At 46.1% G+C, this 143,471-nt stretch overlaps 2 protein-coding genes and 2 long non-coding RNA genes across 8 annotated transcripts; 3 read left to right on the top strand and 1 right to left on the bottom strand.

The window, feature by feature from the left end:
• The first annotated feature begins 19,541 nt into the window (after positions 1-19,541).
• LOC134479028 (uncharacterized) lies at positions 19,542-34,667 on the top strand. Of its 2 annotated transcripts, XR_015621112.1 has the most exons (4): positions 19,542-19,844; positions 29,306-29,445; positions 31,123-33,660; positions 34,462-34,667. It is a non-coding gene; the product is annotated as an uncharacterized LOC134479028 (long non-coding RNA). The 2 variants fall into 2 exon arrangements; XR_015621113.1 differs by lacking the exon at positions 34,462-34,667 and having other exon boundaries at positions 19,563-19,844; positions 31,056-32,418.
• Positions 34,668-53,531: 18,864 nt separating this feature from the next.
• On the top strand, positions 53,532-60,749 carry Mycbp (Myc binding protein). Its single transcript, NM_001271324.2, is given in 5 exon segments — positions 53,532-53,617; positions 53,764-53,836; positions 58,072-58,120; positions 58,316-58,445; positions 59,540-60,749. Coding segments are annotated over 5 exon segments (312 nt in total). The 5' UTR covers positions 53,532-53,602; the 3' UTR covers positions 59,585-60,749.
• LOC148006036 (uncharacterized) lies at positions 56,113-58,135 on the bottom strand. The gene is made up of 2 exons (XR_015621114.1): positions 57,982-58,135; positions 56,113-57,630 (listed from the first exon to the last, which is right to left on the bottom strand). It is a non-coding gene; the product is annotated as an uncharacterized LOC148006036 (long non-coding RNA).
• A 5,117-nt stretch (positions 60,750-65,866) lies between the features above and the next one.
• Positions 65,867-85,383, top strand: Rragc (Ras-related GTP binding C). 4 transcript variants are annotated; one of them, XM_087548355.1, is made up of 7 exons: positions 65,867-66,513; positions 68,288-68,491; positions 69,410-69,609; positions 72,454-72,568; positions 73,223-73,365; positions 78,324-78,472; positions 83,946-85,383. In XM_087548355.1, the coding sequence occupies exons 1-7, from the start codon at positions 66,175-66,177 to the stop codon at positions 84,095-84,097; spliced, it is 1,302 nt and encodes a 433-aa protein (XP_087404481.1). In that variant the 5' UTR covers positions 65,867-66,174; the 3' UTR covers positions 84,098-85,383.
• The last annotated feature ends 58,088 nt before the right edge of the window (positions 85,384-143,471 follow it).

A 143,471-nucleotide genomic window follows, 5' to 3' on the forward strand; every position in this document is an offset into this window, starting at 1 on the left:
ATTAAAGGCGTCGGCTACCACAACTGGCAAGACTTACTTTACTTTTATGTGTATGAATGCTTTGCCTGTATGCATGTATGTGTACCATATGCATGTACTATGTCCGTGGAACTGGAGTTACACATGGCTGTGAGCCACAATATGGGTGTTCAGAATCAAATCTGGGTCCTCTTCAGTAGCAACGAGAACTTCAAACACTGAGCCATCTCTCCAGCCCCAAGCAAGACAGTTGTGTTTTTTATGTATGGTTGCTAGTTTTTTGCAACTCAGAAATGTATATGATATAGATACTATTCTGTATCTTAGGGATGAGGTTATGGGAATGCCCAAACCACCAAAATACAGTTGCATACTTGTGGGTTTACAGCTACATTATAGAGGTGTGTGTGTGTGTGTGTGTGTGTGTATGTGTGTGTATGTGTGTGTATGTGTGTGTATGTGTGTGTATGTGTGTGTATGTGTGTGTATGTGTGTGTATGTGTGTGTATGTGTGTGTGTGTATGTGTGTGTATGTGTGTGTGTATGTGTGTGTATGTGTGTGTATGTGTGTGTGTATGTGTGTGTGTATGTGTGTGTGTGTGTATGTGTGTATGTGTGTGTGTGTGTGTGTGTGTGTGTGTGCGTGCGTGCGTAGGCATGTGCACCATAGCACACAAGTAAAGTAAGTGGGGGTCAGAGGGCAGCCCTTAGAAGGGAGTCAGTTCTCTTCTTCTGAGAGGCCAAACCTACTCCATCTTGGGCCCAGCCTCCATCTTAAAGAAAAACAGCCTGAGAACCTGACCTGCAGCAGAACTTAAGCTGTATCTATCACCAAGAAGGACCTCACGGCTTGTCCTCGGCCAGAGTTACTCCCTAGCCACTTCCTAGCAACAGTTAGTCAAAGATTTCCAATGTACTTTCAGACCGTTTGCGATTATATATGGTTCTGCTTCAGAGGACCTGTCAGCCTATAGTCATCCTATTAGGCGCTTGCCAGACTGGACACCCCCTTACACTCCCTCACTTGCTCCCATTTTCCTATAAAACCTTGTCCTACCGAAGGCCGCTCCACCTTCCTGCCTTCCCTTCCTGTCCTGCGGTGTCAGGGTTGGGTTGGAGGAGAGCCCAAGCCCTAGCTTGTAATAAAGAGACCCTAATGCTATTACATCAAAGATGGCTCCTTCGTGGTCTTTTGAGGTTCACCAACACTTCCTGTCACACATCCACTGGAAGAGCAGTCGGTGCTCTAACCACTGAGCCGTCTCTCCAGCCCTGAGACATATTTGTTGACTCCCTTTCAGCTAGATCAGCTGGGCAGCCAGCGTCTAGGTTGTGAACTGCTCTGCCGTTCACTGGGTGCTCAGAATTCGAACCCAGATATATGTATGCAGGATCCTTTCTCCCAGCTCTTAGACTACGCATGTGTTGTACACACATTTTGAAACCCTAAAAGGTTGAATCGCATTCCTCTTAAAAGATTTCTAAAAATTATATGTAGCTGTGTGTACCAATGTGCACCTGAACGCAGGTGCCCTCAGAGGCCAAAGGCATCATAGTTTTTGGAGCTGGAGTTACAGCTTCAGACCACCTGACATAGGAGTTGCTAACTAGACCTAGGTCCTCTGGAAGAGAAGTGCTTTTAATCTGAGCCATCTCTCCAGCCTCAAGCCAATTTTATTTCGGTTTTGTGTAACCCTTGGAACTCCCTCTGGAGACCAGACTGGCCTCAAACTCACAAAGATCTGCCTGGCTCTATCTCCCGAGTGCTGAGTTTAAAGGCATGTGTCACCATCTTTACTTATGAGTGTTCTGCCTGCAGTTATGGACATACACTGTGCCCATACCGAGACCCCCTGGAGCTGGAGTTATGATTGTGAACCAACATATGGATGCTGGGAATTGTCCTCTGCAAGCGTAGCCAGTACTCTTAACTTCTGCACTCTCTCTAGCCCCTACATCCAATTTGAACCTATACATATGTTAAGGCTTTTACAAAGACTGAAAGGTTTAAACATGTATTGATTTATTTCAGGACAATAACCGGATGAAGGTTCTTGGCTGAGTAAGTCTTCATGTACTTGGCTTCACTCTTTATTTGTAATCTCCACCAACATCTGAAATCATCACACGGGGATGAAAACTCAAGATACCCACAGTGACCCTTTCAAACTGTCTAACGAGTCCAAAAGCGATTCAAAATGGGGTTTGTTGAGAAAGTCTTTGCTTCTCTTTTACCAAGATGTCTCATTCCTGAAGTTCTGCTCAGCAATTTTTAAAAAGACTTATGTGAGGACACTGACGCTGTCTTCAGACACACCAGAAGGGGGCATCAGATCCCCATTACAGATGGTTGTGAGCCACCATGTGGTTGCTGGGAATTGAACTCAGGACCTCTGGAAGAGCAGTCAGTGCTCTAACCACTGAGCCACCTCCCAGCCCCAAAGCATTTCTTGAAAACAGGCTGAGGTGAAAAGGTAAGAGGAGAGAGCAAGCTGCTTCCAGGTTGCTCCATTGTTCTCTGTAAGAGTTTCCATACAGCTCACCTAATGAACATTGTGACAAGAACACAGGAGGGAGAGGCCACAGCAACAGTATCAAACATACAAAATAGTCAGGCAGCCAGCAGTAAACAAATAAGACTCTCACTGAGTTACATGGATCATCAGTTGGAGAGCTATCACAGACATAACACTGTTTACCAGCTCAGATACTGAGCTATCAGTGACCTTACAGCTAGCATAGCTGTCTTGGTAAAAAAACCTAGCTCGAGCTATGGGCTAGTTGGTACTCTGGACATACCTATGGAATTGTTGGGTAGACAGAAGACAGGCATTAGCAGGCTTGGAGGCCACTGAGGATGGACCCTTCCCTCAGCATCAGCTTTGGATGCCATCTCCCGTTTCCTTGGTAACAAGCAAGGGAATCATCACCATTGTCCTTAAGATTCAAAATGCCCTATGAAATGGAGGGGGTTTGGGGAGGACCAGGGCCAGTTCCTACCGGTCAAAAAAACACAGAGCTCTACCTCTGGCTGTGGGTGGTGACGTGATGCCTGTCCCCAAAGTGAGAACGTTACATATTATTGTCCCCTCCCTCCTTCCAGGTCTCTCCCTGTTGTCACTTTTGTGATTTCTAATGGAAAAGCAATGTTGTGCCCTATACACGCCTTTCTATCTTTTCATCAGAAACGTAATGAAGTGGAAACACGTCCACCCTGATCATCAGGGTGGTCTGTGCTCAATGGAGACCACCACCTGTGCAGCCTTGTGCAGCCCTTCACCTTGAGCTTGCTCGCTCTTTTTGGACCCTGACTCTTCTGCATCTCCATCCTCCTGGCACTGGCAAGCTTCCAGCAAGCTTGCCCTGTTTTTCTTTCAAGACTGCAATACAATGGCCCTCAAGCTTCCTCCTGAATTCATTTGAACATTATTTTTTTATGAATGAAACCCATAAAGAACCAATAATACTTCTTTTCTGTTAACATATCCATATATTCAAATAACTAATTTCAAAACATTCTTTAAACAAAATGTAGGGTCATACATCGTAGTGCATGCCTTTAATCCCAGCACTCCAGAGGCAAGCAGATCTCGGAGGTTGAGGTCAGTGGATCTACACAGTGATTTTCCTGGCTAGTCAGGGCTGCATAGTGAGGCCTTGTCTCAATACGAAAATCGATGATGATGATGATGATGATGATGATGATGACGACGACGACGACGATAAAGGAATTATAAATTAAAATCTTCGGAATTTACATTTTAAGTTTGCCCAGCAAAAATCAGTTTGGAGATTTTCCAGTACTTAATAAAAGCACACTTCAGTTTAATTATCTTTTAGGCTATAAGTTTTCTCTCTTGTAAATCCTGTGGGGTTTTTTTGCTTTTGTTTTTGTTTTTTTGTTTTTTTGTTTTTTTTTTTCTCAGCCTCAGCACAGGTCATGCCTTACATCGGGAACACAGATGGCCACATTTCTGTCTTTCCCCAAGGACAGAATTTACTGAATGGCAACAAAGCCACACGGTTTAGCAGTTTCCTTTACATTTTTTTTTTCCATTTAAAAACTTAAAAAGTTGGACTGGAGAGATGGCTCAGGGGTTAAGAGCACTGACTGCTCTTCCAAAGGTGGGGGGTTCCCAGCAACCACATGGTGGCTCACAACCATCTGTAATGGGATCAGATGCCCTCTTCTGGTGTGCAAATCTATATGCAGACAGAGCGCTCATAAATAAAAAAAGTCTTTAAAAAAAAACCTTAAAACGTTATGTGTGTGTGTTTGTCTCTGTGGGGGTCTGTGAGCTGTGAACACAGGCGTTCGCAGAGGCCGGTGGTGTCAAACCTGCTGCCGGTGGAGTTCTGGGCAGTTGTAAGCCACTTATGTGGGAACTGAACCCAGCCCACTCCTTTTTTTTTTTTCGGAGCTGGGGACCGAACCCAGGGCCTTGCACTTGCTAGGCAAGCGCTCTACCACTGAGCTAAATCCCCAAGCCCACCCAGCCCACTCTTAGCCATCTCTCCAGTTCCAGTTCAGCGGTTTGTCATCTGTCTGCCTTGGGAGCCTGCTGGAGGTGAATGCACACTCTTTCATTCCAACCTTAATTACTAGCGTTAACTCTCATATCACACAGCAGATATATATATCTATATACGTTTATGTAGGTGACAGAACGAGCTGAGGTAGAGGTCAAGACGTTTCAGAAGTGGGAAAGAAGAAGAAGAAGAAGAGTCTGTATTGACGGAATAATGAGCCAGGCCAGTGCTGGGTCAGGGCTTTAGCTGGGGCTGCCGAGTCGGGTTCACAGAGCCACAGAGCACAGAGCAGCAAAAAGTTGAGCTGTGAGGTGAAAGCAGGAAACAGGTTAGGAGCTGGAAATGGTGGCTCAGGGACAGCTGGGTGAATGAACGCCAGGCTGTGTCCACAGCAGGGCACAGAGCCAAATCCAAACTCAAGGGATGGTGGGGAGTCAGTCCTTGAAGCATCCCAGGCATCAGATGACAGGTTGAGGTGGGATCACTCCATCTTGGTATTGAGAGGTCATCGGTTTATGGGGGTCCAGGTGGAGGAATTGCACCTTTTTCTTAGTTTGACGTACTTAGCTAATAAGCTCTTGGGTCTGGCTGTCCATGTGCTCCTACAGATTCAAATCTCCCTCGCAGACTCGGCATTGCTCTCTGGTCCCAGGGATAAGTCGTTTGTCAGTCTGTGCTGCCCGGGGTAGGCATGTCCACCCAGGGGGGTTGCTGTCACCCTTCTGCTCAAAATGTTTTGTAAAGGCATGCCAAGAAGTTAAAAAAAGGAACGCAAAAATGAAGTGGCTACACCGTGGCGTTTTCAGGAATGCCGGCCGGCCAGTGGCACAGTGGTTTGTTCCAGGTTGCGTTAGACAACACTATAGCCACCATAGGAAAGACGTCACGCAACATATGGTCATGTGACCTGCTGGACACCCCTGCCTCTCTAACTCAAAGGTTCTATGGAACGCAACTCAAGAAGCCTTCCCTGCCGTAGGCCAGGCGCTCGAATTGTTAAACCCACACAAATGGCATAATAGCTAAAAAAAAAAAAAATTCTATAAAACTGGAACACCTCAGAAGAACCGGGTAAGACAAAGCCAATTACCAAATAAAGTCACCAAAAATGGTTCCAAAGGAGCCCCAAACAAAATGGAAGGCAAAGTGTGAGGCACGGTGATCGGAAGATACAGCCAAACTTTCTATAGAGTTCCAAACAAATTCTACAACCACCTTTGTTTCACCAAAGAGGCAAAAACCAGAGGGTGCTGGCTGGAGTAGAGACAAGCAAACACAATCCTTGGAATAAAGTGGTTTTGGTGGCTGCTCTGACCAATCTTTCTGTGGGCATCATCTTGTTGTGAATGACTGCCACTCAAAATGTTCTGGCTGGGTGACCAAAACATTTACTGGTGTTATTAAGGACAAAAGCTACACCCTGACATCTCTAACTAGCCAGGTCTGATTATCCATTTCCAGTTTATTTCCCAGACAACTAACTCTGTCTCTTGTCTCTGGCTTCTGCCTGTCACACACCATTTCCCCTATCCATAGGATATTGGTGCCTTTCCATAGATAGGTGGCATTTGTGGACGCTGCTATTCCTAACATCAAGAGTCATGGAGACCAAAGACTGGTATGAGCTTCAGCCTAAATCACAGTCCTCTTCCCAGTCACAGCCACTGCATTACAGACAGGCAGGGTGGCTAAAGCTGGGGCTGTGCAGGGAGGTCATTAGCTCCCACACCAGGGAAATGGTGCAGTGTGGATGCCAGAGGTTGGGAAAACTTTGATAATGACTGGTGTGTTAGGAGCATAACAGCGTGTGTATGGGGAGAACTGCTGAGCTCCTGAGAACTTGGGAGAGCACAGGGGGAGCCTTGAGAGGGCAAAAACCCTGGTCCTCAGGAGAGCGAGTGGAGGAAATGAGTTTCCAAGCTCTAGACTCCCACACTCTAAAAACAGGAGGGCAAGTTTTATAGTGAGCCCCAAAGAATTTGGGAGCCACACCTTGGGCCTAAACTCTTGGATGTCAGACTTCTTAGGGTTGCCCCTGTCAACAGTAGGGTGAACTATGGGCTAGCTGGGCAGAATTGACTCACCTTTCCCAGCTACTGGGGAAACAGAACATAGTCTCCGGCTTGTAGGCTCTATAGGTGAGTGCCAGCGCCCTCATCCTGGTCACTTGCCTTTTTCAGACTGGCTCTGTCAGATGCCTGGAGTGAGGAGGGCAGGCTTGCAGTGTGGTAGACGCTCTCCTCGAAAGTCATGTTATGGTTTTCCCAAGAAAAAGCCTGAGGCAGTAACAACAATTGAAACCTATTTAAGAGTAGGGACCATGGCTTTGCTTGGCAAAACGAGAAAAAAAAAAAAGCCATTCAAGCCCGCGAGATACTAGGAAGTTTCAGGAACAGGGGGTACCCACAGAAGCCAAAACCAAGTATAGATTAAAGTTGGCTGGACTCTTTTCAGGAAAGAGACAGGAGATGGTAGTATGGAGTCATCAGAGGCTGCTGAGAGACACAACAAAGAAGAGTGCCACAGTAGCATCCAGATACACAAAACTCTCAGAAAGGCATAAAGACACCTCTCAGAGGGCATGAAGATCCAGCTGAAATCCAGTTGGTTGGGCAAGCAGCATGAGTCAAGTTTAGAGGGGAGGAGAGAGTGGGAACTACAGCCATTACGGAAAGGAAACAAACAGAAGCCAAGGTAGCTGATCCCTCCAACATAAGACCTTTTTTAAAAGAAGGAGGGATCGAGCCTGTCACCAAGGAAGAAACCAAACCAAGTTTGCTAAAGGGGAGGAAGGGCCCTGGGGCTTGGAGTTTTCAGCCAAAGAGCACCAGGAGTTAGGTCCTGGTATTGATAGGTGACTACCACCACTGGCTCAGGATTGTCACCAGAAGCCACAAGAAGACTGTTTAATGAAGGAGAGGTGGTAGCCACCCCACCCCCTCAATCTGAGGCAACCCAGTAATGCTGAAGAAAGTGCTTCCATGAGGCTCCACAGAGCCTCGCAGGGTAAAGCCCACAAGACACAGTTTAGTCAGAATCGGCACAAACTTCCGAAGTTCTGCACACTTAGAGCTTAGGGCTTAGGGCTTAGGGTTGGCGAGATGAGAATATGAGAAGCAGTGAATGTCACATTCGCTTAGGAGAAAGAGGTGAACTACACAACAAGGGAAGGAAACACCCACTGTCAGGTAGCTCTGAATCTCCATGTTTCAAGGGTCAGGCAGTCAGCGGTGGTAGGCACACTGCCTTGAAAGTAATCATTTCTTTCAAGGCCTCTGATGGTCAGTCTCTGGGAAAGAATGCTACCGACTTCATGTAATGAATTTTAGACCCCCCCTTTTTTTTTGGCAAGAACATTACAACAGTTGACACTAGAGAAGCAGAGATAATCTATCTTTCCTGTCCAGAGCACAGGGAAGCCTGGTCATCCTGTCAGAACTTCATTGGGGGGTGACCAGAGCACCTGGCACAAAAATCAGGGCCACCAAACGCGCCACTGCTTGTGGCATCCAAGTCTCTGAGCTTTTGCCGCCTTCCTTCGTTCCTCTAAACACAAGAAAATGGCATACATGCTTTCCCTTAATGAAAATGAGGACCAACCAGAGGACATCTATTTTCTACGTATGCTTCATCCACTCGTGACCGTTTTGAATGGGTGCTGGGAGGGTCCTTTGCTCTGCAGCTCAATGACTCCTGGAGCCCATATAAACCCGTTAAGTAGGCTCTGCTCTGCTTCTTAACTCAGGTTCCTCCATGGAGTCAATATGGCGTGGGCCTGGCGACACTTGAATGCTGGAGCTCAAGAGCTCTTTGCTCTGATGGCTGGACTCTCGAACTCTGGGTGTGTCCATGGCACCATGCAAAAGGATGAGGGATCCAGGTTCCTCTGGAACATTCTTTTTCTGTCTCAGGACTTGGAAGATTTTGAGGCTGTGCTTCTGACTAGGGCGACACTTCTGTGAAAAAGACCCCCTTTCTTTCTTTCTTTTTTTTTTCTTTTTTCTTTCTTTTTTTCCGGAGCTGAGGACTGAACCCAGGGCCTTGCGCTTTCTAGGCAAGCGCTCTACCACTGAGCTAAATCCCCAACCCCAAGACCTCCTTTCTTAAGGACAACTCCTGTAGAGCACCCTGGGACTTTATTTAGCTTTGGGGTCTTTTCTGGCCAGCCCCCCCCCAGAGACTGTGTTCATTTCATCCAGCTTCAACATCACACTGGCAAGTCTATGGATCATGACCCTCCAGGATACCCATTCCTGTGGTTCAAACAGCAGGTCTTTCAGAAAGTTCCCTCTTCCAGTCATTGGCAGATGCTCTGGTCCCTAACTGTTGGCCTCTATACCAGGAGATCCTGTAGATGGGAGGGAAATTTCAAAAGTTGCATCTTAAATGTCTTGAGAGTCATCCTAACGGGTCATATCTGGTTACTTCTAGCCACTGACGGAAGTCCCAGATCCTTTGCAAATGTCCCCGTCAAAGGAAGTCTTTGAAAAGGAGGTAATTTCAAAAGGTGCAACTTAACCTCTTTTGAGGATGAACTTCTGGCCTCTGCACCGGAAGATCCTTATGAGCAAGGGGAAGCCTTGCGCAAAAGCCATCTCTCCAGTGGTTTCTTATAACTGTTGGCACCCGTAGTCGGCCCACTGCAGATGCTCATATGTAGAAATCCGTTTTTTAAAAGGCTATCTCTTAAAATGTTGCAACCTCAAGTCGCTGAAGGATGAACTGTTGCCTTCGAGTTCCTTTTGAGGAGAGAGGTCTCTTAGAAGTTGCCTCTTGAGTCCCTTGCCAACAAATAGGACCCCCAATAGGAATTATGTCTGCGGAGGGATCCCCAGTGGGAACTGTGATCTTTGACCTTCCATTTCAAAAGGAAGGCTACTTCCGTCACTCCAGCTTGACCACTTTGGTTAATTCTAAAGAACTGGGATGAATTTGACCCTTAGACGGTGAATGTTGGGTTTCAGTCTTTTGGGTTCTTAATCAAGTCGGCACCCCTCCTTTGTACCCCTTCTTTTTTCTCCTTCCTTCTCTGGCTTTCCTCATTGTCCCCAGTTGGAGATGGCTTCCTCAAGCAACTGCCGTGCGCGAGCAAAGTGAGGCCTCAGCGGCTGCTGTTGCTAACGGTAGCTTAGAACTTCCCCGGTAGGCGTGGGCGGCCAGGTTGATGGAGATTCTGAGTCCTGTGCTCAGTTCACCAGCCGACTCGGTGCAGACCACGTAGTCAGATTTGCACAGCTACTTTGAGAACTGCTCCGAAGGGTGTTGCTGAGTCCCTAGACTCTGGTTTAGTGGTCACCTACCCACTCTACCAGGGGTGCCGTAGAGGGCGGATCCCCAGTGGAGGCCCATTTGACCCCAGAACCTCAGGGCTACAGGGTAGTGGTCCGTCCAACAACGGTGACTCGTGGTACCTTGCCTAGCCTTCCCCAAAATTTGCCCTTTGGGGTAATAGTCTTACCCTTGGAGGAATTCCCTATCTGATGATATTCTTAGCTTTGGGATGGTGAAAGATAGTGATGTCTTAAGGATACATTTGAATATTAAACAAAGTGTGGAGTTATAAAAAAGATTTACGTATTTATGTATATGAGTGGTCTATTTGCACGTATGCCTGCGTGACAGAAGAGGGCAGGGCATCAGATCCCATTGTAGATGGTTGGAAGCCACTCCGTGGTTGCCGGAAGAGGAGCCGGTACTCCTAACTGCTGAGCCATTGATCTCTCCAGCCAGAAACAAAACATTTTAAAGATTTATTGAAGTTGTGCATTAAGTTTTGCCGGCATGTATGTGTGTGCACCGTATTCACGACCGTTATCTTTGGAAGTCAGAAGAGGGCTTTGGATGCCCCGGAACTGAGAGTTATCAATGGTTGTGGGCTACCGTGTGGATGCTAGGAATCAAATCCTAGTCCTCTGCAAGAGCAGCCAGTGCTGGTGAACCATTTCTCTGGCAACCATGCTAGGTCAGACACAGAGGTGGGAAATGAATGACTTCCTAGGGAACTAAAAGCCCAAGATAATCTGACTCTGGTCTAAAACATTTTAATGCATCCATAATCTTGACGTTTTGTCATTTGGCCTTGTGGAATCTTCTAATAGAGGTGCAGCTCCCCCCCCCACTCCCTTTTTTCCTTTTCCATTCTTCTCCCCCCTTCTTTCTTCTGGGAACTGTAGTTCAGAAAAGTCGGGTACACGCTCACAGATGTTCTTACGTTCCCACCGGCATCCAATAGCCTTCAGTTATTAGGAGGTGCTGTTGGAGTGCACAGAGTTAGCAAGTGTGAATGTCATTTAACACAATTCGTAATCACAAACAGCAGGGCAGGATGGTGTACACCTTTAATCCCAGCAGCTCTCTGTGAACTGGAGTCCAGCCTGGTCTCCACAGTGAGTTCCAGGATAGCTGGAACTATATAAACAGTTCAGGTTCAGAGGACACCATCTCAACGGAGTATCTTAAGCTAGGCCTCTTAGTGAGAAGGCTAGGCTGATTCCATGACAGGCTTCAAATCAGCAGTTGGCAGTTAAGGAGACTAGGCCTAAACCTGTTTCCAAGAACTGGGCAATTGCAGAGGAGTCCAGGCCTCAGAACTGCCCCACCACTTGGCCTTAGGCAAGGACAATGGGTCAGCAGTCGTTTCCAGACTTCCTCAGTAGCAGTTTCCAGACCCCGCAGCAGGTCTCCAGCCCTCATGCCTGGTAATGGAAGGTCCCTAGAGATAGACCTGACAGATTAACAGAGGTCACCCACCCTGGAATTCCCTAATGTGCTTTAAATCAGGTCTTCAAGCTCACTTGGGTGTCTATCTTGGTAATGGGAGACCTCAGCATGCTTGGGGTCTACAGAATAAAACACTGTGTTTACATACCATTTCAGTCTGGGGTGCCATTCTGCAAATGATGGACACTTACATCAGAAGCATTGTAAAGCACAACGTTTAACATCTTTTCACCCAAGAGCTACGTAGCCAGTCTGCACACGTACTTAGCTTTTACCCTTAAAGCAAAATTTAGAAGCTCAGCTCACTAGGTGTGTGGGCTAGTTTTCCTGTCAACTTGACAAGCTAGGGAGGGAAGGAAGCCTCAAGTGAGAAAATGTTTCTAGATGATCTGGCTGTAGGCAAGCCTCTAAGGTAGTCTCCTAGTTAGTGATTGGTAGGGGAGGGCCGAGCTGGTTGTGGGTAGGAGGTCCCTGGTGCTATAAGAAAGGCCACCTTGTGAATTCCCGCCTTTGCTGTGCAAACCTTGCTCCTTAACGTAAAAACAGTTGAGGTTTTGTCTGTTGCTCTGTGTGTCAGGCTGAACACTGGCCCTGGCTGCCTCGGGGACCAGGAGACACTCACCCCAAGTGATGCTCGGTAGCTTGGCCTCCTAAGTTATCCCCGATTGGTGAATAAAGATGCCAATGGCCTATAGCTGGGCAGAGAAGAGAGATAGGCGGAGTTTTGGTTTCTGGACTTGGGGTCTGAGACTGGGCACCGCAGAGGGGAGAGAAGGTGGAGAGAAGAGGTGATTCAATGGGGTGAGCGAGTCTTGAAAACATGGCCCTGAGGGCTGGCCCCAGGTGGAACATAGCAAATCATAACTCTGGGTTATTGGTGGAGAAGCAGCCATAATAGCATAGAGCGTGGCTCTAGTGCTTCTAAGGCGTATTATAAATATGGTTTTGTGTCTTTTATGTAGGAACTGAATAATCAAGTGCAGGGTAGAAACCAGGCTGAGATTAAATAATACTAAAAACCTCTAACTAAGATATTAGTGCCAAGGTAGTGGGGGCATTGCTGTGACAGACCTGAACGTATATTTTGTGGGAGAATTGTGGAAGGACTTTGGCGATGTGGCTTTAAAAAGCCATCGAGCTTGGAAGATGGTGTTGAGAGAAACATAGAAGCTGGAGGCCTGGCTTGTGAAGTTTCAGAGGGAAGTTTAAAGACCCTATGGGACCATCTGCTATTTTAACTTAAGAGTCTGTCCTTCTGGTAAGCTGAGGCTGAAGGGTCAGTGGTGATTAACAAGGGACAATTGATGCTGGTCGGCTGGAGCTGAGAAATTAATTAGTGGTGATTAAGAAGAGACCAGCAAGGGCTGGAGAGATGGCTCAGCGGTTAAGAGCACCGACTGCTCTTCCTGAGGACCTGAGTTCAAATCCCAGCAACCACATGGTGGCTCACAACCATCTGTAATGAGATCTGATGCCCTCTTTTGGTGTGTCTGAAGACAGCTACAGTGTACTCACATACATGAAATAAAATCTTAAAAAAAAAAAAAAAGAGACCAGCATTATTGAGGTGAAATATTCTGGGAAGTGTTTCTTATAGTCAGCACACAGAATCTGTGTTCCAGAAGTGGCCAAGGTTGTACCTTGCCACTGGCAGCCAGACTTGATAGCGTAAGAGTCAGCAAGGTGCTGCTGAGTTTGAAGGCATGAAGGGGTCATGAGAGCAGCTGAGGCTTGGCACTGTGGCTGCGCTGGAGTCCCTGGAGAGAGCCCTGGAGAGGCTACTGGTGGAAGCACAGCCCGGTTGAAGGAAGAGACGACTGCATTTTGGAGATCCAGGACCACGGGAATGACCACCAAGGACAGCAGAAGCAGTGGAGTAGAGCCAGCTGGAGCCTAGAAGAGAAGCTGTGTGTGTTGCAGAGGACAGAGCTGGAGAAGAGACCTGTACCCTTTGAGGAACCCACAAGATGGTGAGCGAACCCCAGATGGTTGACCGTTGAGTTAACACACTGTTGAAGTTTTTGGGGGCTGGTTTGTTCGTTTTGCTTTGTTCAGATTGTGACTGTGCCCTGCTGCTTCCTCTTGAAGTAAGAAGGCGTTTGATTTACATTCGATTTAATAGGAACTCGCAGTTGAGAGACCGAATTCTAGAGCACTTTAGATTTTAAAAGAGACTGGCTATTTTAAAGAGACAGAGTTTTCAGGAATTCAAAAAATGTGGGATTTTTTACAATTTGGAATACTTCATATTGTGATGTTCCTATTAATGTGAGATCTCGGGGATAAGTAAGAAAGAGAAGGTTGTGGCTCGCTAGTGATGTGCTTGGGCTTCACACTGATAAGGGGTTAGGTGGGCTGGCTGGTTTTCTGTCAACTTGACACAAGCTAGAGTCACTGGAGAGAAGGGAGCCTCGATTGAGAAAATGCCATTTAGGGCTGGAAAGATGGCTCAGCTGTAAAGGCTAGACTTTTGCCCAAAAATACAAGAGAAAATTCCTCTATAAGAGGAGGGTATAGGCTAAATCCCTGTAGGGAATCGTCTTGATGGTTGATGAGGGAGGGCCCAGCCTGTTGCGGGTAGGGCCACCCTGGATAAGTGGTCCTGGATTCTGAGCTGAGAAAGCCCTGGGGAGCAAGCATCAACTCCTGCTTCCAGGTTCCTGCCCTGCGAGTTCCTGTTGTGCCTTCCTTTAATGATGAACATGAACCAAATAAACCCTTTCCTCTCCAATTTGCTTTTGGTCATGGGGCTTTATCACAGCAGTAGTAACCCTAAGTGGGACAAGTCTATTGCATTGATAAAAATTAAAATTTAAAGGACAGTGTGAGTTATCATAAAGGATCCCTTTATGATATATAACTGTATCTAATTTCTACAGTAATAAAACAATTACTGAGTCAGAGCAGTGGGATATACACCAGGACTTTCTTCTTTTTTAAAGATTTATTTATTGTGTATATAGTATTCTGCCTGCAGGCCAGAGGAGGGCACCAGATCTCATTACAGATGGTTGTGAGCCACCGTGTAACCGGTTGCTGGGAACTCAGGACCTCTGGAAGAGCAGACCTTGCTCTTAACCACTGAGCCATCTCTCCAGCCCACACCAGGACTTTCAATAGCGAGAGGGCCCAAATGGTAGTAGTTTTTTTCATCTGAATAATACAGAAAATAGCATCTACTGTCCCTTTGCATGGATTAAACTTACACATCTTTAACTGCAAACCCTTGTATTATATGTAAAACCCAAGCATGTAGTTCTACACATTTTTAGTCATAAGTACATAAGACATAGAGATGTACTAAAGTCATTTTAGGGCTGAAGAGATGACTCGGCAGTTAAGATCACTAGCTGCTTGTCAATAAAACCTGAGTTTGGTTCCCAGTCCCTGACTTGGGTAGTTCACAACCACCTGTAACTCCAGCAACAGAGGGTCCACTTCCCACTTATGGTATCTCTGGGTACCTGCACTACACACACACACACACACACACACACACACACACACACACACACACACACGGGACAAAATAAAAAGCAGAGTCCAATAACTTCATACATACAAACACATATATCCATGCATACATAATTCACACAGATATACATGCATATATGCATACATACATGCATACAGATCTATAGACAGACATATACACATTCACACACAGAAAAGCAAAGCTCGAATACATAGCCCCCCAGGAGCAACTTCAGGCCCAGGCCCAGAGGTAAGACCAACTCTTTTGCTCCAAGTAGCCTGCCTGGTGGACTCAGGACACACACAGAGGCAAAATTCCTCCGGGACTGGACACTTCCAGTTTTTAGCTGGAGCCCCAACCTCGATGGTCCCAGGCCACAGCTCCCTGCTCCCAAACCCTGTGGGAGAGGGAGCTCACCACCCAGACAGGTGGGCACTCCTGAGACTGCAGAGTGGGAGAGACCGCCAATACTGCTCACCCTTGCCCACATCCCTGGCCCAAGAGGAAACTGTGTAGGGCCTCTGGGAAAAGGAAGATAGGGGCACTCAAGCATCAGGTCCCCTGCGGTACAGACACTGCCCTGATCTGAAGGAACCCGATCAAAAGCTCCGTGCACCCAAATCCCGTGGGAGGGAGAGCTAAACCTTCAGAGGGGCAGACACGCCTGGGAAGCCAGAAGAGACTACATTCTGCCCACATTTCTGACTCCAGAGGAAAACACCTAGCGCCATCTGGACCCCCTGTGCACAGAGACCCGAAAAAAGACAGGGCAGGCCCTTCTGGTTGCTGCCCTCACAGAGAGCTGAAACGCAGGCCCCGAGGAATGACTTCAGGCCTGAGACCAGAGGTAAGACCAACTTTTCTGCTCCAAGTGACCTGCCTTGTGGACTCAGGACACAGGCCCACAGGAACAGCTGAAGACCAGTAGACAGGAAAGACTACACACCCGAAAGCAGAACACTCTGTTCCCATAACTGGCTGAAAGACAACAGGAAAACAGGTCTACAGCACTCCTGACACACAGGCCTATAGGACAGTCAAGCCACTGTCAGAAATAGCAGAACAAAGTAACACCAGAGACAACCTGATGGCGAAAGGCAAGCGCAGGAACCCAAGCAACAGAAACCAAGACTACATGGCATCATCAGAGCCCAATTCTCCCACCAAAGCAAACACTGAATATCCAAACACACCAGAAAAGCAAGATATAGATTTTAAATCACATTTGATCATGATGATGGAGGACTGCAAGAAAGACATAAAGAACTCTCTTAGAGAAATGCAGAATAACATAAATAAACGAGTAGAAGCCTATAGAAAGGAATCACAAAAATCCTTGAAAGAATTCCAGGAAAACACAATCAAACAGGTGAAGGAATTAAAAATGGAAATAGAAGCAATAAAGAAAGCACAAAGGGAGACAGCCCTGGATATAGAAAACCAAAGGAAGAGACAAGGAGCCGTAGATACAAGCATCACCAACAGAATACAAGAGATAGAAGAGAGAATCTCAGGAGCAGAAGACTCCATAGAAATCATCAACACAACTGTCGAAGATAATGTAAAACAGAAAAAGCTACTGGTCCAAAACATACAGGAAATCCAGGACTCAATGAGAAGATCAAATATAAGGATAATAGGTATAGAAGAGAGTGAAGACTCCCAGCTCAAAGGACCAGTAAATATCTTTAACAAAATCATAGAAGAAAACTTCCCTAACCTAAGGAAAGAGATGCCCATAAACATAAAAGAAGCCTACAGAACTCCAAATAGATTGGACCAGAAAAGAAACTCCTCCCTTCACATAATAGTCAAAACACCAAATGCACAAAACAAAGAAAGAATATTAAAAGCAGTAAGGGAAAACGGTCAAGTAACATATAAAGGCAGACCTATCAGAATTACACCAGACTTCTCACCAGAGACTATGAAAGCCAGAAGATGTCATACAGACCCTAAGAGAACACAAATGCCAGCCCAGGTTACTGTATCCAGCAAAACTCTCAATTAACATAGATGGAGAAACCAAGATATTCCATGACAAAACCAAATTTATACAATATCTTTCTACAAATCCAGCCCTACAAAGGATAATAAATGGTAAAGCCCAATATAAGGAGGCAAGCTACACCCTAGAAAAAGCAGGAAACTAATCGTCTTGGCAACAAAACAAAGAGAAGAAAAGCACACAAACATAATCTCACATCCAAATACGAATATAACAGGAAGCAACAATCACTATTCCTTAATATCTCTCAACATCAATGGACAAAGACACATGCTCCACTATCTTCATAGCAGCCTTATTTATAATAGCCAGAGGCTGGAAAGAACCCAGATGCCCTTCAACAGAGGAATGGATACAGAAAATGTGGTACATCTACACAATGGAATACTACTCTGCTATCAAATACAATGACTTTATGAAATTCATAGGCAAATGGATGGAACTGGAAAATATCATCCTGAGTGAGGTAACCCAATCACAGAAAAACACACATGGTATGCACTCATTGATAAGTGGATATTAGCCCAAATGCTCGAATTACCCTAGATGCATAGAACACGTGAAACTCAAGAAGGATGATCAAAATGTGAATGCTTCACTCCTTCTTTAAAAGGGGAACAAGAATACCCTTGGGAGGGAATAGGGAGACAAGGTTTAGAACAGAGGCTGAAGGAACACCCATTCAGAGCCTGCCCCACATGTGGCCCATACATATACAGCCATCAAACTAGATAAGATGGATAAGCAAAGAAGTGCAGGCTGACAGGAACCGGATGTAGATCTCTCATGAGAGACACAGCCAGAATACAGCAAATACATAGGCGAATGCCAGCAGCAAACCACTGAACTGAGAATGGCACACCCGTTGAAGGAATCAGAGAAAGGACTGAAAGAGCTTGAAGGGGCTTGAGACCCCATATGAACAACAATGCCAACCAACCAGAGCTTCCAGGGACTAAGCCACTACCCAAAGAGTAAACATGGACTGACCCTGGGCTCCAACTGCATAGGTAGCAATGAGTAGCCTAGTAGGGGCACCAGTGGAAGGGGAAGCCCTTGGTCCTGCTAAGACTGAACCCCCAGTGAACGTGATTGTTGGGGGGAGGGCCGTAATGGGGGGAGGATGGGGAGGGGAACACCCATATAGAAGGGGAGGGGGAGGGGTTAGGGGGATGTTTGCTTGGAGACTGGGAAAGGGAATAACAATTGAAATGTAAATAAGAAGTAACCAATAAAAAAAAGAGGAGGGGCTGGAGAGATGGTTCAGAGGTTAAGAGCACTGGCTGCTCTTCCAGAGGACCTGAGTTCAATTCCCAGCAACCACATGGTGGCTCACAACCATCTGTAATGTAATTCAGTGCCCTCTTCTGCACACTTCTTTTGTGTGTCTGAAGAGACCTACAGTGTACTCATATACATAAAATAAATATAAAAGGATAAAAAATAAAAGAAGAGGAAAAGCAAAGCTCCAGCAAGCAGGCTCCAAGCATTCCATACATACACACACATACATGCACACACGTGCATACACATATACACACAATTGGTGGATGGAGCAAGCTCCGACACATACCCAGACAGGCTTTACATACATACATACATACATACATACATACATACATACATACATACATACACATAGTTGATGGATGGAAGGAACCATGTCCTAGCCTTCCACACTTTATTTTTCTTCCATAGCTTCCATATCCCAGCAAAAATCATTAAAGCTTTATAAAATTACATTGTAATTACATTCTGGTTTTCTTCTAGTGAACGATTATGAAAACACAGTGTTTTCCCCAATACCTTTACAAGAAATAACATCACGTAGTACAGATAAAGAAAACAAATCGTTTCCAAAAACCCACACATATTTGTAAGTAAGCAGCTTGCTATAGACTAACAAAGTGTAAGCTGGCAAGGAAGGTAGTTTTCTCAGCCCATTTCTCTCTCTCGCTCTCTCTCTTTTTTTTTTTTTTTTCTTTTTTTCGGAGCTGGGGACCGAACCCAGGGCCTTGCGCTCGCTAGGCAAGCGCTCTTCCACTGAGCTAAATCCCCAACCCCCCCCTCTCTCTTTTTAAAAAGTATTTATTTAATATATATCAGTACAGTGTAGCTTGTCATCAGATATACCAGAAGAAGACATCAGATACCATTACAGATGGCTATGAGCCACCATGTGGTTGCTGGGAATTGAACTCAGGACCTCTGGAAGAGCAGTCAGTGCTCTTAACCACTGAGCCATCTCTCCAGCCCCCTGACTGTTTCATTTGATGGCAGATGTAACTGTACATACCTTACTCAGGGTGAACCGGATTAAATACCTTCTGCAGGAAGGGATGCCCAGGAAGGGAAGCTCAATGGCTAACCGCTCGGTGCCTATCTAGATACCTCATTATTGGAGAACTCCAGGTTTGTATGTTCTGTGACTGACTGTCAGGTCCTCTCAGTGCGGTGTCAAGGTTACGTGGTCCAGATCAGGTAGTTTGGTGGGGAGCTGGCTCCACGCCTGCCATTCTCAATTCTGAGATTCCCCAGGCTTTGGGTTTACTCAACCTTGCCAGTTCTTCTGTCTGGTGGCACCGTCCACTTTCCCTACACTTTCCTAGGGTGGTGCTTGAATCATTAATCTGTCCCAGCAGCAATGCTTGAAAGAGATCAAACATTGTTATTGCGAGTGCCAGGGACACCGCTCAGTGAGCGCCTGGAAGTCCACCCAAAGTTTTCAGAGCATGAAGTCCTCGGGACATGTGGTCCTCAGGGCCGGGCCACATCGAGGCTCACCTATGTGGCAGTGGCTGCATTCCATGAGTTCTAAATCCGTATGTCATTCCCCCTGCATGGGTCTTGGCAGTTATAGACAGTTGTGAGCCACCTGACACGGAGGCTGGGAACTGAACTCAGGTCCTCGGGAAGAGCGGCAAGTACTCTTAACTTCAGAGCCATCTCCAGCCCTCACGCTTTTAACAAAACATAGAGTCTTGCTTCTTAAGTCATTTAGAAAACATTACTGAAGTAGGATCGCATTCATCAGAGAGTTAACCTTGGTGTCTTTATATTAGAACTCGGTTTCTCCAACTCAGTGAATCTTAATTCCTTACTACCTAAACTACAGACTTTTTGTGTTTGGAGGTGAGAGTCTGGGAGTTAATCTTGGTCGTTAACTTGATTATATCTAATTAACTAAGAGGCCGTACCTTTGAGGGATTCTCTCTTTTTTTTTTTTTTTTTTTTTGGTTCTTTTTTTCGGAGCTGGGGACCAAACCCAGGGCCTTGCGCTTCCTAGGTAAGCGCTCTACCACTGAGCTAAATCCCCAGCCCCTGAGGGATTCTCTTGATCAGGTTAATGGATGTGTCCTAAACATGGCCAGTACTTCCCAGGGCTGCCAAGATATAAGGTGTGTAAAGTGAAAATCTACTTTCTGTCTTCATCCCCCGAGCTGGTGAATTTATCTAAGTGTTGCTCTTCTGGCCCTGTGGCTGCCATGGGAAGCCGGTCTTTTCTGTCTTCTGATGTGGACTAGAGTAAACTCTCCTTCAGCACCAGTTTGAGACTGATGAGGACTTTAGGGAAGGAGCAGCCAATGTATTCCTAGCCTCTCAAGTGGGAAGACAGCCACTTTTGGGCTGGTACAGTATGCCACCAGAATGAGTCTTTTCCCCTGGTGTATGTGAGAGAGTGTGGGAGAGAGAATGTGTGTGTGTGTTTTAGTGCATGTGTGAGAGTATGTATGCTGTGTGTGTGTTTGTCAGAAAGTGTGTGTGTGTGTGTGTGTGTGTGTGTGTGTGTGTGATATGTACCTGAGGATACTCACACATGGGTCACTAGCAACTTGTCACGTTGTCAGATGACAACGTTTTGGAGTCATTTTTTTCTCCTCCTGAGTTACAGGGATCCAACAGGGATCATTGAATTGTGTGGCAAGTGCCTTTATATTCTGAGCCACATCACTGGCTCTTAACCAAAGTTCTTAGACTCACAGCCTGTGTGCCAAGAGTACCAACTCCCTCCTGTGTGCCTAGCAATCAGCCTTCCACAGCCCACTTCCCACCTGTCCGATCAGCCTTCCATGGCCCACTTCCCACCTGTCCGATCAGCCTTCCACAGCCCACTTCCCACCTGTCCGATCAGCCTTCCATGGCCCACTTCCCACCTGTCCGATCAGCCTTCCACAGCCCACTTCCCACCTGCCCGGACAACACCTGTGTCGCCTCCATATGCTGATGTTTTCCCTAGAAGCTGACATCTTAACACCAACAGACACAAGGCCCAAGGCTTCCCTCTCTATGCAGGTCAGCCCAGGTCATGGCCATCTTTCCCTTAGCCCCGCCCACTACATCATAGACAGGCAGGGTAGCTAAGGGTACCAGAGAGTTCATTTTCTCCAAACCCAGGACAACAGTGGAGCATTGACAGCAGAGGCCAGTGAACTTCAAAGAGTATTTATCTTGTAGACAGATCATGCCAGAGAGAAGAAAACTAAATACTGAAGAGCTCTCCCCTCACGGTGTGGGATCAGTCAGGGAGGGACAAGGCCCTAGTCTCCAGGAGTATGAGAGTGAAAAATGAATGGGCAAGATTTTAGCTCACACAGAAGACTGTATGTTACTGTAAGCCTAGAGAGATTGGACAGTCAAGTCTCAAAGCAGGTCACTAGGGCTCATTTTGCTCCAAAATCTGTCAAACTCCTCAGGACTGTGCCAGACCATAATGGGATGTTGACCAGTGTGGGTTCTGGCCAGGCAGAGCTGACTGACATTTTACAGCAACTGGAAGAACCAGGACATCACCCTCTCCGTCGGGGCTTTTCTGGTGAGAGTTGGGCCTCTGACACTAAAGCCACTCCATCATTGATCACCCTAGAGATATTGCAGAACAACTGTGACAAACATCAGAAGTCTGGGATCCAAGGAAATTCCTTTATAAATACATCGAATAGCATATGGCCAAAGAAAAATCTTTGGCCCCCAATAGAGACCCATGGAAAAGAAAGGACAGTGAACTTCCCTTACAGGGTGAATATACCAGAAGAAAAATTTCAAAGCCTTCCACTACAGAGCCACGGAGACTTGTCGAAGGACACAACCATAGGAGACGGCAACATGTCACCAAGTAGGGGGCCAAAAGCTCCTCAAAACCCTGATTTTCTTCAAGAACATGTCCTGAAGGGAAGAAAGATCAAGCCCAAGAAAAAGAAGTTGCTGCAGGCGACTTTGCCAATTTATAGACTAGAGAGGAGACATGAAGAATCACAGACTTCAAAGCAGGAGAAGGTGAGGAACAAGAGAACCAGCTCGAGGGAGGCCTGGATCCAGTTCTTTCCTGAAAAGTCATTCTTGGAGCAAAATCCGAGGAACCTCAGTCCATTGTTTATGGAAGGAGCGAGTCTGCTGCAGAAGAAAAAGGCCCAGGTGTTGGGCCTGTCATCCAAAGACCATCATTCAAAGTCAGGCCCCAGGGCATGTAGACAGAATCTTCAACCACTGGCTCTGGATGACAGCAACAAGGAGACCACAGGAAAACTGTTGAAAATGGAGAGAAGAAAGCTGAGAATGGAGTGGTGGGATCCCACAGTCTGGGGTGACCCAGTCAAACTTGTTGAGCGTGAACACTCTCCTCGAAAGACCTGTTCTGAAGTCCACACTGACCAGAGGAAGCTGAGCTTTCCCATGGGCCGATCGACTTCTAAAGACACAATTCCCACAGGAACATCGAGTTATTAAAACCCTGTTTTTCTGCCTCAAGAACATTAAAGGTCTCCACTAAGGCCTCGAGGCTGTGGTTTCTGGCCAGGGCAATAGCCTCCTCAAATCCAAAGGCCTCCCAGACAACCCTGACAGGGCACCCTCCCTATATCTCTCTTCTTCTGGCTGGCCCTCCTGAGACTATGTCTATCATCCCTCTAGGGATTTCCTGGGACATCACACTTGTGAGTCTTCCCTGATCCTGGTCATTGTCTGTAGCCATTGGCCTCAGATGAGGTCCCTAGAGAGCACCTCATTCCTGAAGTTCCCCCAAAGGGAAAGTCTTCCTGAAAGTTTGCCCTCAAGTGTCTGCTGGGCACTCTTGCCTGTAACCATAGGTCCCAGGCTAGAACATCCTATTTAGGGTGGAGCTCTTTCATCAACGTTACCCTAGAAGATCCTTCTGAGCACGCAGGAGTATCCCTCAGCATCTGCCCTTGAGTCCTTATAGAGCAATATTAATCCAGCAACGTGGCTACTCTGGCCAGGATCATATCCAAAAACCTAGGTGTGTGTGATCCGGCTGGAATACAGACAGGCCTTTAATTACAAGCAATGACATGTAAGGGGTAGACAAAGTGTGGAACCAGAAAGATTTGACAGAATGAATTGGAGATAGAACAGTGCAGGAAGAGGAGGTGAGCTCACCTGACTTCAGTCAGGTTGAGTTTGGTTCAGTCCAGTTGAATGTAATTGAGTTTATCTCTGTTCAGTTTGTGGGGAGTTCACAGGCACTTTTTCCAAGCAGAACAATTCAGTGAGAAGAAGCCGAGAGACGCTTATTCGAATCAGTCAGCTTGGGGAGGAGTTTGAGGCAGAACATTTGGAACTGAACCAGCCAGTCAGTTCAGAAAGAGCAAAAGAGTCTAAGCCTCAGAGGCCGAAACATTTAGGCCTAGCTTAGCAACTGAGGCTGAAAGCTGAAGTCTTCAAGGTCTAGGCTTACAAAAGATTAGATTGGAGGGAGACTAGAAGCTCCAGGCCTAGGTCTAGGGAGAGTCAGATAGAAATGCTCTGGGCTCAGCACAGGCCATGTACTCATAAAGCTCGGAATGAATGAGACATTTACACGTCCCCTAACTGGTACCCACAGCCCAGTTCCCTATCCCTGGAAGCTGCCCCATCTCTGAGGCTTGTTTAGCAGACCTTTTCAAAAGCTGTAACCTCCAGAGTCTGGGGGAAAATCCTTTGAGGGAAAGAATGCCCACTCAGAAGTTGGGCCTTGAAACCTTTGCCAACATTTTAAGACCCTGTTCTGTGGAGGATGCCCTGTTAGGACTTAGTTTTTGACCCTCTGCCTTCACAAGACAGAAGCCCCTTGGATTCCATCAGAGTCATTGCTTTGATGTATTGTGAAGGACTGGGATGAGTTTGATTCTTAGGCCCTGATGAGAGCGACTGTTTTGTTTCAGGTCTTGGGCTCTCAATGTAGTTGACACTTGTTCTTGCTTTTCTTATCCCTTCCAGACCCTCTATCAGATTCCCACCATGGCCTGCAGTGGATTCTGCAGCAATGGCTGGCCCTGAGCTCTGAAGAGACTCAGAGCAGGCCCTGCTGATGAATCCCCAGGCTACCTTACTTAGCAGATTCAAGACTCAGAAAAGCTTGGCCACTCTGGTACTGGTGCGGTGACCGATGCCTGTGAGTCCCCGGACCAAGTGCACTGTCTGAGGTTTGGTGGTCTACTTTGCATAGAGAAGGCTTGCATGTGAGGTCCCATCTACACAAGCAGTGTGAGGCCACACGGGATTGCTGCCGAGGCTCGTGTCCCACACCAAGCTGAATTAGCTCCCAGTTGGGATATTTTTGGGGGAACCTGATTGAGAATTTCCAAGCTCAGAGCAGTGCAGAAGGCAGAGGTCACTGCCCACAGCAGTTGGGCCAGAGGCACATGGGACACGAGGGCCTGTAGTATCCACCCGGTGCCACAGTGTGGAGATTCCCTGGGCGGTGGTATGTTCTGGGGGCCACAGAGGCAGCACCACGATGGGAGTCTCAGAGTAGTGAAAAGGACTGAGTGGCTTCAGGCAGCTCCAGCCTCCTCGGGGCAGATAAACAGGGCAGGGCATTCACAATTGGTCTTGCATGGCCGAGGAATGCAGTAGACTACACAGCTTTAGGGAAAATTTAAACGCCTAAGAGTGGTGGTCCATGCAGTTCTTTTCAACAGCCCAAGTAGTTCAACTCCTAAGACTCTTTCCCTGCTAACCTTTGGTAGTCTCTCCCCAGCCAAGATAGGGTTTCTCTGTGCAGCCTTTGCTGTTCTGGAAGTCGCTCGGTAGGCTAGGCTGGCCTTGAACTCAGAGATCTGTCTCTGTCTCTGTCTCTGTCTCCCAAGTGCTGGGCATGGGCTATCACAGCCCTGTGGCAGTGAGTCTCAACAGACTGCTTACTCTGGAGCAGAGGCCGGATGGGGGCGGGTATGTGGAGTTGTCTCTTGTTTACTTGTCTCTTTCTGAAGGCATGGGCTTCACATGCACATTTTTGTACAGAGTCTTTGGTACACTTTATTTTTAACTATATTCTTGGATCATGGTCATTTTTATAGTAGCAAAATGTCTTATTTTGTCTTGTTTTTTGTTTTGTTTTGAGACATGGTTTCTATGTTGCCTTAGCTGTCCTGGAACTCACTCCAAACCAGGCTGGCCTCAAATTCAGAACTCAGAGATCTGCCTGCCTCGGTCTCCCGAGTGCTGGGACTAAAGGCATGTGCTACCACTGCCCAGCTTGTTTTGTGTCTTAAGGACAACAGAGTGGACTTCTGAGTCCATAGCAAAACCTGGATGTAGTGGAGTAGTAAATTTTGTTATAAGGACTCGTTACCAGGTTACCATAGTTTTGGTGAACCTGCTTGGTCCTGGTGCCTGAAACTAGGAGTGGTATTGTCCTAGTTTCGTTTCTGTTGTTGTGATAAAATACCTTCACCAAAAAGCAACTTAGAGGAGAGAGTTTATTTCAGCTTACAGACTCAGCCATCAGCCTGCGGTGGGAGAAAAGCCAAGGTGCAGGAATGTTAAACAGGTAGTTACAACATATCCACAGTCAAGACCAGCAAGAAGTAAATGCATGCATGCTTACCTGCTTGCTGGCTTGCTTGTGGTCAGCAGGCTTTCTCCATTCTTACACAAAGTTCAGAGTCCTCTGTTTAGGGAATTGTGCTGCCCACAGTGGGCTTGGTCTTACCACATCAATTAAGGCAAATTTCCCCAGGCAATTTACAGGCCAACCCAGTCTATATAATCCTTCACTGAGACTCTTCCCCAGTGATTCTAGATAGTATCAAGTTAGAATAAAGCTAATCATCACAGATAAATGCAAAAATCATGCTCCGAGTTTATTTATTTTGAGGCAGGTTCTCTTTATGTAGGTCAGACTGGCCTTGAACCCACAGAGATTCACTGCCTCTGCCTCTGGAGTGCTGGGATTAAGGGTATATTTTTTAATAAATCATTTTGTTTGATGGTATACATGGAATAATCTCCCCTAGTTGGCATTTCTTACCATTTCAAGGTATTTTAAAGAGTCTCTGTAAATCCCTGGCTGGCCTGGAATTTCCTATGAAGATTCAAACTCACAAGAGATCTACCTGCCTCTGTCTGTGACTAAGGTGCACACCATTGTGCCCAGTCTGTTGATTCTTTTGTTTTTGTCTGTCCTAGTCAGTGCTCTGTAGCTGCAGAGAGACAGCATGATTAAGGCAACTCTTATTTAAAAGGCATTTAGCTGGGGGCTGGGTTACAGTTTTAGACAGTTAGCGCATTGTCAGCAACGCCAGAAACACGGTGGCATGCCCTGGGAATGGTGCTGAGTTACATCCTGACCCAAAGGCAGTAGGGAGAGAGAAATAAATACTGGACCTGGTGCTTTTGAAACCTCTAAGCCCACCCCCCCCCCCCAGTGACGTACCTCCTCCAACAAGGCCACACCTCCTCTGAGATCACACATCCTAATCCTTTTTTTTTTTTTTTTTTGGTTCTTTTTTTCGGAGCTGGGGACCGAACCCAGGGCCTTGCGCTTCCTAGACAAGCGCTCTAACCACTGAGCTAAATCCCCAACCCCCTCCTAATCCTTTCTAACTGGGGACTAAGCATTCAAATATATGAGCCTGTAGGGGAAGGACATTTTCATTCCAAACACCACGTTTTTTATTCGTGTTAGTTTTAAAAACAGTATTTATATGCGTATCACAGTGTAAATATGTCTATGCTATGTACCATGTGTATGCAGTGCCCAGAAAGGCCAGAAGAAGGCACTGGAATCCTTGGGAATGGAGTTAGTTTGTGACTCATCTTACAGGTTGCAAATCACCACATGGTGCTGGTAATCCAACCCAGGTCCTCTGGGAGGACAGCAGTGCTCTTAACCTCCGAGCCACCTCTGTAGCCCTGTGTTAATTCTCAAGGGAAGAGAATAATATGTTCTATTTTATTCCTTGGAACACATTATGTCTCTACCTAGGGTCAGAAGTATTCTATGCTTTTGATCCAGAAGCCCATGAGGTGACAAAGCTGTGGTCACTATGCTGTTACCATCAAAACAAAAGATGACTTAATAATGTTTTCAGCAGACTCTGTGTAGAAAAGTGGGTGGGGCAATCCACGATCTGTTACATAAGTTTGATCTAATGAAGAGGTGGTTTTATTACAGAGAGAAAGGGTTCTCTGCTCTCTTGACTTTAGAGACGTTATCGTAGTAAGGAAAGATGATGTCACTTAAGTTGGTGATGAGATGCTTAAACAGGCCACAGGAGGTTAAGCCTCAGGAAGGAAGGTATCAATAATGTACATTGGTCGTATAAGCATTGATTGGATGGATGTTAGGGTTTGCCTTATTCCAGGAAGGCCCTAATTCTCCCAGTTCCATGGCACGGTTATCCTGTAAGCATTTTAGCCAAGAGAGTTTTAATGCCTTTTAGCTGTATCTACTAATCAATGGTAGACAGGAGTTTTGTTTGTTTGGGATAGGGTCTCTGTCTTACAGAATGTGCTACTGCTGTGAAGAGACACCAGGACCAGGGCAACCACTGGGCTCAGCTTGAGCTTTTGAAGCCTCAAAGCCCACCCCCAGTGAACACACTTCCTCAAGGCAACAAGGCCACACCTCCTCCAACAAGGCTATACCTAATCCATCTCAATTAGTGCTACTCCCTGATGACCAAGCATTCAAATATATAAGCATATGGGGGAGGGGGCTTCTTATTCAAACTACCACAGTCTCCCTGGCTGGCCTGGAACTCATTATGTAGAAACAGGACAGCCCTGAACTCACAGAGATCCGCCTGCTTCTGCCTCCTAAGTGCTGGGATTAAAGATGTGTGGGACCGCTTCTGGGAATTCTTTTTTTAATTTAAGAGAGGTTATTAAAATCCCACACGGCTTCATGGTTTTGTCCTCTCCAGAGGACCAGACAGTAGTATTAATATAAATTAATTAACAATATTAAAAGAAGGTAGGGATTGGGTTGATGGCTCAGTAGGTAAAGTGATGGCCCTGAGCTCATGGACCAGCACCAGTTGATTCTTGGAAGTTTTTCTCTGACCACACACATGCATAAGTATATGTAATAGGATATATATTTTAAAGGAAGGCAGGGATAATTTAGACTGTAGGCTGGGATGGGGCATCTGTTGCTTCCTGATCTTGTCTATGTCGTAGAAGCAGTTAGTGGACATAGTACAGCTGCAGCCCCCTGCTTTTCCCAAGGAGTTGATCCTGGCATCCTGACTGGTCTTTCCTGTGTAGCCTCTGCTACCACAAGGAGTCTGCAGCCTGAGAGCTCTCTAACCAATGGCTTAGCTGGATAGCTGTCAGCCATAGGCACCAGAATGAAAACTGATCAGAAAGTACTGAGGGGATTTTTTAGTAGTAAGAAAGATAGGGAAAATGTATTTTCTCACATGATAGTTTGTTTACCCACGCCCATTCCCCAGTGGCACCACTTGTCAAAGTCTAGGTTGGGTGGGTGGATCCCAGGTTCCCTGTCTTCTTCAGAGCATTGAAAGGAAGGAGCTCGTAAAGATTACAATGTAACAACAATACTTTATTCAGAGCAGAGTGATGGCACCGGTTAGAAAGGGCTGTCGGGAGAGCTGCAAAAGTGGCTCCGATCTAGAACCACTTGCTGTTCTTCCAGAGGACCAGAGTTTAGTTCCCAATACCCATCCATGTTTGGTGGCTTTCAATGCCTGTAACTGCAGCTCCGGGGGCTCCGATGCCCTCTTGTGGCCTCTTTGGGTACTTGCACATATGTGTATATGTACACACGCACATACACACACACTCATGTGTACACAAACACACACAGAGAGAGAGAGAGAGAGAGAGAGAGAGAGAGAGAGAGAGAGAGAGAGAGAGAGAGAGAGAGAGAGAGAGAGAAGATAATTTTTGGGGAAAAAAGATGTCCCAGGCTCCGTGAGTGGTGTGCTCAGAAAGACCCGGATGACTGTTGTGGTTTCTGTTGTTCATGAACTTCCTCTAGGGCTCCAGAGAAGTTCCGTTGTTAAAGGGGTCTTGGTGCAGCAGGTCCTGCTTTGATGGAGAGATCAAGTTGTATAACTTGCCATATGCATGAAAATTACACATGGGAAGAATTAGGATCATGGATAAGGGAATATCTGAAACCAGTCTCTCAGAGGACACAATTTGCCTTTCTGTGCATCTGCTTGAAACCGGTCTAAGCTGAATCAGCCCATTGCACACAGTTGCCAGTTATCTAGAAGATGCTAAAAGAAATCAGTTGCCTGGTCTAGAGAAGCTAGCACGGTTTGATACTGGTCAGTTCCTGGATTGCTGAGCTGTCACTAGGCTCTGATCCTTTTCTTCCTCCCTTCTTTTGTTTGAGAGAGAAGGATGAAGTCTATAGTCCTAGCCATTAAAGCCTCAAGCTGCTAGAAATAATCAAATACTCAAAGGGCCAGTAACGCAAAAACCTCAGGTGGGCTGAGAAACTCCAGACGAGAAAGCTGACTTGAGATGACCTCCTGGGCAGGTAAGATCAGGGAGCTCCTGATAGGAGATCAATCTACTGACCTTCTGTGTGATCAGGACTCTGAGACTTCTGGGATTAGATTTGCAGATGGGATCTTCCATCCCCAAAGTTCCCCCCTGCTTCCTATAAAACTCTCTAGTCACCTGCACCATGGGACATGGTGCCTACTCCCACGGAGAGACTGCTGTCCTTCACTGTTCTGATGAAGGGACCGATCTCCAGTCATTCCCACACCGCCATCATCAGTCCTGATGTGACAGTGCTGGCCTGCCTCATTGCCACACTGTCCTGGAATTGAGTTTGAAATTGACATTTTTGAACTATACAGGGTTTTTGAGAATTGGATCAAAGGATAGTATTAACACTTTCAACAGCAGGTTCTAGGTTTTCTCTCTTGGAAACTCAGCGAAGGGCTTGGTTTTGCCAGTGTCTGTTTCTTGAATTAACACTTGAATGTCAGATTCAGCTATTTCAGGAGGAAACCAGATTCAGGTTAACACTTCTGCTAGCTACCATTTCAGGGAGAGCATTTTAGCCACTGAGTCACTTCTCCAGCCCAAGCCTCCATCTTTTGATGGCTATGTCAATCACAGCAGAAATCTGCTTGGCATCCTTGCTCCTCTGTTTCTATTGCTTTAACCCTCATGAGTGAGCTGAGAGCCTGAGAACCCTTTCCTGTCACAGAATAGACACCTACATAGCTTTTAGCCCCCCCATTCGAATGGCCTGACAGCTCAAAAACAGCTCTGCAAACCAGAATGCCTCAGAGCATCCATCCTCAGAGACAAGGCTGGCCAACGGCCACCACCAAAACAGCTCCGAAGGAGCCTGGAAACCTTAGAGTAAATGAAGTGCCCCAGGTGCACCAGTCAGAGAGAAGTTTACTGTGGGGAAATGTTCTTGAGTCTAAAACAAGACTTCACATGCTTCACCAGAGTGGGGAAAGCAGATGGCCCTCACCCAAGCGGGAAGCTCTGAGAACATCTTGCCAAGGAATTAGTTCCAGTGGCTGCTGGGAGTTCTTCAAGCTTTTCCTGTCCCTTTGGGTTGGGACAGAAATGACTGACATCCAAAATGTGTCTTTTCCTCCAGGCCTCTTCCACACACTTGTCACTAGGGTTACGTAGTTTATCCATATTAATACCTCAGGGGAGAGTGAATATGAGAATGTCACAGCACACACAGAGTCAAAGGTAAATGTTCAAGTGTTGTTTTGGCCTCCCTGGGTTTCTGAGAACTGCGTCAGGTTATCAGGCTTGTCACTCAGGGTCATCTGATCTTCCTTATTAGACTCAAAGCCTGTGTGCTGAAAACCCCCAACAGGCCAGGCCAACCACTCTGTGACTCCCCATCAACTCCCTCCTGTGTGCCTAGCGATCAGCCTTCCACAGCTCACTTCCCACCTGTCCATACAATGCCTGTGCCCTCTCCATATGCTGATGTTTTCCCTAGAAGCTGACATCTTAACACCAACAGACACAGGGCCCAAGGCTTCCCTCTCTATGCAGGTCAGCCCAGGTCACGGCCATCTTTCCCTTAGCCCCGCCCACTACATCATAGACAGGCAGGGTAGCTAAGGGTACCAGAGAGTTCATTTTCTCCAAACCCAGGACAGCAGTGGAACATTGACAGCAGAGGCCAGTGAACTTCAAAGAGTATTTATCTTGATCATGCCAGAGAGAAGAAAACTAAATACTGAAGAGCTCCCCCATCACGGTGTGGGATCAGTCAGGGAGGGACAAGGCCCTAGTCTCCAGGAGCGTGAGAGGGAAAAATGAATTGGCAAGAGCTTGTCTCACACAGAAGATTGAATGCTACTGACAGCACCAGGAGACAGGGAAGCCATGCATTTTGGGAAACCACGAGGCCACATTTCAATACTCAGAAAGTCAAAACCAGCCAGACCTCCCGATCCACATGTAGAAGTTTGGGCACTCTGCGTGCAAGCCCGGCAGAGTCACTTCCCCTTCTCCAGAAACCAAAGGAAGGAGAGCATCACCTACTTCGGGCAGTCTCTGCTGGTGGCTGCAGGACCCCTGTCACTGAGGGCTTTTCTTCATTATCCCCCAGAGAGATATTACAAAGCGACCTTTCTAAATGTCTGGGGTTAGAGACCAGAAGAGGTTGCCTTACAAATCCAAAGGAGGCATGGACAGAGAAAACTCTTGAGGCAACAGCACCATTAGGGACCCAGGGAAAAGACAGAACAACAGCATTCCTTAATCAGGCAAATGATCAAGGGGACACACCTCAAAGTCCTCAAGTTCAGCTCCATAAGGACCTGTGGAAGGACGTGGTCATGAGATATAGCATTGCATCACCAAGGAAAGGCCTACACATGGTGTCACACTGCCCCAAACCTGAAGGCAGTCTTGAAGGGCATGTCCTGGAGGGAAGAAAGATCCACCTGAAATCAAGGCCACCAGTGCAGGAAACCCACATGTGTAGTTTGGAGGGAAGCCAGGAGGAAGAAACACAGACACCAAAGAAGGAGAAAGCCGAGAAGAGAGCTAAGTCCAAGGAAAGGGAGGCCCAGTCCCAGTTTTCAAAAGAAAAGTCACTCCTTCAGAAAAAACTGTGGGAGCTGAGCCCAGTCCCCGTGAGCAGAAAGAGTCTGCAGAACAAGAAAAGAACCCAGACCTTGGAGCTGTCGCCCCAAAACCATCATCATCATCCGAAGTCAGGCACCAGAGCACGCAGACAGAATCTACAGCAACTGGCTCAGGATGGCCACATCATAAAGCTCACAAAAGAACAGTCAAAAACGGAGAAAAGCAAGTCGAGAATGAAATGGTGGGATCCCACAGTCTGGGGTGCTCCAGTCACACTGGCCAAGCGTGAACAATTCCCTCGAAAGAATTCAAAATTCAACAGTGATCAGAGGAAGCTGAGCTTTCCCATGGGCAGATCGAGTTATACAGATCAAATTCCCACAGGCAGAGCAACTGATTAAAATCCTATTTATCTGCCAGATCAACTTATTAAGACCTTGTTTTTCTGCCTTGAGAACATTAAAGGTCTCCACTAAGGCCCCGGGGCTGTGGTTTCTGGCCAGGGCAATAGCCTGCTCAAATCCAAAGGCCTCCTAGACAACCCTGACAGGGCACCCTCCCTATAGCTCTCCTCTTCTGGCTGGCCCTCCTGAGACTATGTCTATCATCCCTCTAGGGATTTCCTGGGACATCACACTTGTGAGTCTTCCCTGATCCTGGCTTGTAACCATTGGCCTCAGGTGATTCCCTAGAGAACACCCCATTCCTGAAGTTCCCTCAAAAAAACTCTGAAAGTTTGTCAACTGCCTGCTGGGCACCCTTGTCTGTAACCATAGGTCCCAAGCTAGAACATCCTTTTTAGGGTGTATCTCTCTCCTCAAAGTTACTCCAGGAGGTTATTCTGTGTGTGTGTGGGGGGGGTATCCCTTAGCTGCTGCCCTTGAGTCCTGTTACTGGTACCAGCCCAGCTCTAGATCCCTTGACGTTGCCCCATTTCTGAGGCTTGCCTAGCAGACCCTTTTAGAAGTTGTAGCCTTCAGGTCTTGGGGAAATCCTTTGGTCCAGTGTAGAAATCCTTTGAGGGAAAGAATGCCCACTCAGAAGTTGGACCTTGAGACCTTTGCCAACATTTTAAGATCTCGTTCCTGTGGAGGATGCCCTTGTAGGAATCATGATCTTTGACCCTCCGTCTCTACAACACACTGGCCCCGTGGATCTTCCGGATGTACTGTGAAGGGCTGGGTTGAGTTTCATTCTTAGGCCCCGATGAGAGCGATTGTTTTGTTCCAGACCTTCGACTCTCAACAAAGCTGGCACCTGTTCTTGCTTTTCTCGTTCCTTCTGGACTCAGATTCCAGGTTGTGGACTGTGGTGAATCTGGCAGCAAAGGTTGCAGCACAGCCTGGGTAGAGCAGGGCGCCAAAGAGGGAAAATTCTCACTTGTTTTAAACTGTTCATGGAGTCTCCGTGAACAGACTAGAGCGTCAGGCCTGCGTGGCAATTCTGAGGCCTTAGGACTTTGGACAGACAGTGTGGTGCTGGTGAGATTCCACGCCAAGGGTTCTGGCTGCCGAGGCTCGTATTGGAGGAGGTCAGTGCCTTGGTGCCACCCAGGGGCATGAAGTGGATGGACACATGGAGCCACCGCAGTGGGCAGTGTCCTGAGTCACCCCAAGCTGATGAACTTCCTTGAAATGATGGAGCATTTATGAAACCCAGCCAGGTAAAAGGCCATAACCACCGTCCACATGCAGTTGGGCAAGAAGTGTGCCTTAGGCAGAGGTGGCTGTGGGTCAGTTCCATCCACCTATACCATTGGTCACTTGAAGCCAGGCCTCCAACAGCTGTGAAGGAGGAGGCAGCTCATGTGGTGGGAGGATGAGGAGCTGAGGCAGGAGCAGGACAGCCGCTCACAGTGGGGAGCATAGGGAGGACGGGGTGTGGACGGTACTTGTTCTAGAAGGAAATTTTAAATTACATGGCATGGCCATAGCGCGCTTCTTTTAAACAACAAGCAAGTCAACTCCTTCGTGTCTTGCACTGCCAGGCCATCCTCAATTTGCTCTATGGAATCTCTTAGGAGCTGCTTACCCTTGGGGTGGGACTGGGGTTGACCCTGCTTGGCTTATTGTCTGTGGCTTAGTTTGGTAGGTGGGTTGGACCCCACAAGCACAGTTCTGTGTGCAATCATTGATGGGCTATTTTAGTATTACGTGGATATAGGTCACATGTGCACACACACACACACACACACACACACACAACACAGAGGCATATACATGGTTTTGCCTATGTGTATTTTTGTACTATGTATATGATGCCTGGGGCCCAAGGGGGCTAGAAGAATTCTTTGGATTTCCTGCAACTGTAGTTAAACTACATGTAGTGTGTGCCCTGTGGGTGATGGGAATTCAATACAGGTCCCCTGGCAGGACAGCCAGTGCTTTTAGCCACTGAGAGTCTTTCTAGCCCCTCCCTACCAGTTACTTTTATGCTAACATAATTGTTTTGTTTTGTGTTTTAGGGGTAATAGATTGGACACACTGATTCCATAGCAAAACCCGGATGTGGTGGCTCAGTTTTCTGTATGGACCTAGTACTTGACTAGAGGACTTTTTATGAAATCTGCTTATATCCCAGTCCTGAAATTTGTAGTCAAAAATTTAAAATCAGATATATCAAAATAATTTTCAGAATTTTTAATAAATCATTTTGAGTGTTAGTATTTAACAGTTTTGTCCTAGTGTCAATTCCTTAGTGTTTAAAGGATAATTATTTTTCTGTTAATTCTTTTAAAAAATTTTTTTCTTTTGATTCTTCTGTTAATTCTTTTTCCATGATAAGGCTCTATGTAGCTTAGCCTGGCCTTGAACAGGTTGTGTGTCTATGTAGCTGTGGGTTATCCTGACCCCTGACCCTCCTGCCTCCACCTAGTAAGAGCTGAGACCCTGAGGTAAGCCACCTTGGCCACTTTCTCTGTGGTTCAGGGGATGGGACCCACGCACACCTATACCCCTCCCACCAAGCCGCAGGCCCAGCCTCTGGTTGGGTAATTCTTGGCTTTCTGCATTTTCACAGTCACTAGGGGAAGAGCCTAGTTCCTGGCTCCCTCGATCAGCCAGGAGACTGGGCTGACCGAGAACTCAGAGATCCTGCAGATCTGCCTCTGCCTCCCAAGTGCTGGGATTAGAGGTTTATGCCACCTTTGCTTGGCCTGAGGTTGGTCACTTTTGAGCACGTCCTGAAGATAGCCTATGTATGAAGATAGCTCCCTGGGTACAATCAAAGAGGTGACCATTAGGAATACATACACACACATACATACACACATATACACACATACATACATACACACATATACACACATACATACATACACACATACACATACACATACATACATACACATACACACATATACACACATACATACATACACACATACATACACACATACATACACACATACACATACATACATACATATATACACATACATACACACATATACACACATACATACATACACACATATACACACATACATACATACACACATACACATACACATACATACATATATACACACACATATACACACATACATACATACTTACACACATACATACACACATACATACATACTTACACACACATACATACACACATACATACACACATACATACATACACACATACATACACACATACATACACACATACACATACATACATACATATATACACATACACATACACACATACATACATACATACATACATACATACATACATACATACATGAAGGAAGGAAGAAAAAGAAAGGAAATGAATGAAAGGAAAGAATGGCCATACTCACAGTATGACAGGAGTCTTACTCCCTTTGTCTAGCTAACTCCTGTCTAACACTCCTCTCTCAAAAGAATTCCTACAGGATGGGGGTGATGCCCCATCCAACTGCTTCCTGCTGGTTGGGGATAGTGGAAAAGGCTGGCAGTTGAGAATACCCTCTGGAGCACTGACCTCGAGGCTCATGGCAGAAACTGGGAGGAATTTCTCTATCTGCCAAGCCTTCTGCAATAGACAATGGTAGCTGTCAGGCTGAGCACAAACCCATATTCACCAGCAGGTCTCAGAAGGACAGACCCAGCAGGTCTCAGAAGGACAGACCCAGCAGGTCTCAGAAGGACAGACCCAGTTAGTTTAGGGATCAGTTGAGCTATCCCCTTTTTCCTGGTTGAGAAGTCAACTATGAAGTTATTGCCCTGATTTTAAATAATTATGGAATAAGGGAGAAGTCTTATTAGAAGGAGCTGGGAGGTCATATCAGAGCAACTGTTCTAGAAAATCCACAAGATAAACCACAAGTAATATCTCCAGTGAAGACATCTCCTTAGTCCTGCTTGAGGTAGGTATCCACACTAAGGAGCTGGAGGAGCAAATGATCCCAGAAGAGGCAGGGTGAGACAATAAAGACTTGTCAATATACTTGGGGCTGGAGAGATGGCTCAGTGGTTAAGAGTATTTGTTCTTATAGACTTGGGGTTGATTCCGGGGACCTACATGGTAGCTCACAAGTGTTCATAGTTCCAGTTCCAGGGGATCTGACATCCTCATTGGAACCAGGCATGCACTTGGTGCACACACATACATGCAGACATAAAGGTCATTTCATGACGTTTCCTTCCTGTGGGGAACTAACTCATGTCTTCTTTGTGGTTCTGGTGGTGTTCAAATCCAGTTCTGGGAAACTTCCAGAGAAGAAAACATTGCACTCGTGGAGACCCTGACACACTTGATTTGTAAGGAAGCCTTTGCCTGTCTTATCATGCAAACTGCCATTTCTAGATTCCAGGATGCATTATTTAAAAAAAATTGTGGCAAAGGGAAGCAGGAACTGAAGTATGAATATTTTTTTTTCTTTTCTTTTTTTCGGAGCTGGGGACCGAACCCAGGGCCTTGCGCTTGCTAGGCAAGCGCTCTACCACTGAGCTAAATCCCCAACCCCTAGTATGAATATTTTTAATAAATCCTGGTGCGGGGTTACTTATCCACCTCAGTGGTCTATGTTTCCCGGTGAAAGACACACACACAGCCTTTATATTTAATATGCCTTAAAGAGCCCGGTAGCACCCTCCGTGCTGTTAGAATCCACTTTCTACCCTTAGCCATAACTGCTTACTGTGTCTGCGGTCCATCTTGGCTGCTCTTGACCCAGCTGAGCAGCCCTCTGGGTCAAGTTCTCTTGGTCCCTTTGCATGGTTCTCTCCCTCGTGCAGACGCTTCTTCCATGGCCACTCTTCTATGTCCACTCCTGCATGCTCTTTTCAGTCACGAAGGCTCTTCCCTTCCTGTCGTCCTCCTCAAGGTCCCAAGCCCAGGAAATCTAAAACCCTTCTCTCCCTTCTCCCCAGCCATTGGCTGCTGGCATCTTTATTTACCAATCAGAATTAACTAGGCGCAGGTTCCCAGAAGCTAAATGCAGACCCCTCTCGTGCAAACAGTTTTGGGGGACCCAAATCAGCATTAGAATATAAGCAGGTACAGGAGATCACAAGCTGTTTCTAGGTCTACTCACGACCTACTTTAAAAGGGACAAGGGAAAAAATTTTTTTGACTGGGTTTCTCTTTGTGGCCCTGGCTGTCCTGGAACTTGCTCTGTCGACCTGGCTGGCCTTAAACTTATAGAGATCCACCTGCCACGCCTCTCAAGTTCTGGGATTACAGGTGTGCATCACCACTTCCCAGCTAGAACAACTGAATTTAAATCAAGTCACAGATGTTAAATCAAAACAGAGGATGGAGGATAGAAAATGTGAACCTAGATTTTAGAAATACTTTTTGTCCTTTAAGAAATATTAGTATTCCCATGACAGGTGTGATGGTGCACACTTTAATCCCAGCATCTGGAGGCAGAAGGAGGCAGATGTCTGTGAGCTCAAGGGCAACTCTGGACTCCATTCTGAGACCCTGTCTCAACAAATGAAAATGGTATTTGCTTTTAGTACGGATTCCCATCTATTTTATATTAATGTTTAGGAATACTGAACCCCGAGAGGATATACACAGTTTCCTACATGGAAGACAGAATGGACTAGAGTCAAGGAATGAAAGCTTTAATAGCATGCCACATGTCAGTGTACATAGCATTTCATGACATCTGCCATAGGAACGTTTTCTGTTTATAAACATAAACTGTGAGTATAATGATCAAGGACCCTAAAGCTAACGCTGCTCTCCAGGTTTCGGCAGGTAACATTTACAACATATACACAATCATTATGACATATACCAAATTTTAGGCAGTTAGACCAGGAGACAGCCATTAGCAGATGTGGAGGCTACTGAGGACGGACCCTATCTCCAATTTGCTTGGCAGCAAACAGGGAAATGAATTGTGTGGTGGAGTATGCCCTTAATCTCAGCATGGGGAAGACAGAGGCAGGAGGATCGCTGTAAACTCAAGTCTGGTCTACAGAGCTCCAGGACAGAGAGAAAGACTGAAAATACCATGGTGAGTAGCTCAGCAATCTGGCCCCAAATGGGATGTCACATTCTAATTTGCCTTTAATTGGATAACATCACCTACTGTCTTCTCTGTTTATAGATCTTAGCAGTTTCCCCTTGCTACCCCCTCTCCTTTAAGTTGTGTATGGATGTGTGATGTATGTGAATGTTTGCATGTTTGTGTATCTCTGCACAATGTGCATACTTATTGCCCATAGAGACCAGTAGAGGGCATTGGATCCCCTGGAACTGGAACTGGAGTTATAACAGTTGTGGGCTGCCACATGGGTCCTGGGAATCAAAACTGGGTCCTCTACAACAGCCAGTGCTACACACACACACACACACACACCCTTTGGCCCTTTTGAGACAGAGTCTCTCTACATAGCTCCAGCTGTCCTGGAATTCACTGAACACAGAGCAGACTGGCTTTGAACTCAAGAGATCCACCTGTCTCTAAAAGTGTGTGCCACCTCACTGGGCCAGACAGTGTTCTTACTTGCCGAGTCATTTCTCCAGCCCTTTTCCTCTTCTCTGATAACTCAAAATGTCTAATGTTTGGTACCACACCCACTTGATCCCTTCTTTGGATAGCAGCCAAAATCCTAAACATGTCTGCTGACTCAGCATTCTTGCTCTCTGTGAAGGGTACCTCCCGCCCCATACGGAATCCCTATAGTTCCATCACTTCTCCTGACTCCATGACTAGAACCTGACTCAAAAGGCATGCCCTTTTCCTCTCCTTTCTGGCAGGTGCCAAGACTCCCAGCAGCTTGCCTACCACATCATTTTTCTCTCAAACTATAGCAAAATGGCCCTTAATTTTTTCTGAGTCCGTCTTATAATTCTTTTAACAAGGAGACTAGCAACCCAGAAACACCCAATTTTTGTTCTTTTCCTTTTTGAGACAGTTTCTCTGTGTAGGCCTGGCTGTCCTGGAACTTGCTGTATAAACCATGCTGACCTCAAACTCATAGAGGTCTCTCTGCCTCTCTCTCTGCCTCTCTGCCTCTCTCTCTGCCTCTCTGCCTCTCTCTCTGCCTCTCTGCCTCTCTCTGCCTCTCTCTCTGCCTCTCTGCCTCTCTCTCTGCCTCTCTGCCTCTGCCTCTCTGCCTCTCTGCCTCTCTCTCTGCCTCTCTGCCTCTCTCTCTGCCTCTCTGCCTCTCTCTGCCTCTGCCTCTGCCTCCTGAGTGTTGGAATTAAAGGCATGTGCTACCATTGCCACTGGCTGGTTACCCAAATATTTTATAGTTAATACAAATGACATTATTAGCAAGTATCTGAATAGGAACATTATCCCATTTCAACACTGACAAAATGTATGTTTATTTCATGTGGGCCAAAGTTGGGAAACCATGCAAAGGGATCCTTGCATAAAGGCCCCCCTACAGTTCAACTTGGAAATTTATATTTCAACTTCTCCTAGCTTAAGTAAGCTTAGGGAAAAAAGGTTGCTTTTTAGAGTTTCTGACTCTTTGCTAAATATCTTTAACAGTTTAAGTACTTTCATATTATAGGTGACCCTGTCAATCCCACAGGATTTGTGTTCTCAGCCTTAGTTTCTAGGATTAACACTTGACAGCACCAGAATCAGTCCACTCACAAGGGGACTGCTCAAAAACAATACTTGGGTTAGTTGACATTTTAGATAGGCATGCTTGAAGTAAAGTCCTATAAAACTGGTCTTCATTTTTATATCAGAGTCAAACACTCTAAAATCACCCATCTTAGCTTACCGCTTTTTCAGAGAGAAAAATACAGAGATGGCCGCTCCAGTTTGTTAACAGTTCAACAATGTCTCTCAAAGAGCTCCGTTTATGCGTACGCACACTTACACACATAGACCTTTTAAACAGGCACACCGAGAAGGAGAATTTTGGTGCACAGACCAAGAAAAATTCAAAAGTCAAGTGAGCTGGGTTCAGTAGTTATTTTAAGAACTTCAGGGAAGATTGTTTCTGCCTCATGTCGCTTTAGAAAGGATCATGAGGGGCTGGAGAGATGGCTCAGCGGTTAAGAGCACCGACTGCTCTTCCAGAGGTCCTGAGTTCAAATCCCAGCAACCACATGGTGGCTCACAACCATCTGTAAAAGAGATCCGATGTCCTCTTCTGGTGTGTCAGAAGACAGCTACAGTGTACTCATATACAAAATAAATAAATAAATCTTAAAAAAAAAAAAAAAGAAAGAAAGGATCATGAGTTAACCGAAGGCTGGTCAGCTAGAATTCTCCCTCGGGGGCACCAAGAGAATAAATAGTCTTAATATTTTTCATGATTACATAACTGCAACAGAATGCCCTTGCAACTCTTGTTTATCTGTTTCAAATGAGTTAAGGGGGGGCGGGGGTGCAATGGGTTGCTTTGGGAAAGGGGTGGCCACAAAATTACCTTTGAGGAATGAGCTTTATCAGGAGAAAGGGTCTCCATCACAAAGAAGCAGTATGGTATATCAGGTGGTCCTTAAAGGGAAGGGGAAGCTGCTGTTTAAAACTTGAGAGGAGCACTATTAAAAGATGGCTTAGAATCAGAGTTACCATGGACAGAATGATGGTGGGCTGCAGAGGAAAGCTCTCAAAAATCCCCCCGAACAAAGAGAATGGGTGCTGGTGAGTTCCACCCCGTGTGACTCAGTCTGGGTTAGCCTACCTGACTATTTAGTCTGGGATAGCTTCCTTTAGTACGGAAGAGACAGTACAAGGTAGGACCGTGACTTAGGGGCTCAGCACAGCATGGCTTCTTAACACGCAGTCCAGAGAGAGCTGAAGGGAACGTGGCCTGAGTTTTTTAAGTCTGTGGGGTTGGGCCACTTTGAGTGACTGGTGGCTTGCACAGGGGCCCATGATCCAACATAAAGACTTGGAGAACAATACTCTGAGCAGACCCACCAAAGCCTTCTCCGTCTGAGGCCCATTACACACCAGTCCAAACATAACTCCATAAAACAAATAGCTCAGGAGAACCAGGAAAGACAAAGCCAGTCACAAAAGTGGCTTTAAAAGAACCGAAGTGCTCAAAAGAGCCTGAACCTAAAGGAAAGCCAAACCTGACTGATGGTGCTTGGGGGAAGACATGGTAATGGTCAAGCTTTCTAAGAAAAATCCAAAATGAAGCCCAAGTGCTAGTTTTGTACCGCTTCACCTACTAGAGCAGATGGTGCCGGATAAAAAGCAGGGGGCTGCAAAAAGAAAAACCTCCCTGGAATAAAGCAATTCTAGAAGCTGTTTGGGACAGTTCAACCTTTTGTCCTTTAGGCAGAGTCAGCTTGCTGCCAATGACTGCCGCTCAAATTGTGTATTTTCTCCAGGGTCTTGACAACGGTTACTGGAGTTATTAGAGAAAGCTGCCTGGGTCCTGGCAGCTGTGTTCAGTCAGGCTCAGCCCATCCATCCTCCAGCTCCCCAGAAGACTCCATCTCCTATCTAGCCTCTACTTGCCACAGCTTCCTCTCATCTACCTTTGCCCGTGCCTTCCACATGCAGCTGTTGTTCATGGCTACTGCCATGCCTGTCAAGAGGCACACACAGGTGCCAAAGACCCAGTCACGGCCATCTTTCCTGTCACGGCCACCAAAGACCCAGTCATGGCCATCTTTCCTGTCACGGCCACTGCATTACAAACAGGCAGGGTGGTTAAAGCTGGGACTGTGCAGGGAGGTCATTAGTTCCCAGACCAGGGCAATGGTGCAGTGTGGATGCCAGAGGCTGGGGAAACTTTGATAATGACTGGTGTGTTAGGAGCATAACAGTGGGGAGGAGAACTGCTGAGCTCCTGAGAACTCAGGAGAGCACAGGAGAGCCCTTGAGAGGGGAAAGCCCTGGTCCTCAGGAGAGCAAGAGGAGGAAATAAGTTTTCAAGCACTGGGCTCCCACACCTGCCACGCAGAAGACGGGGATGGGGTGGGCAAGTCTCTGGGATAGCCACTGCAGGATCATTTGCTTCCCAACGGGGTCAACGGCTGCTCATGCTGCTCCAGCCAAGAGCAGGTGTCTGGGTGATCTATAGGTCAGCCAGGCAGGGCTCACTCACTAATCTTTATTAGCAGAAGTGGGGGAAAGCAGGACACGTTCCACACTTGCAGGCTCTGAGTGCCAGGTCCATGCCTGCTCCCATTTGTCACCAGAGGTTCTACAGAGTGGCTCCTCAAAGCCACCATGTATGGTCCCACACCCCTGCCACCCAACGAAAGACTGTGGTAGTGACGACAACTAAAACGACCTTAAATTTAAGGATCATGACCTTGCTTAGCAAAGCAAACAAGAAAAATAGAGAACCACCCAAATCCACAATACCACGTAAATACAGGAACAAGAGATAGTTGCAGAAGTCCCGACCACGTCCCTGCTACAAAACCCAGCCAAAAATAAAAACAAATGGGACTAAGGAAAGAGCCAGGAGGTGGTGTGGAGAGACAGCTCAGGGGACGTAGTGACATAGTACAACCTCGAGGGCCACAAGTAATATTTAGATCACCCAACTGTGGTGACCATAAAAGAAACACTGCAGAGCTTGTGGTAGGAAGTACTACGGCCGTCACACACAAGGTAGAAGTTTACCTATTAGCCCAGGAGGGGAGGTACAGCCCCAGTGGTTGAAAAAAAGGGTCGGGGAGCCCGGCCCAAGGCCATGGGAGAGAATAACCCAAGTCGGCTGAAGAGAAGTCCTGGGTTTTGGAGATCTTGGCTAAATAGCACCACAAAGAGCTATTTATTAGTTCATGGCTACCACAGGGAGAAAGTTGCAAGAAACGTGTTAGTAAAGGAGAAGTCTCTGGGGCAGCATGGGTGAGATCCCGGTCTGGGGCAGGCCCATAATGCTGACAGAGTGGGAGGGTACTGCTGGTCAGCAGGCTTGAACGAAAGAGTGCCCCACAGATGCCAAGTGAATGATTCCAGCAAGAAGACGAAATGAGAGTCGGCACGAACTTCCCAAGCTCTGTGCATGTGGTGAGGCTGGCTTGGGACCAGAGAGATGAGAATATGCCAAGTTCATGGAGGAGATGGTGAAGGTCGCACCAGCATCTGAGGAAGAGGTAGACTTACCCTGTAAGGCAAGGAATCATGAAACTTGTTCCCAGGTAGCTCTGAGCTGCTGCCTCATCCCCCAACCTCCCAATTCCCAACCCCCTGGAGACCAAGTGTCAGGTGGCCAAGGATGGACAGATATCCTTGCTTTAATGATACCTGTTTCTTTGAAAGCTGGTGCCATTCAATTTTATGAAAATAAGGGTGTGGGTTTCCCAGTGAAATTTGTTTTTGACAACGTTGAGAATCCATTTGGCCAATACTCTGATGTCAAAGTACTAGAGCAGTGGGTGTGGGAGAAGCAGTGTCCATCTGTCCTTCCTGAGCATGAGGAGAGCCATGCCATCCAGAGTCAGCACTTGGTCAGGGCTGTGAGTGCCTGGTAGAAAGATCACAACTGAAGCTACTTGCCTGTGGCATCCACACTTGGTCAGAAAAGAGAACAACATGCCTGCTTTGTATTAAAACTGGATCCTCGCCTAACATTTCCACAGTGTGTTGGAAGGCTTCTGGTTCCGCAGTTTGATGGGAACCCTGGAGTGCAAGACTTTTCCAAGTCCTGTGGTGCAGGCTTGGCCCCAGCGCTAGACTCCGCTTTCTCCTTAGAGCTATTGTATGTTGGCTCCTTCAGTGCTCAGGCCTCTGACTGTCAGTCCCACTGTTGCAGGATATCATTAAACAGGGTTTTGGAAGGCCCTGAAACAGTGGCTTCCATGCTTTGGCCGTTGGACATCCCACTCTGCAGGTCCTTTATTTTTAAGGCTGATCTTTTTGATGTTGTATCGTGGAGCTGTAGAGCCTACCCTTTCTCCTAACTGTTGGTCCCAGAACCAAAGATTCTTTGGATGGGAAAGATATTCTTTTCAAAACTGCATCTCAAGTTTCTTCCAGGAGCTCCCGGAGGTCCTTCCTTTTCAGGGGAGGAATGCCCGACTCAGAACCTGCCTCTGTAGCCCTTGGTGTCAGCACTGGGTCCCTCGGATGTTCCATCTGCCTTCGTCCTTTCCACGAGGTTATTTTGAAAGTTGCAGCCTCAGGGCTGGAGAGATGGCTCAGCAGTTAAGAGCCCTGACTGCTCTCCCAGAGGTCCTGCGTTCAATTCAATCACATGGTGGCTCACAACCATCTCTAATGGGATCTGATGCCCTCTTCTGGTGTGTCTGAAGACAGCGACAAGTGTACTCACATACACAAAATAAGCAAATAGAATCTTTTTTAAAAAAGTTGCAGCCTCAGGGTTCTGGAGGATGAACTGTTGTTTGCAGTCCCATAGGTACTATTGAGAGGAAACTCGCCCACTCTACCTTACAAGTTGCATTTGAGTCACTGGTGGACATTTTAGGAGCTGTTTCCTAGGAAAGAATCCCTCTCAACAAAGGCTCCTTCTGTCCCCTCAGATCCATCATTTTGATTTATTCTAAAGAATCGGTCACATTTAGTCCTTAGACACAAGGCTATTGATACGTTGTCGCCTTTTCTCTGGCTCACAATTTGGCAAGGTCTAGCTTTTCTCACTCCTTTCAGCCAGTCGCGGGCCCCTGTCTTCCGGCCCGGAAACTGAGGGAGCACCTCCAGTAACCGCCGCAGTAGCCAGGAAGGAGCTTAAGCGAGCCGAGCTCCAACGGTGAAAGGCTAGGTTGTGGGGTGGGGGATGGGGAGTGAGGGTGGGGCCTAGAAAGGATGGGGACAGGTGGGACACATGCAGGATTGGGCGGAGCAGATGGATAATTCCCAGTTGTGTAGTTTAGCCATCAAAGGTCTTAGGGTGCAGGCTAATGAATCTGGTCTGAGCAGCTTCTTCGAAGCCTTTAGGGCTCAGACTTTAGCGCTCTGGTGACTACTATGCGTGGAGGACGCCAACACCAGCCAAGCTGAGACGCTGCAGCCGGCTGTGTTCAGGGTTACCCAAGCGGAAGAAGATCCCGGTTGGGACTCTTAAGGATAAATTGGTAGAGTACTTTACAAACTCTGCTGGTACAAAATCCCGAGGATATCGCCCATAAGCACTTGGGTAGGAATGAGCGGCACTGCCAGAGGCAGCTCCATCTTCCTACAATGTGACAGGGCAGCTGCTCATAGAGGACCTCAGAGCTCATGGTCAAGGGGTGGATTGTTCCGGAAAGGACAATTTAAAATGCCAGGGAATAACCATTGGGAGAGATTTTTTTTCCCATTGTTATCTTTATGTGTATGGGTGCTTTGCTTATATGTATGTATATGTACCAAATGCCTGCAGTGTCTGTGGAAACCAGTTACAGATGGCTGAGAGTCACCACATGGGCTACAGGAATCAAACCTGTGTCCTCCAGAAGAGCAGCCAGGGTTCTTCATTGGCCACCTCTCCAACCCTCATCTGTTTATTCTTGATGTGCGTTTTATGTTTTGGGCTGTCAGGATAGTGCCTGGGCCCTAGCACTCTAACAAACTAGGCCTAGTAACAAATCTTCGAAGCAAATTAAAGACGGACTTTTTAGTGAAAACTAGAAAAAGATTTACTCAATATGGCTGTCTGTGTTGGGAAGTAGGACAAAGAGATGCAGTGACCTTCAGGTCCTGACTTGAGGTTTAGGTGCAAGTAACGGGCCAGAATCATGCATATCTGAGCAGTTCAGGGAGAGCAATGGGCTGATTCATCACTGACCCATCGCTGTCTTGGCTGCAGTCTCTTTGAAGGCAGTCAGACAAGAGGTCGGCATGGTGAGAAATCCCTTTCCCCAGGACAAGTCCCTCTTCTCGTTGGATCCAGGCTTCAACCTCTTGTGAGATTTCTGGGCAAAGTCCAATGCTTTGTAAACGTTTGATGGTTAAAAGGAGACTGCAAGTGTTTCTTCAGAGGTTGTACTCTGAGAGACATGCCCTGGAGAGATGGCTCAATGGGTAAGAGTGCTTGCTATCAAAGCATGAAGTCCTGTGTTTATTATAGGTGAGAGCTTAAGAGAAGGAAGCAGCAGGGTATGGGCTCTGACACCTTTAATCCTGGCACTTGGCAGGCAGAGGCAGGTGCATCTCGAGTTCAAGGCTGGCTTGGTCTCTATAGCAAGTTCCGGGCCAGCCAGGGCTACACATGGACAGTATGCCTGAAGATGTGCTGAGGAGATGGGGGGAATAACTTATTATTAAACATAATTAGTGCTGTAATGATATGCTCAGTCCTCCCAGGAGCCCCCACTGTTGTTCTAATACTGCGCTCAGTCCTCACCTTTATGAAGCTTTTGAAGTGGTGGGTGTGGCCGCTTACAAAGTTTCTGTGCATTCAGCTCTTTGCACCAGGCATTTGTCCATCTTGACATGGTTCATCACTTTTTTTTTTTTTTGGTTCTTTTTTTCGGAGCTGGGGACCGAACCCAGGGCCTTGGCGCTTCCTAGGTAAGCGCTCTACCACTGAGCTAAATCCCCAGCCTCGGATCAACTGTGTTTTACACCAAGACCTTTCTTCTTCTTTTTAAATGAGAAATTACCTCAACATTGTACTATGTAGTTCTAAAAGAAATAATGGGGAAGTAGAGTTTGTGTTGAACTGTTTATTCATTCATATGAACTGCGTAAGTTTTCCACATGACCTAGGATTTGCCTTCTGTTTGGTTTATCTGTAACGACTTGCTACAAATAAAGGTTGCATTTTACCTTTAACACTAACATGTTTTAAATATATATTTTTTTAATTTTTTGAGATTATAATTATCGATTTCCCTCCCATTAAATGCATTATATATATTCATGTGTCTTCCCCACCCCTAACCTAACCTACGAAGTGCCATCTTCTGGCAGAATGGCATTATTGCATAGGACAGTAGTTCTGGATTTGGCAGTTTTGTCACTGAAAATGCAAATGTGGAAGTAACATACATGTGTAAGCAGAACGAGCCCCACAGGGATGTAGCTGGCAGTCCTGTCTTCTTCCTGTAGGACATGTGCAGATAGAAGCCGCTATGCACGGCCTGGAAAGAGGCTCAGGCTGCTCTCAGGCAATGACCTTACAATGTACATTTTAGCTATACATAGTGTTTTAGATGCAAGTTATAAATCAAAATATCTGTGTGTTCTGCTTGGTTAGCATATTTGTACCTGTTCATTCAGGAAAATCCGAGGTCTTGTTTATTAAAAAAAAAATACTAACAGGAAAACTTTGTCTCCAGCATAGAAATACTGTGTAATACTTATGTGCTATGCTTTGATTGAGGATGCTCCCTAAAGCCTCAGGCATTTGAATACATAGTCCCGGCTGCAGTGCTGCTGGTGAGGGTTAGGTGGAATAGCTTGGGAGTAGAACTAGCACTGAGGTGGGCTTTGAAAGTAGGAAGCCTCGCTTACTTTCAGTTCACTCTCCGATTCATGCTTGTGGCCGAGGGCGTGAGTTCTCAGCTTCTTGCTGGTGCTTGGTACCATGCTTCTCCACCAGGATGGATTTTTATCCCTATAGAACTGTAAGCCCAAATACCCATCTCCCACAAATAAGTTGACTTGGTCATGGTATTTTATTACAGCAACAGAATAGTAACTAATACAGGAATCACAAATAGTTCAGTCCCCACACCCCCTGGAAAAGAAAAAAAACCTAAAGAAAAAATTCATGTTCTTTAAAATGTCAGGAAGTCTTCTCACCATATAGGTGAACCTTAGTCTGAGCTCTCTGATCACTGTTTAATGGACACTAACTAGCCTACCTTTTGGCCTTTGTCTGCAAAAGGAGCTGTAGGGTTGAGTGTCAGGAGCCTAGGATAGGCTAAGGCTAGCAGGTAGCCTTCCTGGAGGTGGCCTACTGCTTCTGCATGGTCTGTGATGGGTGGGCTCTATGAGGCAAGGTCCCAAAGAGACTTCACCTGCTGATGGCTTCTTGGAGCTGATATGCCTTTCCTGTCATTATTATATAATAATCTCTGGGCATTATCCCACCCTGTTGACCAGATTTTCTGCAGATCAACATAAAGATGAATCTTCATGAATTAATGCCGTTTGGATGAATGATTTTTATAGAATTCTTGATTTGATTAAAATAATTTTAGGAAGAAAATTTTTAGAGATGGTCTTAGTTCTTTGCTAGAAAGATGTAATAAAGTTAGAATCAAGAATAGAATGTGCCCACTCCTCATAATAGTAAGTAAAGTCTGCATAATAAGAAATACGAGCTTCCATAATTATACTAAAAAGAGGAATAGGCTTGCAACAAATTTGTGTTCAAGGCTAAAATATTTAGGTTCATGGATAAAGCCACAGGTATGCACTATGACTAGGCCAGGCCATGTAAAAACTGTTGCCTTAAATGTATGATAAGCATAGAGAATAAAACACTGCTTTGAACTGAAAGTAGACATCTTTCTGCAACTCCCATTTTATGTAACATGTCTGTGATATCGGTAATTTTCTAAGAGCTTTTTTCTAAGCAGGGATAAAAAGGCCAAAGAAGTAAGGTTGGTGGGTTGGTGGCTCTGCCCCATCCATGCATCCATGCATCCATGCATCCATGCATCCATCCATCTACCCATGCATCCATCCATCATGTATGCGCGTTTGTTATGTATGAAGGTATATGTGTAAGTATGTAAGCACACGTGAATATTTGTGGAGTTGATAAGACAGATGGCTGGGCCCAGCCAGAGTGGGTATGTATGAATATATGTTTAAAAAACATAAAAAGCTAAAAGCAATAAATAAAAAGTGATGTAGACATTTCCCACTTCACCAAGTGTATGTGTTTTCTGTGTGAGTGAATCCTTCTTTCTTTTCTGGTTTACAAAGAGTTAACCCACCAAGTTAGTCAGGAACTCCTAGCAACTAGAAATAAATCCTTTACCTAATCTCCCTACTGTTAGCAGCAAGTGTCAGTAGGTCCAGAGGCCTGCAGCGTCTGACTTCAGAGTAACTTAAAGTCAAGCTATGCGTATGTTATTATAGAAAACAACCCTAATATCTTGCAAGACCAAATCTTGTCCCTGCGGACACGCTTTCCCCCTCAGCTACCTTCAAGAGAGAACCAGAGCTCCGGAGCTGGCCTCTGGCAGTTGGGAAGATGACTAAGTGGGTAAAAGTACTTGCTTCACAAGCCTACTGCCCTGCAGAGTTTGATCTCTGCAACTCACTGAAACAGTCAGGTGTGGTAGCAAGCATGCATGGTCCCAGAACCCCTACAGCGAGATGGGAGGCACAGACAGGTGGGTTGGCAGCTAACTTGGTCGTGCCATCTTGTCTATGAGTCCAGCTGTCAGGCTATGCTTTGATGTGGTATTCTGTTATCCATGTATGCTCCTGTGTGCCACTTTTAGGTGTGATATGTTAGAGTTTAAAAAGCAGCCTATAAGTAAACAAATATAAATTCAGGTCAAATTCCTTCCAATTCCTAAGACCTAAGCAAATCTAAGTTTTTTTTTTTTTTTTAAGTTTATAAGTTAAAAAGAAAAACAAGTTGGATAGTGGTGGCACACACCTGTAATCTCAGCACTTTGGAGGCAGAGGTTGGCAGATCTCTGGGAGTTCGAGGCCAGCTTAGTCTACAGAGCACGTTCTAGGACAACCAGTGATATAAACCTGGGCTGTCTCAACCTCCCCTCCCACTCAAAAAAAAATATCCAGGACTGATAATACATTATCTTGTGCTACTATTAGATACTTAAATGTCAATGCCTTAATTTCAAAACTGCGTTTTGGGTTTTCATTACAATAATCTATGCAAAAGTCGGTAAGTGTAATAAAAGGCTGATAGAACTGGACAGACAGGGTTTTGGGTTGTCCTTGGTATGATGTCCAGATTATATCCCAGAGAGTTAAGCAAGAGATATTACTGGGTATCAGGATTCCCATTTGCAGGTTCTTTTTTTTTTTTTTTTTTTTTTTTTTTTTTGGTTCTTTTTTTCGGAGCTGGGGACCGAACCCAGGGCCTTGCACTTCCTAGGCAAGCGCTCTACCACTGAGCTAAATCCCCAACCCCCCATTTGCAGGTTCTTAGTCTTGTTGATAAAAGAATTTAAGATTTATAAGGAAGCTTGACCATTAGATTTTGAAAGAAAACCCATACGGCAGGCAAGCTACAATCTGTCAGCAAATGGAGAAGAAAAAAGGGAGAGCAAAGGAGATTTCCTCATCTCATGCGGGCTCAACTCAGGAACCAGAGGCTCACAGTCCCAGGAAGCACCCAGTGAGTCAATGGCTCTGAGTCCTTGTCTGCAAACTTGGCATTCATGGCTGATAAAGGGCGAAGGGTTTGTTCTGTTTGAGACAGAATCTCAGCATGTGACTCAGGCTGGCCTTTCACTCGCAGAGATCTGCCTGCCTCTGACTCCTGAATGCTAGATGCTAGGATTAAAGGCGCATGTTGCCATTCTTAGTAGTGAAGGTTTTCTAATCACTTTTATTTTAAAATATTTCTGTTACATTTATTGTGCACGTGTGTGTGTGTGTGTGTGTGTGTGTGTGTGTGTGCGAGAGAGAGAGAGAGAGAGAGAGAGAGAGAGAGAGAGAGTGCTGGGAGAACATGTGGAGGTCAGATGGTACTTTGCAGTACTTTGATCTCCTCTCTATGACAGTTCCAGGGATCAGGCTTTCAAGTCAAGTGCCCTTATCCACTGAGTCAGCTCATTGGTCTACCTAAGATGAGTTTTGTTTTTTTTTTAAGAGCTTATTAAAGAGTAAAAGTTTAAAAAAAGAAGGATTTTAGTTTACTAAAGAAAGCAGAGGTTGGGACAAGAGCCAGATCTCCAGAGAGGGCCCAAGAGAGGACTATGGAAAAGGTTAGATTGGCTCCACGATAGGAGGTCCTAAGAAAGGAGAAAAAAATCCAGGGCTACACTGTAGGGGCTTTTTCCAGGATGTAAGGCAGAATCTGGACAAACACCAAGGGAATTTTATTGAGAGTTAATTCTCTGAGCATCACCTTCAGTCAGGGGAGAGCTTACCTGCTCTATACATGTTTCTCTGTTCCCAACCAAGGAGGTGACCGACCATTCACATTCACTGACTCTTCATTTGTTGCTCACTCAGAGGGGATGGGGGAGGGTGAAGCTCTGTCTTCCCTTGTCAGCTGTTGACCTGGCTTGTCTACTGGCCAGGTCACTAGTTGTTGATTTTAAAGATGGCGGTGGTCTCAGGCTATGGTAGGGTCCGCTAGTCATTAATTCAACTCTATTTTTGTCCTCACCTTTATGTAGTAAGCATGAGGTTCTATCAAAGAATCACCACGTACTTAGAGGGAGCTAACTCTTGCTGCAGTTAATACGATGCGGTTGCAGCTTTTGTTGGTTACCTCATATCCAGCTCCTTATGTACAGGAGTGTGGAGTAGCCTCTCTCCAGGTCAAGGGGAGCCATGCTTTGCCATAATTAAGCCGGTTACAACTGGCAGTATTAGGAGGTAGCACTATGAAAAGGTAACAATGCCTTACTTAGTTTCCTGGGATTGAGTTAGGAGGTCACACATGGTGAGACCCTGCCTCAAAACAACCCCTCCCCCCCAGACAAACAAATGTAAAAATCCCAAAAAGCCCAACTAAGAAAACTGGATGAGTCTGCAATGCCTGAGACCAGCGACTGGACCAGGGAGGAAGGGCATTACTGACAAGATCAAAGGGAGGCAGGCAGCACCCATCGAGAGGAACTGTGCTTTGTACTTTCTCTTCAGTTGGTGGTTGAAGCTGGGTTCATGACTGGACAGTTTTTTTCCACATGAGTTTAAGTTCTGTGGCTTCTCATGACCGAATATGATTTTTTTCTTAAGACCAAGAGAAAAGACAGTATTTTCGTTATTTGTGCAATATAGAGCCATCGTTTCGCTTTTCTTAAACAGTCTAAAAACTATGCAGCTAGGGGCCAGTAAGATGGTAGGTAAAGGCACTTGTCGCCAAGCCTGACAATCGTAATTCAATTACTGAGTCAGAAGGAGAGCAAGTCCTGTGAGTCTTGGATCTCCAACCGCACCGAGGCATGAATACCCTGCCCCAAAAAGGTGAGGATAGGGCCTTACATTGAAACAAGAACACAATGAATTCTTTGTTTTGTTTTGGAGACAGGGTCTCTCTGTGTAGCCTTGGTCATCTTGGACCAGGCTGGCTTCGAACTCAAGAGATTCAGCCGCCTCTCCTTTCCTCGCACTGAGACTAAATTCGTAAGCCACCAGCGCTCGGTGAATAGAATGACTTCTATTCAAAGACATCAAAACAATATCTAGCCAAGTAGCAGGCACAACAACAAATTCACCAAAGGGCCCTCTTCTGCACCCAGAAATGTTCTCAGTAAACAAAACAAAACAAACAAACCCAGCAGCATAGCCACATTTTAAATTCATCTTCTGCATGTAGGGTGGCTTCTGGATGGGTAAAGTGGGATAAGCATTTTTGAACGAAGGAGGAACTAGAGAGACATACATACTTAGTACTACCTATAATTATTTTCAACATAAATACATGCATAATATATGGAAAAGAACTTAATGTTAACTACCAACGGGGTAAAAAAAAAAAAAAAAACAAAAAGAAAACTAATGACACAAAGGCAGGGAAAAGAATCACGACTTCAGAGGTCTTTCACCTAATCCAACATTACTGTAGAGATAAATTTTCTCCCAGCCAGCTGCTATCTGCAAACCGTACTGGGCTTACATGAGCACCCTGAACATGGAGTCCAAGAGAGATTCAAACTCTTTATATAGCTCAGGGTGACCTTGAACTTTTTCCTGTTTTGCTTTCACCTCTCCTGTGCTGGGTATTTTTCTGAGAGCCAAGAAACACTGAAACACCGGTTCCCCACCAAAGACCTAAAAGACAAGGAGTGCGCGACTACTACCACGTGGAGAGATGCTACGCTTAAAGCATCTAACTCCCGGACACACCCATACTGGGCCTCACAGGACGTTCGTTCGGCTTTACCGAAACCTCGCCTCTTGCTAGGCAACCGAATCTCCGCGGCGACCGGAACAGGAAGATGCGAGACTGCCCGGAACCGCGTAGGGCAGGCGCACGCAGTCTCTCTGGGCTCCGAGGAGACAAGGATACACAGCGTCCCGGTCGCCATGAAAACAGGCCACACCCCGGCGGTCCCGGCCCGTGCCTGCCCAGTGCGCAGACGCGCGCGCCGTTCCGCGCAGGAGCAGTGAGGCTTGGAGCCCGCCAGCCAGTGTCTCCGGCGCCAGCTACGCCGCTGTGGCTGTCACTATGGCCCATTACAAAGTGAGGGGGGCGCGGCGTGGCTCGGGGCGTGCGGGCGGCGCCGGGTGGGAGTTGGGGCGCGTGCAGGGCTTGGGGCCGGCGGCGGGGCGCGCCGTCTTCCTGCTCCGGCCCCGGGCTCCGGTCCCTGACCCGCCGTGTCTCCTCAGGCCGCCGACTCGAAGCGCGAGCAGTTCCGGAGGTACTTGGAGAAGTCGGGGGTGCTGGACACGCTGACGAAAGGTGAGCGGAGGCGGGCGGCTGCAGCCAAGGTCCGCGCGCTCTTGACCAGGTGGGGCCCGCCCGGGGACTAGCGAGGCCTTGGGGTCCCATGGGTTGAGCGCACACCGGCCGCGGGACTTTGCCTCACCCCCGTGGTCGCTCTCTGCCCGGGACTGAAACTCTTGCAGCTGTTGCAAAGTCTCTCCAACTTCCGTTGCTTTCCCTCGAGCAGTCGCAGTGGACACGTTAGCAAGAGACCTTGAGGTCCCAATTGCTCCCGCCGTATAGTGTGCGGGATTTTACAAATTTTTCCTTTGGACAAAGGCAACTAAGAAAATTACTGGATTTGAAAGTGGGTTATTAAGTGGCTCTAGTCCCCGAAGCTGGAGAGTATCACAGACAGTTTGGGCTGTGGCTTTTCAACTCTTTCAGCCTGTAGTAATTCCTACTTTGTGTAGATATCATAATTAAAGTGGAATTACAATTTGAAAAGTGCTTCAGAGCACATAAAAATGGCTATACTCTTTACTTTAAAACAATGGAAGATTACTTTTAAAGTGCATCCCTTCCTTTCTGGGAGTAAGGTTAGAGGGTATGGTGATTGAACCCAAGGATTCCCGGAAAGAGAATACAGCTAAACTGTCCTTAACAGTATATTGAATACCTGCTACATGTTGAGTAAGAACTCAACATTGCTTGGTGTTTCCAAGGGAATAGAATGGAATGGCTGGCAGGGATTGAACCCTTGGTCCTTTTGAGAATAGGAGGTGTCTGGGAAATAATTTTGTATCTGCTTTTTAGTGAAACAAAAGCTAGGGGAAAATTTGGAAGGACTTAGAAGAAAGCAGGGCTTTTAATTCTTTTACATGGATGAACTGACAAGTTAGAATTACTACTAATTTCCTTATGTAGTTTTGCAAGTCGATGTGAGCAACATATAAGGAACTGCTCTGTGAGACCACTGTACTTTGTGGCATCGGAAGTGTCACAGATGGCTTGGAATTCTGGTAAAAACCCCTCATGTTTCTTTGATGTGATGATTTTATTCCAGCCTGTGTTCTGGGTACCAAGGGCACAGCCACAGACATGTCCCTGCTTTTGGGAGCTTGTTAGGGACACACACTGTAACACAGTGCCAGCTAGTGGTTGACATATAATTTAAACCATAGCCAGGATAAAGGTGTGACATTTTACATGGAGTAGCAGAGGGCAGACCGTGAACAGAATTTAAAGTATAGATAAGTATAAAATTTGAAATCTGGATTGCTCCCAAATCTGTAACTTACTGAGCATTGATGTGGAAAATCCCATACTTGACTACATAAATTATGTCAGTCATAATTCAGGAGCCTAGGAGTATGTACTTGTTCAAGACCATGTTCATCTTATGTGGATGAGGTCCGAATGGAATGTAAGTGAAGTTCAAGTTTCCGCTTGGATCTCATCCCCAAAATGTCTCATTATTCATGAGTAGACATTTCAACCTCTGGAGATAAAGACTGATACACTTTTGATCCCAAATAATCTGTGTGGGGAGGGCAGGGGGAAAGAAATGGATGCGGTGAGTGGACAGGCGAGAGCAGTACAAGGCAGATGGACAGCAACTGGAGATAACTGAATGCAGGCTGTTTAAGAGAATGGAAACCAATTTTAAAGGGTCAAACATAGATGCTTTATACACGTTTACATCTTCCTATCAGCAACATTTCAGAGAGGATTTAAAGTTGTTTTTAACATCAAAACAATGTAAGAAGCCAGGCATGGTGACATGTTTTTAGTGCTCTAGTGAGGGAAGGCCGATCGGCATTCACTGCTTGCCTGGAGCGCATATCAAGACCTGTCTCTCTCTAAAACAGTAAACGAGAGCTAGGCTAGAGAGATGGCTTAGAGGTTAAGACTACCTGATATACAACTACAGGGACTAAAGTCGAGATACCGGCACTCATGTACTAAACCAGGCGGTCTGTGTGTGTGTGTGTTCCCAGCCTAGCCAAAAGGATGGAAGCTCCAGGCTGGGAGACCTTGTCTCAAAGGTTTGAGGCATATGCAGAAGACTGTCGACATCTTGTTTCATTTCTAATTGCACTTGACCAGTTGAAATAGGAGGACTGCTTGAGTCTGTGACCAGCCTTGGATAAAGAGTAAAACTACATCTTAAAAACAAAAAACCAAACTTAACCAACCAGCCAAAAAACAAACAAACAAGCAAAAACAACAACAACAAAAAACAAACAAACCCAAAACCAAAACCCAAATTGTATAACCTTCTAGACAAAAGCATCCAGGAAGAAGGTGAATGGATGGAATAGCATTTTAGTTATTCTGAGCAGGGTAGCAAACTTTAAAAGGCTCTAAGTACCTAGGCTGCTAAGGGCTAGCCAGAAGGCTCAGCAGGTGAAGGTGCTTGCTGCCAAGCCAAGTGGACCTGAGTTTGATTCGCAGAGGGTATAGGTCTCTGAACTGTGTCCTCTGATTTCTACCTCCTCCCCAATATTGTAATAACAGTAAATTTAGCTTCTAAAGCAAAAGCGAATATGATTTGGTTGAATTCTCTTCAGATAAAAAGCACAATTATTCCACAGAAAAGAACACAAAACTTAACACTTTGTGGCTCCAGCCATGCAGACACCAAGGCAGGAATTTGGGAGCTGGAGGGAAGTGAGGATGCAGTGACGGAAGGAAAAGGCAAGAGCACTAATAGTCACACCCTGTAGATCCTTGCCGGCCTAGTGGTGCAAGTGTTTAATCTCAGCACCTGGGAGGCAGCACTCAGAGAGGCAGGCAGTTTCTGTGAGCTCAAGGCCACCCTAGTTTACATAGTTTCAGGACAGCAAGGGCTGCACAGAGAGATGCCATCTTTAAAAGTAAGTAAATAATGACTAAGACTCCGTACAGATCAGTGGAAGTAAATGAAGAAACACTTTTAAATGTATTTTTTAAAGCAAAAAAGTAGTAGTAGGGATTTGAGATAATGTAACATACTAAGAGATGGTCAGATAGTTGCGATATAAATGTGGATTTCTCAAAAAACTGTGTATTTTGGTGTAAAAGTGCTTGCTCACTTGACATTTTTCATATTGTCTGTACTTTGTCATTAAAACTCGAAAACCCAGCACATGTACATTGGTTTACAACAGGATTTCTTAATTTGGACTCTCAAGTTATGCACATTGAAGTTGCATATTTTACTTTTGTCAGATTTTTATAACACTTGTACGGGGGGGGGGGTGCTGAGGCAGGAGGATTGCCATGAGTTTGAGGCTAGCTGGTAGTACAATAGTGAATTGTAGGTCAGCTTGGGTTACCTGTCTCAGCAACACACTGACTCAAGCATACACAGCCTTAGGAGAGTTTTTCAAATTGTCCTCAGCACAAGTGTGGAGACCTTGCCCCCTGCATACTGAATCCTTGTTCAGTAGGTGAGAGACAGTGTTGACAGGAAGTGCTAGCACATTGTTAATGCCAGTCTGAGCATGTTGACTGTGGTAACGTTTTTTTGGTTGGTGCCTAGCTTGTCATACATGAAACTTAATTCTTGAACGTTTCAAATGGAATGCTGTTAATTACCTAAAATGTCTTCAAGTACATTACATTAGATTTTTTGTTTTTGAGACAGGGCTCCTTGTAGTTCAGGTCTCCAGCTCATTGCTTTTCCAGGAATGATCTTGAACTCCTTAGTCCCCTGCTTCACCTCCTTAGTACTGAGAGTACAGGTATGGGTACCCGGCTTTCTTCTGGGCCATTTTCCATGTCCCACTTAAGTCAGGCTTGTATACAGCATTCAGGAGTGACCCTGCTACCTCCTTGCTTTCAAACTGTTGAAATAATGTTTGTAGTCCTTAGGATCAAAATTCAACTAAGCTTTTCTCAGTTGTCTCAGTCTGGCCCCAGACTATCTTTCCTTTTATTACCCACAACCCCACAACATACTTGACCTGTTGGTTCCCTTGTATATGCTTTGAGCTTTTCCATTTAATCTGAAATGCAGCTAGGTCTCAGATCTGCCTCTGATGCTGAGTATTCTAAAACTCACTAACCACTATTACAGCTGAGTATTCTCTTAGTTCCTTATCTTTTACGACAGATTGATGAGTTTGTTGCTAGCAAGGGTACTGTCTGACTTGTTCACCACTGTATGGACAGGACAGTCTTAGCAATCTGCTCACCGTACAGCAGGCAGACAGTGTTTACTGAGTTTCAGAATATTTCAGCCGTCTACACTGGAGACTTAATTGTTCTTTCTCTTTGATTTGCAGTGTTGGTAGCCTTATATGAAGAACCAGAGAAGCCCACCAGTGCTCTGGAGTATCCTTTTCATCTCTGAAGGGAAAAAGCCATATTTCTGACATTTTTATTTATTCACATATATAATGCGCTTTCAATACTTTGTTTGTTGAAAAGTTCTTTTGACTCTTCACCTGACCCTGGACAACCGCTGTGGTGTGGTGGTGACTGTCCTGGCCCACCCTGCTCTGAGTATGTTCTTAACACTGATGTCAGCTTTTTAAAGCATCACTTAGGAGCTGCCACCCCGGAGAACCCAGAAATAGAGCTGCTTCGCCTAGAATTGGCAGAAATGAAAGAGAAATATGAAGCTACTGTAGAAGAAAATAAAAAACTGAAAGCAAAGGTAAATTTAAAAACCAAATTCAAATTAAAAAGTAATCTTGCCTCTAATGATTATCTGACCAATCCTTACTGCAGGCCAGGGATATAGCTCAGTGGTCGAGCGTCTTTCTGGCATGAGTAGAAGGTCCTGGGTTCCATCTGTAGCATGATAAAACCACAGTAAACAACTAAACCCAAAACTCCACTAATGGGTAGCAGGGAGGGACAGTATCAGTTTCAGTCAGATCCATGGCAAACTTAAGCCTCATCTAGAAAAGTCCCAAGACCGATAAAAAGTTGGATAGGCAAGTATAGTCACGAAAAGGGAGTGAGAACCTACATCAATGAAAAGGTGGGGACATTGGCTGATACTGCTTAAAGTAAGTTCTTAAGCTGTTTAGGTCAGTCTAGGCCACTGCGTTGTTAAGACACAGTCTGCATTGTCTGAAGCATGCTAGCTCCAGGTTCTCAAAAGGACGGAAGAAAGCTGTACTCGACTTTATCTAGAGCTGAAATTTGCCTTTGCTCAAATTCCCATAAACATGAGCATCAATCAGAGTCTGAGGTTTATCACATTCCGAACCACACGATGTAATTCCCAGTCTGAACCTAATTGAAAGAGGTCAAGTCTTCTGAAGTCTAGTGTTCTTGTAAGCAGTCACAAATTTCTATAAAAGAAAAGGCAAGGTTTTAAATCACTAAGGATGCTGAGATCTGTAGTTGGTAGTTGCTCTGTAGACCAGGATAGCTTGAAACTCAGGGCAGACCTGCCTCTGCCTCCCTGTTGCTGATGTAAAACTTCCTGGCACTTTTAAAGTCAGACATCGGCTTCCCATCGGCTGACCATACTAACAGAACCATGCAGTGACTGAACAGTTCAGTCGTGAACTGAGGCGTGAGTTTAGTTCCCCAGCAATGCTAAAGATTTATACAAAAAAGGCTTTTGTTAGGTTTAATTGTACTCAACCTTAAGTAAGTGAATGGTTTAAGAAGGATAATACAGAAATTGATTACTGACTCAACTAAGTTGAATATATTATCTAATTTCATTGTATTACTAAGTTTTTTACCCAACTTAAATAAAATTCATCTAAATCCTCTGTCTTTGCCCCATAGCTTGTTCAGTATGAACCACCTCAGGAGGAGAAGCGTGCTGAATAGGATTCTTCTCAGTTGAAAAGACACTGAAAACTGGTTTTGTATCACTTGAATAGCTTGTATAGTATATGATCTTTCCTGAAAAGATGCTATAAACTTTTAATATGTTAAATTCACTCATCACACTTTAATGTTATAAACACATATACATAGAATCACCAATAAAAACTCAATATAACTTTCTTTGGGTCTTAAAGCAGGAGAATCCAAAGTAGATCGTGAAGAAAAGCTAAAGAGCCACCTAACTTTTCACCCTGACAGCATTTTATTTATTACTCAGTTAGGAATAATGGTACTGGTTGTATTTTAGCTAGAAGATTTAGCAGGGAGCTATTCCTTGGTCCAGGACTTGAGCATAGTAGGCACACTCATTCTTGACAGCGTATATTTCCTGGAGACAGCTGGACATATCTGTGATGTACAATGCTTTTGCATGGGTTCCCATGCACTTCTGCTCTTTTATAGAAATCGAGAACAAACAGCTCTTCTTTGCCACCACTTTGCCTTAGACAACTGTGCGTGCCAGTGTGAACGCTGACACCACGTTTTCCTTCTATGCAATCATGCCTATCTGATAATGCTGCCTTGCTGTGTGTGCTTTAGTGTGTTCTGGTTGCACATTAGTCTGGGTCATTTTCAGTTTGTGTAATGCTGCAGCTACCTTTGATTGTAATTTACATGCTTCCCACAGGACTACACTCTTACCCTGCCTTCCTTCCTTCCTTCCTTCCTTCCTTCCTTCCTTCCTTCCTTCCTTCCTTCCTTAGTTGAGCACAGAAGAGAGATAAAAGTCTGGGTTCATACACAAACTGGGATGGGAAAGGAGATGAACTGTCTATGTCACAGATAATTATAATAAGTAATTATATAGTGATTTCTTTCCCTTCAAACATTTTTTTGAGCCTTGAATTCACTTTATCTTTATTATCCCTGTGAAGTAGGTAGGGCAGGTAAAGGGAAGGTTGGGTGTTGAATTTTTAGGCCAAAGACTGACACACAGATTTGTTGCTAACTGTAGAAACCTGAGTAGGTCAGTTAATGGTTTGGAGACCCCCATCCTCATCTGTACCATGAAAACATTTGCTGCCTACCTCACAGGGTTGTTGTGAGGTCAAATGAGAGAATGTATATGAAAGATTTGTAAATGGTAAAGTACTTGTTTTGTTAATCCTTTTCTTTCTTTTTTGGTAGGGGACAGTCTCATGTACCAAGGGCTGGCCTTTAATTCCTGCCTCCAACTCACGAATGCTGGGGTTATAGGCACTCCCACTCCATCCGGCCCTTTCCCTTTTTCCTGGCAAGAATCACAGTCAGAGGTGTTGTCGATTACTTGCCTTCTTCCCTGACAGGCACATAAGCCCTTCTATACCACATCTTCTAGCCTTGTCTTTAAACTTTGATCATAGCACACATCCAGTCAAAGCTGGTTTAACCAGTCAAGGTACTGGCACCTGCTGGAAACTCTGACCAAGCCATTTACCAAGGCATTGCAATCAGTCACATTGGCAGGACTGTGGCAATGGCCTGCATTGTTTCTGGAAGGTGGCCAGATACTGAAAGAACATGTAGCTGGGCAGATTCTCTTTGTTTACCAATTTAGGTGCCTTCTGGAATGGATATCACTGGGCTAAGTGCTGGTGAGACACATGCAAACATCGACAAGGTGGTTAGGATGTGCAAAGAATTGTAGGCATAATGAAACAGGGCCTCATGAGAATTTGGTAGAGAGGGGACTTAGCTTCTTAGTGGTTTGTATGGCCATTATTTTGTTGATACTGATAACTACATTTTGTTTTCCGGCTACTAGTCTTCCCCACTCCTCTTGTAGTACTATTCACTCATTCATTCATTCATCTCACTGTAAATATTATGTAGCTGTGATTGGCCTGGAACTATGTAGCTGATGGTAGCCTCAAACTCAAGAGTCTCATTCCTCTGCTTCCCAAGTGCTGGGATTAAAGCTGTGTACTTCCCTGCCGGTTTAATGATATGTTTATGTCAGTAGGTCTGTGACTGTCTTGAACCATTCTGTTGCACATTAGTTGCAGTGTGTGGGCTAGATTACCACCTGTAGGTGGAACTGACTTGAGCCAGCCACTGATACTGAAGAATTCAAATTCTGGGCCTGGAGAGATGGCTCAGTGCTTAAGTGCACTGACTGCTCTTCCAGAGGTCCTGAGTTCAATTCCCAGCACCCACATGGTGGCCCACAACCGCCTATAGTGGTTATGCCCTCTTCTGACATGCAGATATACAGATAGAACACTCATACATTTAAAAAGTCAATCAATAAAGAATAAATACAACCAATATATCTTAGAAACAAAGATTTTGAGGTCACTGGGCATGGTTAGCCACCAAGTTCGGGTCCTCTCTAGGACCACTGAACCCCTCTTCCAACATTTCTTCCTGTCAAGGACTTGAATGAAGAGCGTGTACACGATGCTGAGTGGAACAGGAAATGTAAGCCATCAGTTCAGTTCCCGCTGCACTGAAGCTGCTTCATCTGTGAGACAGAAATTAGGGCTGTAGACATGGCTCATGGGATGGGGTTAGGTGAGGCCTGAAGAACTCAGTTCAATCCCTGAATCCCTGAATCATCTCCTGAGAGTTGTCCTTCTGCATGTGCACACCTGCATGCACACAATGCATATAAAATTAAAAGCTCTAACCAGACATGATGGTCCATGCCTATAATCCTAGCACTTGAAGGCAAGAGGGCTAGGGATTTTAGAATTACCTCTGACAGTAAGTCAGAGGCCAGCCTTGGCTATGTAAGACCATCTTGATAACCACCCCATAAAAGGTATGTGTGTATTTGTGTATGTATGTGTCTTCACATCTTGTCTACCTTACAAGGCTAATGTCAGGATCAGATTAAATACTTTGGATGCAAAAGTGCCTTGCAAACTGTAAAGGACCACCTGCAGGTCAGTCAGTAGTGCTGCCACATCTGTAAATACCACAGAGTTGAGAAGGTTGGGTATAGACTACTTTGGAACAGGTTTGAACATGAAAATCTGGAGTACCTATACTGCTGGGCACAAACAAGTATCAAATTCTATAGTGGTTAAAATAAATAGTTACACAAAGTGAACAGGAGTTTTGATAAAATACTAGTTCTGGTGATCTCTAATATGAGCCATTTATACTCCAAGGAAGCTTAAAAAATCCATTTTAGAGAACAGAAATATTGTCCAGGTGCTGCTAAGTACGTCTTTATTCTAAAAGTCCTATTGTTACTCTGTAGGTACCGGGCATCTGAGGGATGCTGACAAGCATGAATGTATTTTAAGGAAGAATGATCAATAGGGAGAAGGGATGTGAAAGCATGGCTGAGTTGTTCAGTGTGGTTGTCACCAGCTACAAAACTCAGTTCCTCAATCACACTACCAGCCCTTCTAGCATTCAGTGCACAAGTGGCAGCAGGTACTCTCCTGAACAGTTTAAACACGACCTCAAGTCCTGTAGAACAGTACTGTAGAAGCCATGATGGACGCAACTGAAGATAACAGGGAACAGAGAAGCCTTTCTGGGGCCTGGAGCTCACTGTTCTATCGGGTTGAGAAGACTTGGTGTGTAATAAAGACTGCATTTGAATAGTAGAAGGACTGTGGCAAAGAAGTGACTGCTATTTTGTTCCACTTTAGGCTTTGAGGAGTTTGACTGTTGGCTTGAAGCTTAATTTTGACTGATTTTGATATTATAGCAGGGAATAATCCTGAACTTCTGGTCTTGCTTTTGCTTCCTTGGTGCTGTGATAACAGGCAAGTGCTACCAGGCCTGGAGTTAGGTAGTGCTGCAGATGGAACCTAGGGTTTCCTGAAAACTAGGCAAGCATTCTTCCAACTGAGCTGTATCCCCAACCCCTTGAATAAGAAACTTTATAAAAATTATTTTTATTTTATGTGTATGAGTGTTTTGCCTGCATGTAATTTTGAGTACCACCTGTGTGTCTGGCATCCTCAGAGGCCAGAAGAGGGCACTGGATACCCTGACACTTTATAGTTGTGAGCCATTATATGGGTGCTGGGACTGAATGTGGGTCTCCTGCAAGAGCACCAAGTGCTTTTACCCACTGAGCCATCTCTGGAGCACAGAATAAAATTTATACAAAATAGAGCTTTGAAGATGGCTCAGTGGGCAAGCACTTGTCAAGTAAATGTGAGGTCTTGAGTTTGAACCCCCAAACTCACATAAAGTTGAGCATATTTATGTCAGTAATCCCAGGGCTCCCACTGTGAGCTGGGAGGTGGATAGGAGTCAGCCCAGAAATGTACAGGCTAGCTAGCTTTGCATATGCAATGTTAAACAAAAAGAAGAAACTCTGTTCCAAAAATCAAGGTTAAAGTTTAGGAAAAGATATCTGTTATCCCATTATCCTACACTATCCCATTATCATACATTCCGCCCACAAACTTAACATTTTTATCATATGTTGAATGTGATTTCCCTTGGCAGAGCAGTTGGTTCTCTGAATCCATAGATTAAACCAACTGGATTGGAAATATTTTCGGGGAACTGTACTGAGCACGTGTAGACTTTTTTACAATCTAGTCAACAACTGTTTAGACACATCCCAGTCTTTTAAAAAGGGGGTTTCTAGCTTAGGCTGTCAAGGATGTGTAGAGCAGGGTGACTTAGAACTTTTTGCGGGGGAGTCCTACATCTGCCTCTGAAGTACTGAGATTTACAGATGTGTGCCATTATGTCTGGCAAAGACACATTTAATTTTTTGTTGTACTTGTTTTTTTTTTTTTTTCTTTTTTCTTTTTTTCATAGCTGGGGACCGAACCCAGGGCCTTCCACTTGCTAGGCAAGCGCTCTACCACTGAGCTAAATCCCCAACCCCCCTGTTGTACTTGTTATAATTAATGCAGATGATATAAAGTACATGGAGTGTGCACAGGTTCACATGCAAATAGCCTATATTAGGAATTTGACCGTCTTCCAGTCAGTTAATGGGATTAAGGGTGTTCTGATATTGAGAGACATGTACATTTGAGTGCATTCTGCCTGTCTATTAGGTACTGTGGCGTTGATTTTTTTTTTTTTTTTTTTTTTTTAGGTGAGGTAGTGATGACCTTCGAGGATAATTCTGTCTTTAATGTTGAGGATCAGGTATAATCAAAATGCCAGATCTAGTAGAGCTTACTTTTCTCTCCACCAATCAGAGTAGGAGATGAGGCTATGTGGTAGAATTTGCCTGGCATGTCCCAAAGACCCCAAATTTCATCCTCAGCCCTGCAAACAACATTGTCACCTTGTAAAACCAGAACCCCTACTCCTTTTAAGTGTATAGGACTGTACTTTAAGGGTTGTCAGATTTCTACTTCTGGAGTCTGAGACATGAAAATTCTCTTACAGCTTTCTGAAGTATACAAATCCCTTCACTATTCCTAATTCCTCTAGTCTCCAATCACAAAAAGTCAAGTCCTCAGTTGCTGGGTGGGATACTGGAGGAGCACTCTGGCTAAGTGGGAGCGAAGAAGATGGAGTGCGTGGAATATAAGGACTGTATCCTATCAGCGATCTGCTTGCAGAATGATGTTTTTATCATGCTTGTATCTGTTTTCCTCATTGGGCTCCAGTTACCAGCATGGGCAAGTTATCAATGAGACTCATAAATGCCTCTCGAACATACTGAATCTATAGGTCTGGACCGGCTCTCACACGACCTCCTGTGGACTTCCTCACCCAATTCCAGAGCAATAATTCTGTCCTCATGGCCTTTCATATAAAATATGCACTAAGTCAACTTACACAGAGGTCCAATCTCTGTTAATCTTCAAGCAACTTGTGGGCAGGGAGGGTCAATTCAGTTTCAGTTTCCAGTGCCTTCCTGGTACCCAGGACCTGGCAAGCATATCTAAATACCCGCACGGCAGCTGCAAACGGGGGATGGGGGAGTACAATGAATTCTTACCCAGACGCCTAGAAGCATCTTCCCTGCGGTACACTCGGAGCCCGGAAGGAGGCGGGGAGCAGCCCAGCACGCGCAGGGAAGGCAGAGGTGCGTGCGGGCTGCCCCCAGGGCGAAAGCCCGGAGACCGACGAGAGGCGCGGCCCTGCCATCTCCTCGTGACTCCTCCCCCCCGCGCCGCCCCCACTTCAGCCGCTGCTAGTCAGGTGATTCCGGGCACGTGATAAGCACCACTTACCCTGCTGCCCTGGGAGTGGCAGCCTGCCCAGCCAATAAGAAGACGAAGTTTGGCGGTAGCCCAATTGGAGCTGGGTTTGGGGGCGGGCCTTACGGCGGCTGCTGCCGGGGGCGGCGGCAACAGCGGCGGCCTAGGGAGGCGGCGGCCTAACCTGGCCTGGCCTGTCAGGGCGCGGGCGGTGGTGGTCCAGCACCATGTCCCTGCAATACGGGGCGGAGGAGACGCCCCTGGCCGGCAGTTACGGCGCAGCCGACTCATTCCCCAAGGACTTCGGCTACGGCGTGGAGGAGGAGGAAGAAGAGGCAGCGGCGGGTGGCGGCGGAGGCGCGGGGGCCGGCGGCGGCTGCGGCCCGGGAGGCGGTGACAGCTCCAAGCCAAGGATCTTGCTTATGGGACTACGGCGCAGCGGCAAGTCCTCCATTCAGAAGGTGAATGCCCCGCACCCGGCCTCCGGTCCTTGGTCTTGCTGGGCCCACGGCGCTCAGGAGCAGCTACTCGGGCGGCCCGAGAGGGTGGCGGCCTGGTGCTGCGTTCCGGGGCACTGTCCACACCTGCGAGCGTGGAGCCTGGGCGCGGTTCGCCCAGGGTTCCCGACCTGGGCCTCCAGGTTCGACTTCCTCGGCCGACGGCCGAGCGGGGCGAGGAGGCGACGCTGGCTGGAGGGAGGAGGCAGGTGCGGGTCACCGCCCTAGAACTCCTCCCTTCTGGTCGCTGCCCTTGTGGCATTGGCGAAACCGACCCGCCGTCCCCGGTTCTCACGTGGAGAAGTTGGTGAGCGTGCTGTCCCGGTGCATCTCCTTTAGGTGACCTGGAGTTTTCAGGGAGCCCCTCCCAAGCTCCAGACCGTAGCGGCTCCTGAAAGTGTGGCAAAGACACTGGACACCTCAGTACCTTTTGTTGTCAGCCTGTTGGAGACTTTTGTAACTTTTATTTTGGGCGTCCTATCACTGCATCTACTTTATGTAGAATTTGTAGCCCTGTGGTTGCAGTTACAGGTGACAGTCCCGAGTAACTGGTCACAACGATCTTTGGAGACTGTTTTGCAGGCAGACAGACATCAGTTCATTTGTTTTCACTTGGGTCTGTCATGAACGAATAGAATGCCTAAGGCTTTTTATTTTTAGTGAATAGGGATTTAGAGGCAGGGCTGACTTCTTTCAATCGGCCGGCCATCCCCATTACAAACAGAGCGAACTTCTGGCAAAACTATGTCACAGACACCCAGGCTTTCCCATTTCCACTCTGACACAAAGGTCTATTTAAAAAATAAATCTCTGGTATTTTGTAGAGGTGGCCTTTTTACAAAGCAATACTGCCGCCCCCCACTCCCCTGCACTCGCGGGACTACTGTTTTATCTCCTCACGTCTGCGTCAGAGTTAGACTTTTGAGGGGAGTGCTCACGCTAGGTGAGCAAAGTACCACTTGAAACCCGTGAGGACTTTCTCTTCCAGGTTAGCACTGAGACACAAGTTTGCAGTGTGTTGGGGTTGTATCAGGCAAGCCTTAAAGCTACATCTCCAGCCCTGCAGTGGTTTTTGTTTTTGTTTGTTTTCTTCCTGTATCCCAGGCTGGCCTAAAACTGAATATACAGCCAAGGCTGACTTTGAACTTCTGACCCTGAGCCTACCTCCTCAACTGCCGAGATCTCAGGTGTGAGCTATGACGTTGGCTTTACGTGGTCCAGGTGCTGGAAGCCAGGGTGGGATGCATGATAGGCAGGCACTGTGACCACACTCATCTACATCTCTGTCCCTTCTGTAACGATTGGCAACTTACCGTCTTTACCATTTCTTGTCTCATGGAGCTGCCTCTTCTGTCTTCCCACAGGCCTCCCTATGTCTCACTCTGGACAGTTTAAATGTAGGCAGGATCCACTCTATTTTCTTTTCTTTATTGTTCCTAAGAGCCTGAGGTAGGCATTTGTGTTATTTTTGAATGAGCACAAAGTCTCAAACATTACCTAGAATAGTTTCATGGTCTTAAAACAGGTCTTGACAAGTTTAAATCTTCGATCAACAATTGTCATGTTGATGCCATGGGGTTTCTATATAACTTGTTTAATAGTTAAATAGTCTGAAATTGTCTCTGTTTCTCCTCACAACCCAATAGAACCTGACAAGGTGGCACTATAGATTTCAGTATTGGAGGAGGCAGAGGCAGGAAAACTGAATTTTTGAGGTTAGTCTTGGCTATACAGTTGAGGCTCTTCTCAAAACACACCCCCCCCCCAAAAAAAAATTAGAAACACTGAGACTAAAGAAGCAAACAGGTGGAAACAGCATGGGCCTGAGATGGTGGTGCTAGAAAGCCGTTAAAGTAGTAAAAAAGCAAAACAAAAACAAAACCCTCATCTTCACAGCGAGTGGAAGCTTGCTCGGTGCCTTTTGTCAGGAGTTGATTAACAGCAGCAGTGATCGACCGTCCAATTATTCCTTACTTATTCACTTTGCATCAAGGTCCCAGTGGGAATGTTGGTGCCATGGGATTTCTAATATAACCTGTGTAGTTAAATAGTCTCAAAATTGTCTCTGTTTCTCCTCACAGGTGGTGTTTCATAAGATGTCACCCAATGAGACTCTCTTTTTGGAAAGTACCAACAAGATTTATAAAGATGACATTTCCAACAGCTCCTTTGTCAACTTCCAGATTTGGGATTTTCCTGGGCAGATGGACTTCTTCGACCCAACCTTTGACTATGAAATGATCTTCAGGGGGACAGGAGCATTGATATATGTCATTGATGCACAGGTAGTTAGGCATGATGGTGTGTACTTCTCTCTGGTGGCAAAAGTCAGAGAAACAGGAAAGCTGTGTGTCTCCTTTGTTGTGTGCTTGAAGCTACTCTCTTCCCAGTAGCTCTCCTTATACTGTGTGCACCTGAGAGGTGTCTGTCATTGTGAGACTGCAGACTCTCAGGTGTTTAGGAGATGTCACTCACATGTCTTGATTCCCAGTTAATGGGCATTCACCATTGGCTTTCTGTCTGTCAGTCAGCAGTAGCCATTGCGTGCTTTATAACTAGTACAGGGTCACAAGGAAGTAGCCCATCGGCAGCCCCAGGACCACAGGATCAGAAAGAACAGGAGAGATTAGTCCATTATAACTCTCCTGATTTGTTTACGTTGATTTTAATCTAAGAAGATATGCTGAGGGCCCACGTGGAAGGTAGTCAGATGGCTGGGCTCTGTCCCTACCCTTTAGTTTACCTTTGTAAGCCGAAGCATTAGGAAAGCATTCTGAGTGGCGCCAACTTGGTAGTGAGTGCTTTCTCTTATGTGGTCTGATTTACTCTCCAGAGTATTGCGTGGGTAGTTATTCCCATTTACAGATACTTGACTCAAGACCAGGCTTTAAGCAACTTGCTTGGAGCCATACATCTGATAAATGGCAGAGCTGGGATTACTTAACAATTCTATTAGGAAGGAATATGCATTTTACCTTTCTTTTCCTATTAGTAACATTTAAAATTTAGTCACTGGCATTTGATTTTCTATGTTAAGAAACTAAAGAGCTGTTTACTAGTTATGTGTCAGTATATTTGAATATTTAGGAATAATTAAAATAACTTTTCTGTGGCTGAGGAAAGAGGTAGTTTGAGACTTTTCCTAACCTGTTACTTGGGTTTTATAAGATTTCTTGTTAAAAGCATCTTGTTCTGACTTTCAGGATGACTACATGGAGGCTTTAACTCGACTTCACATCACTGTATCTAAGGCCTACAAAGTGAACCCAGACATGAACTTTGAGGTTTTTATTCACAAAGTTGATGGTCTGTCTGATGATCACAAGATAGAAACACAGAGGGACATTCATCAAAGGGCCAATGATGACCTGGCAGATGCTGGGCTGGAAAAGCTCCATCTTAGGTAACAACATGGGTGTTTGATGTGAGAGCCCTAAATGTATTCCGTCTGTTGTCACACAGCCAGGTCTCTGACTGTGTGCTTTTCCCAATTCCGTAATAGTTTTGATCTCTTTTGTTGATTTCTAAGCTGTTTTGTAAGCCTTGTGCTACTGAGAAGTTACTTTTCCCCTTTTTTATTTTCCTGATGATTGAAGTCATGTGAAGTGTTTCCATTGACGTTCTTGCAAACTCTTCTCAAGGGACTGTTTCCTCATGGCATGAGTCTGCTTTCGGACTTCTCCTCTCTGGGTTTCTTCACTTTTTAACCCCCACTGGTTTTGTTTAAGAAATATGCCATATTTTTTGTGAAAGTTGATTTTGGGTCTTAAAGGTGTATGCTTTCAAGTTTGAGCTAATTTTAATGTGTCTTAGCTTTTAAAACAATTTAAACTTCTTAGAAACCCTGAAGTTAGGTAGATTGGCCTTTTGCATTTACATAGTGTTGCTGTTGGGTTTGAAGGACTGCTGGTTTACAGTTAAATATTAACTTACCTTAAAGAACACATACTAATTTGGATTGATAGTTATGTATTTTGTGTATTTGTATTCTAAAAGTATATGAGGGATGTGTTTGCATATCTTTTATAAGAAGAAATGAATATTTATAACTATTAAGAGGTTGTCCACTTGATCATAAAAGCAGCTCAAAGGGGAAGCCGAGAGGAGATGCGGGTGTAATTTCCTTACCCTTGGTTTGTTACAAAAACTTCCTTCTATACTTAAGTCAGTTGTCCTCTCCCTAAGGTTTCCTGGGCCTTAGGCTGTAGAATCTTTCAGGGAGTTTCTAGAAAACATTGTGTGAGATATCTCATTGACCCTCTTGTATTAAAATTTTAAAACATGAGTAATACATGTTTTAAAAAAAAAAAGTGAGAAAGTTAAGTCTTGTAAGAGTTGTACATGGTGTTGTACTTTAGTAATCCCAGCACTCAGAAGGCCGAGTCAGGAGGACAGTTGCAAATTTGAAGTCAGCTAACCACGGCTACTTAGTAAGATCCTGTCTTAAAAAGCAAAAGTAAATACATGTTTATAAGAGAAAGTAAAAGTACCATCCCATGAAATCCCTCAATCTTAAGGATCTGTTACTATTTTTTGCCACAATTTTTAACCGAGGAACTGTTAGGATTTTCTCTATTCCCTGTTTGTTGAGTGCTTCAAGACATTTCATGGTTTCCTTATCCTCAGAAGGGCTCTAAACTAAGCCTGTTACCCTTAGTAGAGTTTTGCATCGAGCTTTCACTACACTGGGGATTGCACCCAGGACCGCCTATAGTCTCTGCAAGCATTCGTTCTACCCTTGAGCTACCCCAGCACATCCCACACCTTTAGTACTAGCATGATGGGGTGCAGTTTGCTTTCCCACTTCTAGGAACCCAGCTTATGAACATGCTCTGATCCTTGCGGGTTCTATCTGTCCCCATTTATCTTCAATTTTGAGGACCCTAATCTTGTTAAAGGTTTTTCTTAGAGGAAACACTGAAATGTCCCTTCCCTGCTAGTGTCAGGAGTCATGTGGCCTTGCCTGCCATGGTGCCCTTGCCTCTAGAATAGCGCTCCTTCTTGGTTAGCTTCTTAATTCACTTCCTTGAAGTTTTCTTTAAATCACCTGTAAAGTATAAACACAGTCTCTATTTCTGATGTGGTAATTTGTACCTAAATATATCATGGATACAACTAAATGATGAAAAAAAAATGTCCTCAATGAAAAAAGCAGATAGAATAGTCCACAGTGTTTAAGGGGCCCCTCTCTAAAATTCATGTTTTGTTAAATCTACATTGATTTCGCTGTAATCCATTTAGAGTCCAACTCCTGCTCTTTATGGGTCTTTATCCTCAGGCTAATTGCCTAATGCTAGGCACCGGCATAGTCGTTTATTCAGAGGAGGTGGGTGTTGTGGCTGTGACTAAGCTTTTATGCAATAAACTCTCATGAACACATTTGAGGGCAGTGGGCTTGCAGCTGTGAGGGAGATGACAACGCTGCTGTCCTTCTGGAGCTTACGATCGAGAAGGGTACGGCTCATAAGAAGTGTGTGGTGGAGTTTGAAGTGCTTACCAATGCTGTAAAGAACAAATTTTGGCAAAAGGGTAGCAGGTGCATGTCTACTATTTACGTAGGCTGGTCAGGAAAGAATATTTTTGAGGTGGGAAATAACAGGGTCTCACTATATAGCCCTGGAGCTCTGCTGTGTAGACCAGGCTGACCCCAAACTCACAGGGTTCACCTGCCTCTTCTCAGGTGCTGAGACTATATGTGTACACCGCTGTGGCTGGCAGGAAAGAACTTTCTGTGGTGACATTTTATTAGAAGCGTGAATAATATTTAGTAAATACCTTACTCTACTGAATATGGTGACAAAGTCCTGTAATTCTAGCTTTACTCAGGGAAGTGGAAACTTTAGGATTAGAAATCCAGGGTCATCCTCCACTACATATAGTGAGTTTGAGGCCAGATTGGCCTCCATACTACTGTGCCTAAAAAGCCAAAATAAAGCTAATGGCCATGTCTCTACCTTGAATTTTGATCTTTTTCCCCCTCAGTTTTGGGCTTTGGAAGTAAGCTTTAAAGGGTGGTTTGCTTGTGTACCCTTTGTTTTCTCTCTTGAAGAGCCTTCCAGGGTGCTCCCTCAGTTGCTTTCTACGTAATGTAGCAAACACACAGCCAGACTGGGGAATGGTCTTCCTCTCAGAACTGTGGGTAGAACACAGGGTACATTTGAATGTTAAGAAACTTGAAATTTAAGAGAGGATGACAGTAGTTACTGGACTTCGTTTATAAATAACCATCCTGTGTGGTGTTTTTCAGCTTTTATTTGACTAGCATCTATGACCACTCAATATTTGAAGCTTTCAGTAAGGTGGTACAGAAACTCATCCCGCAACTGCCCACTTTGGAAAACCTATTAAATATCTTTATATCAGTAAGTAAATTATTTACTTTGATTTAATTTCCAATTCTGCTGTTGTTAAATATGTTTGTATTTAATTCTCCAAAAAAGATGTGAACTAAAGGTGAGTGGTTCAACACGGAAGCTGAAGAGCGTGAAGTCCAGTGTGAGTTGTTGCATTCTGATGGTGGGTGTGGTTCCAGGCAGCGTGCCCCACACTTCCTTAATTGTAACATCTTCACGACGGTTGGAGAGTGTATTGCTTAGCATAGGAAAGGCCTTAGGATCATTTTTTAGCACCACACACACATAAGTAATAATAAATCTTGCTGGGTGTGGTGATGCACACATGTAATCCATCATATAAGAGGAAGAGGCAGGAGGATTTCGAGTTTAGCTTATCCTAAGACTACCCAGTAAGGCCCTGCCTCAAGTCTCCCAGCCAACCGTTTTTTATTTTGGGGGGTCTAATTGTATACTTAGAAGTGATATAAAGATTTGGGGGTTAAGTTCAGTGAAAGAACATTTATTGGACCCTGCATTCAGTATACCAGAACCAGAAAAAAAAATAAAATTTGGAAAATTACTTTTAAAATTAAGATTGTTTTTTCAGTAATTTAAAGTCTTTGAAATATTGTAAATTGTGATTCTTAAAAGAAACACTTACCCAACTTTGTTTTTCCCAAGAATTCAGGTATTGAAAAAGCTTTTCTCTTTGATGTTGTCAGCAAAATCTACATTGCAACAGACAGCTCCCCTGTGGATATGCAGTCTTACGAGCTCTGCTGTGACATGATTGATGTTGTAATTGATGTGTCCTGTATATATGGGTAAGTCTTACACACTTGCTAGACAGGTGGAAAGCTTGCCTGAGTCTTACCTCTCCCTTACACTGAAAGAAACGAGAATCCTGTCTTAGTTTTGAAAGTACATTTGTGTACTTACTGTGTGTGTGAGCACAAGTGTGTGGGTGATCAGAGGACAGCTTTGTGGAGTCGATTCCTCCACTGTGTGGGTCTGGGCTATTACTCAGGTCAGGTTTGGTGACAAGCGCCGTTACCTACTGAGCCATGCTACCAGCCTGAAGTGGGATTGTTTAGAACATGCATATCACCTTAGAACACAATGTCTCTGTGAGCTCGACCTTCAGACAGGATAGCAACAAACACTCGGAAAGTCCCTTTTTTTGTACATGGGAGAGTTTGTATTATCTTCTGTCTCCTGGGACTTGGCAAGGTTTAAACAAAAGAACCTAACTAGATTAATTTAAAATGATCTGGGGAGGTGTGGAGGCAAAGGCAGACAGATCTTTTAAGTTTGAGGCCAGCCTAGTCTACATAGTGAGTTCCATGCTATCCAGGCCACAAACGAGACCATGTTTCAAACCATCTGCGAGATGGTCTCAGCAGCCAGGTGGGGTTGCTCATCTGTACAATCTCAGCAGGTAGGAGGCTCAGAAGTCATGCCCTGTCTAACCAAACAACGCACTAAAGTAAAGCACACTAAAAACATCTGAGTAATTCTCCTGTCTCACTGAAACTCAGGTTTCATGGAGTGAGGGACTTCTGTTTTTTTATTTATTTGGATTTTATTATGTAGCCTTGGCTGGCTCTCTATGAAAACCAGGCTGTCCTTGAACTAATAGAGTTCCTCCTACCTCCACCTTCTGAGTGCTGGTACTAAAGGTGTGTGTGTGCCCCACACCTGGGAGAATGAGGTTGTTGCTCTTTTAAAAATTGTAATGATTTATTTTTATTTTATGTTTTTTGGTATTTTCTCTGCATTAATGTTATATCCCTCGATCTGGAGTTTTTAGGCAGGTGTGAGCTACCGTGTGGAAGCTAAGAACTGAGCCCACCTCCTTTGGAAGAGAAGCCAGTGCTCTTAACCACTGAGCCATCTCTCCAGCCCAAGTGAAGGATTCTTAATTTTGTAGTGTATTTAAAATAAAAATCTGAATTTTTAATCGGGTCTGATGGATAATCTCAGTCTTTGGGAGGCAGAAGTAGTCAGTTCAGGATAGCCAGGGCTGTAGCATTAATGAGACCCTATCTCAAACAATCAGAATTTTAGTTATTGAAGGATTACACATAAAATATTTGACAAATACATCTGAGTGTCTGCAATAAGTCTCTCAAATACAGAATATTCTTAAACTTTGTAGAAATTTATAAAATACCAAAACCGAAAAGATTTTGTAGACTAGACCAGAGGAAGAATGAAAACTTTTTGGCCAGCAACATTTTCTGTAGCTTTTCTCCTAGCTCTCATTCTTCTGTGTATCAAAGCCAGAACACCCAGGGTGCTTTTAGCCTCTGTGCTTTCTAGTGCACCTCCCTCCTCTGTCCGTGTGCCTGCTTTGTCAATGCCCTCCTTCAGCTGCCCCGGAGCAGCGCACCTCACCTTACTTGGTCTTGTCTAGCTCCGTCTCCTGCCACGGATTCCATGCTGTTCTTCCTTGTACTACCTTCTGTAAGAAAATGAGATGATCTGCTCCTCAATAAACTTCTGTATTTTCTATTCTTAAAAGTAGATCAGGGCTGGGGATTTAGCTCAGTGGTAGAGCGCTTACCTAGGAAGCACAAGGCCCTGGGTTCGGTCCCCAGCTCCGAAAAAAAAAAAAAGAACCAAAAAAAAAAAAAAAAAAAAAAGTAGATCAATAAAACACATTGCTTTAAAAAAAGAAAAAGCTAATCAAAAGTTTATAAGCTAGTTTTACATTTTCATACTGTTGTTTATTCTGTGTGCTCACACTCCATGGTGCTCACTGAAGACCAGACAGCTGTCAGGAGTGGGTCTCACCTCCTGCCTTGCTGAGAGACTCACTTGTGTTTTGTGTGCTGTGCACTCCAGAGTTACTGGCCCTGCCATGCTGAGCCTCGTGTCCCTACCTCTGCACTCCCACTGTGCAGCTGGGATGTCAGGCTTTTGCAGTCAATGGTCTTATAAGCTGAGACCTTTCTCTGGCCTGTCACTTGGTTTTTGTACCTTAAAAAACAAACAAACAATAAAACTAATACCAGTTTGTTTGTTGTAGATCTTTCATTTGCAGGCTGTATCAGTGCAGATAAGTATGAGGGAAGATTTGAAGTTGCTGTGTTCCATGCATCCCACATCAGCATGAGAGTGGGACTGGACAAGTGACAAGTGTGCAGGACACTGGCGGTCACAGGAGTGGTGTATGTGGTTGATATTTGGCATGCCCTTTATTTGAGGATTTCTGCTACAAGCTTTTCATTGAGAATTTCAGCAGTAACCAGGTTCCCTTTGCTTTCACCTGAATCCCTTTAGGGTGTGTTTCTTTCTTTTTTTTTTTTTTTTTCTTTTCTTTTTTTCGGAGCTGGGGACCGAACCCAGGGCCTTGTGCTTGCTAGGCAATAGGGCGTGTTTCTTAATCTGTTTCCTCTTGGCTGTGACCTTCCTGCTTTTGCTTGGACATATTTTGACTAAAATTCAGATATATGGTACTGGGATATATGGCCAGTTACATCCCTAATTCAAGCACCTTAAAGTCTTGCATAGAGGGTTTTTACCCAAAACAAACAAAAATCCCGAGTCTACTTTTAAAAGTCACTACCATATCTTATTAACTTTATTAACCATCAAAATCTGTCTAATTTCCATGCATGAATAGCTATCTAGATTCTCTATTATTCTTTCTGTCCCTTGTAGTTTTGCATTTGCTAAAAGCAAGCAACCGCTTACAGAGCTGTGTCCCCAGCCAAGAATGTGCCTTTAACTTTTTTTAATGAAAAATGTGAGTGTGAGTGTGTGTGTGTGTGTGTGTGTGTGTGTGTGTGTGTGTACGTGCATGTGCATGCATGTGGTCCTGTGCACACACATGTGAACATATGAGAGTGGGAGAGTGCAGGGGCTTTGTGTACCATGGTAAGATATGGAGGTTAAAGGACAAGTTCTTTTCACTTCCTTGCTTTTATTTTTATGCAGGTTCTAGGGATTGAACTCGGGTCATCAAGCTTGCATGACATAATCTCATGTTAGTTTGTGACTCAAGATCATATAGCTCACCCCTAGAAACTGCAGCTGTTAACAACTGCTGGCTCTGGGTCCAGCCACAGATGTTCATGTCCGTCTGTGCTGCTTGTCAGCTGGTGCCCACTCTCACTTCCTGTGCAGCACAGAATGGGATCTCCTTGACCTCTGGCTGTCAGCTGACAGACAGCACAGAGCACTTGCATTTCCTCTTCTTCCATCAGCAGGAAGCTGTTTTCTTTTATACTCTTATAGCATGTGGTTCACTCTTCCCTACTTCTGTAATATTGGAAACTGCTTGGGATTGAATTAAAACCCTAAGTTTGAGTCCAGATCTTGCCAGACATTTTTTACTTTTTATAAATTAGAGTTTTATGACTTTCAAGTGCGCGCAATTGTCTATTGGTATAGATTACTGTGTTTTGCTCCCTTGCCTTTATGCCCCTCAAAGTTAAGTGGTTAAATAGTCAATAGTAACAATTCTCTATGTTGTTTGTGGGAATCAAATTAATATATGAAGAGGTAAGCTGTAAGATTTAGGGCAGTTTAAAAACTAAGCTCTCCATCATGAAAATAGTACATGAGATGGTAAAGACAAAACAGGAGGGAAACAGTGTTTTCCACTAGACCCCTGTTGTAGCATTTCCTTCTTGGTAGGCTTCATTTACTTTTTTCTTAAAAACCAGTTTTTTTGAAATACTTTTTCTCTGTCTTTGAAAGAGTCTTACTTTAGGCCAGGCTGTGCATTTTCATCCCTCAGACTCTTGAGTGCCTGTCCTGTGTCTTTCACCCTCATTTGAAAGACAAATACTTTTTTAAGATTTATTTTGTGTATTATGACTATGTGTATGTGCCTGCATGAGTTTATGTGCATTGTGTATATGTAAGCCCTTGGAGGCCAGAGCGCATCCTAGATTGCTGAAAGTGGAGATAGTTCTGTCCTGTCTTGATGTGTGTGCTGGGAACCAAGCATGGGTCCTCTAGAAGGAGCAGTAAGTGCTTTTTAACCAGTGGGCCATCATCTTCTCAGACCCCAAACACCTCTACTACAGAGGCAGTTTTGACAACTCTTTAATTCCTAGCAGGTGCAGGCGTATGCCTGCTATGGTACCACATGTGGAAGTTAGAGAACAACTTGTAGGAATCCTTTCTGTGTTTCCACTTGTGGATCAAACTCTAGTTGTCAGACTTGGCAGCAAAGTCCTTTACCCGACAAGCTACCTTTCCAGCACTCAAACCCTTTAAAAGTTGTTGATTTTTAGCATAATTCCTCTCTCTCTCTGGCTGGAATTGACCTTTGATAGACTTTTATGAATTTTCTTGATTTCATTCATTCATTCATTCATTGTAAGGAAACAATAAACGATGTTTGTGATTGGTTTGGCATGTAGAATATACCCTGTAGTAGCTGGCTGAAGCTGTGGCAGGTCCTAGGTGGTCATGTAGCTCGAGGGAAGTGGGGAGAGCAGGCCCTCAGAGCAAGGTTGGGGCAGGTGAGTGCCTGGCCAGCATGAGTTGGCAGTGTCCGTGGTTCAGAGCTACATGGTTGTTAACCATTGTCGCTCAGTGGTTGACCACCTTAGTGATGGAGAGAGGTGCAGAGCTTTGCTGTTAACAGAAGCTCTGGATTGTGTTCTTTGTGAATCCTAGCCCCTAAATGATGACTGTCCCAGTATATTTCAGGCAGTGTTATTCTTTCTCAAAAGACGTGTGGGTATCAGGGCGGAAAGGTTTGCTCCTGTACAGAATGCCTAGTTGGGGAACTTGTAATAAATGGTGCTTTCTTTTAAACTAGATTAAAGGAAGATGGAAGTGGAAGTGCTTATGACAAAGAATCGATGGCCATTATCAAGCTGAACAATACAACTGTCCTTTATTTAAAGGAAGTCACTAAATTTTTGGCACTGGTTTGCATTCTTAGGGAAGAGAGCTTTGAACGAAAAGGTAATGAAGTTTTTTTTAAAAAGCTGCTCATATTTATTATTGTTTCGATTTTATTCCTTTCTTATTTTGTATGTGTGTGTGTGTGTGTGTGTGTGTGTGTACACGCACGCGCGTGAATGCTCAGGTATGTGTGCACGTGTGCAACTGAGTATATATCTATGTACCACATGAATGCAGTGCCAGTGGAGGTTGTCTCCTGGAACTGGAGTTACCGGACATTGTGAGTCATCATTGAAAAGAAAAATAAAGCTAGGCAGTGGTGGCTCACACTTTCAATTCCAACATGTGGGAGACAGAGGCAGGTGGATCTCTGTAAGTTCAAGGCCAGCCTGCTCTGCAGAGGACAGCCAGGGCTACACAGAGAAACTCTGATTGGAAAACAAAAACAACAAAAAGGACTTATTTATTTATTTATTTATTTATTTATTTATTTATTTATTTATTTATTTATTTATTTTTGGTTCTTTTTTTCGGAGCTGGGGACCGAACCCAGGGCCTTGCGCTTCCTAGGTAAGCGCTCTACCACTGAGCTAAATCCCCAGCCCTGACTTATTTATTTTATGTGTGCGTACCTGAGTATATGTATACCGCATGGGTGCAGGAGCCTGAGAAGGTCAGAGGAGGGTGTTGGATCCATAGAATTCGAGAACTATGGGTGCTTGTGAGCCACCACTGGGTGCTGGGAACCAAACCTGGGTCCTCTGCAAGAGCCGCAAACATCCTTAATTGTTGAACCATTTCTCTAGCTTTCAAAGAGTTCGTTTATTCTTTTTCTTTCTAATTTTTATTATTTTATGTGTATGAGTTTTTGCTTGCAAGTATGTTCGTGTACTGTTTATATGTAGGTCCCATAGAAACAAGAAGAAAAGGTGTCAGACGCTCTGGAACTGGAGTTTTAGATGGTTGTGAGCCACCATGTTGGGGCTGGAAATCAAATCATGGTCCTCTGGAAGAGAAGCCAGAACTCTTGTCCATTGAGCCATCTCTTTAGCCTAAAGAGATATTCTGTTGTGGTGGTGGTTTGATATTGAGATTATATAACTCTGGCTGTTCTGGAACTTGCTATATAGATCAGACCAGCTTTGAACTCAGAGATCCATCTGCCTCTTGGATGCTGTGATTGAAGGTGTGGGCCACTATACCCAGCTAAAATGCTGTTCTTGTGTTACATTTCTGTTATGATTTTCAGATTATAGAAAACAGTCATGTAGTAATGGCTGTCTTACGAGTGAACTCATACATCTGTACCTTCTGTCTGTATGTAGCTTAGACATTCTCTTTCCTTTTAATCTCGTGCTGTAATTCAAGTTTTTTTTATCCCGTCCTCTCTTCCTGCATTACTTTTCTTGGCTCTTCTTTCGTGGAGTTTGTTCTCTATCTGCACCAGTCTGCAACTCTCCCCTCTGGTGTATTAGTTGCTGATCGTCTTCTGGAGCCTGCGACTGCCAGTCCTTCCTCAACCACAGCTTTCTTCTCTGGATCACCTTCAATATTTTTCTGTCTCCTATTTCCTTCTGGCTAGTTTTCTTTTTCCGAATCCCATGTTCTTTAGAGTCAAGTCTTTCTGCTTGCTTCTTACTTGTCATGTCTGCTCTTCTGTTTATGGCTTGGAAGTGTGTTCTCTTCTGCTGTGGGTTCTAGGGATTGACCTCAGGTTGTTAGGCTCATAGAAAGTGCTTTTGTTCGTTAAGCTGCCTTTCTCCAGTCCTGTGCATGGTTTGGGCTAATCAGTTTGTGACTGAAAGTTTAAACCTACAACTCTTTCTAGAACTGAGTTCTAGTACCACATTTGGAGGTATTAGTGAGACGTCCTTACTCCAGTATTGTTGCTGTTCTAGCCATCCTGGGCAAGTACTATTGATTGATGACTCCCACAATCCCCCCAAAAATCTTTCCACTCTGACTCTTGCCTACCTTGCATCTGTCACAAGTTACGCTGTTTTTCTCATGTTTAAACCTTTATGTCTTATAGTAATTAATGTTTTTAAGATGTCTTTGTATATTGGTGCATAGATGGAATTTCATTTTCTTCCCTTTTCATTCTTCTGTGTTGCTCACATTTAATTTTTTTTAAAGATTTATTTATTTTTATGTATATATCAGTGCACTGTAGCTGTCTTCAGACACACCAGAAAAGGACATCAGATCCCATTACAGATGGTTGTGAGCCACCATGTAGTTGCTAGGAATTGAACTCAGGACCTTTGGAAGAGCAGCCAGTGAGTGTTCTTAACTGCTGAGCCATCTCTCCAGCCCGTCACATTGAATTTTTACCAACTCTTATCATTTGTTCCCTGAAACTATTCCTTGTGGTTCCTTTCCGTTTCTGCCTTTAATGACTCTAGCAAAGTGCACATTCCTGCAGACTGTGGTACTGCGATCACCTGCAGCAGAGGACTAGGACTGATGCATAGATCTCTACTGCGTGCCATGTTCTAGCACACACAGCAGTCAGCTAGAGACCCTGTTTCAAGGTAGAAGTTGAGGCAGGAGAGAATACACACTCAAAGCTGTCCCTGGTCACATACGATGTGGCAAGTATATACCTGCACTCAGTGCACACATTCACATATGTGCACACATGTGCACAGATAAAAAGTCCCATTCTTCTGCCTGAGCTTCAAAAGAAATACTTAATATACATGTACTTTTTCATATTAAACAAAATATATGTATTTATTTTTTATCTTAAGAACCAGTGTGGAGTCTGGAGAGGTAGATCACTGGTTAAGATCACTTCCTGTTCTTCCATATGATTCAGCAGCCATGTGGGGTAGCTCACAACCCCTGTAATTGTCACTCCTGGATCTGACACCTGCTGGCCTCTGTAGGTACTACACTCAGGTACACTCATACACATGGGTAACAAAAGCGCTGGGATGACATACAACTGCAGACTTGTGTATATTTCTCTTGCTTTACATCCTTTTTTGGTGTTGTGTATTTTATTTTTCCTATGCATAGTTTACTCTTTTCTTGTATACCTACTCATACGTAATGTTTTGTAAGTGATACTGAATTGAAGTTAGTTTTTGTAACGTGTTTTCTCCTTGCTCGGGGTTATTTTTGAGATTTCCCACGGCTGTGTATGGGTTGTGTATTAAACCTTGTTCTTGTTGCTGGACAGTCAGATGCTTTTAAAGGTATAATTTTGGGCTGGAGAGATGGCTCAGCGGTTAAGAGCACCCGACTGCTCTTCCAGAGGTCCTGAGTTCAATTCCCAGCAACCACATGGTGGCTCACAACCACCTGTAAGGAGACCCGATGCCCTCTTCTGGTGTGTCTGAAGACAGCTACAGTGTACTTATATATAATAAATGAATAAATAAATCTTTTAAAGGTATAATTTTGTGACAAGTGTCCATAAATAAGCTATATATGAAGGCTCATGTCTTTAGTCCCTGCACTTGAAAGTCAGAGGCAGGATTGTTGTACGTTTGAGGCCATCTAGGTGTTTTAGGGTCTCTCTTGCTGTGACTAAACACCATGATTATGAACAACTTTGGGAGGAAAGAGTTTCAGCTTAAAGTTCCAATTATAGTCCCATCACTGAGGGCTGTCAGGAGAGGGACTCAAACAGGGCAGGATCCTGGAAGCAGGATGTGATGCAGAGGCCATAGAGAGTTGCTGTTTACTTGCTTGTTCTCCATGGCTTGTTCAGCCTGCTTTCTTATAGAACCCAGGACCATTTACTTGCCCAGGGTTGGTCCCACCCACAAAGGCTGGGCCCCTCCCCATGTCAATCATCAATGAAGGAAGTGCTATATACACTTGCCTACTGGCCAATCCTATGGCATTTTCTTGATAAGATTCCTTCTTTCCAGATAATAACCTACCTTGTATCAAGTGGACAGGAAACTAGCCAGCACACTAGGATTGCAAAACAAGATGTCATCTCAAAACAAGGCAAATGGGCTGGAGATGTGGCTCCATTGTTAGTGTCTGTGTAGTGTGCAGGAGGCTCTAGGTTCACAGTCCCCAGTGTCACACAAACTGGGTGTGACGTTACACACCTATGATGCCCAGCACTTGGGAGGCGGAGGCAGGACTAGGGATTAGTTTAAGGGTCATCCTTGGCTACCTAATGGGTTTGAGGCCACTCTGGGCTGCACGAGAGACTGCCTGAAAAATGAACAACAGTAACAGCAGCGAATCCCAAACCAGAGCCGTTGCCTGTGAACGTCTCATCTGTCTCTAGGGTGCGTGTGAGGATGGGTTGTATACGTGCATTAACACAGGACTCCAGGTGGCTCTACATTCGTCACCTCATAGCTCTGTGAGAGTGTTCTCATCATGTTATCTCCTTGAGAATGCTTGATACCGTTGGACTCATATTCTCAGTCTGTAGGTGTCAAATGGTGTCTAAGTTTTAAATATTTAATTGCTAATTAGGACAGATATTTTTATAGCAAAGCACTTATTCATGGGCATTCAGGTTTCTTTGGTAACTTGTTTGTTTGTGTAATCTCAGTACATTTACATTATTTGTGTGTATGTGTGCAAATGTACAAAAGCGCTAGGATTTATTGAAATCCAGGACACCTGACATTCAGCCTTAGCCCTGGCATTCCCATTGCCAGCTTTGCCCCGCCTGCATTTTGCTCTCCTCCTCTGTGGACTTCTTTTGCACTTGTAGTTACTTGGCAGATTATTTTGATCTGTTGCATTTTGGCTTTCTGCCCCAGCTAGCATATGCTTGAAAATGTGGACCTGATGTTGCCGCTTTTGACACATTGCATCCGTTCTCATGCTGTTAATAAGTGTTCAATGACTTATCTAGTCTGCTAGATGTTACTGAAAGGTCACACGATGATTAGGTAGGCCATATAGTGCTTTGGTGTTTGATGTGGACAAGTATGGATGGGGTGGTCTTGCTGTGCCAGTGAGTATAGGTGATGGTTCTTAGGACTGAAGAGCTCGCTATCTAGTTTGGGCGTTTCATAATTTTAAGCCAAGTGCCTGTATCCGGCTCAGGGGAGGCCAGGACCTGGAATCTTTAAAGCTCAGTGTCAGTTGACCGTTTGGAATTGGGGTTCCACATGCAAAGGTGAAGGAGGAAAGTGGCAACCCACCCTTTCTGTCATAAGAGAAATCTTTGTTCACCCCAAGTCTCAAGTGGATGTTTAGTCCCTGAAACAGATAGAGAGTAGCTGTCTCCTCTCAAAGTTGGGCGGACGTGGCTGGAGCCCTGCTGAGCTTGTACCAATGCTCCCGCCTGCTTCCTGCAGACTTACTAGCTGCGCTACAGGGCCATTGGTAGAAAGAATGCTACCCTGTCTTCAGAGTTTATTAACATAGTCATCTGCCCATTTGATTTGTTAGGTTACCGCCCTCCCTGTCCACTTCTGCCCTAGAGGTAACATGGTTAGTTGCTGCATTCTTGCTTTACTGTGATTGCAGTGGAGAGAATTTCAGAGAGTGGGGCGCTTCACAGTTGGCATTTAAATAGCCAGGCTCTTTTTCTCTCTTGCAGGTTTGATAGACTACAACTTCCACTGTTTCCGAAAAGCTATCCATGAGGTGTTTGAGGTGGGTGTGACTTCTCACAGAAGCTGTAGTCATCAGACCAGTGCTCCAAGCCTGAAAGCCTTGGCACACAATGGCACACCTCGGAATGCCATCTAGTCTGAATCTCAGCAGTGGAGGCTCAGTGCTGGCTTACTCCTCACTCCAGGGTCAGACGCCATGTGCTGCAGGACTCGAGAGCCGCTGCCCATGGGAGTTGGAGACGATGGTGGAGCTTCTCTCTTGATGAAGGCCCCTCAGCCAGCCATGTGCAACTGAAGCTACTCTCTAAATAACATCGCAAAAGAATGGCAGAGACCCCAGAACTCGGTGTGTCTTTTCTTCTCTTTCGAGTCCTACTTTAAATAGTTGGACTATTTTGGACCTGGACATGATACCAGTTATCCATCTTTACCGGTGAATGTCGCTGTCAGTTCCAGCCTGAAACAGTAGGAAACTGAGTTTTATATGCTTCCCTAGGCCTTCACTTGAGTAGTGTCTAAAGACTCGCTTTGCTTACGTTCTAACACTGCCTTTCAGAGCTCAGATCTCACTGTACCTCTAGGACCTCGGAAGTGCATTAGCTTGCTGACTCAGAAGACAAAGCAAAGGATGTTTCTATTTGTCCTGAAGAAAAGAGGAAGTTTCTGTGCGGCACTGGGGAGAGCCAGGCTCGGCAAGGGCTGCATCAGTTCCCTGGATGTGTTGAGGAAAAAACTTTGAAACAGAAGTGATTTTTCACACCTGGGGTTTGGGTAGCAGATGGATGTACTCTCCTCATTTGATCTTGATCATGCACAATGTAACAAAGGGAATTCGACAGAAGGGCTTTCCCCAGAGTCCCCACAGTGAGGGGGCAAACTCATTATGTCACTGAAGTACTTCGCTCACTTTTCTTTAGTCCTGGTGCCATGGCTGTCACTCTATGCTGTGTAGGCTCTTTAAGAATTGTTTTTGACCACAGATGACCCTGAGGCTCTGGCAGACTGTCTGTCCTCTGGGGGTTGGAGGAGGCCTGTGGTGGTACAGCGTGCTCTGCAGTCTTCTGACACCAAGTGTCAGCTGTGGTACTTTGCTTTGCTGAGGTATGAATTCATAGCTGTTCCTGTTGTTCATGGCTGATACCCTTTCCCCGTTGATTTAGGCTTTCACATTTTCTTTACTACACATGCCCAGTAGTCACATTCCAAAGCCACTGGGCCCCTTGAGTGCGTCAGTGCCGCTGGTGAGGGATGTACTCAGGTCTGTTACCCAGCAGTGAGACTTGGAGCACTTCCTGCAGATGACTGACTGTTGAGTATTTACTTGGACCACGGTGATAGCCAAAGGAAAAATGCTTTTATATTTATAGATTATTTCATTGAACTATATGTAAAATGGGTATCAATAAATGTATTTACTCCAAAGTCAGTTTTTGTGTGATGTATGAGTGCTTGTGGTTCTTCTCTCACTATTCACCTGCCCTTTGCTGCTGTGTACAGCCACCATTGTTTCTGTTTAGCATGTCTGCTTTTGTCCTGAGGTCACTTTCACGGCCCATTTCTGCAGTGGAGTGGGAGGTGTGGACTCAGGTGAGAACAGGTTTGGATTTGCGGTTTCCTGTTAACACACCTCACTGGTGGTGAGGAGCATCCAGAGCCTGGCAATGCTTGTACATTGCATCCGGGAAGAAGAGTAAGGAAGCTGAGGTGAGGTAGAACAGTAGACCATGGTGGGTTGGCTGGCTCAGTTGGTGAAAGTGCTTGTCACCAAGCCTGGTGACCTGAGTTCAAGCCCTAGGATCCACATGGTTGGAGGCAAGAGCAGACTCCTGAAAGTTGTCTTCTGACCTCCTCCACACATACACTGTAGTTCATGGTTGTCCCTACCCCTATCCTCTAAAAGAGCCCCAGAAACCATGGTACCAAGTTTCTCAGGTACTCACTATTAACCTTTGGATTTCAGTGTTTACATTAGGTTGAGCTAAACTGATGGAAGAACTATTCATTAACCAGAGGAGGCATTGTTTGAAGGATTGTTTCATTTCAGAATTGGACGACTTTAGAAGTGAAACTCCAAAACAAGCTGTTTGGAAAGGATCTATCAAATGTACCTAACCGTTCCCTCTAAGTCTTCACACAGTGAAACCAGGTGGGCTGGGGAGAGCCTTGTTGAGAGCTGCAGATAGGCTGGTGTGTGCCTTGAACTCTAAGCCAAGGGAGTTCTCAGGCTGAAGCAACAGCTGTAAAGCTGTGCCATGGGTAAACCGAGGTGGCCAAGCATCGGATGTGATTGGTGGCTGAGGAGGGCATGTATTCCAGTCTGACACCTGTACTCCTAACCTGCCTCCTGCCTCAGACCCAGGCTTGGGGATGCTGCTTCAAGATTTGCATGGCACAGCTGTTGTGACATGCGCTGGTGGCCGGTGGCCGTAACTACTCAGGGTCAGTGTAGAAGGGCCACTTAAGCCAGCGACTGTGAGATAGCTTTTAAAGAGAAATGCAACCAAAGCCAAAACCCAAGTATAATGCCAAGCTCCAGAGGCAGGAAATCAATTTGTTTGAAGCATAGTACATAGAACCAGCACACAGTCCTAGGTCAGCCTGAGTCACAGAGTGCAGACCCTATCTTACAAAAAGAACACATTTCTGGGGGTTGGGGATTTAGCTCAGTGGTAGAGCGCTTGCCTAGCAAGCGCAAGGCCCTGGGTTCGGTCCCCATCTCCGAAAAAAAAGAAAAGAAAAAAAAAAAAAAACACATTTCTGAGGAGTTCAGTGTGCGAAATCGTACCCTTACAAAATAAGTGCAGGGATTAGGAAAGGCAAAAAGCTGAGTGTGGTGGCACATGCCTTCAATCCTAGCAGATGGGGAGACAGAGGAGGGGGGTTGGGGGTGGGGTCTCAGAGTTCAAGGCTAGCCTGGTCTACAGAGTGAGTTCCAAGATGGCCAGGGCTACACAGAGAAATCCGATCTCGAGAAAACAAAACAAGTGGAAAGAGTGAAAAATAAGTGTGGAAAGGAAAATATTCAGGAAGGTTTACTCCGAATGTGTGTGCCTGGTGGGAGTTTATCCACAGTACCTCAGGGCTGGGAAGGTTGGCTAAGCCCCTCTGTAGTGAGGATGTTAGCTAGTTCTCAAAGCTTGTCTATGGCCCACATTCATAGGTGCCCACAGATATAAATGCATGGTCATACACAGACTATAAATAAACGTGTTATAGATGTATTTTGCATAAAGAGATACAGGTTATAAATGTATACAAGATATACGTGTGTTTTGCACACACACGTGTGCATATATATCAAGATCATTTGTGGCTTGATTTTACACTTGAGCTTTGTACTTGTACAGAGAAACATGATTTAAAAGATAGCATCATCGTTCTCAAACTGTATTGGGAAAAGCACTGTGATTCATAGACTTTGGCGAGGTTCTTTGTCCTTGTTTGGCTCAGACCAGCTTGTCTTGAATGCACAGAGATCTGCTTGCCTATGCCTCCCGAATGCTGGTGTATTTCTCTTAAGACAGCTTCCCTGAGCTGCCTCAAGACACCCGAGGACGTGAGGAACAACTAGTATCAACTGTCTTGGGTGGTTTACATTGCAGTCTTCAGAATGTGCTATAGCCACTCCATTTCTGTTGTGCAGATGGGGAAGCTGAAGCACAGAGAAGGTAAGTTGAAGTGGGGTTAGAATTGGAACTCTTGTTTGGAGTCTCAATCCTGGCACTAACTCTTGACCTTGCTGGGTTAGGAGGGAGGGTTTTTTCAAGGGCAGAAAATGATTCTACGATTAGAGCTGGAAGCACGCACCTCGTTATCACTTGTGGGAGATGGACTTTTTACAGTCAGACACCAAAGGATCTGAGGAAACCCATAAGCAACCTGCTTATCTTGGTGCATATTTCATGTCTATTTGACCTTTTAGGAGATAACCTATAAACCGGGGTGTGAACAGCGCACAAGGCCACAGTGAAACATTTCGGTGGGGTAGGAATTTGTCTTTTATTTTTAGTGCCAGGGTGAGGGTAACAGGCTCAGGAAGGCGAATGCTTGCTCTCTAACTTTGTATTACATTCCCGATCTGGAACAGATCTTTTAATACGATTTTCCAAGTATCTTGACCGAAGCAAGCTGGTTTCTTGGTTGGGTAGTTCGGTACCAATTCTTGTAGGTAATGATGGGATGGCCTTATTTGACTAGCCTTTTCTCAGCATGGCCATGTTGGAGAACAGCCTTTGCACGTGTGAACTGCCTCACACCCTGGCTTTGCTAGGGTGCTGGTTTGGGCGGTAAAATAGCTTGCCCAATTTTTTGTCATGTCCAGTGCCTCAGCATTTGACCTCTAGGTGGCGCTGTTGCACCATGGTAGTGCGTAGTTTCTCGGCTCTGCACATTAGCTCAGTTCTGAAACTTGTTATTGTCTGTACCATTCAAGGGTTCACCTAACTTACAGAACCACAGGTTTTCTAAAGTCGTCCCTCTGGGAAGATATTCAGGAATTATCTGAGATATTCTATTGGAAGTGGAACGGTTTGCAACTTTCTCTTTTTAACAAAGGGTTAGCTAGGATGAAGATCACAACAGACTGTGTGTTGAACTACAAAAGGTCCTTAAGATAGCTCTCTCTGCATTCCCATAGGGACCAGGACCTTCTGCCTCCTAAGCCATTTGTTGTAGATGTGTTCTGAGTGCCCTTAAAGACTCCCATGGGAGGAAATGCTACACATTTAATTTAAAATACCAGCTTTCATCATTTTCCTTTGCCTGATACGAGCTTTATTGAAAGGATTTCACACTTGAACTTGAGGATAGGAATTCTGTACAAGGAAAAGCCCAACATCACATGATCCCTTCAGCACCATCGCTGCTGTGGCTTCGGTTTCCAAAGACAAACTTGATACAAAAGGAAAGAGATACATCAGTGCACCTCCAGATCTGTTTAAATGCAACTGGCAATATTGCATAGACAATGTTAAATGCAAGGGGACAGACACAGACGTGGGTGAAGGTAGAAGGGGGCCTAGTTGGAAAAAGGAAGGGGTTCAGAGGGGATGTGAACAAAATAAACACACACACACACACACACATATATAAATTGCCAAAATATATTAATTTTAAATTACAAAGGACAGAAGGAGGAACTGAATGGTAGGAAACCCCCACCCACCACCCCTGACCACTTCAAAGTGTCTGCATCTACCAACCGCAGCTCTCATAAGTGTCACAACTTTCTCCGAAAGTTTCTTACACTTCAGAAAGCATCCGAGTTGTAATGAGCAAACGTCAGGGAGGCATCTGGGAGATAATTGATTTAGTTTCTTATAATGCAGCCTATAGAATGGACAGAAGCCTGGTCTATAAAGACAGAATATTAATATTCCTCAATGTCCCTTTTCTGTTTTATTTAAGATTATCAATTCACGTTGTGTATGTACCTGAGTGTGTGTATGTGCATGAGTCTGAGGAGGTCAGGAGAGGCATCAGATTCCCTGGGACTTGGTCCTCTGCAAGAGCAGTAAGTGCTCTTAACCACTGAGCCAGTTCCCCATCTCCTTGTGTTTCTTTCCAAACCAGGCTGGGGCACCTGCGGTTCGGATAAGTTGCACACATCCCTTTCAGCATCCTGTCTCCATCCAAGTTGGCATGCACACTTTGCATTCCAGGTAATGAGTCAGCTCAGAAGAGAATGTTAATTTATTTGAGCAGACGAGGCCTATATTATTCCAAAATTCAGTGCTGGAATGTTCTGACTAGTGACTTTTGTTCCCGAAAAGACCCTGGCCTCGAAGCTTTGGGAGATGGACAGAGAAACAGCCCAGAGCTCTATCAGCCCTTTCCCTAATAACCTGTCTTGAGTTTGAAGATGGAGGGGTTTGTAATTTCCATGCACGGGGGCTGTTTCTGTGTCCCACCGTTGCTCTTTCAGGGTTAATGTTTAAGATGGAGCTCTTGGGCTCTGTGTCCCTACTATGTGCCCCTCTGGTAGCCTTTTGGGAGAAATGGGATAACTGAAAAAGGCAGGCTGTTTGGAAAAAAGGAACTCAGGTGGGGCTTGGGGTAGGAATGTCCTTTGACAACTAGAGGGCTAGAGAGGGGGCTAGAATCAAGGGTGGGCTGTTGGACTGAGCAGGGGGCAGGGCGAGTGCAGGGTGGGCTTAAGGAGGACCGTGCTCACCTGGCTGAAGAAGTATAGCTAGCTGTTGGGTATTAGGGGACTCTTGGCAGATGGAGAGGGACGTCAGATGGCTGGGAAGCTCACCAGCAAGGTTCAGCATACAGACCTGGGGTGGGGGTAGGGCTGTGAGAACAAATAATAGCCCTTAATTTGCCTAGGGATACCAGTGACCTCAAAAGTTTTTCCACATGGTGACCTGGGCTGCTCTACACCTCCGGAGGCCTCTGACTCTTCTCTTCCAATGCAGCCTTAGAGCACAGGTTATTTATTTTTGACTTTTCTTCAGATCCAAGATAATAGTTGGGAAGATGCTTGTTAAATTAGTATCTTGCTCCTCCCACTCCAAGTCTAGCCCTAATGCTTCTTTCTTAGGTTACTTTTTAGATTGCTTTCTTTTATTAAAAATTACCGAGTTGGGCTGGAGAAATAGCCGAGTTGGTAGAGCACTGGCCTAGTGTGCTTGAGGTCCTGGATTCTGCCTGTTAGAATCCTATAAAACTGGGCATGGTGGTGCCCATCTGCAATCTCACCAGGAGGGAGACAGAGGCAGGTGGAACTCTGAGTTCCAGGCCAGCCTGGTCTACACAGTGAGTTCCAGGTCAGCCAGGGCTACACAGTAATATCCTGTCTCAAGGTGGGGGAAAAATCCCCATTAGGCTCTAATGACAGTCACATCTTAGAGCTCTTTGTGGGAGCTGCGTCACTCAGGGCCCAGTACCTGGTCGACAGACAAGCTCTCTCCTCATGGTCATCAAGGGTGTTCTCAACATCTCTTGTAATTAGGGGTTGTTGTGTAATTTCTAGCCACACAGTATGAAGCCACACCGATGGCTTCAAGGTTCAGCCCTGAGTCTTCCCATGGCTGATCTCTCTGCCCAGAGTATTACAGGTGAGCACAAAATGCCCAAACTCCAGTCTCCACACAGAAAGACTAGATATCAGGGTTTACTATGGAAGACTCATCCCAAACCCTCACCCTGGAGGCACATGTATGCGGGGCTGATTTCTCTGGTATGAGATTGAAGGCTTCGTTACAGCAGCTGGTCTTTTCCTGACAGATCCATCTGCACACTGTCCTCTGTGTGGGTCATGCTCCTTGGTTAGGGACTCAGGCAGGTAGTTGGAGGGAAAGAAAATAATCGTGGTCGGGAACTAGGCACAGTTGTGCCTGCCTATAATCTAGGTATTCAGGAAATGAAGGCAGGGGGATTATGAGTTCATGGACAACTTAGAGTATACAGACCCTGTCGCCTCAAGTTTTTTAGTATTATTATTATTATTATTGTTGTTGTTGTTGTTAAAAGAAATGAACTGGAAAGATCTAGTTTTTATGTCAAGTTAAAAAAAAAAAATCCAACAACGTAACTCCTTGGCTAGGACCAGTTTCTCAGATCACAGAATTTGAAGTCTAAGGTCAGGGTAATGCTTTTTGAGGTAAACTCCTACATGAGCATAGGAGTCAGGAGATGGGGCACAGGACTTCTGAAAGACCCTCAACTTGTGCACAGCATGCTCTGGATCAGCCTGCCTGCCCTCCCTCGCATCCTGAAGCATGAAGAGCTAATGGAGAGTTAGCCGTAAGCACAAACATAAGCCAGTTAGAAAGTGTCTTTGGACAGACCTGGCTGCACATCCAGAATTTTACCCACCCCACTTGAGGTTTCCAATTCTGCCGCCATCTACGTAAAATGTACAAAAGGAGAACTCCTCTTGAAGCGGAGACATTAGCACTTGGCACACATGCCATCAAGCAAGCACAAGAGTCTGGGTGAAGGAAGTCATGAATCTAAACCCAGCTGTCCCGTGGTCAAGTGGGGCATTAAGTCCTTGGAACCAGTGTGAGGCCCTGTAGTTGTTTATGACATGGCCGACAGCCTCCTCCTCTCTGGATGTTTGCACTCCTTTTGTCTGTTTGCTCGGCTGGGTTCCTACCCCAGTGAGCCTTTAGACCCTGCTTTTCCCTTCTTGATTTCTCAGTAAGTCTCCTACCTCCCCCTCCCCCACGGCCCCCCTTCCCCTCTCCCTCATTCTCCCACTCTGTGCTTGTGCAGGGCACATGTCACTCTCTTTCCCCTCACTGCTCCAGATGAACTCTCACTGAGTCCGGAGCCCACTGATTCAGCTCGACCAGTTTGTTCTCAACCATCCTTCCTACTGACGAGACCCTTTAATACACTTCCTCATGCTGCAGTGACCCCTGGCCATAACATTATCTTCATTGCTACTTCATAACCGTCATTTTGTTACTTTATGAATCGTAATGTAAATGCCTGTTTCCTGATAGTCTTGGGTGACCCTGTGAAAAGGTCTTTTGACCTCCAAAAGGTCATGACCGGCAGGTTGAGAGCCGCTGAGCTAGACTATCTGGCCAGCAGCCCTCGGCATCTGCCTGGCTCTACCTCTCTAGTTCTGAGATTGCAGGTGCACGCCACCGCATCTGGACTTTTAGATGAGTGTCGTGGAGCCATATCTAGATCCTCATGCTTGCAAAGCAAGCACTTTACCCACGGGGTCATTTCCCTAGGGTCTATAGGCAGCCCGTGTTCACTTGGACCTGCAGTCTTCCTGCCTCAGCCTCCCAGTGCTAGGATTACAGGTGTGCACTACCATGCCTGGCTCCACCTCTCTCTCTCTCTCTCTCTCTCTCTCTCTCTCTCTCTCTCTCTCTCTCTCTCTCTCCCTCCTTCCCTCCCTCCCCCCTCTCTTTAATTTACATTTTGAATGTTATCCCCTTTCCTGGTTCCCCCTCCAGAAACCCACTATCCCATTCCGCCTTTCCCCCTGCTTCTCTGAGGGAGCTCCCTCACTCGCCTACCCACTCACTCCCACCTCCCCACCCTGATGTTCCCCTACACTGGGGAATCCAGCCTTGACAGGACCAAGGGCCTCTCCTCCTATGGATGCCCAACAAGGCCATCCTCTGCTACATATGCAGCTAGAGCCATAGGTCTCTCCATGTGTGCTCTTGGGATGGTGGTTTAGTCCCTGGGAACTCTGCGGGGGGGGGGGGTCTGGTTGGTTGATATTGTTGTTCTTCTTATGGGGTTGCAAACCCTTTCGACTCCTCTTTCAATAGTGTTAATTAAAAAAAAACATTTTATTAGCCTATGTCAATTATACATAATAAGGGATTTCAGTACGTTTTCATACATATGTGTGATATATTTTGATCATATTCCACCATTTTCTCTCTTTCCATTCCACCGATACCCCTCCCCATTCCCAGCCAGACTCCTTTCTACTTTATGTTGCGCGCGCGAGTGTGTGTGTGTGTGTGTGTGTGTGTGTGTGTGTGTGTGAGAGAGAGAGAGAGAGAGAGAGAGAGAGAGAGAGAGAGAGAGAGAGAGAGAGAGAGAAAGGAGAGAGTCCATGAAGTTAATCAGGAGTCCTTACAGGGACGTGGCTAAGGAGCTGTAACAGGCGCATGGGTACCTTACCAGTGGCTACCTCACTGAAGAAAGTATCTTCGCCTCCTGTAGCAATTTTATAACTGCTTATAAGTCCTCAGGGAGGCAGGTCTTCATGAGCTCCCCCTTTTCCGTGACAGAGGTCGATGGACCCTGGTGCAGATGATGAGTTGTGGAGAGCTAAGCCACGCCCAGATGGCTACAACAAGCCTCTCTTTCCTCTGTCCCTTACATTCTCTTTGTCTCAGTCTCCCCAGAGTTTTGTGAGCCAGGGAGGAGGTGATCAGTGTCTCATTCAGTGGTCACTTCTGGTGCTCTGGGGCTGTGTGTTTAATGGAGTCCTAGAAGACATCGCTAGGCGGAAAGGCAGGGCGGGGCCACTGGCGCCCCTCTGTGCTGACCTCCAAGTCAGGCTCCCATTGTACATTCAAGGTAGGCTTCACTCCACTGAGCTTGGGACTGATGGGACCCTGTGAGCTGTATTGCCAGAGATGGCTCCAGGTTGGAAGACTGTTTAGGACCCGTGATTTCCGGGTTCTGCTGTGGCCTGGGGGTAAAGCCAGACACTCACACATTCACCATGTATTTATGGAGTGCCTATCGGTTGCAGGGCTCTGGAGATGTACCAGTGAGCAACATGTAGACATTACAGTGTGGATTGAATTTCATCTTGAGGAAAAGTTAGGACAGAGAGGGGAGAGGCAGGGACTCTGGGGAAGTGACGTGACTTGTCCTAAGTCATGCAGCTGGTGAGGGAGAGTGTGGATCTTCTGATTCTAAGTTGTGCAGGCTCGCCAACCTAACCAAGAGGGGTAGGGGAAGCAAGCTGGGAGAGGCGATGATAGAAGAACGGTGTTGATTGTGTGTTTGTGTTTATGTAAGAACGAAAGCTTCTTTCTGTCAGGATCTGCTATAAACAAAACAAGAGAAACTGGGGGGGGGGATGTTTGCTGCGCATAATAGACAAAGTTATTATTTTTATACACTTTCACAAATCAGTAAGAATTACACTCCAAAAATAAAACAGGGAAGGGTATTAGTATGTGATACGCATGGATAAAGCAGAAGAGGCCCAAAATAGGAAGAGCTATAGACTCACTAGAAGAGATACTAGTTGAAATAATGAACATTCCTGCCCCTTTACCACATGGGCACTGTTTCAAAGGACAAAGACTGCGGAGGAGAGTGCAGAACAGCGTTCTTTAGACGAGCCTCAGCCACCAATTTTAGGACATTCTTAAATAGATCGATTCTTCTACTTTTCTTAAAAATAACATAGATCTGAAAAGCTTTATAACTTTTGGGTTTTTTTTTTTAAAGACCATATTAACAGCATCTTCCAGTTTTTCTAGAGTAAATGAATATGTATCCCTTTTATAATTAACAATATACATATATTCATTTTGTAAAAGGACTATAAAAATAGAAGTGAAAGTGAAGAGATGTTTATTGCTTTTTCATGCATCAGACTAAGGCCCTCCGCTCAGTAGGGGGCGGGGCTTATCATCAAGTGTCACACTGCCCTGCCTTTGTGTGCCCTTGCACACCCTCTGTGCCGGTCACTCTACGGAACCAGGTCATCAATGCCTGGTGGCCTGGGCCTGGGCCATGAGGAGTTCATTTGGTCATTGTTCTGCTCTTCCCCAGTGACACCACCTTGACTTCCCCATCTCTTGAGGTGGCTAAGATACAGTGATCCAAAGTCCCCCCCGCCCCCCAGATGAGCAAAGCTGTTGTCATTTAGCATTGAGGACTTCTGACCTTGAAATCGGGTCATTTTTCTGTGCCGAGGCTCAGGCGTGGGACAGATTGTAGGCTTCTTGAAATAACTGGGTTTGACCTCCTAGCGCTTCAAACACAAAGAATCGATCTCTCTCTGTCTCTCTGTCTCTGTCTCTGTCTCTGTCTCTGTCTCTCTCTCTGTCTCTCTCTCTCTCTCTCTGTTGTCTGTGTGTGACCCCAAGTGCCAAGCAGATGCACGTGAATGTCGGCTGTGTATCTGTTTTCTTCTAAATTCCTGGGTTGTGACAGCTCAGAGTAGCAGGACTTAGTACTGGGGTTATTGTGAGAATTTCAAAGCAAGATGAATTTTGACTCACTTAATTGAACACTATATTGACAGAAACCATAATTACCCTACAAGGTGGTGAACCTCCCCGTGGCTGGGCCAGCGTAGGTACCCAACAAACATAGGCTGGATGAACACCTGAGAATCCCGAAGCCAGGGCAGGACAGCACCTCTCACTTCCTGCTTGTCCTCTATTAGACTCTCTGACCTCTCAGCTACTCCAATTCCTCTTGACACCATTCTGCTTCTACTTGAGACAGAGGTTGAATGTCACTGTTTAACGAGGATGTTGTACCCAAGCAACCGGCAAACACTAAATCATCTTGAAGGTAAACCAACTTGTGGACAATGTTCAAGGACTTCATTAAAGAACCTAGGTCTGAGGGTTGGGGATTTAGCTCAGTGGTAGAGCGCTTGCCTAGCAAGCACAAGGCCCTGGGTTCAGTCCCCAGCTCCGAAAAAAAAAAAAAAAGAACCTAGGTTCATATAGAAGGGCTGTCAGTATTATCTTTTCCGTGTGTGTGTGTGTGTGTGTGTGTATGTATGTGAGTGTGTGTATGTGTGAGTGTGAGTGTATGTATGTGTGTGTGAGTGTATGTATGTGTGTGTATGAATGTGTGTGTGAGTGTATGTATGTGTGTGTATGAGTGTGAGTGTGTGTATGTGAGTATGTGTGAGTCTGTGTGAGTGTACATATATATGTGTGTATGAGTGTCTGTATGTGAGTGTGAGTGTGTGTGAGTGTATGTATGTGTGTGAGTGTATGTATGTGTGTGTGAGTGTATGTATGTGTGTGTATGAGTGTGAGTGTGTGTGAGTGTATGTATGTGTGTGTGAGTGTATGTATGTGTGTGTATGAGTGTGAGTGTGTGTGAGTGTATGTATGTGTGTGTGAGTGTGAGTGTATGCATGTGTGTGTGAGTGTGTGTGAGTGTATGTATGTGTGTGTATGAGTGTGAGTGTGTGTATGAGTCTGAGTGTGTATTTGTGTGTGTATGTATATGTGTGTGAGTGTGTGTATGTGAGTGTGTGAGTGTATGTATGTGTGAGTGTGTGTATGTGAGTGTGTGTATGAGTCTGAGTGTGTATTTGTGTGTGTATGTATATGTGTGTGAGTGTGTATGTGAGTGTGTGAGTGTGTGTATGTGTGAGTGTGTGTGTGAGTGTGTATGTATGTGAGTGTGTGTATGTGAGTGTGTGTGTGTGAGTGTGTGTTGTTTGTGAGTTTTTAGGGGGCTGGGTCTCATGGATTCCAGGCCTCACACTCTGATGTAGCTGAGGATGACCTTGGCTTTTTAGTTCTTTTGCCTGGACATTGAAGTACTAGGGAGTGAAGACATGGGGCTTATAGAAGCCCCACCCAGTTCATGCAGTGCTGGTCACGCAACACTCGTATATTCCACGCACAGCCTATCACTGGAAGCACACCCGCAGCTTCTCTGGTGGCTTTAAGCTGTTTTTCTCTGCCACCTTTTACTTCCTCACAATACTCCCCCCACTCTTCCTTCTCTGACCAACGACCCGGAGACATACAGGTAGGAGCCTCCACACCTTTTCTGGTCCCATCTGTTCCTGTAGGCAGGCGTGGGAGTATGAAAGCAAATGTCACTGCTGCAGCCATAATTTAAGACGTCCTGTTAAAAAAAAATTCCAATCTCATCATTTCACAGAAGAATAGATCAATATTTCTACAGTTAAGAGTTTAGTTAAAAACCCTGCCGCGCAATGAAATAATGCATCTGCTATCGGCGTGGAGCGCCTGGGATGTTAATTCCTTGGTTTTGTGTCAGTTAAGGGCAAATTAGCCTTCCAGCACTAGTCATGACTCATTATGTCATTATGTAGAAGGCATTTACTGTACCTCCACTACTATGCAATTTAGATCCAATAAAAATTGTGACAGCGTTTTTATCCACTTCATTAAGCTACTAATTTCTTGTAAAAAAATGTACATTAATCTTTTTATAGCTTCATGCAGAGTGGCATATTTTTAGACTCTAACATTGATTAGGTCCTGGTTAAGAATAATTTTCACAGTACTTTTAAGAAATGTAAATAAAGTTACAATAATTTAATTTTTCAACATAGTTATGACAGTATTGATCTTCAAATGAACATGTTGGCTGAATTAAATGTGTAGCCCAAATGAAATACAGACTGAATACTTTAAGCTCGCAGCAAATTACAAGGCAGGGCTGAACAATGCCCCACAAACAGAACGAAAGGGGGTGGGGGAGCGCAAACCCCTGCAGAAAATATTAATTGCTCATATTTTAAGAGATGTAAATGGGAACTTTCTTCTTTGACATCTGACTTTTCTTACCCAAATGCTTAAAAAATACAGTGAAGAAAGTCCCCCCCCCCACTTTGAGTTTTCATTCCTTGTGAAGAATTAATGGAGCTCCTGTCTCACTGCATGAAGGAAAGTACACTGGCTTCAGAGGAAACACTGTCCAGGGTGTCCAGAGGGTACTGCAGCGGCTCAAGGGGTCAAGGTGTCAAGAGCAGAGCTGGGGACACGCGCAGTTGGTGTCAGCGCCGTTTCTCTATGCTCCAAGGACACGCCCTCCCCAGTCTGCACAGTGCTGACAGAGCCATGAGTCACTTCCTCACTGCCAGAAAGATGAGCTCGAGTGGGTGCTCACTGCATCCGATGAGCTCACTTCTCAGACGGATCTTGAACAGCCTCTCTCTACCTATAACCTCGCTCTTATGTGAGCTGAGCTCTGCCTTCCCAGGCAAGGGAAACTCAGTACTGACTTGTTCTAGCGGCACAAGTCCGATGTGGGGCTCCAAGGCCATGCTAGTTGCTACAGGGAATGAAGGCTGGTTAGACTTTACAGTGGGAGACACTGTATGAATATTATTGAATTCAAAGGCCCAGGGTGCTTGAGGGTAGAGCATCCTCTTCCTTATCCTGCTGCTGTCTTCTCTAGGGAAGACTTAGTGCTGGGCCATCACCAAGGGCCACTAGAATCTGCTTCTCGGCCCTAAGACCTGCTGTCTTTCTGGAGGGATGCCTCTCTGGGTGTCTCTTCCTCTAACACTGTAGAGCTCTCTCCTTTTAATCTTCGGAGCTCTATGTGCTTCTAGAGAGGGTTTAAGGTGAGGCTAAAAAGCTGTCCCTGATTCCTAGCATCTTTACTTCTGCTGATCCAGTGTAACTCTCCATAGTTCTCGATGTGCCAACCAGCTTCATCTCACTATGAAAGACACTGCAAGGGCCAGTGACAGTAACTGTGTCCTCTGTAGTCACGGTTCAGGTACCTGGTTCTAAAGCGTGGGTTTCTTTAGGGGGAGAAGCCTCTCCTCAGCACAGAGCCCAAGCATTTCTTTGGCCCCTGAGTAGTTTCTTGAGAGTCTCTGGGTCAATGGTCTGGAAATGGCTCCGCTTTGGGTCTTGCCTCTGAGCCTTGTTTACACAGAGCCTTGTTTCTGTCTCTGGCATTATCTAAAGCCACCTCTCTTGGCCAGCACCCCTCCTATCTCCCAGCCATTCACAACTGTGTCACGCCACTGTGTGTGAAGCCAGATACAACTGGTATTCTCATGTGTAAAGCTTGGCTTTTTAAAAGGCAGTCTCATGTAGCCCAGGCTGGCCTCAGATTTTCTATGTAGCTGAGGATGACCCTGAAGCTCAAGGTTCTGCCTCTATCCCAAGAGCTGGGATTAGGCACGAGCCACCACACATAGTTTATGCAGTGCTGGGGACTGAACCCAGGTTTCTGTGAATGCAAGTCGGGCTCCCTACCAACTGGGCCCTTGCCCCAGCTCTCATCTGTGCACGGATGTGCATGTCAGAAGGCATAGGCTGTCTCAGTCTTCGTTGCAGGGGAGCATCCTTACTGCTGAGAGGCAGAGATGACCCTATAGGCAAAACAACTAAAATATGCAGGTGAAAGGAACACAGTGGAGCCAGAAGCCAGGGTCCTGGGCTCAGGACCTCAGAGTTTACAAAATGCTGTTGAGCGGGACAGAGTATTGGCTTAGAGCTCAAACTTTGAGTTCAATAGGTAAAGACTCAAACCTCACATCTCCTCCTCCCATGTTACCTGATCTCTCCTTCATCTTTTATAGAATGGGAATAACTACCTTTCAATCCCCTTGTGATTATGAGGACCAAAATGTAAATTGGTCTTGCGTGTAGAGACAGGTAGTTGTGATCCCTCCTCCTCCTCCTCCTTCTTCTTTTTCTTCTTCTTCCTCCTCCCCCCTCCTCCTCCTCCTTTTCTTCTCCTCCTCCTCCTCCTTCTCCTTCTTTTTCTTCTTCTTCCTCCTCCCCCTCCTCCTCCTCCTTTTCTTCTTCTCCTCCTCCTCCTTCTCCTTCTTTTTCTTCTTCTTCCTCCTCCCCCCTCCTCCTCCTCCTTTTCTTCTTCTTCTTCCTCCTCTTCCTCCTTCTTTTCTCCTCCTCCTCCCCCTTCTTCTCCTCCTTCCTCCTCCTCTTCTTCTTCCTCCTCCTTTTCTCCTTCTCCTTCTCCTTCTTCTCCTTCTCCTTCTCCTTCTCCTCCTCTCCTTCTCCTCCTCCCTCCCTGCCTTCCTCCTCCTCCTCCTCCACCACCACTTATTTGTCAATGTCTTCCCATAGCCCCATGCTGCAGGTACCCATGTGATCCCTGATGATCACAACAGCTAACATTCACAGGAGACAAGATGAGGCTGGGCAATGTTTAGTGGGATCTCCTCCAGGCCTCCTCCCAAGTTGCTTCTTGCTTGTGCCCAGCTGCATTTTGCCAAGGTTTCAGCCTTCTTCCTTTCCAGCAGGAGCTCAGGCTGAGTCTCATGGCTGGGTGGCTGGTGTCCCTTTCTCAAAGGTAACCTGATGCGGTTGGCTGAGAAAGGCAGATCCAGTCTAGAAAGAGGACCCTAGTACTGCCCCAGGCACCTAAGCTCTCTCTCCAGGAAGACCTAGTGTTCTGGGGTCACAGAAGCACTCTCTATAGGGAGCTCTTTCGGCTTAAGTATAGGGGTTGGTAGGTGACTCTGTCTTCGAGACAGCCTGGGGACTGGCGGGAGGGTAGTTCCGTTTCTCTGAAAAAACAATGACGACTTCGAGGTTTCTAAAAATACTCCATCAGTTCCCTAGTGTGGCAACATGAAGGAGTGATTGGTTGCGTCTTCACAATTAAGAGTTGAGGAGAGGGGCTGGGGATTTAGCTCAGTGGTAGAGCGCTTACCTAGGAAGCGCAAGGCCCTGGGTTCGGTCCCCAGCTCCGAAAAAAAGAACCAAAAAAAAAAAAAAAAAAAAAAGAGTTGAGGAGAAGTCAATGGTGATGAAAAGCACAATTCTTGCCTTTCTCTCTGTCCTATGCCCTCCTTTCCCTTGCATCCGGTGTCTCCCAGGGCACAGTGGCTAGTCTGGCTCCAAGGTTCTCAGACAAGCCTGGATCCCTGTGGCCTGAGCGGGAGGAAGCTGTGGGCTGCCCCTCCCCTCTCAGCTGGGAAGTCCCAGAGAAGGAGAGGTTTCGGTGAGTGGGCTCCTCTGCCAGATGGTATTTGATACGAATATTGATGTTAATGGTGTTTAGATAACGACACTGTCTGTGGCAAGGGCTTTATTACCATTATGAACAGCACAGTCCTGGGGGGAGTCATTCCGTTTAGTTACCTGTGTGTGCGTGCATGTGCACGCGTGTGTGTGTGTGTGTGTGTGTGTGTGTGTGTGTGTGTGTGTGTGTGAAATGTTTAACCGACTATTACTGGGGGTCGGTTTTCTAGGAAACTTGGGTGATTCCTGTCTTCTCAGGCAGGTCCTGAAATCAGCCCCTACAGTGACGCTGGGGTGCCTTGGAGGGGCCTAATGGCAGAGGTTACCCACTTTCCTTTTGTGCACAGATGGGTCACCCAAGCTTTTCCCAGCATTCCCGCTCTTGGAGGGTGAACTGTTGCAACCTCTCTCCATAACCAGATACATCAAAACCCTACCTTTTCCACTTCCGGGGGTGGGGGGTTTCAGATTCTTCCTATTAAAAATGAATAATAAAATCCTCCGCTTTCATCGTAATGGGGTTAGTAGGAGGTGCCTAGCTTTTTATAGTTACCTAGCTGATCGAAAAAGGCAGACGAAGCCATCACAAAATTAAGGAAGAGGTCATCGTTAGAAGACCAGAGACTGGAGTCTTTTAAAAGCATTTCTGGTCTTAATTCAAAGCGCCTCTCTGGAGGGCTTTGGGAAGCGGGTCCATGGGTTTTCTTTGCTGAACCAAAGCTTTGGCAAGGTGGGCAACATGTAGCAGGCTCCTCTTGGAGTCCTGAGGAAGGATGGGTCCCTTCACAGCAGAGATGACAATTTCAAGACGGATTGTCTGGCCGATGGTTAGGCTGGTTTTCCTCTATCCTGCACAAGTCTGACCCCCTGTGAGAAATGAACGAACGCATGAACGGGACCTCAGGTGTTCTCAGAGCCTTGTCAAATGGCTTTGGAGATGGGGCTGGTGGTTGCTATGGACCAAATGCTCCTGGGATCTTAGCTATCCGGAGACGTGGGAAATCAGAAGGCTGGGCAGAACTTCTGGAAAAGGCTTTGAAAGAGATGTTGTGTGTGCTCTTGCTGCGGACGGCCTGGCCCTGAATCAGAATACAAAACAGAGAGACGCTCTTTTACTCCTCTCAGACTAATGATTTTGTCCTTTCTCTCTCTCCTCCCCACTTTATTTCTTCATCTATAACATTGCAAGAGGGCAGCCAGACTAATAAAACTGCACTAAGCTTGACTAATGCCAGCCATTGATCCGAGGGTGGGACCCGATTAATCAATGGGATTTTAGCGGTGTTTGCTTCTCCCAAGAGACATGAGGCCTAAAGACGGCTCTTGCCACTGCAGAGGGAGGATCTGCGAGTCTCCGTCTGTGAGTTCTGGGAGGAGGCAAGAGGTGAGTGCCTGCCCCCCAGGAGCAGTCTTTGTGACCTTTTCAGAGATGCTTCTAGGGTGTTGTTGTTTTGGGCTACTCACTCTGGGGACAGGTGTTTAGAACAGAAAAATAAAACTCTCTAGAGAGGTTTCCTTTCACATAGCTAAAGGCCTGGGATAGCATGTTCTCTACTTCCCTCGCAGTAGTATACTAGGGGAAACTGAGGCTGAGGGAAAGATCATGCAGTGAGTTGGTAAGGCTATTCAGAGTCACCTTTCTACTTACCCCGTATGTTTAAGGCAGAGCTAAATCAGAAGCTGCCACAGCCAACAAGAGGTGAACCCAAGTCATTTAGAGAATTTAGCAGAGTGTGGATATCCAGACTAAAGAGTTCGGTTAGAGAAAATTATAGTTTTTAAAAACTAGACTGGGCTGGGATGACTGACACCGTTAATTCCAGCACTTGAGAGGCAGAGGCAAGTAGATCCCTACTAATGAACTACACTTCCCATCCTCTTGACTGGGCTCGGCACTCAGCATCACATAAGCTGGGAGTGGTTCGTGCCTGCCGTCCTAGCACTCAGGAGGAACAGAAGTCCAAGGCAATCCTTGGCTGTCCATGGAGTTTGAGGCCAACTTACATGCCACCATGTCTCAAAACAACCCTAACATGGTGTACATGCATGCGTTCAAACACATACAAATGAATAAGTCTTCTTTTTTTTTTTTCCGGAGCTGGGGACCGAACTCAGGGCCTTGTGCTCGCTAGGCAAGCGCTCTACCACTGAGCTAAATCCCCGACCCCATAAGTCTTTTTTAATTGAGCATGATTTGGGACATGGTGGCCCATGCCTTTAATCCCTGCATTTCAGAGGCAGAGGTGCATCTCTGTGAGTTCGAGGCCAGCCTGGTCTACATAGTGATGTCTAGACAGCTAGAGCTACATAGTGAGTCTCCACATCTGGAGATGACCATTTTTTTCTCTTTCTTTTTCTTTTTTTTTTTTTAATTTTATAATGAAGACACTGTAGCTGTCTTCAGCCACACCAGAAGAGGGCATCAGATCCCATTACAGGTGGCTGTGAGCCACCGTGTGGTTGCTGAGATTTGAACTCAGGACCTCTGGAAGAGCAGCCAGAGCTCTTAACCGCTAAGCCATCTCTCTAGGCCGACCATTTCTTTACTTGTCTTCATAATTTTATAGCCAAATAGCTTGTTGTTTCCTGTGTTTAAACTTTATGTAAGTAGAACCACACTGTTGAATGTGTGCTTTTCTGTTTTGTTTCTGACTCAACAGTGCATAGGTTATCCGTGCTCCATAGTGAGTAGCTGCATTTGAATCATTTACCTTGCTATTATATTTTTTCTTTTCCTTTGCATAGTCTATTTTTTTCAATCGCGCACATGTGTGTTGTGTGTGTGTGTGTGTGTGTGTGTGTGTGTGTGTGTTTTCAGTGCATGCATGGCATAATGTATGTGGAAGTCAGAGTACAACCTTAGGTGTTGGTCCTCGCTGTCTACTTGTTCTGAGGAGATGTCTCCCATTATCTTGTTTGCACCAGGGTAGCTGGTACACAGGCTCCCTAAGAGTTTCCTATCTCCTCCTCCTATTTTTCAAGTGGAGCACTGGGGATACAGGTCCTTGGCTATGTTTGCCTTTGTGAGGATTCTGGGATATCAAATCAGAGGCTCACATTTGTGAGATGGGTGTTTTACCTGCTGATCCATGTTGCCAGCTCATAAAAAATATTATTTTTTAAAAAAATACAACTATTAGAATCCTGTCACAGGAACTGAAGTATGAATGTGCTGTCCTTGAGACAGCACAACTTACAGGGTGGGTGTCAGATGTCTCAAAGAGCTTTTTTAAAATAAACCTGTGGTCCTGACTTTTTGTTTTATTTTAAGCTTCAGAGACCCAATTCTTTCATGAAGTCCCTCAAAACACCCACCTATTTGAGGAATACATGACTGGCTAGGATCCACATCTCCATGACAGAAGACAAGAACAAGTAAGTGACAGGACTCTGTGATTTGCAAGGAGGCTTGACGTAGGCTGTGAGTCCCCTATGGACTGTAATCATTTCCTATCTGACGATATCCCCTGGGATCAGCATCTAGTCTGTATGCAGATCAATATGTGTTCCTATAAACAGAGGGGTAAAGCTTTCCGTATTGGCTTCTGTAGGATACACGCTTCCTCAGTAGCGTGATGTACAGGTCTACCCGTGACCATTAACTGTTTCCATGGTAATATGGAGGGTCACCACACGTGTCTGGTGGTGCATGCCCATGGAGATGCTTATAATCATGGCACTTCAAGACTTAGGGGGCTCATGAGTGGGTTCCAGGCCAGCCTGGACTGCATCTTCTTGATGGAGACAGGTGTCTTGACCACCCTTGACACTCGAATTTACATTCGAAAGCACGTTAGAAGTAAGGTCTGTGTTAACCAGAGATTTGTCATTTCTCCAGAAATCATGTAAAAGAAGTCTGAGGAAGAGAAGTTTGCTAACACAAGCAAAGCCACCTCTGTGTATGCCTCTGTGGAGCATGCCCTAACCTTTGGTCGAGGGTTTATAGCACCCACGCTTCTGCAGATGGCTCGAGCCTGGGGCTGCCTGCTTTTTGTACCTTTTGCTGAGTGGGAAGGGAGGGGGGGTAATAAAGCCATCTTTATTGTCCCTGTCAGTTGGGTTGGCCGGACTACAGTCTTCTGGGCTCACTCTTTACCCTGGCCCTCAGTTTATCTAGCACATCCAGGCACCCGGGCGGCCCAGTGGCAGCCGCGGATGCAAATTTGTGCACCCTGAATGGCTTTCAAATATTTATTTACTAAGTTAAAGCTCACCATTTAAAGACATTCCTTAGCATAGGTAGGGCAGTCAAGGCTTAACAGAGAGGTCGGTGAAGGTTCCCACAGCCCTCATGGAATCTATGCTAGAAGCAAAAGACCAAGCGGGGAAAGCCCTTGCAGAGCCTAAGGAGGCGCCGCGGGGAGGCCCGCCTTCCTGGAAAGCCAAGCTTGGAATTGTCTTCAAAAGCTGCGACGCAGCCCCCGGAGTCTAAGCAGGAATAAATCATTAGCATTTTATTTACAGTTCTGGGTTTACAATTCCTAGAAAATGATCCTGCTGTTCAGAGCGGATCTCTGCTTTGCGGGCTTCCACAGCTCCTCCTTTCATCTTCCTTCTTTTGGGGACCAGATTGGCTCTTCGCTTGGATAAGAGTGTGGGGCAGTGGTTTGAAGAAGGAGGGGGCAACGACCCTGAGTCCCTCATTTTCCGACGACTCGAATGAAGAAGTCGTATCTAGTTGGTTCACCAGGAAGTGAGGTTTGACCTAGAGAGGGTTGGGGGATGAGTTCACACAGCTCGAGCTGAAGTTTGAGCCCTGAGTCCTGGCTTCCAAACAAGCTAAGTAGGCGCAGACCCCGGAGCCTCTGACTTTGGGCAGGACTCGGATCCCCGACGGCACCCGCCGTGCCCGCTAGATGGCAGCCTCGGTCTCCGCCCGAGATTAGCCCGGGTGCGGCGACCACACTAGCCAGCCTAGCTGGAGGGTGGCTTAGACCCGGCTTGCAGGATGGCTAAGAAAAAGGAGGGGTTGGCAACTGCTGTTGCCTTGCAGCTGGGATAGATCGTCGTCTTGGAGAGCTGTAGTAGGTGACCAGCACCACCTTCCCTGCTTGAGGAGTGACAGCCATGAGACCAGGGCCAGAGGTGCCTTGGATCCAGCCTGACAGATAGAGAACTTTAACTTAAGCAGGGCTTCCCCACTGCAGTTCGATTTGGTCCCTGTCCATGGTTGACACTTCCCAGTCGTTCTCAACTGCTTTTAGACTTGAGTGTTTTGTACCTTCCTCAGAGCCAAAACGATGCCCCTCACACACTCAAGATCCACAATGCCCAATTCACAGCTACACCTTTGGATAGACAGAGATTGCGACATCTCGGAGGCCTGTGAGGCTTGGGGTCCTGGGTCCTGCTACAGAAACAGATTGTATGCAGAGAACTCCTTGTTGTAGGGAGAGAGTGGGGAAAGAGTGGGACCCGGGGAGTTGGAGTGCATGAATTCCTGAGTTCATTTTATTGATCTCATTCTTTAGGTTCAAAGTCTTACGGTCTCTGACTTCAAGGGCATAGTCCCCCTGGCTTTCTCTTCAGTCCAATTCTTTGGCAGGAGGTAACTTCTTTCCCCTCTAAGAGAAGGAGGGCTCAGCCTGCCCTGGCTTGACCTACCTGCTGTCTTAGATGGCAAAAACAGAATTGTGATTCAGGTTCTGGGCTTTGTCCTTGAACCTTGGAAGTGGGGATGTTCAGGCCTAGAGGGGAAAAGGCTTGCTTTTGCTACAATGGTTGGAATTTTTCCAGAACTCTTGCTACTTCAGAACAAGGACTTTTCCACTTTATTTCTTTTAATTAAAAAATCTGCATTATTATTTATTTTGTGTACGCAAGCTCTCGTGGACTCAGGTAATCTCTCCCACCCACTGGCTTCCCTACTTTAAATCCTAAAGTCCTTGGAGATTAATTTTGAGAATCACCCGAGGATTTGATCCCAGGGTGCATGGACCATTAGGTCTCAGGAGTGGAGTCGGGTGTCTGGGGACATGGGTCTCCTGGGGTAGGGGAGGGTCCCCGGGCCACACTTTTCCCTACAGGTCAAGAGCAGCTGGGAAATGGAACTAGGGACGCTCCCCAGTTTTCCCAGTCACCCCTAAGGAAAACTGTTTGGCCTGCTACCCAGCATGGGGAAGTTGGGGAACTGCTACCCAACACACAATTAACATCACAATTTCCACAACAGAGCTGCTCTCTAATGGAGCCTGTCAACTCAGCTTAGGCCTCAGTAGCTCAGAGCACACTGCCTGCAGCCCCAGGACGGGGGTTCCAAGGCATTAACCCTGCCCAGTGCACTGAGGATTCAGAGCCGGCAGAAGGTGTTTTCCAAGGGGACCCAGCACCTATCAGGCCTGGCTTCAAATTATGTGGTAATTACTCCACACTGCAGCCACCCAGCAGACCAGGTTGGGGTGGCATGGAAGAGAGTCATGGGGGGGCCCAGCACAGGTGTGCTAACCCCAGAGAGCTCTCTTTTCTCCCTTGCTCACCAGGAGGACCCTTTGACAACACTTAAGGGTCTAAAGCAGCCGTCCTTATTGTCAGCTTAAGGGGATGTTTAAGGAAATGAAGAAACGTGTGTCTTCGGTGTCAATCCTGAAAAGGGGGCTGGGTAGCCAAATGATTTGGAGCTGGAATTCTGTTTCTCTGCATCACTGCCTAGGCTTTTCCCAGCCTGCTGAGGAGAGAGGAAAGAAAGAGAGAGGGTGACAGAGTTCACATCCCTACCGCTGCTGCCTCTCCAGGTGATGGATGGCTGTCTGCTCAGGCAGGGGAGTGCCTGCCTACACAGCTCCCTCTGTGGGCTCTCAGCTTCCCACAGCCTGAGCTGGGGATTCTGCAAACAACATTGGCCCAAAGTGCCAGGGAGTGTGGCTCAGGACCAGTTAGGTTGGTCAGTCATTTGAGGTAATGAGACTGTCCCTCTGGCCTTTACCTGATTCTGTGCCAGTCTTTACCTCTGTCTATCTCTGCTATGGGTTCTTCTTGAGTATTTTTTGTTTGATATAGTTTCACTGTCTAGGCTGGCTTTGAACTCACGTTAATTCTGCCTCATCTCTCAAGTGATGGAATTACAGGGGTGCTCCCAGCTCTTCACTTCTTCACCTCAAAGCCAAGGAGTCTTTTGTTCCCTACTCCTTGAATTCAAGAGACACCAGAACTCACTTGGATTTTCCTAGGCTTAGTTGGGTTGGAGAACAAACAGGCCGCTCCTGGGAGGGAACAGTGATAAAGATTAGCATTGGGCCAGCTTTCCCCTTAAGAGGAGTACATTTTAAAATTCCATTAGTTGAGCGTTCTGGTTAATTAGTTAATTGAAGAATTGGAGTCTATTTTGTCTTTCTTCTCTCCCTAAAATATTCTTAGTGACTTTTAAAAAAAGATTATTTACTTAATGTACATGAGTACACTGTAGCTGTCTTCAGGCACGCTAGAAGAGGGCATCAGATCCCATTACAGATGGTTGTGAGCCACCATGTGGTTGCTGGGAATTGAACTCAGGACCTCTGGAAAAGCAGTCAGTGCTCTTAACTGCTGAGCCATCTCTCCAGCCCTTAGTGAAATTTTCATAGCTGGGAATTCTGAAGTTAAAGTCTAGGGGCATCGACTGAGGACCGAGGAAGTGGAGTTGGGGCAAGAAGTGCCTCCTTAGGGAAGGGAATTTTGTTTTCCAGTGTGGCTGCTGTCAAACTTGTCATGAAACAAGTCTCAGCTTGCAGGTCCAGGGGTCAGGCTTGTGGGGTCTACCAATCCCGAGAACCCAGCTGCCTAACTATGACCTCACCAACAATAACAACGATGGAGATAATAAACGCATGGCTGGAGAGATGGCTCAGGATGAAGAGCTCTTGTTCTAACAGAGGATCAGGGTTCAGTTCCCAGCACCCAGCCTTGTAGCTCACAATCATCCATAACCCCAGTTCCAGGGGACCCGATATGTACCTGGGGTACACATGCATACATGCATACAGCTGAAACATCCATACACACAAAGTGAAACGAATAAATAAATAATTAGAAGATAATAACAGTCTACTTGCATTTCTTGGGCACCTACTACATGCCAGAGACTGTATTTTATGGCCTCTCATTTGTCTTCAGAGGGCCCCTATAGCACAGGTGTCGCCGATGTTCCCATTTTACAGAGGTGGAAACTGAGGGCCAGGTTGGCTACTTAGCATTGGTAGGTAATACAGCTGGAAAGGCTCAGAGGCAGAAGTTAGCCCAAGTCTTCCGATTTCAAAGCCTTGGGTGTCAGCACTTGGCTCTGTTGCCAACAGAACCCACTGTCCTCTTGTGGCAAAAGCATGTGTCTGTGTTTGCAAGAGTTTCATAAATACTTGGTTTGCTTCCTCCTTTCTCCCACCAAATAGAGAAAAAATGAGGATGACAGTACAACAGTAGCATCAGCAACAACAACAACGACGCCGACAACGACGCAAACCTCCAACTCCCCCGTGGGCAGGCAGATCTGATGGGTTCCATCACTGGCTTCTGGAGGGAGCGATGGCCTCACCTTGGGAGGACTTATGCATACGCATCATCAATGCCTCAAGATTCCACACACTCACCACAAAGCCACCCAAGCATCTCCCATATGCCATCTTGACTATTCTTGGTGTGACCGGGAGCAGGGCAGGCTCCTCCTTCAGCGCCCTCGAATGCTTGCCTTTCATCTCTGTGAGGACAGAGAGACGGCACCTTGGTGACTGAGCCCTGTGCGGGCTGCTCAGCTGAACCAGCTGGGAGTTGGCCCAGAGCCATGGAGTGTAAGAAACTTTCAAATTTCAAAACCGCCCTGGGCCAATTTAATAAACTTCTGCCACCTCTATTCTCTCCACAATTTTGAATTCTCAAATATTCACACACACACACACACACACACACACACACACACACACACACACACACCCATCTAAGATGTGCACAGAGAATGGAAGAATTTTGGAATGTTAATAATGCAGAATTTTACAGCCTAGCAAGGTGAATTCTCAAGGGGTTAGGGTTAACATTTGCTTTCTCTTTTCCCAAGATAACAATGGAGGAACCAGTCCACACAGCAAGCAGGAGTGCAAGAGATGAGCCTCCCACCCCTCTGAAAGGGACTAAGTTGTCCCCAGACTCAGCACTGGGGACAACAACCATAACACTTGCATGTAGTAAGGTCTGCAGTACAGGGAAAGGGAGTGGGGCATAAGCCAAAGTCAGTTTCTCAGGGGGCAACTTGTAGGCTGTGAATAAGAGCGTTTCTTCCAGGAGATCTGAAAGAGGCAAGAAACATTCTCCTTCTCCCGGTGGGACAATTCTTAGCAATCAGCCTCAGAGCCATCAGCCTCAGAGCCGTGCCCCTGACATGTCTTTTCCCAGCCAACCTCAGAAGCAGCAGGGTGCAGTGTCAGAAGGCGACAAAGTCAGAGCTCTCTCTCTGTTCTAGATACCGGCTCTGGAGCGCCTGGGGCTCTGAGCATGCCCGCTGTGCGGCTGTCTCTGCTTCCACAGTCCCAAGTGAGCTTCAGAGACCTCTGAGCTTAGGTCAAGTTCCAGACCAAGGGACAACCATCCTGATCTAGGGAGTAGGAGGTTGTGGAGGAAACAAAGTAGCTGGAGAAAGGAATCCGTGGTTTAGACCAACCAAGCTGGGATTCCAGAGCTCACATCTGGCCGATCACGACCTCCTGTGATTTCAGACCCAGGCCCTCTGACGCCCTCTACTGGCCTCTGTGGGCACACACATAAAAATAAAATTTAAATTAAAAAGTAACTAGTGCTCACACTTGTTTTCTGACATTTGTTTTATTTCCTCGTCCCCACCCCCTTTTCGAGATGGGGGGGGGGTCTGGCTATGTAGCTTAGGCTAGCCTCAAACTCGCTATGAAGCACAGGATAGCTCCTCTTGCTTCAGTCACCCAAGTGCTGGGGTTGCAGCTGTGAGTCACCACATCCAGCTCATTTTATCTCTTTTGAGCTTCTCGGTTTTGGCAGAGAAAAAAAATTCAGTGCTCGGAACCAGTTGACTCGGAACGTAATTTCTCAGCTGGCCCTTGCCCTCTGGGCTCACTTGAGCGTCCAAGGAGATGGTCTAGATACAAAATCCTGGAGCGGCACAGACATCTTCCCCCCCCCCCCCGGGGGACTCTCCGGGTCAGTTTTATCAGTTAAAAAAATGACCCAGAAGTTATTTTTAAGAATGAAGGGTGCCAACCTTGTGTTTGCAGCTATGCAGGGATTTTTTTTTTTTTAAACCACACTTCCCCCTTTCGTTTTGCTGAGGCAATGACTGGGGTGCCTACGTGATGCATCGGCAGCTTCCGGAATCTCAGAGTCTCAGAGGGACGTGAAGGAATGGCCAAGGTTTCCTGCACAGGTGAAATTGTGGATCCTGGGAAACCCTGAACCAATGCTCCGGTTCCTCTCTCTTGCTTGCATAATGCAATTTAAATCCCTTGTTAATTTCCAGGTCGGGTTTCATTCATGAGGATAATCTTTAATTGATGTTAAATATAGGGATCAAGCGAAGCGCATTATTTCTTTTTTACAAAGTGCTAATTGTTCGTGTTCTCATAAATTATTTTCCCCTCTTGTGGAGCGGGGCTTATGAAAGAACGTTGCAGCCAGTGCTTTTAACCTCATCGGATGAATATTATCCTGTAATCATCAGGTCGTTTAGATCCTTCCTGTGTGGATGAGGCTCACGTCATCCTCCAGAGCAGCGAGGAGAAGAAAGAGGAGCTGTGGAAGGCGGGTACATATGGGTGGCTCGCAGACGCTAAAAATATTTATATCCAAACATTTTAAACTTTAAGCAGATCTTTTCAGCTGCTTCTGTTCCTGCAAAGACCCTTGAGAGTTTCAGCCCAAAATGACTCTTTTAATTGAATTTAGAAACATTGGGCTTTTTTTTTTTTTTTTTTTTGGAGGCGGACTCTCTCTGTGCTGCCCAGGTCGGCCTCAAACTCGGAATCTTCCAGACTCCATCTTTGTTAGTATTGGCCTTGCAGGTGTGCAATACCATGCTCAGCTTTTAATTAGTCGATTGATTAAATTAATTGATTAGCACTTATGTACTTATTTATTTTGTGCATGTGACACAGAACATGTATATTGGTCAGAGAACAACTGGAAGTCTGTTCTCTCCTTCTACTGTGTTGGGTCCTGGGGATGGAACTCAGGTCGTCAGGGTTGATAGCAAGGGAGCCATTGCGTCACCCTTTCCTTTTAGTTTTTTCTCTTTTTTTCTTTTGAGACAAGGTTTCTTTGAGTGGCCCTGGCTGTCTTAGAACTTGTTTTGTAGACCAGCCTGTCCTTGAACTCTGAGATTTGCCTGCCTCTGCCTGCCTCTGCGTTCCCAGTACTGGGATTAAAGACATATGCTACCACTGCCCAGCCTTTAGTTTTAATTTTTCACCCTCCCTCTCCAGAATCTGAAGCCCTTCCGCACAGTTAACAACAGCAGGGCAGTGTTCTCCTCCCTGTCTGTGACATTGATTATTCTAGTAAGTTCTTTATAGATGAAAACTTGTACACTATTTCTCTGCTCTTTCTTTTCCCTTTTCCCCTCCCTCCCTCCCTCCCTCCCTCCCTCCCTCCCTCCCTCCCTCCCTCCCTCTCTCCTTCCTTCCTTTCTTCCTTCCTTCCTTCCTTCCTTCCTTCCTTCCTTCCTTTGACACAGGGTCTCACTATGCAGCCCTGAACTCACTATATAGTTGTGGCTTCAAACTCACAGAGATCTGCTTGCCTCTGCCTATAGATTTCTGGCATTTAAGGTGTGTGCCTGGCTGTTCTCTTTCTCTTTTTAGAAGCGTTCCTTGCAGCCGAGACTGGCCTGGTGCTCTATGCGGCCAAGGATGACCTTGAACTCCTGATTCTTCTGCCTTCATCTTTGAGCACTGTGCTAAGAAAGATAAACCAGTCTCCGAGAGACAAATCCTGCCCAAGAATCTGCTGTGTGACGTTCCCTGGTTAGATGTGAGCAAATGTCTGTTTACCAGAGACAGGGCACAGGCAGCTAATGAAAGAAACAGTTCTATCCCGGGCTAGCTTGTAAACCAACACATTTATTGGGGTTCTGTTGTAGAAGTTTTCGATCTCGACCCGGGTTTTTACCCCCCCTTTGACCCTTTAGTTCCTGGGTAAAAGACGCACACAGCCTTTATGTTTACGATAAGCCTTAAACAGCACAAGAGCCGGGCGAATACCTACCCTCCATGCTATTAGAATCTACTTTCCTATCGACAACTTCGAGTTTTTAGTTACTACTTACTATGTTTCTTCTGGGCTGCTCTTCCCTCCGATTGGCCAGCCCTCAGCACCATGCTTTTATGGCTCACCCAACCCACGATAGCTTCTTTTTTTTTTTTTTTTTTTTTCTTTTTTTCGGAGCTGGGGACCAAACCCAGGGCCTTGCGCTTGCCAGGCAAGTGCTCTACCGCTGAGCTAAATCCCCAAGCCCATCCACGATAGCTTCTTCTTCCTCCTCTTCCACCTCCTCTTCTCTTCGTGGTCCTCCCACTCTAAGCCCTAGAAACCTAAACCACACCCACGTCTCTTCTGCCCAGCCATTGGCTGCTGGCATCTTTATCAGAGATAACTTAGGGGCAAGGTCACTTGAGGCAGGGGCAGACTCCAGGTCTTGGGGACCCACACTTAGCATTACAATAGAGGGTGAAAGACAAAACCCCCACAGGGTTACAGGAACAGAGGTGACTCAAAGCCTACCCGGGCATGGGAGAGAACCCCACACTGCATCCCCACAGCCCCTGTCCAGCCTGCAGGGGTGAGTCTCCTCTTCCCCAGCCATTGTTTATTTGTTGCTTCTATGGGGAAGACGTGCATCTTCTAACTCCCTGTGCTGTCTGATTCTTGTTTCTGTGAGCTTTCTATGAGCCTTTCTCCTCTGTCCAGGAGGGAATGCTTCATCCGGAAGGGAAGAGCTACAGAACAGTTAGCGGCACGTGTCTATAGTCCTAGGATATGGAGAAGCTGGGGCAGGAGGATTGCTTGAACACAGGAGTGCCAGAAGAGCCTGGGCAACAGGAGGAGACTCCAACTCAAAGAAAGAGAGAAAATGAGAGGAGGAAAAGGAGGAGAAGGAGGAGGAGGGAAGGAGGGAAGGAGGGAAGGAGGGAAGGAGAGAGGAGGGAGAGAAGAGGAGAATGAGAGAGAATAGGACTGGGGCTCTAGCTCGGCTGACCAAGTGCTTAGGTCGCGCACACACACACAAAGCCCTGGTTTGGTCCTCAGCCCTGCAGAGACCGTGAAACTTTAATCCAGATGACATAGCGTGCTTCATGCAAGGATATGACCTATGCAAAATCAAGGAAGGGAATCCGCTGTTTGGGAGACCCAAAGGCATTGTGCTGTGAATATACAGGATGAGATGGTTTTTTGGAGGAAGTAATATCTGCAGGAGCAGAGAGGATCCCAGAGGAAGGGACATTAGGAACAGAGGTCCAGACAGGGAAGCAAGAGAGAACCGAGAAGGCTGGTGAATCAACTCGGGCCAAGCGAGCACTGTGCCGGGGACACTGGCTACAAAGGTAGTCAGTCAGGTGGGTAAATCCTCTGCTCGGCATGTGAGACAGATCCCTGCCACAGAGAAGGGAGCCGCCCAGCTGTGAGGCAGAGCAGCATGCCAAGGTCACAGGGAAACCAAACTGGGGTCTCCAGATTCCAGCACAGAGCTTGCTCCTCAGAGGGTCGAGGCTGGGACCCTGATGGTGGTGCTGGGGGTGAGCCGGGAGAAGTTTGAGCTGGATGCTGTCGTTGGACCACTTTCTTTTTTAACATTTACTTATCTGTTGTTTGTGTGTACACATGTGGGAATCACATCGAGAGCATGGAGGTCAAAGGACAGTTGTAGAGTCAGTTTGTCCTTCCACCCTGCGGGCGCTGGGGATCAAACTAGGGTTGTTAGACTTGTCAGCCAATCCCTGTGTCTGATGATCCTTCTCATTCACCTTTGATTCTGAGCTCAGACTGACAGGGCAACTTTCTGAGGAAAAGGGGTGTCAGGGTGTCACATGAGGGCTGGTAAGACTCAGGGTCCTCTTGACTTTGCCTGAGTAGCCTGTGATGAATAGATGGGGATAACCACTCTCCTTCTGGCAAACTCCTACAAGACAGGAATTTCCCTCCGTGTACATCATTTTAAACGGTTGGAAGTCGTATGTTTCCCGGAGTTAGTAGATGTAGGTTGGAGCCCACCTTACTCCACTCTGAGCCAGAAAAAGGGAGTGCAGGGGTTGAGGAGACAGCTCAGTGCTTGCCACACAAACACGAGGACCCAAGTTCAGTCCTCGGCATCCACATAAAAAGTTGGAAGTGGTGGTCCCTGCGCAATCCCAGCTCTGGGAAGGCAGCAAGAGGAGGCTCCCTGGAACTTGTTGGCTGGGCAGCCCAGTCAAACAGATGAGTTCTCTCCAAAATAAGCAGGATGGCTCCTGAGGGGCAGCACCTGAGGTCAACCTTCAGACTCCGCATTCACGGCCATGCATGCATGCATACATGCATACACATGAAGATTAGTTAAAGAAATAGGTAGCTGGGTGGTAGCACACACTTTTGATCCCAGCACTCAGGAGGCAGAGTCAGGTGGATTTCTGTGAGTTCCGGGCCAGGCAGAGCTACACTGTGAGGCCTTGTCACAATAAACAAACAAATCAGGAATTCTTATACAGAGTGACCAGAAGAGCGAGGGCACCTGCATCTGGAAGCACCATTCAATGGTACTGAGGGTGGTTGTTCTGAAGGTGGCTGAGGAAGATGCTTTGTCCTAAGTAGTCAGGGTGGGTGTTTGGGGGTGTCACAGCTGCAGCTCTTTGGCTTAGAACCGGAGAGATAAAAGGCTGTGCCAGGAACCAGCCTCTGATGTTGGGTTCCTGGGCCCTGTCTGGTTAGGGCAGAAAGCTTACTGCTCTAGCTGAAGCAGCCAGGTTCTGTAGTTCTGGCCTCCCTTGTGTATTATTTATGAGCAGCTTACCATGGTCAAGCTTTTCCCAAAGACCACTGCCCACCTGAGGACGTCGCTGCAGTGCTGTCCAGGCCTGGCCTGCATCCTCTAACCCAAGGCACAGCCCCTCATGACCTGTCACAGCTTTCTGGTGTCTGCTTGTGGCAGGATCTATTTTTGACGCAAGAATTGCCTTTTGGTTCCCCCGCCCCCACCCCATTCTCCAAGTTTGCAGCCTGCCCTTCAAATCATCCTGCCCCTGGGATTCTTGTGCAGGGCCAAGCAGGGGTGACGGAAGGGATGATAGCGCCACTTCTGGGAGAGCCGAGCTCCCTGAAGAGATGGTACTGGGTGTTAGTGGGGAGTTTCTTGGAACATGAAAGGGAGTGGAGAGGACTCCGTGGGGCACCTAGTAGTGTTTTCAAAGATTGCAAGGACTCAGTCCCAGGGCATGTACGACCTCAGAGTGACATGAGAGACCTAAGTGACATGAAGGCAACAGAGCTGTCTGTCATGGAGGGTACGACGGTGTGGCTCTCTCAAGACCAAGTAGGAAAGATGACCGACAGGTGACCAGAGTCCTCTTAGGCTTGACACTGACCAAGATCCCAGCGTTTCTGGAGCCACCCTGGGTTAGGGACAAACCTTGGCAATGATTAAGTACCCCCCCCCCCCCATGGTCTTAAAGAAAACGAAAGTATTTCTTGTTCACTTGCATTTCCCTGTCCCTGAGGAACGTTAAGTGGTCACTGGGAACTGTTTGTCTCACAAGTAAGTCCACCTGTCTGGAAAAGTGTAAGATCATTGGCTGGAGATGTTTAAAGAGTTGATCGTTTCCAACTGTGACCGCATCCCCCTTACCCATCTCTCCCTCACCCCTGGAGCTCCATGTATCAGTCTGGCTTCAAACTATGTAGACAAACATTTATAACCTTGAACTTCTAATCCTCCGAATACTAAGTGACGAGATGCTTGGGCGTCAAACCCAGTAGCTTCCTGTGTGTTAAGGAAAGCTCTCTACCCTCTGAGCTACATCCTAGCCCAATGCTGAACTCTTCCTGCACAGGGAATGCTTTAACCCCTCTCTTTTACCCCCTATCTCAGTTGACAGGTTTATTTAAAATTTTGTAACGCCTGGGATTGAACCTGTGACCTTTTGAGTGGTAGTCAAGCAGTGCACCACTGAGCTACAGGTCCGGCCTAGTTATTTTTGTTTTGTTTCTTGGAGACAAGGTCTCTCACTCTATAGCCCAGACTAGCCTTAATTTGTAATCTTCCTGCCTCAGCCTTCTCGGTGGCGAGACTACAGCTACCACCACACCCGCATGCCCCCTTTTCAAAAGCACCTTTAGAAAATATATGTATGCATTTATCATTCTGATGTGTAGTGCATGTGCAGAGGTCAGAGGGCACTTTGGGAGTTGGTCCTCTCCTTCCACCGTGTTGAGGCAGGGTCTCTTTCATTTCTGCCACACGGCTCCTGCTCTTGGGCTTCTGGGAGATCTCTCTGTCTCTGCCTCACATCTCCCTATATATAAATAAGTGTGCTGGGACCACAAACGCCTACCACCTCATCCATCTTTTCACATGGGTTTTGGGGACCAAATTTAGACTTTGAGTCACCTCCCAGCCCTCCTTCTAAGGAAAAAAAATCAGTTTAATTAGATGTAATTCACACACCGTAAATTCATCTGTTGGATGTGTGCAACAATGAGCTTTAGTGTATTTACAGGCACTGTCTGATTGTAGAATCCTTAAATCACACCCCAAAGAACCCTGGAACTTGGCCGCAGTCCTTCTCAATTACCTTTTCCCATTCAGCTCCCCACAGCCTCAAATCTACTTCCTGACTTCATATGTTTTCCCGCCTGAGCCATCTCATACAAACTGAGTAACACAAGACGTGGCATTTTGTGATTGGCTTCTCTCACTTGGCATAGCGTCCTGAACGTTCATTGTATAGCAGGCCCCCAGTACTTCATATGTACCCTGGCTAACTCATATTCCCTGACAAATAATATTCCACCGTGTGGGCAGTTCATATTTTACCTACCCATTCACCACTAAATTGTCTAAATCCTGGCAATCATGAATAAAACCATTAGGAAATTCATGGACATTTAAAAAGACACTTATTTTAATTTATGTATTACATGCCCTTCTGTGTGTATGTGCATGTGCATGTGTATGTGCATACCTAGGGAGGCCGGAGGAGGGTTGGCAGGTCCCCTGGAGCTGGGGTTACTGACAGGTGTGTTACCTGGTGCTGGGAACAGAACTTGGGCGGAACTCAGGCCTCTGTGGGAACCCCAGGCCCACTTAACTGCTGAGTCACCTCTCTAGCCCCCGTAGATACAGTTTTTGTTTATCTGGGTTTTATCTCTTGCTTATACCTAGGTGTGGAATGGCTAGGTCATATGGTGACTCTAGGCCTCATATTTTGGTAGTTACCAAACTATTTCCAGTGCTTGTGGCATTTTACATTCATGTCAGCAATGCCCAAGAGCTCTGTTTTCCCCCTATTCTGTCTCTGTGGTATATGGCACAGTGAGGTAGCTTGATGCTTTTTCCCCTAATAATTAATGGTTCTGAGCAAGCATCTTTTTATGCATTTATCAGCTGTTTGTATATCTTTTATAAAATAACTATTTATATTACTCCCTTAGTTAAAATTTTTAACTGATATGTAAAAATCACTAAAATTTCACATATTAATAGAGTACTGCCACACAGCGTTTCAGTACAAGTACCCATTGTGTAACCAAGTTAAACAAATCAATGTCCTCAAACATTCACTGGCGATGTATCCCGCCTGTAGCTTGTAGACCGTATGTGCCCAGGAGAAGTCTGAATGAACCAAGCACAAACTATAAACTTAACATAGTGTGAGATTAAGTTTGTAATTTTTCTTCTGTCCCTCAATTGTGGGTGACTTTTTAGACGACAACCTCATGTCATGTGTTAAAGGCTGGATGTGTGTCAACATCGAAAATGCCTTTATTCGAACTCTTCGAGATACAGGGTGCGTAAGGGCTGTCTGTGGTCACCTACAGTGCAATGACACCACAGGCTGCTCTGCTCTTAACCTCTGTGAGATCCACTCTTTATGTTCCATAAGAGTTAATGCGTGTTTCATGTTTTTCTGGCTTCTTTCACTTAACCTCCACCCACGTTGGGGTAAATGACGAACTCTCATTTTTCATGGCTTAGTAGTACTCCTTCACAGATGTGTCTCTGTCCTGACGGGTAGTTACAATGTTTCCATTTCTTTGCTGCTGAGAATCCACACCTCAGTGACCTTGGGAATGAAGTTGTGCCACTGACACACGACTTCATCTCCTTTGGACCTTCGTCCAGTGGTGAAGCTGATGGATCACATGCTAGTTGTGGCATTCAGTTTTTCTAGAATTTTCTGTATTGTTTTCCATAATAAGTTATGTGGTCTTATGTAGGCATAGCACTTAAGAGTTTCTCTTCCTCCACATCTTCACCAGCACCTGCTATTTTTGTTGTTGTTGTCTTTCTGGTAAGAGCAATTCTTGCTGGAATTAGGTGATAGACTGTTTGATCTGCATTTGTCTGGTAACATTTAGTCATGTTGAACATTTTTTGTATACCATTGGCCACTGCTACACCTTTAAAAAATGTCTTCTTGGATCTACTGCTATCATCATCATCATCATCATCTTTTTTTTTTTTTTTTTTTTTTTTTTTGAGGTAGGTTTTCTCTGTGTAGCCTTGGCTGTTGGCTGTTCTGGAACTCACCCTGTAGAGCAAGCTGGCCTCAGACTTACTGAGGTTTACCTGCCTCTGTCCCCCAAATGCTGGGATTGAAGGTGTAAGCCATCACTGCCTGGTTTATTGCTCATTTAAAAATTGAGTTGTGGGCTTTTGTTTGTTTGCTTGTTTGTTTGTTTTGTCGAGTCAGAATCTTATCTGTCTCTGGATGGCCTCCAACTTGCTATATAGCCGAGGATGACTTTGAACATCTGCTCCTCTTGCCTCTACTTCCCAAGTGCTAGGATCACAGGAGAGGTCTACCATGCCCAGTGTCTGTAGTGTTGGTGATCGAACCAGGGACTGCAGCATGCCAGGCATGCACTACCGCACCTGAGCCACGTCCCTGGCCCTTGCTGCCATTGCTGACGTTTTAGAGTTACGTACATATAGAAAATGTCTCCTCTCATTTCTTAACTTGTCTCTTTGCTGTGCTAAAGCTTTTTACTTTGATTGTGATTCTGCCTGTCTCTGGCTTTGTCTCCTGTGCTTTGGAGGGAGTCTTTTTTAAGAATTAGTGGTTCATCTTTTTATTACTCAATAGTAATAGCTCTTTATATGTTCTGTATTCTGGCCAGAAATCCCTTATTAGATACATCATTTATAATTAAAACAATCATTTGGGGTGTGGTGGTTTGAATGAAAATGGCTCCCATAGTTGAATACTTGGCCCCCAGTTGGTGGGACCATTTAGGAAGGATTAGGAGGGGTGGTCTTGTTGGAGGGTGGTGTGTCACTAGGGGTGGACTTCAATGTTTCAAAAGACCACACCATTCTTAATGTCTCTCTCTTGCTTTGTACTTGTGGATCAGATGTGAGCTCTCAAGCGTTCCTGCCATGGTACCTTCTCTCTGCTATCATGGACTCTAACCCTCTGAAACCATAAGCACAATTCCATGTTTTCTTTTTGCAAGTTTCCTTGGTCATAGTGTTCTACCACAGCAATAGAAAAGTAATTAAGACATTGGGGCTTCCTTTTCACTGTTTTATAGCGCAAAGATTTTTAGTTTTAGTTTTGTTTTCTTTAAGACAGGTCTCATGCTTCCTAAGCTACCTTTTAAAGATTTAAAAAAAAAAAAAACAAATTAATTACGTGTATGTGTCTGTGCATGTGGGTGCAGTGCCCATGTATGACAGAAGAGGGCGCAAGGCCCCGTGGAGCTGGCGTTCCCAGAGGTTCCACTGAGGTGAGTGTTGGGAAGAGAACTACAATCCTCTGAAAGAAGAACAGGCCTTACCTGCTGAGTCATTTCTCCAGCCCAACTTCCAACGCTTTTGGCTTTGATTTGTCTATCTCTCTTTTTCTTCCTCCTCTCCCTTTAGGGCTACGGTCCATTCTGAGCCCCGCCTCCCCCCATGGTGCTGTGGGGCCTTGAACATGCTAGACAAATGAGTACTCTCCCTCTTGGCAGCTCTTGGGTTCTTGGGTTAATTTCCATGTGAAATGGTGTGTAGAGGAGACTTGGGATGTCCCACCATTTGCTGAAACGAGTTCCACCAGATTCTCCTGGCACTGTTGCCAAAACTCAGCCGGTGGTTAATATGATGGCTTGTTTCTGGAGTCTCGGCACATTCTTCATTTGTGTGCCTGTCCTGGTTCACCGACACCATCGAGCACTATAGCCTGGTTTGTCTCCTCCTCATTGCGCCCTTTCCCAGGTAATAGTTAATAGCAGGAGCAGAATAACCTGCCGGTAAAGAGAGTTCAGGGGTGAATAGAAACTGTCTATTCGTTCGTTCCCTTTGATGCTGACACAGGAGACAGGACTCTCCCGTCACTTAGCTGTTTCCTCAAAGGCTTTTTCTGGCCTCTTACCCGCCCCCCCCCCACCCCCAACTGGCCAGACACTTTCCTAGAGCCAAGGGCTCTCTTGGGCCTACCTTAGGGGCTCACCATAGCTGCTCTCTGTTGCCTGCCTCCCTGCTGGCCAGGGGCAGGTCTTCAGTTTTTGGCCCTTCCCTACTCTCCAGGCTCCAAGCAGTACGGGCTGGGTGGGAGGAGGCTGGGGTCCTCAGGGTTCCCAGGGTTCCTAGAGGGCACTGGCCTAGTCTGCAGCCCTGTGCCTTGGTGGCCTGCTGGCTCAGGGTGCGACCAGGGCGGCGCCAAGTTTCTCTGGCTGGAAAATGAGCACAAAAGAACAAACACAGCGGACTGCATAATGCTAATGTGGCACAGCCCGGGCCACTGTCACCGCGCGGTGCCTCATCATCACTGCCTGGGCCCCGGCCGTGAGCAGCGGGGAGCATGGCGGCTGATGGCGGAGCTGATAGCGGGGCTCAGCGGGCTCCTCGCCGCCCCGGAGCCCCAATTCCCATTACAGATCGAGGGGAGGGGTATGTACCTCCCTGTTAGATTGAAAAAGTGATCAATGCTAGACTAAAAAGTTCACATGGTGCGGCGGTGCACAGAGGGATGAACCAGGTCCTTTTCTTCCAGCCCCACCTCCTTCCGGAACCCCAGAGCTAACCCTGAGCACAGACTGGCATGCGGTCTTGCATGTTTCTGAATGCGCATAACGATTTGGTTTTTTCTCAATTTCTCCATCCCTAAATGCACTCCTAGTGTACAGGCTGGTCTCTCTTTTGCTTCGTTTTCATGGAAGAATGTGCCTGGAGCACTTTCTGTATGAGCAGGCACAGCCCTGTCTAATTCTTTCCAAATGCCACAAAATATTCCACAATACCACGGTGAAATAATTAATTTAACTTCTCTCCAACGACTACTAATTAAATGTTTGCTACACACATGCCCTTTAACTAAGCACCTTCCTTGCATTGTCTCATTCAACCCCCAGCAGAGGTTCTAGAAGGCAAGTGTAACAGTTTCTTTCTAGAGGAGAGAAGAAATAGAGGCTCGTGGAAGTGTTTGAGGTAATACAGCTGGCAACCAGGAAAGTCAAAATTCTTCTACCCTCGCCCCCTGAGTCCTGCAAAATGTGCCACTTAGGGTTTTTTTTTCCCTCTGCCCGGAGCTGAGAACCAAGCTAAACCCCCAACCCTGCCACTTAGCTCTTTGATAGTAACTTATTTCCATGCCCAGGCAAACTCCTTATCCTGCATGCAAGCTCGCCTGTCTTTTGTGTCTGTGGGACTCCACAGGTCTCGTCTAGGTGGTTCTAGCCCAGTGATTTCGATCTAGGGTTTTGAGAACAGAAACCATCACAGTGCAAGGTATGGTGATAGAGGGCAGGATTGGAAAGGGATGTTCCGTTTCCTCCACAGATTTACTCCTGCATCTTTCAAGGCGTTTTGTACGTGTTCCATGACACTGCGAATGTGTATTCTTTGGGTTTAAAGACTGGCCTCCAAGGGTTGGACTGTGGCTTTGTGTGATTCCGTAGCAGGTATGGGTGCTCAGAAACTGGCCTCGACACTGCCCTGCTTTCTCCCATTAATAATATACCTGGAGACCATTCTCTATTGGCATATGCATGTGCATCTTATAATTATATGTATATATGCAATTCTTTTTCTTGTTGTCTTTTAGAGTCAATTCTGTTTTTTTTATTAAGACATTTAAAAGTTCCAAAGTAAAAATAACAAAATCAAGGATACATTGACTCATTTTTATGTTGTGAGGAAAAAATTTTCCATTTGTCTGTGTAATTACATTTGCTAATTTCCAAAACAATTCCTGGGATTTATATCTATATATGCCTCAGGAACATACAGGGAAGGAAGATCACATACTGTTCTCTGAATTTCAAATTATGTTTTCTGTTTTATTTCATGAATTTATTACTTTTCTTTGTCTTTCTCTGTGTGTGTATATGTGTGTACACGCACACACTGTGCACTTGTGTTTATACATTGTGCATGTGTGTGTGTGTGTGTGTGTGTGCGTGCGTGCGCACATGCCTGTGTGTCGGGGGGTGGGAGGAGGTGCACATATGTGGCTGTGCCTGGCTTTGGAAGCCCAGGGCTGATGTGAATCGTGCTCCTTGGCTCTCTGACTTTACTCAGTGAGGCAGGTAGCCATGTCTGTCTGATGTTTCTGGTCCTTACACTTGGGCAACAGGTACTTTATCCACTGAGCCACCTTCCCAGCCCATGGATTTATTTCTAATGTTTAAATCTCCCATCTACCCAGAATGTGGCTATGTAAGAAGGCAGGCAGAGGGCTGGGTTGAGCCTGTTGGTAGAGTCCTTGCCTAGCATGCATGAGTGCTGGACCCCATCCCAGTACCACATAACTAATAAAACGTGAAGAAGGGAGGCAGGGGTCTAGCTCTTCATAGTCTGGCTGCTAGGTGACCAACACTGTCAGGCCATCCAAACCGTTCTCTTCATTTTTGACAGCCAAACCTTTACTAAAACCTGTGCAATTTGTCTCCCTCTAGATTCTCTGTTCTCTCCACTGACTGCTCCATTAATTCATGTTTCCATAGCAAATTGTTATAATTGCTGATGCTTTGTTATCTATCTATCTATCTATCTATCTATCTATCTATCTATCTATCTATCTATCTAATCTGTGTATGTGTATATGTATCTATCATATCAATGTATGTATGTATATATGCATGTATGTATGTATGTATGTATGTATGTATGTATGAATGTATCTATCATGTTTGGATTCTGAGTCAGGGTCTCACTATGGTGGCCTGGAACTCATTACGAAGGCCATGCTGGCCTCAAATTCACTATGTAGTCAAGGACAACCTTGAATTTCTGTTCCTTCTGCCCACTGTCCACTGTTCTTTCCTCTGTTCTGGGATGCCATGTGTGTCCCGGTGCCCTGCCCTGTACGCTATCTTTGCACTTGAACTTACTATTTAATGCTTGCCTTCCAAGAAGTATTTAGCTGGTGCTTTAATGGAGCTCGCCCTGTGTTCAGAGCACAGCTCGTCAGCAGAGCGCTTGTGCAGCATGCATAAGGCCTTGGGTTTGAGAGCCCGAGCCCCATGGGAGTGGAAGTGAGATACTCACTTGTCATTGCCTCCATCTCAAAGTGTCACATGTCACATTTCCCTGGCCTGAACAAGTTCTATGGCCCTGACTGTGAGAAAATGAGAACTGTAAGGACATATGAAGTACACTATGACATTTCCTGGGCAGTGGTTTGGGTATATAGAGGCCTAGTCAGAAACTGAAGGAGGAGGAGGAAGAGAGGGAGGGGGGAAGGGAAGGATGAGGGTCCAATAAAGATACCCAAGGACCACATACTCAGCTGTGGGGGATCTCTGAGATCTCCATAGCCACAGACAGACAATCTGAGGGAGCAAGAAAGCAGTTTGGTTGGACAGGACTCAGTAGCTGGGGTTGGTTCAAACTTCGGGAGCCTGACCCCATTTTAGGCATATTTGAGCACAGCACAGTTTGGTGAAAACTTTCCTGGTGATAATCAGCCCAATCCCTTGTGCACACAGGAGCATGTGTCAATCTTCTGGAGGAACAAAGAAAGCTGAATAAAGATTGGATGTGACTGCGTCAGAACTCTGTAATGTACACGTGCCATGTGATTGACTGAGAAGAACAATCATGACAAGGGTATTGGGTCTAATGGGGTCTCCAGCCACAGGGCAAAAGTCACCAGGCTGGAAAACATGTTCGCTCTGAGCCGAGCCTTCTGGGTTGATAATAGACTGGACGGTCCTTGAAGGAACAGCCTTGTGAGCTAGCATTCCAGGTCCCCCTAGTGCTTACCTGTGGGTGCAAAGACCTCCGTGCCTCTGTAATAGCTGGCTTCATGGGAGAACAAATAGGATTTTCTGTCTTAAGCCAAAGAGATATTGGTGCTTCTGAAGCGTCATGTAGCCCGTATTGCCCAGTATTTCCGTAACATTTCGTTTTTACTTTGGAAATTTTATGTATTTACTCACTTTTGTTCTGTCGTGTGTGTGTGTGTGTGTGTGTGTGTGTGTGTACGCGCACGTGCATGAGAGAGGGAGAGGGAGAGGGAGAGGGAGAGGGAGAGGCAGAGGGAGAGGGAGAGGGAGAGGGAGAGGGAGAGGGAGAGGGAGAGGGAGAGGGAGAGGGAGAGGGAGAGGGGAGAAGGAGAGGGAGAGGGAGAGGGAGAGGGAGAGGGAGAGGGAGAGGGAGAGGGGAGAAGGAGAGGGAGAGGGAGAAGGAGAGGGGAGAAGGAGAGGGAGAAGGAGAGGGGAGAAGGAGAGGGAGAAGGAGAGGGGAGAAGGAGAGGGAGAGAGGAGAGGGAGAGAGGAGGAGAAGGAGAGAGGAGAGGGAGAGAGGAGGAGAAGGAGAGGGGAGAAGGAGAGGGAGAAGGAGAGGGAGACGGAGAGAAGGAGAGAGGAGAGGGAGAGGGAGAGGGAGAGGGAGAGGGAGAGGGAGAGGGAGAGGGAGAGGGGAGAGGGAGAGGGGAGAGGGAGAGGGAGAAGGAGAGGGAGAGGGAGAAGGAGAGGGGAGAGGGAGAGGGAGAAGGAGAGAGGAGAGGGAGAGGGAGAGGGAGAGGGAGAGGGAGAGGGGAGAAGGAGAGGGAGAAGGAGAGGGAGAGGGAGAGAGGAGAGGGAGAGAGGAGGAGAAGGAGAGAGGAGAGGGAGAGAGGAGGAGAAGGAGAGAGGAGAAGGAGAGGGAGAAGGAGAGGGAGAGAGGAGGAGAAGGAGAGAGGAGAAGGAGAGGGAGAAGGAGAGGGAGAGAGGAGGAGAAGGAGAGGGGAGAAGGAGAGGGAGAAGGAGAGGGAGACGGAGAGAAGGAGAGAGGAGAGGGAGAGGGAGAGGGAGAGGGAGAGGGAGAGGGAGAGGGAGAGGGAGAGGGAGAGGGAGAGGGAGAGAGAGGTCAACAGACTACTTGGGAGAATAGGGTTCTTTCTTCTACTATGTGGGTTCTGGGAATTGAACTCAGGTTGCCTGCTTTGACAGTAAAGCCCTTTGCCCTCTGAGCTGTCTCACAGACCCCATTGTATTTCTCTCTCTCTCTCTCTCTCTCTCTCTCTCTCTCTCTCTCTCTGTGTGTGTGTGTGTGTGTGTGTGTGTGTAAGTCAGAAGATAACCTTGTAGAAACGAATTTATTTCATTTCATTTTATGTACATGAGTGTTTTGTCTACTTCTCATGAGTGCCTAGTGTCTGTGGAGGCAAGAAGAGGATGCTGGGTCCCTAGGAACTGGAGTCGCAGATGGTTGAAAGGTGCCAGGTGGGCTCTGGGAATTGAACCTGGGTCCTCTAGAGGAGCAGTCAGTGCTCTTGGCTGTGAACCTTCTCTCCAGTCCCCAGAGGAGAACGTTTGGGAGCCGTTTTCTTCCTTCCACCACATGGGTCCCACAGACTGAACTCAAGTCATTAAGTATGGTGACACCCTGACCCGCTGAGCCATCTTGCCAGACACGGTAACATTTTACACTTTGAGTCACTCACAGCCTGCCGTTTCTTACTGTTTGTTTCCTTTCTTTCCTTTGTTGCTGTTGAAAACTGGGTTTCAGCTTCATGTATGTTTTCTAATAGATTGTAATTTATGTATAGCAAAGTTATTCATTTTTACATATTGAATGTATAATCCATCATCTTACTGAAACCCTTAGGTTTTCTTATAAAATTCAGTCAGTTAGGGGCTGAGGATATGGCCCAGCAGGTAGAGAGCTTGCCTACCAGGAAACCTTGTATTTGATGATCTAGAGCCGCGCTTCTCAACCTTCCTAACGCCGCAACCCTTTAATGCAGTTCCTCATGTGGTGACCTTCAACCAGAAAATTATCTTCATTGCTACTTCATAACTGTAATTTTGCTACTGTTATGAATAATAACACAAACATCTGACATGCAGCTGGTCTTAGGTGACCCCTGAGAAACAGCCATTTGACCTTCCAAAGGTGTCATTGAGTGGCTGAGAACCACTACTTTCGCATGTATCTATAATTCCCGCACTTGGGAGGTAGTGGCAAGATGTCCAAAGTTCAAGATCTTTCTCACTTACAAAGAGAGTTCAAGGCCAGCCTCAGACACATGAAACCCTGTCTGGGAAAAAAAATCAAAAACCATAGTTTGGATTAAACAGTTTTTTATTTATGTATCTGTTTGTGTCTGTGCGAGCGTAAGCCGCATGTGTGCAGGAGCTCCGGGAGGCTAGAAGAAGGCCTGGGGTTCCTTAGAGCTGGGGCTGTATTAGGCTGTGAGCAGCTGGTGTTGGTACTGGGATCCAAACTCAGGTTCTCCAGAAGGGCAAAGAGGGCATCTCACTGATTAGCTTCTGGGGGAAACAAACCCCAAAAATGTAGTTAGTAATATTGGCCTTTCTCTTTTTTTTCCTAGCTCCTTATGAAGATAGAGTTTGAAAAGAAATGAGGGTCAGATGTATTTTCTGTATTTTCAAAACAAAATATCTTGAGATTAAAAAAAAAAAATCTGGCACATCTATCAAAATCTGGAATTCCGGCTTCCCTGAGAATCTTCGTTGGTTTGACAGCTCTGGGCTGTTGCTGCTGAGGGAAGGCAAGCCCGGGGTTGGAGAGCAGTCTGTCCCGACTTTAGTCCCTCCCCACTTCAGAGGACACAAAGGTCCCCAAGGGTGCTTGCATTTGAAATGCGGCTGGTACCTTCAGAGTGACATTATGTAATAGTGGTGACAGCTGCCACCCAGGGCTTGGTTGTGACCTTGCTGAGGCTTCTTGTGCCTGACCCAGGGTGAGGCCTGGGCAGCCCTTTAACATTTCATTCTGTCAAGTTTCAAGCACACGGATGAGATGAAAGGATTGCAGGGGCACAGCCCACACCCAGCACCTCGCTGCTTCAATCAGCGCTCTGCCCTAGTTGTTTTAATGATGTAACTATCATCTGTTCTTCCTTTCATCCACCCCTGAAGTTGTCTTCATTTTTTGATGTATTTCAAAGTAAATTGGAGGCATCAGTGCATTTTATCTGTAAGAATTTCAGCACGCATATCATTACCCAGAGTTCAGTGTTTGCGTTCGGTACTTTACAAAATTTTATAAATTACATCTATTTATGTACACATGCGTGTATGCACATGTGTGTATGCGTGTACAGGAATGTGTTCCTGCTTGTGTGTGTACATGTATATGTGTGTGTACATGTATATGTGTATGTGTGTGTGCTTGCATGTGTGCTCGTGTGTGTATGTGTGTACATGTGTGCTCTCCCATGTATCATTAGGTACTTGTTAGGGGCTGATACTCTTCTTCTACAATGTGGGTCTTGGGAACTGAACTCAGGTCATCAGGCTTGGTGACAAGTGCTTTTCCCACTGAGCCACCTCACCAGACCTGTCTTTAGTCCTTATTATCCTAGTAAAATTGGCATCCAGTTCAATGTACAAACTTCAGTACGCTATTCTACATGTTCTGACAAGTTAACTCACCTTGAAGCTCAGTCCCCAGTCTGGTCATACAATAGTCCGATCATTCAAGGAAGTTCTGGGGTGCTCAGTCTTTACCCTTCCACCTCAGACAGCCAGGTTTTTCCTCCCAATCGGTTAGTTTGACATATCTTAGTCCTTCATGGAAGAAGGAATCAGGCTCCTGCCAGACTTCCTCATCGTGTAAAGACACCCGAGAAGAGCCGCCAGCGACTCAGGAGAAGAGGGAGACCTCGCTGCAACCTGACCTTGCGTGCTCCTTGATCTGGGACTTCTCTGCTTCTGGAAGGGCTAAGATGGATATTGGTTGTTTGAGCTCCTGATCTATATCTTTTGTTTTACCAGTGCGAGCTGACTAAAACACACCACAGTCTGTTTGGCTATCAGCCTGGTGACAGGTGCTTGAATTAATAAACTAATTTTTAAATTTAGTTTTGACTGTTTTATACACCTGCTCAATGTATTGTGAACTCATCCGCCCTCTGTGTTCGTCTCCCGCCCACTCCTACGGCCAACTCTCTTAAGTCCCCTCTTACTTTTGCGACTTATATTTCAGTGCAGGTCTTGTGAAGGTAGCCACAGCGATGGTGTATTCATGGTTTTATCAGCCTTGTCCAATCTAGATGACAGTGTTTCCTAGGATTCTTACTATCCTCCAGCACTTACGACCTTCTTGACCCCCCCTTGTTCATGATGCCCCATCATCTTACAGGGAGGGACATAAATGGCCCATCTAGAGATGAACACCCAGCAGTTATCCATTGTCAACTAAACCATAACATCTGGAATGGCTACTGCTTAAAACTTACAGTCATTTCCCAGAGTCTATAATACTCGCATGTGAATCTAGCTCTTAAAAGGTGTCATCCTTGCATTCTTGAGATATTTAGCCATGGTTGGTTAGCCTTTGTATATGTGCATGTGTGTGCATGTGGGGGGTGGGGTGGGAGGGCATAGGTGCATTCTGTTTCTAGAGGCAGTAGGTCAATGTTGGGTGTATTCTTTGGTCAGGTTCCACCTTATCTTTTGAGACACGGTTTCTCACAAATCTGAAACTCACAGATTGCCAGCGATCTGTAGGGCTCTGCCCCAAAGTTACAGATGTCTCTGGAGTTTTACGTGGGTGTTGGGGATCTGACCTCAGATTCTCGTGCTTGCAAAGCAGACTCTTTACTGAGTGATCTAACCAGCTCCTGTTTTGTTTTTGCTTTTGTTTTTAACGTGCAGCAAGATTCTTCTTGCTAACCATCATCTTGGGTTACAATTCTCTGTTATTAAAACGAGGTCAGACATTTTCATGTGGGTTCTCTTTAGAAAGTTTTGAAATCAGTGTGATACCAGCTCTAAAAGCCAATTCGAAAAGACCCGTGATTTATTTTAATTTTTAAAAATTTAAGACCTGTGATTTTTTTTTAATAAATGGTTTATTTTTACTTTTAGTTGTGTGCGTGTGCACACACTACCTGATGTGTGTTCTGGGAACCTAGTCAGAGTCCTCTGTAAGAGCATCACGTGCCCTTAACTGCTGAGCCATGTCTCCAACCCCGGGGTGATTTTTTTTTTGAGGGAGGGGTGTTTTTGTTTATTTGTTTGTTTGTTTGCTTGCTTTTGGTTTTTTGAGACAGAGTTTCTCTGAGTGTAGCCATGGCTGTCTTGGCTGTTGACCTTGAACTCTAGATCCACCCACCTCTGCCTCTGCAGTGCTGGGGTCAAAGGTGTGAGCCACCACCCATTGGCCCCTGATGTGATTTTTATCAGCCATTGGTGGATGATTTTTGCCTCACGAACAGGTATCAGCAGACGCGTGCTACCTCTTGCGATTCAGGCTCCGCAGTACACTGAAGCAATTCTTGAAGTCACTGTCTCTAAAGCCAGAGGAGTCCGGTTCCAGCTTTATCCATTGCTGGCAGCCCAGGGCCACTGATACTCAGAGAGGCAAAGACAGAGTAGAGAGGTAACACAGCCTCCCAGACCCTCGAGCCTGGGGCAATAATAGTTTTTGTTCCTGGGTAGCTATGAGGCATGGTGACAGGTACTGCCACTCTGTCACACAGAAAGCTCTGAAGAGATGCTGCCGCCACTCAGCTGACGCGAATCAGTTGAACAGTCGGCTGCTCTCACCACCCTTCCTGTTTCATGTTTTGATTTTTATCTGTTTCTTGTTTCAAACAACTCTCCGAGGGTGTTGGAACCCCTGGAACTGGAGTTGCAGACAACGGTGAGCCACTGATATGGGTCCTGGAAGCTGGACACGGGTCCCCTTGCAAGAGCAGTAAATACTCTTAACCAGTGAGCTGTCTCTCGAGCTCCAAATGGGGAATTTTCTTTCTGAGATAAGGTCTCACTTTGTAAACCTGGCTAGCCCAGAACTTACTATGTAGGCCAGGCTAGCCTCAAACTCACAGAGATCTGCCTGCCTCTGTTGGAATTAAAGATGTGGGCCACCATCTTAGTTGTGTATTTTTACCAGCTGCCACTGAGGCGTCCCACTTACCTCCCTACCTTGTTGGCTCCCAACTTTCCCTAGTGTAAGGGAGGACAGCATAGGAGCCGGGCTGAAAAATGGCTCAGTTGATAAGGTGTTTGCTGCCCAAGCACGGGACCTGACTTTGATATCCGGAACCCACGGAAAAGCCTAGTGTGGTGGAGTCTGTCTGTAATCCCAGTGCTGTGAGATAAAGACAGCAGGTATCCTGGGCTGGCCTGCTGGCCAAACCAGTGAGAGACCCTGCCTCACAAAATAAGAGGGAGGAGCAACTGAAGAAGACACCTGAAGTCAGCCTCTACATTCAGAAACCTGAGCTTGTGTGTGCACAGGTGTGCACACTCGCTCGCACCCATGCATGCACATATCACATGTGCACATGCACACATACACGCACACACACATGCCAGGACACATAAGCACACACACATACACACACATGATGTACACATGTAAGGAGCTAGTGGGAGGTTGAGGCTGCTGTGGGTGTGGCTGGGCCTTCTGTCTGTCCTTGTAGGTGATACAGCAGAAGCTGAATGGTCTGGCATGGATTCTGCTTCGGGAGATGGATCAGGTGAGGGGGTCTGGACATTAAATAACTATTGGGAAGAGCTTTAAAGGTACACAGATCTCGGAATAAACCCACCTCTGTGGCTCAGCGTGACCTCGGAAAAGTTATTGCACTTCAGAGCCTCAGTTTTCCTATCTGTGAAATGGTATAGTAATTCTTACTGCCCTGGAGGCCATGAAGAGCAGCTTTGGTGTGGGGATAAAACATTGTTTCTTTCACTGGGAGGTTGGGTGAATAGGCAGCTGGTCAACAAGGTGGGCATGGCTTTTTTAGACTACTCTCTGCACAGCACACTCCAACTTCCAATGAAGTATACAGGTTAGGCTTGCTTTGAACCTCCCTTGTTAGAGAGTTTCTGTTACACAGGGATTACGTCCACATGGCCAGGGACAAATGGTTTTGTGACTAGTGCTTTTAACTCATGTGGCTTCTGGTATATTAGGCTTCATTGACTGCTTTTCCTCAGATGTGGTAAGAGAGTGGCTTTCACTGGAATATCCTCTTTGGTGTAATGGCCTCTCCAAGACCAGAAGTATAGCCGCCTTGAGATCTCCTGAAGGCCTGAGGAAAATCAGGCATGAGTGTCATTCTATTGTGCTGTGGCAAGAACAAAAGAGCTGAGCCAAATGCCAGCACCAGCCATGGCTGGGTGATCAGCTCGTAGCAACTTAAGATGCATAAATTTCCAAGAGAGAGATTTCGAGTTTGAGGCACAGGCTTGTCTTGAGGGTTGATGGTTAAACATTATATTCTAGAGTGACAAGATGTAATAACAAAAAAAAATTGGGAAATTTTCCCTATAATGGCAGATGGAGATTAAAATGCATTTGGGGAAATTTCCAACATACATGAACATAATGGAAGAAAGCGAGTCCCCGGCCCTAACCTGTGAGGAGCGAGCTTTGCTCTCACTTCTCCAGCTGAGAGTGCGCTGGAGACCGGCAGCTGCCCCCAGGGCCTTTGGGTAATTAGATGAAAACTCGGGGGTGGTAAACATCTGCACTACTAGGTTAATGAGATAAAGCAATTCTGGGATAGGAAAGGAGTTTGGGTTTGGAAGCGGAGTGCATGAAACCTGCCCGCCCTGGTGAAGCTTTACTTTGTGCCTTAAGGAGAGAGAATGATGCCCACTTTGCAGGGTGGGCAGACTGAGGCCCGGAAACTAAGATTTTTGAGGAGTTGCCCAAGGAGTCTGGTGTATTCAATACAGTGACACTTCTTACTCTCTTTTCAATCGGTCATGTGGGACCTGTCGATCTGGGCTGTGCTGACCGGTGCACACTTGCCTTCTGCAGGTCCCCATTAGCGATGTGGAAGAGAGAAGTCTTCAGCTCCCAGAAATGGCTGCATCCCATGGACCGTGTGTGAGGGAGGTCACCTCCACAGACCTGCAGTTGGCCCTCTCCAGAGGTGGCCATGTGGATGACTCAGGTATGCCATCTCGTTCTGTTTTGAAAACAGTGCAAAGGACAAGGCGTTCTTGGCATGGCAGAGTATCCAAGGCTGCTTATTAGCTGTGTGGTCTTCAGTAGGTTGGGATGGAGCAACAAACTATGGCACCCTCTGATGTGGCTTGTCCCTAGCCTCTTCCTCCCTCAGCATGCCATTCCCAAGCCTTCCCAAGTTCTACTGGAACCCATGAGTGTGAGTGGATTTTCTGTGGAGGCTGGTCACGGCCTGAGTGTCTCTGGGGTGATGTAGGTGTGTGTATGTGCGTGTGTGTGTGCGTGTGTATGTGTGTGTATGTGTGAGTGTGTGTGTGTGCGTGCATGCGTGCCTGTGTGTATGTGTATGTATATGTGTGTGTGTATATGTGAGTGTGTGTGTGTATGTGTGTGTGTGCATGTGTGCGTGCCTGTGTGTGTGTCCGTGTGTCCAGGCTGTGAGTTTAAAGTCTCAGCAATCAAGAAGCTACAGAGACTCTTCTGTGAGTCTGCAGTGACATCGAGTCACACGGTCAACCCTCTTACTGTACACTCTCGATGTACAGTGGGAGAGTCAGCGGTCAGCTTCTACCCATCTGGAACTTCTGAGCGTCACAACAGCACTGTAGCCTACTTCTGAAATGTCTAATGTCTGAGAAAGAGCCTGCTCACTGTTGGGGACTAAGCGGTTGCCCAGAGAGATGAGGCAGGGGACAAGGTAGCTAGGAAATACGACGTATCCGAAGGGTTGGGGCCACTCAGCCAACTTCTCCATGAGGTTCGGAGGCTGCTTCCTGGGCCTCTGTTTCCTGGCTGACCAATGGCCACACCATTTCCCATAGCAGCCTTTGGCTTCAGTTCTTTGCCTCGTGCGGAGAGCTTCCCAGAGTCCTCACTGTCAGGTCTATGCAAAGGCACCGGAAAAAGATGGGCACCTTTTCTCCAGAGAATGAAATGTTTTATTAGGGGGCTAAAGGTACCGGGTGGGATGCGGGGGACGCTGACTTCCAAATTCCGTTCTGGAAACCAAACCTAATTTAGGGAAGTACAATGTGCCGAAGAAAGATTGCCTCTTAATTTCGGATTCATGTGGAATGCGGGCGAGAAGGCAGAATCCCTTAACATAACATGGGCCTTTTGGTGCTGTAACGGAATAATAAATCCTTGAGGAATTCCCCAAGCAAAGGTAATATACATTCCTTAATATTGCAGAAGTTTCCTTAATCTCATTGTTTAAACTTTTCAATAAGCTGTAATGTTTATTAGTAGTTTTTCATTTCCCACTGTCAGATAATTCCTTTTGCTAAGTTGGGATAAACAGGGTCCCCCCAGTGCCTCTGGTTTTAGTTACGTGTGATATATATCTGACCAGACACTTGATGTAATAGAGAAGTATTGTGTTTTCTACCACACTGAACTTAGAGGTTCAGGTGTGTTAATGCAATTGAATTGATTGTAATATTTTATAAAAGTTTCTCCACTGGAAATGTTGTTAGCCCTCTGAGTAGTCTGGAGTTGTGAGAACATATATGGAACTTTCTGGAAGCTTCCGGGCAACTACTGGAGCTAAAGGAGTGCTATGTCAAGAGTTCGCCTTCCTGTTCTCCGGACATCCTGTGTCTAGTGATTTTTCTCATTACTCTGACAAAACTCCTGACAAACACAACTGCACAAAAGAGGGGTTTATTGTGGCTTATGGTTTAAGGGAATACAGTCTATCGTGGATCAGATGTGGCAATGACCAGGGTGGTAGCTGTGGAGGCAGGGGTAGGAGGTGGTTGGTCACATTGCACATGCAGTCTAGAAAGAGAAATAAATGTCAGCACTTAGCTGGATCACTCCCTTCCCTCTCTCAGTGCATGGGGTAGGGCTGCCCACATTTGGAGTGAGTCCTCACCACTTAAACTTCTCTAGAAATGCTCTCACAGACACGCCCAGGGTTTGAGGTTCCTAAGTCATTTCAAATCCGCAATGGTGGATTTGACCATCCCAGACACGTTCATTAGAAAGCATGGGGGAAGGGTGGGAGGGGGAGTGGTGGTGACTGGAGAGCTGGCTCAGCAGTTATGAGCACTGACTGCTCTTGTAGAGGACCCAAGTTCAGTTCCCAGCGCTTTTATCAGGTGGCCCACAAACACCTGCAATTCTAGCTCCCAGGGGCTCTGGTACCTCTAACCTCCGCTGACACTGGGGTTCTTGTGTACAGACACACATGTATACATAATTAAAAATAAATCTGAGAAAAAGGAAGTGTGGCTCTAACTTCTCCTAGAAGGGTCTGCAGAGGCCAAAGGTGTTCTTCTGTTTTCCTTTCCTTCTTTCCTTCTTTCCTTCTTTCCTTCTTTCCTTCTTTCCTTCTTTCCTTCTTTCCTTCCTTCCTTCCTTCCTTCCTTCCTTCCCTCCTTCCTTCCTTCTTTTTTTATAAGACAGAGTCTCAATTTATATCCCACAGTAGCTTTGAACTTGAGATTTCCATGTCTCTGACTCCCAGGTGCTAGGGTTACCCAAAGCCATCATACCCAGTGACAAAATGTGTTTGTATTTCGTAAAGGGCTTGCATCTGTCCACAGTGAGGATGGTTCAGTAGACCGTCAAGCACCCTAAATTTTACATGTCTCTCCCATGGGGAAGTCAGGGCAACGGCATGAAATGGGAGATGATGTTGAAACCCAGGCTACATTTTCAGGAATGTGGTGGGAGATGAACTGTAATCACTGCTGAGAGAACCTCCCATCCGCCATCCTAAGACCTGGGTTCTTCAGTGCATCTCCACTGGGGAGAATCCTATCTCAGGTGCTCAGCACAAGGATGAAGAAATGAATTTTTACCACCATTCTCTCTTTTCTCATTGATTTTTTTTCCCCTCTTGGAAATGGCAAACAGTTTAACATTGTGAACAAAATTCCCTCCACTCAGTAGCAGGGGTGGGGGTGAGGCCGATGACAACGCAAGAGGAAAACGGGTAGAAAGAATTCCACTCAGCTAATGAGGTGTGTAACCCAGACATTAGTTCTGCTCGAAGTCCCCATCAGCCCCAGATTCAGCTGGTTCTCTTCCTGGGGTTTGCAGACCCCTCCAGGTAGTGGTCCACAGTCCCCCTTCCCTGCTGCTAAGTGGCTCCCAACATTCTGATCCTCGGGAATGAAAAAGGGGCGGGGCAGGAGGGCCTAGGATTTTCTCAATGCGGGTGTGGGTTGATGGAGAGAGAGCATGCACAGGGCAGAAGCCGGTGCCTTTCTTCCTCCTGGCTCCCAGCTCCTGAGCCTTCTAACATTTCGTGAGAGGAGCAGCCTGAATTATAATTTTCAAACGAGGTGAGTCTGAATGGAGCAATCAGGAGAGAAGGGCTCTGAGCCCTTCTGTAATTTTTTCTTTTCCTGTCTTTAAATTGTACTCAAAGCTGGTCAGGGCCCATGGGGCCTAGAGGCACAGAGGTGAGCCTGCCTTGTTGAAGAGGTTGTCCTTGAGCTAAGTCACTTTCGTGCCTCAGGATTTAGAACTGTGCTTAGGTCTGGGGACAGAGCGTGTTGTCTGATAGCGCGGTCATGAACCACACACAGCTATTTAAATTTAAGGTAGTGAAAATAACGGAGAAATTTGAACTCGTGTGTACCAGCTATCTTTTAGGTGTTCATTAGTCACATGTGGCTAATAGCTACAGAATTAGATAACACAAAACACAAGCCCAGAAAGTTCTACTGAGCTACGTCAGCAGGAAGCTCTTGAGCTGGGCACCCAATCTGGAGGACTTGATATAGGTGCAGGGCACAGAACTGGAAGCCTCCACAGATCCCTGCTGGTAAAACAACTGAGTGAGCCCTTGAGCAGGAAGGGCAGGAAGCTCACTAGGAAGGTACAAGTGATTGCAGGCCCTCCTTCCGCAGCCATGGGTCTGAGTGACATGGAGCTGTATCATGAGACTTTGATAGGTGACCATGATGACATCGTAATTCAGTTGGTCAGCTGGCCTGAAGATTTAGCCATGAGACAGCCTGCCTGCCAGGCCTCATGGAGCACAGCTTCTGAAGGGAAGGGTGGCATGGGGCATTACTAGGTTAGCCAAATTTATACTTCCTCTCCTGTGTGTCTGCATACATGAATGTGTGTGTGTGTGGGTGCATGTGTGTATGATGTATATGTACACATGTGTATGTCTATGGTGTGTGAGTGTGTGTATATGATGTGTGTAAGTGTGTATGTGTGTATAATATATATGTGCGTGTATGTATGATGTATGTGAGTGTGTATATATGATGTGTATGAGTGTGCGTGTGGTATATGATGTGTGTGTATGATGTGTGTATGAGTGTGTGAGTGTGTGTATATGATGTGTGTGAGTGTGTGAGTATGTATGATGTGTGTGTGAGTGTGTGCATGTTGTATAATATATATGTGCGTGTGTGTGATGTATGTGAGTGTGTATATGATGTGTGTGAGTGTGTGCATGTGTGTATAATATATGTGTGTGTATGATGTATGTGAGTGTGTATATATGATATGTGTGAGTGTGCATGTGGTATATGATATGTGTGTTTGAGTGTGTGAGTGTGTGTGTGATGTGTGTATGTGCATGTGTGTATGATATGTATGTGTATGAGTGCATGTGTGTGTACTTGTGTTGGAAGATGGCAGACGGCAGTTTTGGGTGTCATTCCTCAAGTGCTGTCCACTGTGGTGTTTGAGATAGTCTCTCACTGGCTGGAGACTTAACGATTAGGCTAGACTGGCTGACCATCCAGAGAGCCATCTCTCTGCCTGCCCTGTCTCAGTGCTGGCATTATTAGTGCAGAATTTTTCACATGGGTTCTGTGGTTTGAACCTCATGCTTGCATAGTAAGCAGCATTTTACAGACTGAGCCATTTCCCCAGGCCCTCTACGTTCTACTTCCTGTATTTATGAGGTAATGCAATGTTGAGAGTCTCACTAAGGCTGGATAGACTTCACCCCTCTGGGCTAGTCAGTTCCCAGTGAACATGCCTTTTATGCATAAACTGACCAGCCCAAAGCTCCTTTCTCCCACGACCTTATTTCCCCAACTCCCAAACACTCAGCTGGCACAGGGTCTTGTCCTAAGTCTACCTGTGGCCAGGACCAGGCAAACAGACACCACCCCACAACTCAGAGCCTGTGGGAACTATTCAAACCCCCCAATCCTAAATGTGCTTAATTGTGCTTTGCCTTTCTCCTCCCATTGAGACCATAATAAGGCCTCTGGCCTCTACTCTTCCCCCTACCTTCTTCCTCTCAACTGAACCTGTGTTTCACTAGTGGCCCTTTGTGTCTGGGGTACCCTATCTCCTGGGACCTGTAAGGAATAAATCCCTTCCAAGGCAGTTGTCTCCACTACTGGGCCAGAGAGGGGAAGCAGTATATACTAGGGTACCCAGCAGCCCGACTTCAGAAGCTGAGTAGGTGACTAACCGGGCTAAATCCCCCATCTTCCCGTCCCCCATTGCAGAGGGCAGTTGGTACAGCATCCAGGAGGCCCTGGCCTGCTCAACCTAGAAGGTAATACTTTTATTTTTAGGGGTGAGGGGTCTTCTTTAGGGATCAGAGCGGTGGGCTCTGCAATCTTGGAAAGTCATATCCTCTTTCTGGGATGAGGGGAGAAGCTGGGCTTGAAGACCCCTGAGCCCCCTCTCCAAATTTTGTCATGAAGAGGCTCTCTGAGTGTTCCCTCCCCCACTTTAACCCCGTAGCAAATACCACTCAGGTAACAGCTCCTGTTTGCAAAGCCAGCTACGGAGATGCCTTAATTAATTATTCAGGCTGACATCTCTAGTTCCCAAATCACAAGGCTGAGAAGAGATCATAGGAATATAATCAATGTGAACTTGAGCGATAATCACTGGTCCCCGGGTGGAGCAAAGAGAAGAAAACCCTCCAAATTGGTCTTTTTCTTCTACTCTGGCCTCGATTCTGCCAGCGGACAAGATAAAAACGCCCTCCTTTAATAATTAATGAGTAGGCACCGGGCGCCCCTGGCCTGGCCCCCCAGGAGGCCTCTCGCGGTGGCTGCGCCTCCTGGAAGCCAGGGCGCGTGTGCACAGCCACGTGCGCCAGCCCGGTCTGGGGCGCAGCACTGAGTCACAGCGGCTGACCCAGCAAAGTGCTGCGAGTGTGACCGGAATGAAGGGTTGCACCGTCTGTCTCCGAGGTGGCGTGGCAGATCAAATCACAGCGGATCAGGCGCCGAGATGTTGCCTTGCTCTGAGTGACAGAAGTTAATAATTAGTGACAATGATTGACAGATACACTCCATCTGCTGCTCCGACGCCTAGGAGCAGTTATTCCACAACTGTCTGCGGGCACAATGAACTCCCCCGGGAGCGCGGGCTGGCCTGTGATTGACAGCTGCCTCCAAGAGAGACAGGCCACTGACGGAAAGTCGCTGTCAGCAGAAGCGCTCCGGTCCCCCCTCCCCCCCCGTGTTCCCGCCGAGGCTCACTCGCTGTATACATTTATTCTGTTTCATTTATCATGTCAGCCGCGGTTTTAAATAGATTACTAGCTAGCCTGTTTTTTAACTGGAGAGTTTTCTACCCGTAAATTAGAAATATCCACGTACATGGCGGGCTACTTCCTAGGACTCCCAGCTTCCTCTTGTTCTCTGTGTGGATCCAGGAGAGGCAGCAGGAGCTTGGGGGGCGACGGGGGGGGGGGGGAGGAGGGGGTTCGGATGTGCCGAGTCTTTCCATTCTAATCAAAATGGAATGTTTAACCAGAAGCCCTGCAAAATGGTGCTGAGTACCGAGGGACAAGCTCAGGCTCAGAAGTCCAAACTAAATTCTGAAAGAAAACCCCCAACCGCTACCATCACCGACTCCTGGAGACATAAGCATGTCTCCGAGACTGGCTTTCAGTGACATAATTTGTAACCATCTCTCCTTAAGTGATATTTACATTTTTCAGATAGTGGGGATTCTGGGACGATTCTGAATCCAATGTTCCCAGGGCAATCTGTTTACTCGCTTGTGGATTTCTGGTCAAAATCTGGTGCTAGCTAGCTAGCTAATCTTAAATGAGGGTTATGGTTTCATCCACACCGAAGTCCCTGTCCCTGCTCGTTCCCGGGTTTCCCATTCTGAGTTCAAGGTTAGAGTCAAGTAGCTCACATGTAACTGAGGAGACAGACACCTTCCAACGCCAATGTGAACAGGGAAGCAGAAATACAGGGGGTTTCACTAGATGAATGGTTCCTGCGTCTAATTTGCTTGGTTTTCTGGAAAAGTCCATTTTAGTTTGGCTGCATTTAGGATCCCACATATGCTTTTGGCCACCAATCGCTCCTCTGTCTCCCGTTCCCCCCTGATGTCACGGCATAATGCAAGGGGCTGTTCACTGCGTTATGAATAAAAGCCCACTTGAATCCCGCTGTTTAAAATACAGTGAACCCTGTTGATATTGATCTCATTCGCAATGCTTTCCCGCATATGATGTCCGTCTCTTAAAGTATGGGTCATGTCTCCTCTTAAGATCTTTTCTTATCTTATTCCCCTAAAATGATATAAACAGTTTCAGTATTCTTGATAATTAGGTATTCGGGCAAAGAAGAGACATCCTGTTCTTTTTTTTTTTTTTTTCAAGGTTTTAAATGATCGGGATACCAGAAAATGAAGTCATAGGGAATACAAATGTTTGCTTCTCATCTAAGATCTGCTTTCCTCCTCGACTCTATAAAAAGCAAATTTATGAGCACACAAGCTGCTGGCAGCATCTTAGCCCACCCCCTCCAATGGCTGAACCAGCCTCATGATGCCCCGGAATGACCCAGTTGTCGGGTCACACAAGAGCGCATTAAATACATGTTTGAGTTGTCTGCTCGGCATCCCCCACATCTCTGCTAGACAGACTTTGAAGAGGGTGAGGTGATGGGACTTGTTTGGTTTTGACCCACTGGCTGGAAGGTTACCAGGGTTCATTTTCCTTCTTAGAACCTGTCCCAACCGAGTGCTGTGGCCCGACAAGCAGGACAAGCCAATGTCAGGAATACAGGAGGGAGCGGAGCGATACCCTCAGCAGCTCCCTCACTCCCGAGGAAGTGGATGTCTATGGGAGCCCAGCTGCTGAAGAATGGGGAAGAGCAAAGGCCAAGGGAACCCTCTGAGGAGGCATCCATGGGGTCAAGGAAAGTGGGGAACTGGTGAGGTACCCCCGGGGCACAGGAAAAAGCCACAAGAATAGAGGGTGGTAAGGACTTAGATAAAATGCAGAGGTATCGCAGGGTACGGTTGGAGAAGAAGGGGCCCATCACTAGGCCTTATTTATCAGACCTAAGACTTAAGCGTTTGCCCGGTAGGGAGGATCCCTACAGCTGTAGTGATGGGGTTGTCACAGGGCTGAGACAGGAAGCATTGTGTGGCTAGGAGAAAGTTTCAAGAAAGGCTTCGGCCTGGGTCAGGGGAGCAACTGTGGGAAAGGAGTGGGGTGGACATCAGTGATAGAATTGTGTGTCCCTAGTGGACTGACTAATCCTTTTCTTTTAAAGATGGGAAATGGAGCAGTTGAAAGGAGGAAACGATGAGTTAATGTTTGGATGTATGGAATTGGGAGTCAATACTCAAGGCCAGCTTCCTGGTGTGTGAATGGGCAGTAGCTGCTCTCAGAGTGGCTCCAGGCCTTGTTGGAGGCTCAGCCGTCTTGATGTCTGTTGTAAGATTTGAGTAAGGTGCCCCACGTTTTCATTTTATCCGACCCTGTGTGTGCCTCCAGGTGGGAGTCAGGGAAATAGCTGGATTTCTGTGAAAGGCAGAGCTGCAGAAGGAGGCAGGGATGCGTTAGTGTAAGGAGACAACCCTTGGGAGAGGAAAGGCTCAGCCATAGAGGGGATGGCCTCACTGAGGGAGAGCAGGAGAGCAAGAGGAACAGCAAGGCAGCTGAGAGCCAGAAGCTGAGGGCGTCAGAATTTCTGTGGCAGTTTCTAAGAGGCGCTAAGAAGCAACAGAGGCTCACCCTGTCTGGTCTGAGGGTGACTGGCTTTGTATCAAGTTATTAACTAAATAGCAAGTTGACTCAACAAACAAACACACAGACCAGTGTTACGAAAATACCTTTATGTTGGACCTGATGGTTTGTGCCTATGAATCACAGCACTTGGGAGGGGGAAACTGGAGGGTCAGGAGTTCAAGGCCAGCTTCAGATACCTAAGGAGTTTGAGGCTACCCAGGGCTACATCAGAGTCTACCTCAGATGAAAGAAAGAATAAAGGAAAAATAAACCTGTCTTTCTAACTACTATAGACACTTACAGTATTCTCCGGATTTCAAAGCATCTTCATCCATAAATACCAGGTATTAGTTATTTATTGGGCACTTCTTATATATCAGGTCCTGTTCTGGTACCAGGAAAATCAATGAGCAAATAAACAAAAGTTTCCACTTCCAGGGAGCTTCCAGTGTAGTGAGGACAGACAGACAGTAAACAATAAACAAATTAGGAAACTACATATTAGAAAATAACTGCTTTGAAAAAAACACAAAGTATTCTCTTTTTTTCTTCTTTCCTTCCTCCCCCCCCCAAAATCAGGAGTTAAATGATGTTTTCTCTCATGTGACATAAGTTATCAGGGAAGGGCTTTGGGGTTCCATTGATGTCCTTGGGTCTGGCTTCTTTGATCCTTGTGTGATGGCTCTATTAGCAAGTAGACTTCCCCTTCATGGGCCAACTTGAGTGGTTCAGAGCAACTCCCTGCATGAGATCTAACAGGAGAGATCGAGGTGCTTCTTCCTCTCTTGCTAAGAGACCCTCAAAAGCCCCAAGAGACCCTCAACATAAACTGGCATGATCCTTTGTCATTCTCGGGACCCAGCCAGATCATTTTGAGGGTCTCTTGGGACGTTAGCAAAGGTTCAGTGGGAAAGTAGTCCTTAGTTCCATTCCACAGAGGAGGAGGACTGAGTCAGGAGAGGTGAGGGCCATT

Source organism: Rattus norvegicus, chromosome 5, assembly GCF_021556685.1.
Source record: "Rattus norvegicus strain SHRSP/BbbUtx chromosome 5, alternate assembly SHRSP_T2T, whole genome shotgun sequence".
NCBI classification, from domain to species: domain Eukaryota; kingdom Metazoa; phylum Chordata; class Mammalia; order Rodentia; family Muridae; genus Rattus; species Rattus norvegicus.

Excerpts from the sequence above, each read along its gene's own strand:
- Rragc (XM_087548355.1), top strand. The coding sequence starts at position 66,175 with ATGCCCCGCACCCGGCCTCCGGTCCTTGGTCTTGCTGGGCCCACGGCG. Across the intron at positions 66,514-68,287 it reads GTTCTCACGTGGAGAAGTTG|GTGGTGTTTCATAAGATGTC; the intron begins GTGAGCGTGCTG and ends TTCTCCTCACAG. Across the intron at positions 72,569-73,222 it reads TATTAAATATCTTTATATCA|AATTCAGGTATTGAAAAAGC; the intron begins GTAAGTAAATTA and ends GTTTTTCCCAAG.